At 39.3% G+C, this 115935-nt stretch overlaps 1 protein-coding gene and 2 pseudogenes across 3 annotated transcripts; 2 read left to right on the top strand and 1 right to left on the bottom strand.

Moving 5' to 3' along the window:
* Positions 1 to 32721: 32721 nt before the first annotated feature.
* LOC102904623 (cytochrome P450 2J3-like) lies at positions 32722 to 61335 on the bottom strand. 3 transcript variants are annotated; one of them, XM_006974029.4, is made up of 9 exons: positions 60941 to 61335; positions 54502 to 54664; positions 51600 to 51749; positions 51077 to 51237; positions 45779 to 45955; positions 43710 to 43851; positions 38519 to 38706; positions 38290 to 38428; positions 32722 to 33627 (listed from the first exon to the last, which is right to left on the bottom strand). In XM_006974029.4, the coding sequence occupies exons 1-9, from the start codon at positions 61148 to 61150 to the stop codon at positions 33449 to 33451; spliced, it is 1509 nt and encodes a 502-aa protein (XP_006974091.1). In that variant the 5' UTR covers positions 61151 to 61335; the 3' UTR covers positions 32722 to 33448. The 3 variants fall into 3 exon arrangements, with proteins under 3 accessions (XP_006974091.1, XP_076420643.1, XP_042127371.1); XM_076564528.1 differs by having other exon boundaries at positions 60860 to 61296; XM_042271437.2 differs by lacking the exon at positions 38290 to 38428 and having other exon boundaries at positions 33371 to 33627; positions 60941 to 61296.
* A 17289-nt stretch (positions 61336 to 78624) lies between these two features.
* On the top strand, positions 78625 to 79377 carry LOC107400838 (small ribosomal subunit protein eS6 pseudogene; annotated as a pseudogene).
* A 7053-nt stretch (positions 79378 to 86430) lies between these two features.
* Positions 86431 to 101400, top strand: LOC121827497 (cytochrome P450 2J4-like; annotated as a pseudogene).
* The last annotated feature ends 14535 nt before the right edge of the window (positions 101401 to 115935 follow it).

The following is a 115935-nucleotide window of genomic DNA, read 5'->3' as shown; positions in this document are numbered from 1 at the left end:
TAGAAGTCCCCAAACAACCCAGAATGTTGCTAAGACAAAGGGTTGCTCTCCATAAACTGACAGTGGGTCCCCATTGCTGAGGACAAAATCCACACAACTCATTGAACATGGAAAAGTTGATTTGGTGCCTACATGGAGCTTTCATCCCTACATTCTCATCTATTTGGTGAGGAGAGGTACTCTTCAGGCTACCAAAATAGAAATGTGGAAACCAACCCAGGCACAAAACTTTTGACCTACAATGGGCCCTGCCTGTAAGATATTCTAGGGAGAAGGTAGCACAAAACTTGTGGGAGTAATCAAACAATGTCAATATATTTGACTTAAGGCCAACTCCACATAAAGGAACCCATACCTGATACTACTTGGGTAACCAAGATCCAGAGAATAGATAACCCAGAGACATGGGGCAAAACCAAACACTACTGGTCTAAGAAGAAATTCAATAAAATGATTCCTAATGTTATTCTCCTGTACTTGTAGGGCCAGTCATCATCAGAGAGGCTTCCTCTGGTAGCATATGGGAACAGATGCAGAGACCCACTACCATTTGCTTTGCCTGACTGTGACTAGGGAATTATTCCTTCATGCTGACTTTCAAGAGGACCATTCAGGCAGAGAAGATGAGGCAGCTACCGACCTTTCAGTTGGGAAAGCCTTTATGGTGAGCCATCATGGCTTTCCCAGGGGCTAGTTCTAACACTTCTTGACACTTTTTGCTTATCCAAATGAACTACTTGAACAGCCCAGAAGCAAATACATACCTATGACAGGACGAGAAAAAGATGGAAATTGCATATATAACTACTATGATGTTATTTATGATTTAGGTAATTTTCATTCCACTATTTCCCCTGATTCTGACTCTGTTTTATTTTTTAAATTTATTTCCTTTATATCACTATTGCAGCCACCCCTCACTCCTCTCCTCCCACTCCCCTCTCCCACCTCTCCCCCTCCCCCTCATCCACCTCTCCTCCATATTTGCAGGCCTCTCTTCAAGGGGCGTGCCTCTCATGGGCATCAGCAAAGCATAGATTATCAAGCTGCCTTAAGACCAAGTCCCTCCCCCTGTTTTCTGACTGGGCAAGGCAATCCAGCATGAGGATGAGGTTCCCAAGAGCCAGTCAAAGTGCCAGGGACATCCCCTGCTCCCATTTCCAGGAGTCCCACAAACACTATGACTCTTATAAGTAGTTCGTTTATTAAAGAATCATCATTCTCTGCCACTTTTAGATGAAAAGATGTGTCACTGAGCACAAAAGTGATTTGCCCAGAGATAGCATGGCAATAATAGTTTTCTAGGAACTGTATTCAATTTCATTTGTCTACAACTTTCCTTCATCCTGCCCCCCCCCCCCCCCCCCCCCCCCCGCACACACACACACACACATGAGCAGGCCCTAGTAGCTTAAGAGCACATGTCAGTTCTTCTTGAACTCCTTTCTCTTTCTTTCTTGGACATCACAGTCTAGAGTAGCACAGATGCAGTAGCAGACTGGTGTAGATGAATTTCTAAACAGTCTTATTAAATAAGAAACACAGAGCCAAATACAGAGGTAGCGGCCAAAGAGATCAGAGCAATAGCCAGGACTAGCTTTAGTTTACCATCAGCTGTAGCTTCCCCAGATAGAGCTTCTTCCTGCCTGACTTGAGCTTTTATTGGCTTTTTGTTCTGCCTTCCCATTGGCTCTAAGCCCAGCCATATGACTTCCTCGTCATTGCCTGTTTATACAGACCTCCAAGTCTCTATGGTTGGTACTGGGATTAAAGGTTTGTGTCACCATGCTTGGCTGTGTCCTTGACCACATAGAGACTATGCCTGCCATGTGATTGCATTAAGGGCATGTGCTACCACTGCTTGACTTCTGCTTTTGGCTCACTATGTGACCTCTGATCTCCAGGCAAACTTTATTTATTAACATACAAATAAAATCACATTTCAGTATAAATAAAATATCACCACAGACTGGGGAAAGGGTGAGGCCCATTCTTAACTTCATATTCAGATTCTCATTGATTGGGGGCTTGAAGGTAAAATTTCACACAAGAGCAGTGAAGAAAATGAACATTTCAGACATTGCCAGTTGTTCTCCAAGGTAAGCTTGCTTTCCTGTGGTACCAAAACAAAAGACCAGTCATTTTCTCAGCTCATATTCTTGGCTCCAAGGACTGATATCTCAAGTACCTCCTTCATTCCTGAGTTGACCCTGAAATTTGTATTCAATTGCTCACTTATCTGCAATGGATCTGCAAAAGGAATCTGCTTTGGATCCCTCAGAGTACGGAATCTGGAAGTCCTAAGTTGCAAGTCAAATTCCTTCATGCACAGGAGTAGTTCTTGGTGAAAGCAGAATGTAGGGTAGCAGAAATGGGAGTCCAAGAATGATTGAGAAAGCCTACAAGCTTTAAAAACTCAGTTAACAAACATCACTGATACAACAGACCATGATTCCATGGCAAAATTATTGATACTTTTCAACCTATACAATGAAATAAAAACAAGTAAATGTGTCAGCAAAGTGTGCCTAAAGTGAAGGTCGTCTTTCTCTTATGCACACCATCCTCTTGATTGATGTCAGTGACATTGATGGCCAGCCATCCTTTCTTCACAGTGGTCCTTAAAAGGGAACTAAAGGGAGAAAATCAGGACATTGTAGGGGTTGAACATGGGTGAGTGTAGAACTGATATTATTTGCCTGGCCTCTCCTTGGGACAGACTAGACCACACTAGCTGGTCCCTACTAACAGAAAGGCTACAACTGTCCTCCAAACAGGCTAGAGAATGCAGGTGGGAATAGGAACAACCCTACCCCAAGGACTGCCTGAATATGCTGAAGTGAAAGGGCTGATATTTCAGTCATAGCCAGAACTTTCAACCTCTCAGTATGCCTACAGTACTTCTTACTGCATATTTACATCTGAATTTACCTTGAAATTATAGCCATTCTATAGCATACACCCACCAAAAAAAAAAAAAAAAAAAAGGATGAAGAGCTCATAAAATTATTCTCCTCTTTGCTCTTCTGTTTGGAGTATTAATTGTCAGTTTTAATTGTTTGTCAGATTTATGAGAGTTAGCCCCAGTCATCCACAGTAATGGCTGGCTTTGCTAGTACTACAACCTTTATTGGCCTTTTCCCTCCCATCACTTTGCACCTCTATGGCATTGTTCTCTGAAATTTCTAAATGTACTATTTCCCTCAGATCACCTGCTGGAGGCTCCTTATCTCCAGGTTTGTTTGGGGAGATATCTGAAACAAAATATTTTTTACTTCAATAGATGTAATCCTTTGGTGAGTTTTTCTAAATGGGTAGAATAACAGAGAAGCATGGAGTTAAGTTTCCCCATGTTTGATAATATTAGGCATTCTGCAGATTTGTAAAAATGTTTCAACAATTTTATAGATATCAATGATACAAATGCAGAGATACCTAACTGCAGAGAGAAATTTGTGAGAAGGCATAAGAGATGTATGCATACAGAAAGCAATCTCTTTAGGAACAGGACCCAGTGGGTAAGAGGAAAACCCACTATCAGACTAAGGTTTATGAAATCAATACTAGTAAAAAGTGAGCCTGTAAGGAAATGTATTGAGAGCTGCTGGTAGCAAAAGTCCATGGAGTATACAGCAGTGACAACTAGAGTTCAGAAGTCAACCTCTCAGAACTAAGGGTTCTGTTAGAGGAAACCATCACACAAGCTGTTATGGAATTACTGCCTTTTGAATGAACTGGCTGTCTCTTGTTGTAAACTTCTTGTGCAATAACAGCTATGAGTCTCCCCATTTACCATGCATCTCCATGTTATGTGTACATGTAATCTCATGATTGCATCTCAATCTTGGGCACAACTTTCCCTATACATTTGGGGTAATTGGACAACTGTCCCCAGCTGTGTATATTTTTCATTAACATATATCTGGCTAGGGCCATTTATGGTGATATTTTATTTGTACTGAAAGGTTATTCTATTTGTATCTTAATAAATAAAGTTGCCCAGGGGTCAGAGCTATTACAAGCCATAGCAAAAGCCAGGTGGTGGTAGTGCATGCCTTTAATCCCAGCACTTAGTAGGCAGAGCTAGGTAGATCTCTGTGTGTTCAAGGATACATCCAGCATTGGAGACACACACCTTTAATCTCAACACCAACCATAGAAGACCTGGCGGTCTGTACAGACAGGCAGTGACAAGGCAGTCATGTGGTTGGGTTTACAACCAATGAGAAGGCAGAACAGGAAGTCTTTATAAAGACAGACACACAGGAAGTAGGTCTCTTTTGGAGAGGTAGGACCACCGAGAGAGGAAAGGTAAGGTTTTTAGCTCTTAGCTCTGACCTCTTGGCTTTCTTCTTTGCATTGGTTCTGTGTTTCTTATTGAATAAGACAGTTACTTCTACAGCCATTCTCCGGACAAAAGTATTTCAGCAAAGATACCTTTTTCCAAGGACAAAATTGCATACAGATAAACATTAGCTCATCTCACTCACAGATAGAGAAAAGAACCACTAACAATGAAATCCTCAACTCCTTACCTTCACCCCAGGTTATTTACACAAGACCCTAACTTAAGAGATTTACTGCTCACATTCCTGGGATGAATTTTTCACCATTTGCTAGATACTGAGTTAAGGCAGTTACTTCCCACTGTCCCAAGGAGATTTCTTCTAGGCCAGGCAGGCAATAGGTACCAAGCTTCTTTCTTGTGCAAATTAAATTTTTATTCTTCCTCAGCCAGGTGCTATTCTTAGATTTTCTTCTCAGCAATTATTCTGAGTGTAAGTGCTTTTACTAACCAAATACTACATGCTCTGACATAGGTTGCTTACCCACCTAACATATGTCCCCCTCCCTATCAGAAACCAGCTGGGATGAGTGGGAAAAGTGGCGCCAAAGACAGTTTACTTTCTTGTGACTTATTGACCCCTAACATTCTACCTAGCCATTTCTAGATTATAGCTTGAGCACATAAATTCCCTAATTGATCTTAGCCTTTAGTTGACCCTACCAGAGAGCTCCCCTTTAGTCACTCCCCTTTTGGGTTGTAATTGGAATCTGACAATTAATTGCTTTATGAGTGGGTCCTTATCACCTCTCTCTGAGACCCTGAAAACTTCAAGCCTCACAATGCTTTACCAAAGAATTACTACATGTGTATATATACTGGTTCTCTGAGAGCGAGAAGAGACTTGATGGAGAAGAACAAAGATGAGGATGACTGAGATGGAAAGAACTAGGTAGAATGGTGAGAGAACAGCAGAAGGGACTGAGAGCAGGAGGGACTGAGAGGAGCTAAGTAAGAGAACAGAAAAGAAACTGTGCAGATAGAATTGCCATAGAAGAATAAAGTGAATGGACTAAAGAACTCAGTATGCTTAGATTCATTAAATATTCCTCAGATTACAATCCTCAGCTGGTTGGTGGACTCTTTCATGGACCTTGGGAGCAATCAATATAGGCTGGACCTAATATTGCTTGCGTTAGAAATGAATGAACTTGAAAAGCAAGCATATTGGGGTGAGACAGGAAAGAAGTTTTAAGGAAACATTAAATAGCCATGATAGAGATTGAGGTTGTTGAAGGGAAGAAGACCAGGCAAATAAATGTTTCATGGGAAAGTTATGATGTTTGTAATGTTGAGGGGAATGAAAGGAATAGATATGGAAATAAAGACATGAAACAAGATGTCAATGTACAAGGGTGACAAGCACTAACTGGATTGACAATGGGTTAGAGAGAACTGTGCTTCACATCTACTTTGGCACTATAGGAGAGAGAAATCAAAGAGCAAAGAGCCATAGACCAGTTGCTGTTTTGATTCTGGTGATACACAGTGTAGTGGTATGAAAGAAAATGCCCCTCAAAGGGAGTGGCACTATTAAGAGCTGTGGCTTTGTGGGAGTAGGTATGGTCTTGTTGGAAGAAGTGTGTCACCATGGAGGTGTGCTTTTAGGTCTCTTTTGCTCAAGCTTCACTCAGTGTGACACTTAGGCCATTTCCTGTTGCCTGCAAGATGTAGGACTCTCAGATACTAATCCAGCACCATGTCTGCCTGCATACTGCCATGCTCCAAAACGTCATAATGGATTGAACCTCTGAAACTGAAAATTGGGGTGAGCCACGCCAGTTAAACATTTTCCTTATAACAGTTGCCGTGGTCATGATGTCTCTTCACAGCAACAGAAACCCTAACTAAGACAGAAGTTAGTACCAGAGACTAAGGTATTGTTGTGATAGGCTTGACTATGTTTTTGTTTGGAGGAATTTGGACTTTGGTACTTTGGGCTAGGAAAGCAGTGGAATGTTTAAAGCACTGCTTAATGGGCTATACTAGTAGGAGCATGAAAGACAATGGTGCTGAGAATGATTTGAACTGTGTAGGTCAAGAGGTTTCAAAGAAGAATTTTAGTATGTTGCCTAGAGATTATTCTTGTGATATTTTAATGAAGAAAGTGGCTATTTTGTGCCCTTCTCTGAAAAGTTTGCTTAAGGCTAAAGTGAAGAACTTTTGATTAATTCTGTTGACAGAAGAAATCTCAAAACAGCCTAGTATAGACTATCTTGCAGTTATTAGTGGTAAATGTAATGAAGATTTATAATGAAAAGGAGCACGCTGAGCAGGGTAAATTAAAAAATGTAAAATTTGAGAAAAGAAATGCCAGGAAGCAGAATAGAGCTAAATCCTCTGTTCAAGGAGATCAACAGATTAAGAAGTGGAATGAAGGTACTGGTGACCTCAGGGCAAGACTCCACCCAGGTAAGTTTCCTACTTATGAAAAGGAACTAAAGAAAAGCTTAGAGCCAGGTGTTGTGGGGCACTCCTTTCATCACAGCACTCGGGAGGCAGAGTCTTGCAGATCTCTGAGCTTGAGGCTAGCCTGGTCTACAAAGCAAATTAAAGACAGCCAAGTTTAGCCAGTAAAGGTAACTATCAAAACTAGAAAGCTGGTGAAGATGTAATTAAATAGGGGTGTGTGTGGGGGGGAATGTTCAAGCCCCAGCAAGCAACAGAACTTGGCAGCTTTGGTGATGTGGTTTGTCTTTAGAGTTAAAGATAGAAGAATCAGGTATGGAATTTGCCTCTATGCCTAAAGAAAGCTGCTGAGGCCAGGCATGTGTCAGGCGTGTCCCTGAATGGAGGCCTAGAGAGGCCATTGCTTGAAGCTGTTTAATAGAGGCCTGGATTACCTTGGAGACCCCAAGATGTTAGAGATTCCAGAGTCATGGGAGACTTGCCTAGGAAAGCTGTTAACAAGGAGTGGAACCAGTCCAAAAGGAAGAAGTGTGTTGCAGTCAACAAAGCTTACCAGAGTTGGAGGTCTGAAGAGCATTTTGACATCAGACATGGAGGTGCAGAGTTTGGAGTTTGCCCAGCTGGGTTTAGATCTTGCTTTGGTCCAGTATTTTCTCACTATGCTCCCTTCCCTGCATTTTAAAATGGTAATGTATATCCTGTGCAAATATATGTTGGAAGTGTGTGATCTGCTTTTTAATTTTGATTTTATAGGGGATTACAGTTAAGAGATTGCAGGAATCTCAGAATAGACTCTGAACTTTAGACTTTAAAATAAGTTTGGGACTGTTATAGACTATGGGACTTTTGAAATTGAACTGAATAAATTTTTGCATTATGATATTGTTAATGTTGTGGTTTGGAAGAAAATGGCCCCCAAAGGTAGCACTATTAGAAGGTGTGGCTTTGCTGGAGTAAGCATGGCCTTGTTGGAGGAAGTGTGTCACTGTGGGAGTAGGTTTTGAAGTCTCCTTTGCTCAAACTTCACTCAGTGTAACACTTAGACCATTTCCTGTTGCCTGCAAGATGTAGGACTCTCAGCTATTCCTCCAGCACCATGTCTGCCTGTGTGCCACTATGCTCCCTACTATGATGCTAATGGACTGCAGCTCTGAAATTATAAGTGAGCCACCCCAATTAAAGGTTTGCCTTATAAAAATTTCTGTAGTCATGGTGTCTCTTCTCAGCAATAGAAACCCTAACTAAGACACCCAGGGTACAGAAGGAAATAACAGAAATATGTGAAATGACCGTGGAGGAGAAGATGTGGTGTCCATGGGTGAATCTTGTTCCAGGTAGAATAAGAAAGTATAATAATCATTTATACAAGAGGCTAGGGACCTGAAAACTGTTGATGACAAATTAAAGATTGTATAATTAGGTGGAGTTAGTTTTGTCAAATCAATAAATACACAAACATGTCTAAAAACATAGATACAAGCAATGTGGGAAGATCTTAAGTAAGGACCCCCATCACCTATCAGGATAGACGAACAGCATAGAAACAGCATATGACCCTGATGGTAGGAGAAACTGAGGTACCAGTTCTAATTTTAGCACCCTTCATATTAGTGTTTGTGTGTGTGTGTGTGTGTGTGTGTGTGTGTGTATGTGTATGTGTGTTTCTAATAAAGGGATTTTCCTTCCTTGTCCATCATGTTAAGAAGGATACATTAAAAATTAGTTACAACTTGTGTACATAAGTAGGATAAAACAGAAGGCTTTACTCAACTTACTAACTCCTAATTTTAGTGTGGAGACTTTTCCTCAAATTTTACTCTACCTGACATTGCTCAACTTGAAGCGTTTCTGCTTTAGTTTCTCCACAGAGATGAATTTTACAGTTTGCCAAAGTAAAGTGAGAGTACCTACCTGGCAGCAAAGGATAATGCAAAGACTTGGCTGCTCTGTGAAAATTGAAAAGAAAACACAGCATTCATTCCAGGTCCAAGTCCCACCTTTACAGGAGTTCCCCCAAAGTTCTTTCCAAGTTTCTGCAGTGTAAACTCAATTTTTCTTTGCTACCATCTCCCTTCTGCAAGCCCTTGAAACTCCTTCCTTCTCTGTTAACACATCCTTCTTTTCTTTTTTTAATAGTATTTTTATTTATTTTATAATTTAGTTTAATTTTACATATCAGCCACATATTCTCCCTCCTCCCGCCCCCCCCACACACCCCCCCCCCCGCCTTTCCCTCAGCCCACCCCCCATTCCCAGCTCCTCAAGGGCAAGGACTCCCCTGAGGATTCAACTCAACCTGGTAGATTCAGTTCAGGCAGGTCCAGTTCCCTCCTCCCTTCACCCAGACTGAGCAAAGTGTCCCTGCATAGGCCCCAGGTTCCAAACAGCTAGCTCATGCACCAAGGACACATCCGGGTCCCACTGCCTGGGGGCCTCCCAAAATCAAGCTAATCAACTGTCTCATTTCTCCAGAGGACCTGATCCAATTGGGGCCTTCTCAGCTATTGGTTCATAGTTCATGTGTTTCCACTAGTTTGGCTATTTGTCCCTGTGCTTTTTCCAATCATGGTCTCAAAAACACTCACGCATACAATCCCTCCTCTTTCTCTCTGATTGGACTCCCAGAGCTCCACCTGGGGCCTGATCGTGGATCTCTGCATCTGCTTCCATCAGTCATTGCATGAGAGTTCAACCACAACAGTTAGGGTGTTTGGCCATCCGATCACCAGAGTAGGTCAGTTCGGGCTTTCTCTCGACCATTGCCAGTAGTGAGACAGTTATCTCTTTCAGAACAGCAATTTAAAACAAAAACAACTATTTATGTTCTCCACAGTTGCTGGGCACCCTAAATACTGGAAGAACCCAGGTGAATGAACACTATGGGGTAGTGTGCTTTTGCAATTTTAGTCAACTAGTGCTAGAGCAGGACTATAAGGGAGACCAAATGTCTCTCTTCATGAGTCTTAGGCTCCTTCCTGTGGCATCTCCATATGGGTCACTTGGAGGCTTAAAAGTAGAACTTTATTCACCAGTATATCAGGGATACAATTTCAGTGTTCTAGGAACCAGGCAGATGTCACAGTCTTCTCATGCCCCACTTCATACAGCACCAAGTGCTGCCTCAATCAGTTCTTCAACTCTTGTACCCATTTCCCAGTTCCAGAGAAGGTAGTATAGACTTAGTTGAAGGAGAGATACACAACTCAAAGAATGCTACATTTTTTTTTTTTTAGAATTAGTTTTTACTTACTTTTTTTTTTTTCAAATACAGGTTAAAATAGTCATCATTCAGATGTCCAGCCTTTGACACAGCCAGTCAGGCTGGAATTAGTTTGCATTTAGAAAGCCAGTACATTATATCTCAACAATGTGAGGCCTTTGTGCCTTGAAAATTACTTCAGCTATTAAAGTCAGTTTGTGTCGAAAGATGAACCTTTAGCCAGACATTTGAACATAGAAAAGTCAGTCTTCTCTTTCTAAAATACTGTAAAAAAGTTTAGCAATGTTACATTTGACCTAAAACATACTTGTTGTGTCTCATTTAGCAGCACAAGATGATTTTGAGTTTAGATGGAGCATTATCTACAAACTTTATCATGTCTGCCTCCAACAGACCCATGCAATGACTTTGTAGAATTTCTTTTTTTACTTTTATTAGAAAAGAACTTCAAGCTTACAGTAAAGTTGTAAGAACAGACAAAATACATAGATCACTCTTTGTTTTCTCAGGTAGCAACATTTGTAACAATTTGTCATTTGTTTGAGTGTTTTCTTTCCCTTTCCTTTCCTTTTAATATATTTATATATATTAAATCTCTATGCATCATACACCTAGAGTTATGCATATTTTTCTGAATCATTTGAGAATAAAGTTGCACAAAATTATAGTGAGTGACCCTTTATGAACAAATGCTTCAGAAAACATACTTGATTTCAGTTCTTCAAAAATTTTGTACAATGAGTTTTGGGCATATTTACTATCCTGGATGAAACCCTTCCCAGATCAACCTTTCTTTTCCTTCTCTTCCCAGTCAACTTTGTATAGTTTTTGTTCCCATTAAGGTTAATTTTTACTGGCCGAAGAGTCTTGCATATGTGGCCTTCCACTAAAGCAAGGTTGACTTATTAGGTTCTATTCTCTGAGATTAAAGTTGATCCATCCTTTCACAGCAGTAGCTCCTCAGGCAGGGGTGAAACTTCATGCCCCATTGTTCTCTCCACTCTTGGACTTGGTCTGCCTTGGGCTTCCCCATGTCTTGTGCATGCATTCACAATTGGTGACTGGTGTGAATTCAGATGTATTGTTGCCTGGCTATATCCAGAAGACATTATCCTTGTAGTCATCCTCTGTCTCTTGTTCTTACACATTTTCTATGCCCTATTCTTCAATGATCCCTGAGCTTTGTAGTAGATGATTCAGTATACATGCTCCTTTTAGCACTGAACATTATGGCTCCTTTTGTTCTCTGCACCTTGGCTAGTTGAAGGTTCTGTGTGGATCATCATCTACTACTACAAAGTTTCTCAGATGAGATCTGAAAGATGCATTGATCTATGGGTATTCTAATAATCTATTAAGTGTGGATTTAATATTATGTGTATTTAGTAAAATAATAGTATGTCGGTGGTGGTGCATGCCTTTAATCCCAGCACTTGGGAGGCAGAGGCAGGTGGATCTCTGTGAGTTTGAGGCCAGCCTAGTCTACAAAGCGAGTTCCAGGAAAGACACAAAGCTACGCAGAGAAACCCTGTCTTGAAAAACAAACAAACAAACAAAAACAAACAAACAAACAAACATAGTATGTCCTCCCTTGGGCCTACCTATAGCCTATCTAACCATGGGTTCTCTATCTTATAATAATACAGATATTTCATTTTTAGAGTGTTCCTTGAATTCAATTAAAAGTGGTTGACTGTTATCATGATGTTCAGGCCCCTATTGCACCATTGGTTATATCTTCCAGCAGACATTGTAGATTGCAGGGTTCACAACCAGATATAACTGATGATTAATCTCCTCCTCAAACAGATTGAATATTACCTTCCAGCACTATGAAAGCTAACTAGTATGAATGAAGCATCCAGGTCAGTACCAGCTTGGTTTCTCCATGTTCTATAGCTCAAGTATGTTGTATCATTGGCAATAGAGTCTTGCCATTAAGTTTACAGGCAACCATGAACACTGGCAACAAACAATGATGATTAGATGTCTATGGGACCTCACTGGCTAGCAATCCCAAAAGAAGTAACCCATGGATGGCACAATGCTATTTTTGTTGGTGTTAGCCTGTGTAGTCCAGTAGGGACATTGTGGCCCCATTATAGGATAAATCTATTTTGACTCTTTATATATGTATCTATGTATCTAGATGTACTTTAGGAATATACTTCAGTAGTAGGTTTCCATATGATTTCTTGGGAAAGTCTTTTGATTTGATGTTTTTAATAGTATTTCCATGTGATACCTTTTTAATTTTATTTAAACTATAGTATGTTCCCAATATTTCTTCTACTTTCAAGGCATGAAAAACTTTAATGAATGTGGCCAACCCTCCTCTATGCTTCATTTATTATGACATTATTAGTATTGATTGAAACTGTTATATCTTCAAACATAATTAAGTTTTTGTGCTGTGGCCCAGTCTACAAAATGGATGCTGTTATATCATTGCCTGAAAACCAAAGTCAGAGGCTTAGATGTGCCTTAGTAGTGGTGTTTATTTTTTATTCCTGGGTAACGTGTTGTCAATGTCCGCTATATGGTTGCTGTATCACTTCCTGTGCAATTACTCAGTAGGGAGATGGCATATTTTGAAGGCATAAAAATATCCAAATCTTCTTTAAAATGTCTCAGATTTGGTACCTGTGGGTAACTCTAACCTGGACTGTTGATGATTCAACCATTATTATGATGACCTTACAAAATTATGGTTTTTCAAACCATTGCTCCCCTGAATCTACCATGTAGCACACAGCATTACATTCTATGTCTTTTGTTATCCTTATGTCTATGTTTGAGTTTCTGCCCACATACACTATATATTCACATACACATGCTGCAAATATGTCTGTTTACATGGAGACATGCAGATATATACATTCTATATATACACACGTACACCCAATATTATATATATACATAATACAGCATATATGTGTATGTATATTTATTAGAAAATATGGTCAAGCTGATTGCTCCAGTTCTAATGTATTCCTCGAATTCTGTCAAACCTTCGCTCAGTCTATATTCCCTTTTCTCCTCTGGCATAATGAGTCTTGCTCCTCTAAAGCATACATTCATGAACTTGATTCTTTTTTTTTTTTTTTAAAGTTGTTTTCAACACAGGTTTTTGCTATGGGATAATGCTTTTGTACACTGGTTTAATAAAACACTGATTGGCCAATAGCCAGGCAGGATGTATAGGTGGGATAAGCAGACAAGGAGAATTCTGGGAAGAGGAAGGCTAAGTGAGGAGACATAAGCCTGCTGTCCAGGGAGCAGCATGTAATGGCACACAGGTAAAGCCATGGAAAATGTGACAATATATAGATTAACAGAATGGGCTGAGTTTAAACGTAAGAGCTAGTCAGTGGTAGGCCTGAGCTAATGGCTGAGCAGTTTCAATTACTATAAGTCCCTGTGTGTTTACTTGGGTCTGAGCAGCTGTGGACTGGGCGGGACACAGGAAAACTTTCAGCTACAGGTTTTCTCTGTTTAACAACTTTGGCTGTCCTGGAATTCACTTTATAAACTGAGCTGACCTCAAACTCACAGAGATCATCTGCATCTGCCTCCTGAGTGTTGAGATTAAAGGTGTGAGCCACTATGCCTGGTGAGCTTGATTCCTTAATTTCTTTAAAGTACTTCAAAAATTGCTCTGTCCATATTCAAACAAACAAAAACTACAAAAGCACTAGCAGTGACTTAAATTGCTTTTCTCCTGCTCACATGAAATGAAGTATACATTGTTAGATATATCTTTGCATCACTTGAATGCGTTATTTTCATATTTGCTGTGCTTATTTTCCCTATGAAATAAAGTAGGTCCTATTGTCTATTTATTGTTCTTCTTTATGTCTGGTTACCTATTTTCTGCTCTTGTTTTCTCTTTTCATCTTCATTCATATAACTTTGGGTTTAAAAGACATTTATATAATTTGATGTATGATTGTTAGATAGATACATAGAGGGTAGATATTATCTGCCATGATAACTGAACTAAAATAATCCTTAATCATGAAAGAAAATGAATTATGTACTTGTCAGAATATATTTCTTTGTGCTGTAGGATCTCAAAATTTCCTATTTCCCTCCCTTTATTCACTATACATGTAATGTAGGATTCAGATGGATCATCAAAGTCACTCTGAGACTTTTGCTGAGAAGCAAATATGACACCCACACCCACAGGGAGAGAATATGATAACAGATTCCAATACTCAAGTGTGACATAACTGTCTACATGTACTGACCAAGTTTACTTCATAGTGAATGTGATGTGCAATCCTGCTATCTGACTACAAAAAGATAACTATTAATTACAGCAATACTCCTTGATCCAAGTCCTCTCCTGTCTTTCTGCCACGTCTGAAGTAGATTGACCCACTTCTTAAAGATCTCTGTATAATATATCCTGGACTATGATTACAGGCTTAACATATACCACTCTGTTTTTGACTATAGTCTGACCACACTGGCATCCTTGCTATTTTTCTAATTTACTATATGCTTTCACATCCAAACTACTTTGCAGTGCTTCTCTCTACCTACAGTGTTTTCTTCAAGATCACTTCATGATCTACTATCTAACTCAGTGTACACAAGCTACATTTAGATGCCACTTCTTCAAAAAGACTATTACACACACACACACACACACACACACACACACACACACACACACACCTGTTTTCATCCCTTACTCTACTCAATTATCTTTTGAGGCAGTTATCCTGACTGAAATAATATCATGTATGCAGTTTTTACTTTTTCTCCTCTGTGTTTCCCTCCAGCATCAGAGCAGTCTGTTCGGTCATTGTTTGCAATTTGTCAAGGAGACCCAGCCTGTAGAACAGCATCTAGCAAAAGGGAGGGGATCAAGAAATATCTCTTGGCTGCATACTTGGTGCTTCCCACACTCAACACTTGACAATGAAGCCCCTTTGGAGAGGGGCTATAGATAAGAGGTAGATTATTGAATCAACTTTAAAAAAGATATAGAAATAATAGAATAATGGGTAGATTATTAAATCTACCCTGAATAGAAAAAAAGAGAGAATATAGATATGATATTATTGAATCTACTTTAACAAGGCAATTACTAGTTTTAAATATTTTACATTGGATTGGATTTTTTGTATATTATATACAAATTTTGTATATTGATACAAATTTGAGATTGATTTTGTTAGAGTATACTGTACACATATTTCTAATCTTGTTCAAGGTATTGTACTTATACAGTTCATTTAACAATGTAGTGCAAATTGCTAGTCCTTGAAAGTTATTATTACCAACTAATTAGGATATAAAGAAATGAAAGTTAGTAGTTAGTCATTACAATCAAACTTGTAGTCGTATTAGGTATGTTTTCAAGGTCAAGCAGAAATATATTTTAGATAGACAGGTCATCTTCAAACACTTCAGAGATCTGCAGAATATGGCATGTAAGATGTTTTAATAACATAAATTGGGGGGGGCGTGAGAGCTGGAAGATCAGAGGAGCAGAAAGAAGCCAACCACATTCTCACCACTGGGAAATCCTCAGTCCAAGAGAGCTACTTCCTGTATACTCATGCCTTATATGCCTTTCTGTGCTCTGACATCTTACTTCCTTTCTCTGCCCAGCTTCATCACATCCTCTTTCTGCCCAGCTTTATCACTTCCTGTCTGTCTGTACAAACCTCTAGACCTCTATGATTGAAGAGTGCTGGGATTAAAGATGTGTGCCACCATGCCTGGCTCTGTTCCCAGTGTGGCCTTGAACTCACAGAGATCCAGGTGAATCTCTGCCTCCCAAATGCTAGAATTAAAGGTGTGTGCTACCACTGCCTGACCTCTATGCTTAATATAGTGACTGGCTTTTGTCCTCTGATCCCCAGATAAGCTTTATTGTGGTGCACAAATAAAATATCACCACAAGGCAAGCTGAGCTTTCATTTGAAGAACTCACCCATACTCTGACAGGATACTCTTTCATCCTTTGTGATGTCTTGCAGTCCTACACAGAAAGCCCAACTGGGAAGGCCAGAGAACAGTGTTCATGGATTGTTCCAGGTTTGCTCTGACACTACTCTTCTTTATTTTCTTCATTCCTCTGCAGCATCAGCTTGAGTTCTCCTGTCTTCCAGATGCTCAACATCTACTTTATTTAAGGTCTACCTAAGTCACTCCCACTCAAGCTAAGTGAGCTAGTTATCTGCCATTTCTACTTCACAGATGCACTAACTCATATTTATGTAATGTCACACTATGTACATATATAAAAACATCAACTTGTCCCCAATAACTCTATACAATTATGATTTTTCAATCAAACATATTAATAATACAAATCTTAAAATGCAATGACAATTAATGATTAAACATCATTTTTCACTGTTTGATCCTAAGTGCAGTATGCACTAGATCTAGCCTGATGTACTGCAAGGCCATACTGAAACTTTTGTATATTTGAATAAATGACTAAATGATGGGTCTGAGTTTATATTCACTCTACCTTAATACAAACCCCATATACCTATGACATCATATGTGTTGCTGAGGACTCATAAAATCACCAGTCTCTAGTCTACAGTAGTTCCTGAGTACCACAAACTTTACCTTCGCTTGTTTGCACACATTGCTGAGCAATAGTCGCCCCTTCCAGGAAGGCGTCCTCTTAATACCCCTCTCAGCTGTCCTCACTGTCTCTGACACCAATTAGATGGTGCCTGATAATTTCACCTGGCATTCTGCATGTCAGCATCTGGATCCCCACCCCTAACAAGCCCCATGCCTCCTCTTGAATGTGCCATTGCTAAGCACCAGCTGATGACTGCCCAGACAGAAGCCATCTGCTGGTTATTAAGGAAAGTTAAACAAGCAGAGGAGCTCTAGGGAAGTTTAGCAAGAAAGAGCACCATATGCACAGAGAATTGGCAATCAGTTGGTCTCTGTGACTCAGGGTTCATTATGGCAATGTTAGGCAGGCTTCCTTTGGGATTGCTTAGTTGATTGGCTCAGGGGGAGCCCCTCTGAGACAGACTGCCCTTGTGCTCCTCAAAGGCACAAAGACAGCCCCATAGAAGTTCATTATATTTCTCTGTCAGTCAATCTGTCAGTCTTGTTAGCTCCCAGGGTGATCCTAGAGAGTGGGATTAGTTAGTTTAAGCTGCATGATAGTTCATGGGCCTTATCATACAGTCAGTGGTGAGCAAAACAGACATGGTTTCTCTTCCCACTGTAAACATAATGGAGCTGTCAGATTCACCATTTAGATGGCAGTGCAGGGAAGTAGAGGAGGAAGGAGACAGGTCCAAAGTGTTTCTTAGAGAGCTAAGCTATTGTACTAAGTTAATGAATGGAAGTTAACCAACGTGGACAGAGTCAAGACTAAGGATATGGGAGATGGCTCCCTGTGGGGTGTGTGTGTGTGTGTGATGATGACCAGTAAGAGCAAGGCTGAGACTCTGGATCATTCCCATGGTAACTGTATTTGCCTTGGTTCACATGGTGGGGACAACATGATTTTGTCAGAAATAAACTGGAGTCAGCCCACTGAGATGGCTCAGTGTGTAAAAGAGCTTTTGTTGCAAGACTAAAGATCTGAGTTTGATCCATGGAATCCATTGTAGAAAGAACTTTCAAACTTATCCTCTGACTTCCATATACATGATGTGGTACATGTGCGTGGTGGGCGATGGGGGCAATAAAAATAATTTAATTTTTTAAAACAGAAATACAGTTGGAGACTCATTTATGAGTACATGGCAGGCAAAGGTATACAAGAACATTCCATGCATATGCAAGGGCACATTGGTAGAAATTAGTAGGCGAGTGTACCTCCATAGATCCACAATTCATCCTGGAGGCCTGAGACCAAGCATATCAGTAGCAGGGACACAATGCTCAGTGGCAGGGTAGAAAGGCATATTTGGTCAATCTTTGCAGACTGGAAAGTTCTGCTTCTGTTCTTCAAATCAGTAATTCCCAAGGTAGATGTATATTCACTCCAATGGTGTATAAGGCTCTCCATGGGGATATTGAAAAGTGTTTGGAAAACAGCAGTATTTTAAGCCTGGAGATGTGGCTCAGTCGGCAAAGTGCATACTACAAAACATGGGGACAAGAATTTGGATCTCTAGCACCCACATGAAAGTCAAATGTGGCAGCGTGTACCTGTCACCCCAGTGTTGGGAAAAATGGAGACAGAGGAATCCCTGGAGCTTCCTGGCCAGCTGGTTGGGACAAATCAGTGTTCAGTGGCATATCTTGTTTCAAGAGTTAGGTGGAAAGTGATAGAGTAACTTCCACAAACTCACTCACACACCTAAATATGTACACAACATACACCAAACATAATAATGCAATAATAATAATGGTGATGATGATATCGCCACAATAATCGTTAAAGTGGGGCACCCAAACAAGCTGAGAGTAGAAGAGTATTGACCTACAAGTTTCAAAAATATCAAATACATTCAATAACTTTCCTCTCATCAAAATATGACAGCATAAGGTCCACTCTAGATTGTACATAGAATATTAAAGTACTGTTTGTGCATTCTGTACCATACACAGCTTATGAGTATCATAGTTTGAAGTCACTGTGGCAAGCAGACATTGTGGTCTACTGACATTAGGTTTGGAAATTGCATTCTAACATCTGCTTGGAAGCTGACTGAACATGGAAAGGATGGAACTGAAAAGCCATCACAGAGAGTTTAAGTACCCTCAGTGAAAAGTAGGGGCCTCTACTAGCTAGTTGTTTTCAATTGTATAAAGTTCTCGGGATAAATCAAAAGTAGGAATATTTTAGGCCCTGAGTGGTGGTACATGCAGATAGTACCAACTTGTGGGATGTGGGAGCTGGAGTTCTGAGAGTTCAATATCAGTTTTGGCTACACAGAAATTTCAAGGCTAGACTAGACCCTGCTTGAGACCCCGTCTTCAAAAGAAATATTTTGTATGGCTGGGGATATACCTAGGTGATAGAAGTGGCAGATACTTGCTTAGCATGTCCAAGGTCTTGGGTTCAAAAACCGCCACTCTCTTCCAAAGAGAATATTTTAAATCACAAAGTTGAAATCACAGTCACCCCTTTCCAGAGGTCATGTGGTCTTAGGTTCCGGGAGACACAAAAGCCAAACCAAACATTGTCTGACTCTGGAAAAGTAGACTTAGCAGCAGGGGCTCGGGGTCTTACAGCTGCTTTAGTTGGCTTTCCAGATATAAAGACATCTTCTAAGAAAAGTGGTTGCATAAAGGCATTGATACCACCACTTCTTACATTCAGAAGCTTTGTGGGCAGGAAACAGGTGGCTTTATTTGGAGCATAGGACAGGAAGGAAGCTGACCCCCAGATCACAAAGGGCTAGGAATGCTGCACTATCTAATGAACCCATACCTTATCCTAAAGTTATTTAAGATTGTGCATTTTTCAATAAATACATTGGTATGGGCATGGGCATACTCTTGCCAATGCATTAGGTCTGGATCATAGTGTTTGGAAGGAAACAGGAAGAGCCTATTTCCATTAACTGTTAAGGCTTGCTTTGTAGTTTCATGTTATTACCACTAGAGGGTGATGTGAAGCCATCACATCTCAGATGTGCTCCGACTCAGCTCAAAATTTCAATTAGATTTCCCATGAATTTTCCAAATCACTGCCCCGGGTGTTGTTCTGTGTTGTCCGAAAGCATATTTAGGAATAACAGCAGTACTTTTCGAGTTTTCACTGTGCCTTGATATTCTCCAGGTCGAATTCGAATGTGTTCTTGTAGTTTGCAGCTACACAAGATTACTTATACAGATGACGTTGCTCTGGGCTCAACAGGAGTCACTGACATTAGTCTTTACAGAATTCAGCACATCATGCAGTCTAACCCCATGCCCTCTGTTGTACAGATAAGAAAAATTATCCCCAAGAGGGGCTGTGGCCAGAAGGAACACAGTTGTGAAATAAAAATAGCTAGAAAGCACCATTTCACAGCCAAGGGGACCACCTGGGTCAAGAGCTTGTCTTTGCCACTGAATGGGTGGATAACTTGAGGAAATACCTTTAACCCCATGCCTCAATTTGCCCATGCCACCTTCTTTACACTAAATTCATTTCTAAAATTTATTTTTAAAATCCTCCAATGACTGCCAGCAGTAAATAAAAACCACATGTCTCAGATAGCATCGTTGTAATTTTAAAGGTTAAATATTCATAGTTGGGAATTTTGTTTGTGCTATTGAGACTTTAAAGGACAATTTTGTTACTGTGAACTTTTCTATTTTTTCCTTATGAAGTCTAATCTTTTCAAGTCTTTGACATAGTCTTTCAAATTTTTGTTTTTTGTGTACATGCTTCTTAGAGAGTTTTTTTTTTTTGTTTTGTTTTGGTTTGGTTTTTTTTTTTTCATCTATGGGCTTGGTCAGCAAAAACGACTCTTGAGCATTTACTGTGTCTAGTCACTAGCCATATCATCATGACCCAAACAGACTGAAAGTTGTCCATGGGGAGCATTGGGTATCAGAGAGAGAAGATCCAGACTGAGCTGGGTGAAGCTGAAAAGAGGAAGTGAGGTTTGTACAGGCAATTGGAAAAACCCTGTTGAGGTGGTTTCTGAGCAAAGCCCCTAAGGAGAACACATACAAAGCCATGCAGCTGTCCAGTTCTGTAAGTGGAGAAGGGATTATGAGACAGGCACACGCCTCCTGTCTTTGCTGAGGAAGAGTGGTTACAGGAGAATGAACAGGAAGGGGTAGTGGGCAAGGTCTGGGGGATTACAAAGGCCAAATTATTATAGGGGCCATTCACGGCATGGTAAGAACCATTTTTTTTTTTTTTTTTTTTCCGAGACAAGGTTTCTCTGTGTAACAGCTCTAGCTGTCCTGGAACTAGCTCTGTACACCAGGCTGGCCTCATAGATATCCGCCTGCCTCTGCCTCCCAAGTGCTGGGATTAAAGGTGTGTGTGCTACCACTGCTCGGCACATGGAGAAAACTTTAAGTGAGATGAGAAGTCAGTAGACAGCTGTTTGAGAAGCTGTCTGATGTGATGTGATTTTGTTTTCAATGTATTACTCTAGCAAGATTGGGCCTGAATGCTCCCAGGATATGCACAGAGTTGAGAAAGGAGGTGAGGGCATCAGCACTGGAGATGGTGAGAAGGGACTGGAAGACCGATCTATTTTGAGAGTAGATTGAGCTTGATTTTCTGATTTACATTTGAAGTATGAGAATTACAAAAACACACATAAGAAGTCTTTGGCTGAGAACCAGAATATTCTCATCCCTGAAACTGAAACCTGAGAGGGGAGCAGACTTGGTAGTTAACTAGTGAAGTTACTGTGAGAACTTCTTATTGGACAGGCCATAGTATTCCTAAGTTGATAATGAAAATTATAATTAAAGAATGTCAAGGAAACTTGGCCTGGTGGTACATACTTGTAGTCTCAACACTTAAGAGGCTGAGACAAGAGAATAGCCATAAGTCTGAAGTTGGCCTGTTATACAGAGCAAGTTCCAGGTCAGTCAGGTCTATATAACAAGATTCTGTCTCAAAAACAAACAAATCAAAGGATTGCCAGAAAAACTAAAACAAAGGAAAGTTGTGAAGTGGGACAACTAACACTAAAATTTACTTTGCTTGCAATAATAACTACACTTCTGTAATTTCAAAAATGTCAATAGTAATAAAACCAATGAAAAGCCCACATAGCCTCAATGATAGATAAGCAGGTTTATATAGATATAGATGGATAGATAGATAGAGAGAGAGATAGATAGATAGATAGATAGAAATCGGTAGATAGATAGGCAGACATTTATTGATAGAGAGATGATGCATAGATGGTAAATAGTTAGAAACAGAAAGAGAAAGAAACTGCCCTTTTGTAAGACATAACAACAGATGTCCTATTCAGAGGTGCTAGCGTCAGCACAGACACAAAGACATAGGAAGCACTGGAGCCCTGCACATACATGCCTGCTAGTCTACCTGACCCTTCACCAACTCTATAAGCTATCCCCTCCCACACCCAAAGCAGTTTAGAGTAGAAAATTCTACCAGCTAAGCTTACTTGCAAGGTCGTGTGTCAGAAAAGCTTTATAATAAACAAGATATAAGATATGGAGATGAACTGACGTGGGGTGTTGGTAAGGGACAGAGAGGAAGGTAGGATTAAATGACATGTGAGATGCACCTCTCTGATTATACAGGCAATGAGGAAATGGAGGAAGCTCTGTGAGTCCAGGGCTGTAAAGATTGTTCTCTACATTCAGTGCTCCTGCAATTCTGGACTGACACTGGACTTTGAAAAATGTGTCTGGCTTTCACTACTCTGAGTCTCTGGAGCTCTTATTATGAAGTGAAGATCTTTGTTTCCCACACTTTCTGGAAAAGGGAATATTTAAAACAGGTGGTAGAAACCAATTAAGTGGATAACAATGGGAGGTGAGGTGAAGTTATATCTCCATCTACTTCTTACAACAAAAAAATATCAGATGGTCAACAACAAAGGAAAAGTAAATCCAGGAAATAAATCTGAAATGTGGGAGAATTACATTATATTTTTGAAGTGGGAAAGTTATATCTAAGCAAGGTACAAGGCTTTGAAGCCCTGCTGAAAAGAGATTGAGAATTTTGACAATATTACACACACACACACACACACACACACACACACACACACACACACACATTCTTTGCAATTACATTACTGTATGCAAATGACCAGGAGAATTGTTTGAGAAATATTAACAACATATAATAATTGATAAACACCTAGTTCCTTTGAAATATGTCAGCATGTATTCCTTAGTTTCTTTTCGATTATTTTGTTAACACACCATGATCAAGATAACTTAGCAAGCGATTATTTGTCTTTAAGTTTCAGAGGATGAATTTATGACCATCAGGGCAAGGAGCATGCAGTGGGTGGTCAATCTGGGCATTGGCACAGTAGCTGAGAGCTTACATCCTGATACACAGACACACAGAGACACAGAGAAAGAGTTAACTGGGAATGGCATGGAGGTTTGAAACTTCAAGCCCTCCGACAGTGACACACTTTCTTCAATGTGGCTACACCTTCTCATCCTTCCCAAAAAGTTCCAACAAGCATCAGATATATGAGCCTCTGAAGGCCATTCTCATTCAAACCATCACAGAGTACAGATCAATGAGAAAAGGATCAGCTACCCAGAAGAAGAAAACTGGATAGAAGATATGCTTTGTAATAAATAATAAATAAATAATTGCAGCAAGCTTTTTAAAAAGAATTGCAATACTATGGAGATTTAAAATAGCACAATTAAAGATAACAAAAATTAAAGACAATGCAATCACTCTTCTCTTATTCACTTAAGAAATAATGACAGGTTCTGAACATCCTTGTACATGGTGGTAGGGACTCTAGTCTCAGGATCAAGTTATATTTATCAATACATAAGTATATATGCTCTATAACTTAGTTGTTCTACTTTCACAAAAATAAGAATTTTAAAATAAATTTTAAATACAAACAATATTGTAGCTTAGATCTATAATATTTCTCTAACGTTCATTCTTCTGACTGGGCTTATTTCCCCAAATGATGTCACTGTTAGAAGGTAGGGGACTCTTTGGAAGGTGTAGCATTGTTGAAAGAGGAATTGGAACACAAATCTTTGAGAGTTATGTCCCCCTCCTCACTGAATACCACATTATCCTCAACATGGGCTTCAGGGCAATGGAATCAGATAACTGTGCACCAACATCTCAGAAACCACAAGCCGACAGGAGTCTCCCCTCTTTTAAGTTATCACTGTTGTTTAATCACAGCAATACCAAACTAATTAGCACAGAAAATTGTTACCAAGAAATGAGGCTGTTGCTATGACCATCCCAACCAGATGATTCTGAAACCTTTAGCCCTGAACTGTGGAATGAGTTTGGAAAAATTTAAAAGCTCAGAATATTTTAAGTAGTGCTCAGGGGTGATTCTTGTAGGAACTCAGGAAACCAGGCTGCTATCAGAATGTGGGTAGTAAAGACTGTGCTCAAGAGGTTCCAGGTAGAAAGGAAGACTACTTGATATTGAACTAGAGGCCATCATGGTATGCAGAGAATGTGTCTTTGTGATTCCCATGCTCTGAGAGTTCCCTGAGGCTGAGTTTACAGGTGGTGGACTAATGGATAAGATGGAGGAGAATGTCAAAGCAGCACATCACTCATGCTTCAGCATGAGTATTTCTAGATGATTGTACCAGATTTACAGGTGACTAGGGAGAAAATCTACATGTAAACTTAAGGTAAGGCAAGGAGCTGTGGTAGCTAAAGAGATTGGTGCCATTTAAAAGAAGCTACACACTTTTACCTGAGACAATAGGAAAGATGCCTTGAGGTCATGCCAGGAGTCAGCAAAAACCTATTCTCCACAGGATCAAGGATATAAAGACAGATATTTGAGAAATTTTGTTTGGAAAATGAAGACTGGGAAGCATACAGTGCTATGTCACCTTGGTGTACTAGGGTGTCAAAGGGCATGGCTCCCAGGGATTTACTTCCTTATGTTTATCTGTCCAAGCCCTCAGATGCTGCTGTAGCACACTCCAAGGGCCTAACTATTGTTCCCACTACACTGATGATGCCCCTCACCATGTCTCTATGTGGTATCACTTTTGCAAGTAGGCAGAATGCAAGAACTGTCAGGCCATCGAAGCTTCTGCTGAATCTTCAAAGCCTGGAAGACCAGTGTGATTGGGCAGTGTCCTAGTGAGCAAGCAGGCCCTGGGAAGGCAAAGCAGGGAGCTGCATGAGTGAAGCCAGAACTACAAAGGAGGTTCAAGAAAGTTGGAGATGCCAGGAATGTAGAACTCCTGCCAAGGAAAGCTGCAGGCACTAAGGAAAGCCCAGCCCAGACAGTTGCCATATGATAGCCTGCAGTTAGCAAGGCCAGAGGCATTGGGCATCCAAGCCCCTTGGAGCTTATAGAAGGCCATTCTGTGACTAAGATGTGAGACATGGAGATAAAGGTCTAATTCATGTCCTGCTGGATTGGGGTGTTGCTTTGGCCCATTTTTCTTCTTTTCATTTGCAATGAGAATGGTCAGTTTACCTCATTATTTTTTATTTTGTGTGGGCTCATAGCTCAGTTTGCCTTGACTGTGAGAGGACACCTTAGATCTGAACTTGTGAGTGATACTGAACATGTTCAGACTCTGGAAAGTCTTGGAGATACACTGAACGCATTTTGTACTCAGAAATTGCTATGTGGATCATGAGCCTCTAGGGGGTTAGTACTGAAATGTTTCATTTGGCTCTTAAATGTTCTCTGGACCGACTGCTTTGTCCCCAGCAAAGCACAGCTTAGAGGCAGAGCCTGTAGGGAGTGATTTTGTTGTGAGACATCTGCCCTGCTCTGCTCTAATAGTAAGGTGGTACTTTACTGAGTGCCAGGGAAGGGTTTTATTATAAAAGTGGGCTATTGCTCTGCTTTACAACCAGTAAAGGCAAGCTGCTTTACTCTGTGATGTGAGTCCACTATAATATTATATATTATTTTAGTCCCCGAGCAAAAATGGCAAGTAACCATTGACAGCTAACCAAATCCGCTGAAGCTCTGAGCCGGAGTATTTTCTGCTGCTCATCTCCTGCACTTTACTCCAGCGACACAGAGCAGGCTAGCACAATGACTCTGTTTACCCAAGTGAATATATATTTCTCCTGTCAGAGTCTCCATACTACCCAGTTTTTTTTTTTTTGTGAAGAATTCTCCTTCCCTAAGAGGCAGCTAGCGTCTCCAGATCCTTAACATTGAAATATGAAATGCAGATCCCTCTTAGAAAGACCTGTCTTGGCCACCAAACCTCTAGAAGTCACTAGTAGCATTTGGTTTTTCCTCAATAATACTTGGGGTTACTTCATTTTTCAGGTCTCATTTATTAGTTTATTGTGAGCTGCCTTCAACCTGGATGTAAGTTTGATAAGAACCAGTACACTGTTCTCTTCTCTGTTATATCTACAACCAAGAGAATAAGGGTAAGAGAGCCTCACCCTTGATAAAGCCTCAATAAACGTCTGTGACAGAGGAAGAAAACATCCTCATGAGCTACAATAAACCCATTTATGGTCTTGCCACTTACACTGAACTAGGACGAAGTTAAACTGGCTTATACACCTGGTCACAGGGACTGTCCAAGCATTATAGTAAGGGTGGCTGCAACAACCCCTTTATTGAGCTGAATTGTTAAATTCTTTAATTTCTTACCTTAATTTGGATAAACACTGAGGTAAAATGCACCAAAACCTGCCATTAGTCCTTCTAATATGCCCATCTACTAACATGGTTCCTATTTTCTCCATTCTGTTCCCACAGCTCTTATCAGCTGTATGCTGAGATTTGTATCTGTAACAATTATGTGTATGTTCATGTAAGTATATATTTGTGTGTTCATAGTAAGTTTGCATGCGTGTGTGTGTGTGTGTGTGTGTGTGTGTGTGTGTGTGTGTATTTCATATATTAGTCTATGTTCTGTTTTGTGGGATCCCTATCTGGAACATGGGGGAGGATTCAATGGGACCCCAATATTCTCCCATCCAGGGCAAAAAGCAAGATGTCACACTGCCCACCAGAAGGTCTTGGTCTGGTTTTATGTCCTGTTTTTCTTGTCCTTGTAACTCTAGTCTTGTCTTTGGCTTCATTTTTCTGCCTTTTGTACTTTCTATATTAATTGGTTTATTTTGTACTTGGGCGACTGAACTGATAGACAGTATGGGTATAAGACTAGCAAGCCCTCTAGAAACCCGTGTTCTAAAGAATTTTGATAAATGTCACCCCTTAGAGTTAAGGAGGATTATGATTATCCTATCACCAAAGGTCACCTCTGAACATTCTATGAAACTGAAGGGTCCACATTTGGGACTGAATGACCCTCCCAGCGTACTTTTAATTCTCAGATACTTTGAGCAGTGGTGAATGTCACCCTCGGTTAAGCCCAGCCACCCAGATCAAATTGGATACATCCTTCCTTGGGCTGAAGCAGCTTCCAACCCACCCCCCTGAATGAAAGTCTGTGTGGTCCACAATGGGTACGGAGGCCAAGTTCTGGTTGTTGGCAGATGGACCTTTCAAGGGCCTGTAACAGAGACCAGTGATCTCCCTCTGAAGACCATTCCACAGGACTCACAGGAGGAAGAACCCCCCTCCATATAATCATATTTACCCTCTTTCCCTCCTCACCTCAACCTCCACCATTGATACCCAAGTCCCCACTATCAAGGCCTCATCTGCCCCCTTCCATCTGTATATACCCCTATCTTTTCCCCTCTCCACACTCACCAGGGAGTCCCATATGGCCCTCCTGACATTTCCTCCAATCCTGGTTCTAGGGCGGCACCTCCTTCAGTCCTTACTCCACTATAGTCATTTCCTGACAATCGTTCCCTGTATGTCCCTTTCTCCACCACAGATCTCTACGACTGAAAGAACTAGAACCCTCATTTCAGCACTAGCTCTGATTACTTAATTCCTCTAATTGATTCTATCTTTTTCAATCATCTCCCCATGTGGGACAACTATCAGAAGATTCTCTGTACCCTCTTCACTACTGAAGAAGGAATGGATTCTCAGGAAAGCAACTAAAGCATTCCCTGGGATAGCTTCAAATGGCTGATGACCAGAGGGCAAAGGTGATGCTGTGATTGACCATGTCCTGCCAAGAAAAAGACCCCAATGGGATTATAACAGAGAGAGGTAGGAGGTCACTCAGTGAATACCACCAGGTGTGGTGATATATTGTGTACCCTAATAAAGCCTGCCTGAGGATCAGAGGACAGAGCCAGTCACTAGATTAGACATAGAGGCCAAACAGTGGTGGCACACACCTTTAATCCTATCACTCAGGAGGCAGAAATCCATCTGGATCTCTGAGTTCAAGGCCACACTGGGCTATGTGAGAGAAACAGAACCAGACAGTGGTGACACATATCTTTAACCCCAGGAAGTAATATGGCAGAGCAGAGAAAGGCATATAAGGCATGAGGAAACAGGAATTCACTCTCTTTAGGCTGAGGATTTCGTAGAGGTAAGAACTAGTGGCTGGCTGCTCTGCTGTCCTAAACTTCAGCTTTCATCCTGATATCAGGCTCTGGGTGTTTTATTAAAAGACCATCTAAGATTCGAACAACAAGGATCTCAGGGCTATGTCTTCCTTAAGTCTTAATAAAATTTCATGCAAGATCTAGCAGTTTTCTGATTGTTTTAGTGTAAAACTGGATCATCTTTTTAATATTCCTATATAACAGATAACTCAGACATTATAATTTACAGTTTAATCTGTGTACCATTGCATGATTCCATTAGATAGTTCCTCTTTCTCAGTATAGTTTTAAAAAAGGTAGGTTCCCAGGTGGGGTGGTCATGTCTTCAGCATTCTGTGTCCACCATATATACTCACTGATTCATGACGACCTACCCATTCTAGCTTCTCTGACAGACCAACTCACCCTTGACCTTTTCTTTTTCACCTGTAGCACTTTTCCTTCAGTGTAAATTTTGTGTCCCATTCTCGGCAGACTGAGCAAAACACTAAGCAGCAATTATTCATGGACTTTGCATAAGTTCCTGCCTCCAGATTTGTGCCAGGTTTGAGTTCCTGCCTTGGCTTCCCTCACTGGACTGTGGCTCAGGTAATATAAGCCAAATAAACCCTTTCCTCCCCAAGTTGCCTTTGGTCATGGTATTTCATCATAGAAATAGTAACCCCAAGACAGAAATTGATACCAGGAGGTGGGTATTGCTGTGACAGACCTAACTATGTTGTTTTGGGAGGATTATAAAAGAATTTTGGAAGTTTGGGATAGAAAATCCATTGAGTGTTGAGAGCTCAGTAGGCTGTTCAGGAAGACCTTGGATGCTGCTGCTGAAAGTTAAGATGATGGAGGCCTGGCTTGTGAAAAGAAACCTATGTTTTGCTGGGACAATTTATGCTGGTCAGCTAGAGCTGAGAAATTAACAGTGATAAGAAAGAGACAAGCACCATTGAGGTGAAATCTTCTAGGGGATGTTTCCTTAGAGTCCGTACTCAGAAGCTCTGCTCCAGAGGTGGTCCATGTTGTACCTCGTGTTGGTAGCCATACTTGGTCATGTGTAAGATTCTCCCAGGTAATACTGGTTTTGAAGTCATAAAGGAATCATGGAGAGCAGCTGAGCCTTAAAACTGTAAGATGTCAGGAGAGGCCATTGGTGAAAGTGCAGCCTCAGTAGCAGTTGAAGACCCAGGATTAAAGGGTCATGCAGAGATTATGAAGCTCGGCACCATGAAGAAAATCCAGGAGAGGTATTGATCAAAGTGCTGCTCAGTTACTACCAAGGTCGAGCCTTGGCTCAGGTTCAAGTCTTGACATAAGGAAGGGGCATTGGTGCAAGGAAAACTTCTGACCACCAAGTGGGTTGTACTCAAGTGGCCCTGAATAGCTCAGGTTATCTTTATTTATACTTAAACAGAGTTTTTTGTTTTTGTAATTTTTTTAACCAGGGTTATATGAACAGCTTTATTTTTGGCTTGTATTTTTGACTTTAAGAAGTAAACCATAATTTAAGAAATACATTGTGATCATTATGAAAGCCCCAATTGTTCCCCTTTATACTTCCCCAAATACATCTTCCCATTCCCTATGTAACCATATTCTAGACATAGAGTTCAGCATTTTGCAGGCTTAACTAAATATTTAGTCAGACACATTCTGATATCATAGTACTTATGCCAGCTTACAGCTATTTGTGGTTTGAAAGTTAAAAAATAATAGACACAGGCACAATATTCAAACCCAGACAATTCTTTTGTGTCTATAAGATATATTTTTATACAGTTCCCTTTTCTACAAGAGGGTCCCATGTCTCATTCTCTCTGTAAAAGGCAGACCTCAATAAAGCACCCTTCCCATCTCACTATACCATACTTCTTCTACCAATATAAGCTCCTCTGTATGGTAAAGATGGATCTATCCATTCTACATTTTTGCACTGTATTTTTTTCCTCTTGGAGCATACCAGATCCTACCAGTGATTTTATACTTGGTGTCTAGGGAACTTATTCTCAACAGCTGGCACTGTGTGTATTCCTGAGGCCTTTCTCCTTTTCTGTGTATGCATGCCTTGCTCTCTTTTCCAGAATTGTGAGACATGGTTAATGTTTCAAGTGTCATTTTCTCATATGTATCTAACTATCTCTATTGAGCCATAAAAGTTCTCAGGATTAGGAATTGTACTTAGTAATTCCAGATGAGAGATTTCAGAAGCATTAGTCCCCTGGCAAATCTTAGGGGAAAATATTTGAGCAACAGTAGAATCTCCAGGGAAAACTACAGCTATCGCATGTGTGACTGACAAAGTAAAACTAAAAACTACCAAAAAAAAAAAACAAAAAAAACCTCAATATAATGAGAGAGAAAAAAGCCTGCAAGCTGCACAAATTTTGCAAATTCTTATGCTGTCCCATGGACTATGGGTCCTTGCCAAGTAAGAATCCATTTCCCCCCCACCCCCACAGGTGCCTTGCCCTGTAGAAACCCATTGGACAGGTAGTCATATGCTGATCTAAGACTAGGCTATATTACAAGTTATAGAAGGAGACCTCAGCATTTGGGAGATGCCAGTACCATGGGACAGCAGCAGCTGAGGACTGGAGCCATCCTAAGCCTAAAAGATACATTTACTGTGCTATTATTAGGTGTGCAAGCCCTGCAGAGAACCCCAGAAGATCATGAATGGATTCCAGACATTGGACACTGAGATATTTACACAGTTGGAATTTTATTTTGCTTTGTTCAGATTGAGACAGTCCCCTGGTTCTTCCTTCTTGAAGTAGAAAAGTTTTTATTTTTGATTTCACAGGAGACTACAGCTAAGGGACTTTGAAATTTTAAAGAGATTTTGGACTTTAGAAGACACTTTTGAATCTTAAAGAAACAGAATTTGAAAGTATTTTAATTTGTAAAGACTGTGGGACTTTTAAGTTTGTAAATATTTTATGCTGTGATGTTGATATTAGTGTATCTTGGAGATGAACATGAAAGGAAAGGTTAGAGCTTAAAAGTGACAGTTGAAAGCCAAGTTGACCAAGGGTTAATTGTGCTCACTAGTTTTTTTTTTTTTTTAAATCAACATGACCTAAGCTAGAGTCATATGAGAGAAGGGAACCACAGTTGAGAAAATGCCTCCATAAGATCAGGCCGTAGGCAGGCCTTGAGGGACTTTTCTTAATTAGTAATTGATGTGGGAGGGCCCAGCCCATTGTGGGTGGCATCACCTCTGTACTAGTGGTCCTGGGTTGTACAAGAATGGTATCTAAGCAAGTCATAAGGAACAAGCGAGTAAACAGGAATCCTCCATAACCTTTGTATCAGCTCCTGACTCCAGATCCCTGTCCAGTTTCAGTTCCTGCCTTGGTATCCCTCAATGGACATGTAAGCCAAATAAACTCTTTCCTCCTTTTCTTGGTATTCTATTGCTATAAAGAGACACCATAAGCCGGGCGGTGGTGGCGCATGCCTTTAATCCCAGCACTCGGGAGGCAGAGGCAGGCGGATCTCTGTGAGTTCGAGGCCAGCCTGGGCTACCAAGTGAGTCCCAGGAAAGGCGCAAAGCTACACAGAGAAACCCTGTCTCGAAACCCCCCCCCCCCCCCCAAAAAAAGAGACATCGTGACTAACACAACTCTTATAAAGGGAAGTCCTTAACTGGGGATTTTCTTCCACTTTCAGAGGGTTAATTCATTATCATCATGGTAGAGAGTGTGGTGACAGGCAGGAGGGAAGGTGCTGGAGATTGATCTGAGAGCTTTACATCTTGATCCATAGCGGGGGTGGGGAGAGAGAGAGAGAGAGAGAGAGAGAGAGAGAGAGAGAGAGAGAGAGAGAGAGAGAGAGAGAGAGAGATACACTGGGCCTTGTGTGGGCTTTTGAAACCTCAAGGCCTACCCCCAGTGACACATTTCCTCCAAATAAGACCATGAATATTCCATCAAAGCCACACTTCCTAATCCTCCTCAACAGTTTCACTTCCTGGTGACTAGAATTCAAACTATCACACTCCCAAAGGTCAAGGTGTTTCATCACAGCTATGATAACCCTTGGGGAAATGGGTAATAAGATTGGCTCAGGAAAGTGGGAAGGCTCACCAGCTTCACTGCTCAGGTTACACAGACAGTACACAGTTGCTGGGTCTGGAAATGGGGAAGAGACTCTTCAGTTGCTTAGTTGCTTGTCAATTAAGCAGGGTACTTTTTGGTTCAGATACCTTTGAACTGCCCCTAAACATTACTGATTCACCAAGCTGGACCGTCTGTGGTCGATTGGTGCTCTGTCTAACTGGGATGAATAGACACAGATGTTTCAAGGAATGTCATGGGACAGGTAGAGTGGGACTAGAGCAACCTTGTCTTGTGTCCTTATGGAGTCCTAAGACAGAAAGTACATTACCCCATAAAATTTCTCAGTTTGGAATTTTATCCTTTCCATCAGATGGTAAGATTTCTTCTCTTATACCCATTTTATTTTTTTAAATTAAAAAATGTAAATTGATGTTTTGTCTGAATATCTGTGTACCATGTATGTGAATGATACCTGTGGAGACCAGAAGAGTGAATCAGAGTCCCTGGAACCAGTGTTTACAAATGGTTGTAGTTGGTTGCTGCGACTCAGACCTGGGATCCCATGAGGAGTAGCAAGTGCTTTTTACCTCTGAACCCTCTCTTCAACCCCTTGTACTCCATTTTAAAGGAAGAAAACACAAGATTATAGGTTTAAATGGCTTTATGAAGTCACATGAGCCATTTGCTGTCCTCAAGCCCTAGTTCCTAATATTTTTCCAATTTTTCCATTGATACTTAGCACAGTAGTGGGATCAGCAGGCTTGGGGTTGGACAAGGGGACAAAGACTGGACATTCTGTTCCTTTCTGTTCTGACTAAGCTGCTTCCTATCCCAGGAAGCCACCTTTGCCACTTAGTTATTAAGCCAGATATTGCCTCATATATATCTTGAACATCTCTCCTCCACACCAGCTCCAATACATGCAGGCCAGCTTTTTCTAGCCAGACCTCCTTAAGACTCAGGGTATTTTGTGTCCTTCTTTTTCTCTGCTTAAATCACTCAAAGTCCTGTCTGATTTTCATTGTTCACTGTAGCACACCCACATGTCTCTTTGTAGCAGAGTATTGAAGGAAGATTCACTTTTTGAGATGCTGTTACTAATATGACTTCCTTTCCTGCCATATGGCACTTTCTTTACAGGAGGAACCATCATTCTTGTTACACTTTTAGATGAAAAGATTTGTAAGTGATTTACCTACCATCAATTTGGAGATCACAGCAGTCTAGCATATGGATCCAATAACTTTATTCTAATTCCTCCCATCTTTTCCCAATCACCTTCCTTCTCTCTCTTTACATATGAGTGGCCCCAGTGGCTCAGCACATTCCTCAGTTCTTCCTGCTCCTCTTTCTTTTTTCTTTGTCTGGCATCACAGTCTGGGGACAGCACAGAGGCAGTAGCTGACTGGGGAAATGGTGATACCCACTCTGAACTTCAGGCTCAGCTGCTCATTGACTGGAGGCTTGAAGGTAAACTTTTGCACAAGAGCAGTGAAGAAAATAAAGAGCTCAGACCTGGCCAGTTGTTCTCCGGGGCAAGCTCGCTTTCCTGCAGGAAATAAAACAAGATGAGATCCTTTCTCAGCTGCCATTGATGCCTGCAGGGACTAGTGTTTCCATTTTCCTCCTGCAAATCCTGAACTGTCCCTGGGCTTTGTGTCCAGCTGTTTATTTATGTCTCACATGTGTCTGAATGTGGAATGTTCCACCGAATGTGTGACACCAGGATCGCAGTCTTCAAGTGGGACAATAGGAAGGAGATGCCTGAGCTGGCTGAGCGAATGTATGACTAGTCTCAAGGCTTTTCAAATTCACTTACAAACATATATGATATACCACACAATGGCTGAACATCAAAATTTTGGACTGCTGTAGAACCCTTATGAGGAAGAGATAGCTTAATGATTAAGGTTATTTACTACTCTATCAGAAAGCTGGAGTTCATTTCTCATCACCCACATCAAGAGGTGCACAAACCCCTGCAACTCAAGATCCAAGATATTCAAAGCCCCTTTCTGGCCTCCATGGGCACCATCACATACATACATGTGTATATGTACACAAAATTCCCACATATGTAAATAAAATAAAAAAGATTCCAAAATACAATCAGGTGTTAGAGCTGAATCCCTAACATGAAAGGCAGGGACATACAGGATGCCCTTGCAAAGGCTCTAGCTTGCAAATTGTATCTGCTCATCCATGGCAGGCAACTAGAAACAGATGAAATGTGGGGCAACTAGAAAGAGATGAAGCCTGGGGCAACTAGAAATAGATCAAGGCTTGACATCTCTGCATCCATTTTGTACCTGCCTCCTGTCTCACACATTGAGTCAGATCCCTCCTCAACTCTACAGAAAGGCATGTCCATCATTTAGTAAGTGCACATGCAAACTTGGCCATCATTCCTTTCAAGGATGAAGATACCGAGACAGGAAGATCTAAGGTGTGGCTATCAAATTGACAACAGCCAGCAATCCTCCTGCAGAGCCTTGGAGTGGCACCCAGGAGTCTTCACTCATTCTCTTAATATCATTTAGGAGTAGCAGAGCCTTGCTTGTTGAGACTGTCCCCTAAGCAGGACCTGTCATCTTGTAGAGGACAACTGCTCAGCTTTCCTTAAGAACCTCTGCTCTGACAGGACCACATCCTGCAAAGAAATGGAGAGTGTTGCTCACTCTCTGCATGGGCAGTGGAGATTTGCTCAGCACCAAAGGCAAACTGCTCCTAGAAGTGGCTGCTTTCTGAAGACTAATGTCCTGTGTGACCCGAATGAGGTAATAATCAGCAAGATTCAATGTGACACAGACTGATGTGACCTGAGAGTACATATGCTTCTTCCCACCCTTCTGGTATAATCTGAGCACTCATATCCAAAAACCTGATGACATGTTAGGCAGCTGTATGTCTCTGTACGTCCCTGTATCAGCATAGAAAATATAAAATTAATTGTCTGTCATTCTTCATTATATTTTACTTAATTTCTGAAAAAAAATTGGTGGGACTATCTCATGTCCCAAATAATTTTCTGGCTTAGGATTCTGATTGCGCTATCCTTCATTTTAGGGACCTCTTTTGTGTGGATCGTTAACCCATTCCATTAGGCATGCCAGCTGTGCCCATGATTTCACATGGTAGGCTTAGCTGTGGTGTCTCTCTTGTCCTCTTCACATGGGGCATGCGCCCCCAACCTTTGCATAACGTTCAAGTATTTGTTCTCTTAAAGACAATAGACGTTTTTCAAAGTATCTCCTTATCTACCTAGAGGGAAGACTGAGACCTGGCGCATCTGCCCTGTTGGGAAGAAGTCGTTCATGTTACATGGTGTTCTCATCTAACTTCTGCTGGCAATTGGTTTTGAGATTCTATTGTTGGAATATTTGTTGATTGTGGTGTCTACCATGTTCTTCCTTAAACAGCATTTAATTTTGTAAGTGAACATATTTTGAGACTGTTAACAAACAAATCCTCATCTGCGTGTTTCTATTGGCATTTCTCTTCTTCCAAATTTTGCATGTGGCTGCCAAATTGTGACATTAGAAATACTATCACATTGCATATATATATTTGTGTGTGTGTATTGCCATTCTTTAAAAAACTAATCTTTATTTTTATTTTATGTATGTTGGTGTATATCTTTGCTCCACATGTGTATAGTGCCCATTGTGGCCAGAAGAAGGGGTCAGATCCCCTGAATCTGGGACTTCAGATGGCTGTGAGCTGCCATGTAGGTACTGGGAATCAAATCTGGGCCCACTGGAAGAGCAAACAGTGCTCTTAACTACCGAGACACCTACCTTTCCAAGCCCTGCATTAACATTCTAATGTTCCTCACCCCCTCTGTATTTAATCACCCATGAATATCAGTAAATGTTACAACCCATTGCTAACCAGTACTTGTTTTAAAACCTCAAACATTCCCAACTTGGCTATTCAAGCTGGCATTTCCTGATTTTTGGATAGCAGTGTATCTCAAACTTATAGTTTTCCTTCTCCTGCATTAAATTTTGTCATTTTCTAGAAGTCCTGGTTCTTTTCATCAAACAATAATATGTAGAATATAATATGAAAGACCTGGTTATGAAGTTTACAATGTCAGTCATGGAGTGACAGTTCCCAACTTGGACTCAACAGGCCTTTGTGCTTCTGTTTTGTCTCTAGAGCTATTTATCACAACCGTATGAGCATTCAGGATAAAATGTAAAGCAACAGAACCAAGATTATCTAAGTTACTGACCCCATGTAGGAAGTTATGAACAGTAACAGGTTCATACAGTTTGTGAATGGTTATTATACAGAAAGATGCTGATGAATACATAGGACATGAACTTGACAAATCTTAAAATGGATGGGCCCATAACTGAGGGGGCAAGTTACAGTCTGAATATAATATAAAGAGAACTAAACTTCAAGTTAAAACATAAGCCTTGTACCCTGCTCTGTCAATTCTTTGGGCATGTGATCTTGAATAAGAAAGAACCCTCTTCTTATCTCTCCTTGCTTGGAGTTTGCTTATGGAGTGACAATAATCATTTATTTCTTTTCTACCTGATTATCAAAAACCATGCTGCTTTGGTGACACAATTGGCTTGTGTCAAATGAAGTGTGTAATTTAGAGTAACTGATAACATTCTTAATAAGAGCACCAATGTCTCTGTATGTTGCCACTTTCTGGTGCAGATGGGATAACTGTTTAAACTGGGTGAGGCCTGAGGCCCCTATTGGAAGAGGATTTTTATAGTAAGGAGAAGGTATGTTCAAGGGCAGCAATGGGCCTGGAAGAACATCTTCCTGCAGAAGTCATGATGGGGATCTACTCACATTCTTCTCACCATAGTTCTCAGAATTATAACACAAAGCATTGCTTTGGAAAATAAAAAAGATCATATTCCTAGACTTTCCATATTTCATGGATCTGATTCATAAGCTTTTAATAGTTGAATAAGTGAAATATATAGCTGAGGTTTTGTACTATAATTGAAAACTTTAAAATTTTTTATAAACTGGAAGACTGGAAAGAGTCCCTGTATCTCATCAGCTTTCCTATTAAAGTGAAGAACAGTGAAGAAAAGGCCAGACAATCCCAGATGAAAAGACAAAGAGGTCAGAAGCAGCCCCTGAAAGACATACCCAGAGCAGCCCATTCCCAAGAAACACTGGCTCTGGATCCACACTAGCATGTAGGCAAATGCAGGCTCTACTTGGCCCGAGCCTCAGTGTCGTGAGAAGTGACATTGCCTCAGATAATCTGGAAAACTCAACAACATGTCCAGCATTCCAGTGTGGCTTCTGGGCAGCATTTAGTCACCTTCTGAGACAGTGTTTGGAAACACAAGCTTCAGTGGGAGAAAATTTAGTGGATATTGAGCTCTAGCTGCAGCACACGTGGCAAGATCTGTGTCCCTACCTCTGCAGTGATGACTAATTTCAACTGGAAAAAGCTGTAGGGGGAGGCATGCTCTAAGGGGCAGCTCTGCTTCATCTTCTATCCCACTACTTTCCTGCTCTCAGGTTGGATGTTTGATAGGTAATAATTGCTTAGAACATATTTATTGAATTAAAGAACTGCAAAATTACTTGTAAAAACATATTCAACATGTATAAGCCAATATCTGGAATATACTAGAACATTTGGTTATGGATTTAGCAACACTACTACTACAATCTTTACTAACTTTCCTGGCAGAAAACACAAGGGAAAAAGAGTCATCACTGCATTTCCTTTCTTGCTTATCAGGTAGTGTAGCAGATGCATGTACTAACTAGATTTGATTAAGGGATTGAAATTTACAAAGATAAGATCTATTCAGGGAATGTTTTTGGGATAGAAGCTAATTCACTTGGGCAAATGCCAGTTACAACTATTTAACAAGTTAAAAACATTAAAACTCAGTTCTCTTCCTTCTAAGGAGGCATTCCCTTGAAAATAACTTGTGACACTCAAACTGCCTAAACAATGGAAGTATCCAACTTTGCTGCTCAGCAAGAGGCAGAGATTAGGTCTCTGCTCTCAGTGCTGTAGAAAACAGAACAAAGGAAGTTGAAATCTTCATCAGAAGCAAGGAAGTATTGACAGTGTATCTGTGGAGGTGCTGGACTAAAACCAATTGCAAAATGGAGATCTACTGGGAAGGCTCATCTGTAAGGATCCCAGAAAGAAGGGAAGGGATGAGGTGGGACTCGGAACTCTCTCCTGTGCATCACAACTCACCCATTGAGAAAGGCAGGAAAGATTCTCTCTTCTTAAACTGTCCATTCTCCAAAAAGTGCTCTGGATTGAAGATGTCTGGGGTGGCCCATTCTTTGGGGTCCATGTGCAGTGCAGTCAAGTTGGTTTGGACTAAGGTACCCTAGAAAAGGTAGTAAAGACTCATGACAATGTATGGACAAGACACAGACAGATGGCTGGTTATCAAACTTCCATGCCTGAGCCTACTTACCTTTGGCAGGTGGAATCCAGCCAATGTAGTGTCAACTGTCACTTCCCTGGGAACATTTAGAGGGATGATATTTCCCATTCTCAGCACCTCATGGACAACAGCATTGGTGTAGGGCATGGAGTCCCGGTCAGCCAGGCTGGGCTGCTTCTCCTGGCCAATCACTCTGTCAATTTCAGCCTGTACTTTTTCTTCAAGGAAACAGGAGGCTCCATTAAGTTTTAAACTTCAATGCTTTCTTGTAAAGATAGAGACAGCTGTCTTCCAAAACTTATTTGCTTTTATTTCATCTAGTGTCCTAACTTTGAGGAAATAAAAGTTCTCTACCCCTTAAAAAGCCTGATTTAGAAAACTGCAAACTCTATACCTTTCTTCAAGTCTACAGCATAACTATGATTTTCCATATATCCTGAAGTTAATAATTAGGATGGCTATGGCTAAGCTCATACCAGTGTCTATTCAGATGTCTATAAATAAATTCTTTTTACTGAAAAGATTATCATCAGTACACTTTTGCTTTTTTTTACTTGTAGAGTCTGTGAATTCTAAAATCAGGACATCGACAGATTTCTTGTCTGGTAAGGACCAATTTCCTTTGACATAGCTGAGAAATCCTTGTTGTATCATCATGCCATAAGGTAGAAAGAACCCATCTACTTCCTCTTCCTAAAGCACAAACTCTCTTCATAACAGTGAATCACCTCCTCACACCATCACATTGATAATTAAGTTTCAGTGAGTTTATAGGGAAGCCACAAACATTGAGACCATAGCATATCCACTGACTAATTTTTCAAGGATATATGTCATCATGGGCAGTAAATTATAATGTGTTTCCAGGCAACATTGATAGTGAAACTAGTAATATTTTATGAGCTTCAATATCTTCATCTGATTATTAAGACTAAATTAGCCTTCTCATAGGACATTTTGAGATTTACATGAATCAGTATACTCATTATAACAAATGGTAGTTATTTCCTCTCAACATCTTCACAATTTAAGTGCAGTAGAGACTTAGCTGTTTACCTGCTCCTCTAGCTAAAGATGACATTTCCTGGATTCCTTAAAGAGGAAATGTAACTGAATTTTGCAAGTAAACCATAAGTAGACACAATGTTTCATCCTTTGAACAAGGCTTGTGGAGACAATATCCCCTTCCTTCCCTGGGATGCAAAGGCAGTCCTCATGGGAGCCTCTGCAGAGTCTTCGAGCCACAGCTGAGCTCACCACTGCCATAAGGTGAAAGGAATTTGGAACTCTAGGTCCTTTACAAGGTCCAGCATGACTCTTTCCCTTGAGATAGATACATAAATGTCTAACATGGCACTACTGTACAAATAAAAGAATAACATGGGGATAAAATTCATGTAACATAAATCAGATATCAAACACTATGATGATTTTGAGGTAGGGCAAGTTAGTGTCTTGAGTTTTCAGCAGTCTTGTCTCAGTCTCTTAAGCATTTTGATTGATGATGTGGGCCACTCATCATAGATCTTCTTTCAAGTTTTAAGTGTACAGTGATATGGTATTAGGATATTTGATCATACTGTGAACACCAAGTTTGCATTTGCATTAATTTATTAAAATTAACCTTGGGTCAGGTGGCTGAGTTAGCAACTAGTTGACAGAAAGTAATAATAGATCATCAGAGGGCATCTCAAGGAGATAGAGAGATGCTTTGGAAATAGAGAGGCGTTTGAATGGTATGGCTTTTTTGTGTGACGTGCTTTAGGTAGATAACAGTTATGAGAGAGGGCTAGCTAGTTACTACTCAGCCTCTCTGAGCTAGCAGGTTTTCACCTCAGCCTTTGACTCTCGAGTTTTACTTCTAAATAGAATGATACCAGTTTAGTTAAAGCTACCTTTAACAGCAGTGGCAGAGGCAGTGCCGGAGGGAACAGAATTCTTGCCGGGCTACCTCTAGAGAAGCAGGCAGGTAACTGTGGAGTTGCAATTGCTGACTGAAAAGGCAGTAGATTAAGGGGCAGCCAACTGTGCCAAAGTTGAAACAACAAATATATCTATATTGTTGGAAAAGGAAGATACCATTGCCCTCTGAACAGCAGGAAGCAATTCTAAGAAAACAACACCCCTTTCTCCCAAAGGTTTCATGTTTCTGAGGGATATGGATAATGGTTATAGGGTTGGGGATGGAAGAAAACATTGGACTTGGTATTCCCCTGAAGAAAAGAAAAAAGGGAAAAGTAAAACAAAAACAAAAGGCCAGGTGGTGGTGGTGGTGGTGGCCGTGGTGCACACCTTTAATTCCAGCACTCAGGAGGCAGAGGCAGGCGATCTCTGTGAGTTTGAGGCCAGCCTGGGCTACAGAGTGAGTTCCAGGAAAGGTGCCAAAGCTACACATAGAAACCCTGTCTCAAAAAACAAAACAAACAAACAAAAAAAAACAAAAAGAAAAGAAAAATGGGGAATGGATATATATAGGATATTAAGGTAGATTATTGTACACACTAGTAAACTAATTTATTAAAATATCAGCATTAGATAAATTCACTGTTATGGATTCTTGTATATTGATACAAATGTAAAGTATTTTTATATTCTTATTCCAGATAATTTGTATATTGATACAAATATAGAACCATATTTGTTGTAATGTACATATATTTTTACACTTATTTGAAATGTTTTGTATATTGATACAAATGTAAAATATTTGTCATACTGTATGTATGTTCTACCTCTGTTTAGGATACTTGGTATATTAATATATATTTAGGATTATTGTCATATTGCATATTGTACTATATATTCCTACCTCTCTGCTTTAGCTATTTTGTGTATTGTCACAATTTTGAAGTCATTGTTCTTTTATTATACATTTGCTTACAGACTTTTACTCTGTTTACATGAAGCCTTAGTCCTTAAGTTACCTAGGTAGATAAGACTTACAGATTTATAGTCACCTATGCTTGGCATCTCTATAGTTATATTAGGTTCTCCAGACTTACAGAAACATATGTCAGATAGATAGGTAATCTTCAAACACTTCGTAGACCTGCAGAATATGGCATTTAAATGTTTTGATAACTTGAAATTCTGTTGACAAGGGACACAATTGCTCCTGGCAGCACCAATCTGATCCCGAGAGAATGTTGTGCTTCTGAGACATTTCTGTTTAGAAGTTTATCTTCACCTTAGCACAAAATGGACTACTGGGCAAAGAACTGCCCTTGCCTCAACTTCTGACAGTAAAATGGACTGACAGATATTCTAGGCCTGTAGCCAATTTGAATGCACCAACAATGCTGAGAAATTTAGGTGACTGTCCAGGCTGCCAGCTGTCTCTGTCTACTCTTGCAAGACTCCCAAAAGTTGCTTGCATCCTTCTCCTGTTTCTCCAGTATTATTATATTCCTTCTCAGGCCTTTGATGGGACTGAAGGCTAACAGTTATAGTTACAATCTTCTTGTATCTTAGCTAGAACATATCAAGTATTAGATTTAGGTTCTTTAGGATAGGACACCTTTTAGAATGTTCTTTGTAATGTGCCATTTACCTATGCTCCAGACTTCTCTGGATTTTAGTATGTGCCTATTGTTTGATACTGTTCATGTCGGTGGTAATTCCAACTTGTCTAGGCCATTATCCCTTATTCCTCCTAGACAATATTTGATAATCATTCCTATTGTATATAGCTTTGTATTAGGTTAGAACTTTCTTATTTAGACAAAAGGGGGAGATGTAGTAGGTAGCTGTTCCAGCTTTGATCTGGAAGTACTACCCCCAGTGAGTCTTCCGATAACTGTCACACCTACCTATGACCTGTCCCTGAGGCGTGGCCACGACAGGAGCCCTTAAGATCTAAGATCTGAATGTGTCAGCTCTCTTGGTTCCTGGTGGTCCTGGATGCTGAATGGTAGACCAAGCAGAGTTCTCCAGAGAACACCACTGGACTGCACTTCACCTCTCCTGGATCCTGTAACCAATCCCTTTACTTGCTGTGAGTTACCCCAAAATAAACCTCAATTTTAACTACATGGAGTTGCCTTAATAAATCTCCCAATAAAGAATGACAGAACCAGTTTATCTTGCAAAATAACTAGTTTTTCACAATTCTTGGTTTATCTCTCTTGTATTCTACCTTCTGTGTTTACAAATTTAACTATTCTAGAGAAATTGTATAGTTAAATATACAAGGTATTTGTCTTCCATATTCATGCATGCATCAAGATGTTTTTCCTTGGGAGCTGAACTTCTGTATTGAACTTTACTCATGGTCAATGAATATCCTGGATGCCTCCAACTGTTGACTACTATTAATACTATAAAATGAACACAAATTAACTTCATCAATTAATATACTGGATGGTGAAATGACTGAGCACTTATTGCTAAACCTGATGATATGTGATTAACCCACATGATGGAAAAGACCAACTTCCTTAAGTTGTTATTTGATCTCCATATGTGCACAGGGAAAGAGAATGTGCAAGTATGCACATACACATGCAAAATAAACAATATATTTTAAAAGCTTTAAAAAAATATACTGATATCCTAGAATCTTTTTTTTTTTAAGAAAGCAAGCCTAAACTGTAGCTCAATATGCTTTAAGCTTTCTTCAAAATGGAACCTTCATCAAGAAAGGCATTTTAGATAGTAGTCCAGATATGCATAATATAGATACATATAATATGTATTAATAACATTTGTGTGTGGATAACTTAGAGTAAATTGATTGCCATACAAACATGAGAACATGAGTTGGAATTACAGAACAAAGGCAAGAAAGCCAGATGTGGAAGTCTGCACTTGTTTGTCATCCCAGCACTTGTGAGGCAGAGACAGGCAGATCCCTGAGCAAGCAGAGAGGTGCATATCACAAGATATCAAATACCAGAAAAAAGAATTAGGACAGTACTCAAGCTGGGAAGGATTGTCATAAATGAAGGAGGGTGTGGATGAAGGCTGTGTGGTAAATCCACTCTTTGCTGGAACATACCACAATGTAAACTGACTTCTCTCTTTACTCCTGAACTCCAAGACTGCTGATGGCACAGACTGTAATATCTGTGCTCCTGGAACAATTATAGTCCTAAGAGATCAGTTCAGGATGTGCCTTTTCCCAGGTGCACAGTGCCTCACAGCTGCTCCACCTCTTCTCACTCCACCATGCTATCTTCTTAACCCAGTCTGCCTGAGTTAGATACAGTCACCACATGCTCACCTTGGACTTCTGGGTTGAGGGCCATGTAGAGCAGAGCCCAGCGCAGGGTTGTGGATGTTGTCTCTGTTCCAGCAAGGAATAGGTCCAGGGTGCTGCAGATGAGGCTTTCTTCATTGAAACTTGTAGTAGTCTTGTCTGGGTACTAGAAAAGACAGTGTGAATTTGTTTATTCAGAGGATTTGTGATTGTCTCATAACACCGGCCCTCGCCCTGAGGAATGAATTGCATTAAGTCATTCAGAGTGATGCTCCCTTTGATATTCAACAGATGACTTTGCTAATACCAGAAAGGTTAATATGAATTTTCTGTATTCAATGATTCCCCAATCTGCATAATCTTGCAAAGTCAAAACCTCACTGATTCCCTCAATAGTTCTTCATGGCAAAACATCACCTTTGCTCACTTCCTCTAGAAGCATCAGTTTGCCAATACTGCTCTTAGCGTTGTTGTTCTCATACCTATACTTCATATGGTAAATGATCTGTCTCCTCTTCTGAGCATAAATATTACTCCAATGAATACTATGCCAGGAAGATGAAATAAGAGAGAAGATAATTCCCCCCCCCTCATTTACCATTGTGCTCCAGGCAGAGGAGTCCATAATCCAGTAAACTGAAGCTTGTATGACAAATTCAATGATATGTATTTGCCAGAGGTCTACTAGGACCAAGGCCTTACATTTTACAGCATGGCTTGAATCCAAGATGTTCCCCCACAGGCTCATGTATTAAATACTTGGTTCCTTACACCGATAGTATTTGGGGAAGTTCCTAGAAATAGGAATATAGCATCTGGCTGAAGGAACTTGATGCCTGTAGGGAGGGAGGGTAACTCTTAGAGTTACACCAAACCCATGGTGCCTTCCTTGCTTGCTGCTTCCTGCTGCACGGTGATGTGAAAGCCTCCACCATACCCTTCTGCCCCATGAGCTGAGCTGCTTTGCTATTCACCATGATGAATTGAAACATCCTAAAACTTGACCAGAATATATTTTTGCTTTATTCAGTTGTTGCTGCCACATATTGTTATCACAATGATGCAAAGTTAACTAATATGTTCCCTCAGTGTCTTCTTGCCTTGATCTATTATTGAATAGTGCTGATGTGTGTGGTATTGTATTCCCCCAAATTACTGTGCATGCTAATAAACTTATCTGGCGTCAGAGACAGAGCAGCTACAATATTAGACACAAAGGATAGGCAGTGGTAGCACACACCTTTAATCCTAGCATTCCAGAGGCAGAAATGCATGTGTTCAAGGATACAGACAGGCATGGTGACTCATCGCGCTGTTAATCCCAGAAAGCAAGCCTTTAATCCCAGGGAGTGGTGGTAGAAAGCAGAAAGGTATAAAAGGCATGAGGTCCAGAAACTAGAAGCATTTGGCTGGTTAAGCATTTGGCCTGGTTAAGCATTTGGCTGGTTAAGCTTTCTGGCTTTGGAACAACACAGTTCAGCTGAGATTCATTCTGGATAAGGACTCAGAGGCTTCCAGCCTGAGGAAACAGGACCAGCTGAGGAACTGGCAAGGTGAGATAGCTGTGGCTTGTTCTGTCTCTCTGATCTACCAGCATGGTTATGTTACCATGCATTTACAAATTATTACTCCTATGTTTTACTTCCAAGGGTGCGTTAAGTAATGATCTACAAAGGTCTTCATATTTTCATCCTTGCAACCATGGCATGTTACTCAATGTCCACTAATTTCAGGAAGAAAGGTTATCCTGAGCTATCCTTATGAGAGGGGCCTCTAGGGTTAGAACAGGAGAAATGAGATGTAAAGGGATCAAAAAGGAAAGAGGTATTGCAATATTGGCATTAAAGATGGAGCAGGGAGCTACAGAAACAAACATCAATGTTCCCTAGGAGACTGGAGACACAGGCAATGAATTTTCTAATGTCTCCCAAAGTAGCTTGCCTGGATAGCAGGATTACAGAGATGATCTAGAACTATGAGAAGATAAATCTCTGCTATACTAAACCCTCCTTTGTGGTAGCCTGCTGCTGACTCAATGGAAGCTATTCTACACCTCTCTTTCTGAAAGAAGACACAGACAGCATTTTCCCCACCTTTGTCATTTCCTTGAGGAAAGCATCAATGAAGTCTCTCGGCTCATCTGGGTTCCAGTCTTTTCGGTGATTGTCAACTATATCAGAAATATGTGATTTCAGTTTTCCCCAGGTAGCTATTATTCTTTGGTGTCGTCCAGGAAGATGTTTCATTATCCGTGGGAAGATGTTATAGAACTAATTAGGGAGAAGAACATGATCATGGAGACAACACAAAGTCACTTTCTGTTTCAAGAAAGTCTTGACTTTCCCTCTTTATCCCCTACACTGGAACTGTGGGAACATCTGGAATGCTGCTTTTCCTTATAACTGGTAGGCATTTCAACATTCCATGCAAAACACACCAGCTTAAGACTACTTTGCACTGGTCCAATTGTTTCCACTCTAGGACACACATTGGCATAGCACTTAGTAGTTGTCCCAATTCTGTTCCTCATGTCATCAAGACACTGAAGGGCCAAAGGATGAAGGTGTCAAGAAGTGAGATCAGCTGGGAAGTATATACGGGGAGATAGCCACACCTGCAGTGGCTACAAATTGAGCTTATCAACTGAAATTAACACTGGAATTTGATATTTCTGAGTCTGAGATCATGGGCTAGGTCAAATTATGGAGCTAACCTCCTGTGGTTCATTTCTGTAGAATCCAGAAACTCTGAGATTCCAGGGGTTTACGTGACATGTAGAGGGGCATTCCTACAGCATAGTGATCAGTAGTCAGGGGCCCTAAATATGTGAAGGCAGGTCTTCTTGATTCCCTCACTCCCAACACACTTGGAATACACCTCCACCTGTGAGTCTCACCAGGGGTTTTAATGTAGGAAGTCTTGATGGTATAAGATGTGCCCTGATCACAAAATGCAAAGTTAATTACAGTCTGCAGAGGCCGCTGTTACCCACAGAAGGAAAAGAGCATCTGTGAAGACAATTCTGAAGACAGGAGATGCTTGCTCCAGTACAGACTAAGGAACAGCATAAGCCAAAGGCAAGACAGGAGTCCATAGACTCACCTCACCTCCTCCATGCATGTAACCAGAAGCCTCCAATTTTTGATGACTCAGAACACACCTGAGTCAGTTGCTTTTTCTCTATTGCTCTCTTTTGTCTCCGTTTTTTCTTTATATTTGCAAGATTTTTAAGTGGACACTTTTATTATCATTATCATTATTATTAATACTACATTTTTTTAGATTTTATTTCCCTTCATGAATTCATCTAATGATATTTATCTTGTTTTCATTTGTAGACAATAAGAGTTCTCTTCCATAAATTATTTTTTATAACCCCGTGCATTTGTATAAACCCCTTGCTTTTAATAATATTTTGACTTTATTGACTTAAAAATAATACTTTTATATTTTATTTATTTTCTTACATTTGATTTTATTTCAACACTGAGCAATATTTTTGATTGCCCTCCCCCAAATCTCTCATATTTTGTCTCTTCTCCTTTATAACACTTCTCTCCACTCACTTGTTATTGAACCTTGTTTTTCTTCTTTTTCTCCCTTTTCTGGTCTCCTCCTTTATCTCACTTATTTATGTTTCCACACGTACATTAAATAATTTTGTTTTCATAGCAAATTGCACAGTACCCTTCACATTATCATTTCAACAGACACATGTTGGTGAACAATCAATAATTTTAAGTGTGTTTTTATATCCGTATAGTTTAACATTGCTGCTAGAGCAGTTTCTTTCTACTTGCAAAGCAATACTAGCCTTCAAGAACAAGCTGCCAATATGAAGATCATTTCAAAGAATCCAGAACAGATATCCCGATCAATAGATGCATACAGTAAAACAAATGCAAGAAATGAAAAGGGTGAGATGATGCCTCTAAAAATCATAACTCAATTCAAAGACCTTGAAATATGTCAAATATTGGGTGTCCAAGTATTTTCTGGTCAAAATCATCAGAGACTGACGGAGATGCAAACAGGTGGAGGAATCCAGTATGGGCTCTAGAAGTGAAGGTCAGCCGAACTGAGGAAACGGGAAAGGAGGAGAGAGGTAGCTTAAAGATGAAAACTGGGCAGAATAGGAGAAAATACAGCAAGAAAATGGAGAATTTATAAAAACAAACAACAAACAAATAGAAATGTTGGGATTTTAAAGTTGAATAAAAAACAAGACAAAACAAAACAGAAAATAAAAACAAAAAACCTCACCAGAAAACATCAACAGTCTCCACCAAAGAGAAGATCCCGAAGGGAGAACACCGCTGATGAAAAACTACATTCCAACAGCAGTAACTAACAATGTAAATAATGACCACAGCCAGAATGCAGAAGAACCATAATATGATCAAGAGACTAAGCCTAAGAATGTGCAGGACTTTATTCAGAAGCTGATATAAAAAGTAAAGGGATGGAGGATGAATTCAATGATACTACAGCAGAACATTTCCCAAGTCAAAGAAACAGACATTCAAATACAAGAGTCATTGAGATCCCAAAGTAAATATGACCAAATAAAAATATCTCCATGGGAAATCCAAACTGTAAAGGAAAGAAGCAATATTTAAAGTTTTAAAGGGTTCATCCCAGGGGATGGCTCAGTTAGTAAAGGTATTGGCTGCACAAGCCTGGCACCCACACCCACATGCACACCTCCCGACACACACGTAATTAAATTAAAAAATTCCCACTGACATCCAATGATCACAATGACCACCAAGGCAACACTGAAGAAAATGCTTAATTGACTGCTACACACAGAGAAGGAAGAAAGATGAGGCTCAATCATGAGAACACAGGAAAGAATAAATTTAATGAGAACAGCTGAATGAAGAAGAGCTAGGAAGGAATTGATCATGTCTAACACAGTAAACAAGCCAATCCTTAATACTAATCAAGGGAGAGCAAAAACCAAATAATCCAAGCAACCAGGAAAAAAAAATGACAGAATTACTGTAACTAGTTAATCTCTCTCGGTGATAACCTTACCCATGAAGCAAACAGAAACTGGAAACAAGCTGGACTAGCTATTCTGATGTTAAATTAAAATTAGCTAAAAGAGATAAAGAAGGCCACTACACTTCCATAGAGGGAACAATTCATCAATTAGAACAATTGTAAATATATATGCACCAAAATTTTGGACTCTCAATTTCATAAAACAAATAACAAGGAATACAAAGTCCAGACAGATTCTCATGCAGTAATTGTGGTAATGTCAGCACTCCACTCCCATTTCTGCATAGGACATCCCAAGTAAAAAACCAACAGAGAAATCTCAGAGCTAAACTGCACCATAGATCTAATGGACTTAACAGACACCTGGAGAGGATTCTTTCCATCCAAATGAAACAAAATATTTTCTTCCTAGCTGCACCTGAAATTTTCTCTAAAATAAAGACTCAAGTCTTGCTAAATACAAAAGAATGAAATATTGTTATATCCAAATAGACCATAGTGTAATGAAACTTAAAATGAACAGCAAGAAACACTACAGAAACTACATTGCTGAGGTCCGTGGGAATATACAGCAGGTGATGACTAGTATTTAACAGGTTGACCCACTAGATGGGAATCCCCACTTGATGAAGCCCTGGAGTTACTGATTGTACTGACTTCAGATCAAATTCAAGACAGACTAAGCTGCCCCTGCAGAAAATACACAAGGACAAGTTCCCAAGTGTCTGTTAAACCAATGTCAGACACAAAGCAACTTTAGTAGATATAATTCTCTCAGTAGTTGGCTTTCTGCACATACTCCCAGTTTATGTTATAGGATCAAGGTTCAGCCAATTGTTATTGTTAAGTCCTGAATTTCAAGTCACCTTTGTTCTGTCTGTGAAAGAATTACATGTACAGCCAAGTGTTGCTCACTGGCCAGTCAATGTGACCTACCTAGCCTGAGAGAAACTGTGACTTATCATGTTTTATGAGAATGGGTCGAACCCTGAAAATATAACATATATTTGTCCAGAGTTTGGCTGGGAAAGTGGTGTGTGTGTGTGTGTGTGTGTGTGTGTGTGTGTGTGTGTGTGTGTGTGTATACTGAAAAGGAGATGTAGCTGAGTATGCAGAAGGAGTAATGTGAGAGAGTGAATGAATGAGAGAATGGATGAGTAAAGAATGAATAAATGATGTAATAACATGGAGAGGAATGTAGCAGAGTAGAGAGAAGTAATGTGTATAGAAGACAGATGTGAAGCTATGTAAAAAAGAGATGTCATGGGAAATGGAGCTGTACAGAAAAGTGATGTAAATATGCAAAATAGGTATGTGGGCTGTGTGGAGAATGTTTGGAGAATGTAACAAGGTGGAATTATTTATATAGAGAGAGTTTTTCAGAGAGGATTTTTTCAAGATATAGTAAAAGAGAAAAGTTACCATCAAAAAGCATGTGTTTCCTTATTTTTTCCCCTCAGATAGAAAAAGTCTATCCTTTGCTGCATTCATGATTTTTTTTTGGCATACCCTGGTGGTGACTGGAGGCTGATCCCTCCAGTTACTGAGAATACACAAATATATAGACACTGAAAAATAAATTCCTGAATAACAGTGGCTCATTGAAAAAATATGGAGAAAAATGCCAAGCTCCTAGAACCAAATAAAGATGAAAGCTCAACCTATCAGACATTTCAGAGATAGCTAAGGCCAATTCTAAGACAAACATTTATATAGGGATAAGCATAGGGACATAGAGCCCAGCAACATGGGGGTAAAGATTGGATCCCAAAGGGCTACATTTAAGGCATTACCATATTGACAGCTTCAAGTAAATGGACATCTAAATAGTGGAACGAGTTTTTAATGTTCACTTACCTCTTATGTCTAAATGAAAATATAAGAAAAATGAGTGGATATGGCAACATGAACACTTAAAATATTCACAACAATGTTATTAATAAAAACTTTAAGTTAGAAACAACTAAATTTCTAACCATTGAGAAAAGAATAATGAACAATGACAAAGGGTTAATAAAGAGGAGCATTGTACACAGGAGGAGAGCTAGAAAGTATACTTGGGTTATGCATGTAAGATATAAGGTATGGGAGGGAGAGGGGCAAAATCAACAATAATATCTCCATACTTTAAAAAAAGCAGGATTTGGACATACATAAATATCACATAAATTTTGGTACTTCATTAAAATATTAGAAACACTTTGTACACAGTAAGTTTCCTTATCAAAAGCTTCCAAATCAAAAGATCAGTTTGTATCAAACTCAACTTGAAGACATATTTATCTTCAAAAAGTTCTGAGAACAAAATGAAAGAACCTACCTCTACTTGAATTAGCCACAGCCCAACTTTCTCCCAAATTAAAGGAAGCCAGAATGCTTACATGGACCATCAGTGAGGTACCCAAACACATGGCCTCATCCAGTAACCTCAGCAGCTTCTGAAACTGACGGTCATGGTACTCAAAGCGTTCACCAAAAGTGATGGAACAAATGATATTGGAAACAGCATTGTTGATCTTGAAGTGAGGGTCAAAAGGTTGTCCTGGAAGTGGATAAAGAAAAAGATGCATCTTTCAAAGATATTGGTTTCTTAATTCCATATAACAGAGAACCATAAGAGGCTCTGGGTATAGCTTGCTATGAGCCTTAACACAGACCAAAGAATCTGTCAGTATCTGGGAAGTCAGACTGATGACCAGGCCTTAAGTGCAGTCCTGTGTCTAAAGACCATTTGTGTGCCTAGCTGCAGAACACCTAGGGCAGGGTCATGGCTACATGTTCACTGCTCCATCTTCAGTGCTCAGCACAGTGCAGGGCCAGGACAAGCACTTAGACACTTAGTTAGAATCTTTTCAGTGAATGAAAGAGCCACAGCCCCCAGCACCTGCCCTGTGAAATGCCCACCTCCCTCCTCTTCTATGGCCTCCACAAGGTGTCGGGACTCCTCCTGCATGCGCTGTTCTAAGCTCTTCTTTCCCAGTCCAAAGTTCCTCAGTGTCATCAGGGCAAACCTTCTTTGTTCCTTCCATGTCTGGCCTCTGGAGAAGATCAACCCTGGAAAGAAGAGATTCAGGGTTATAGCATTGTGATTCTGATCTAAAATTACCTGAGAAACTGGCTGGGCATGGGTATGATGGAAGGAGAAGGGCCAATAAAAGGCTTGTCAGCTGTCTAGGCAGAATATCACAAAGCAGGGAACATAATGGCTAGCATTTCCTGGTGGTTTGCAACATCACACAGTTTTTTCAGTATTAATATATACTTTAATTTAGTGCTCTTAGAAAATCCAAAGGCTTATAACCAGAATGTTCCAGGTCTATTACGATGGATAGAAAAATGAGATACAAGGAAAAGGAAAATTTGTAAGGGAATGTGGTTATTAGGTAGTTAATGAGGTGATCAAATTCAAGTCTTCCCAGAACCAATGCATCTATACTTTGTGTTCAATGTGTCCACATTTTTGATTAATATATATGTATATATTAATATGTATAAGTCTTGTTATCTATGTCAAGCTAAATGCCAGGAACCACTCCTGGTACCACAATCTGTACTAGTTCAGGTTCTCTAAAGCAGTGGTTATCAATTTTCCTAATGCTGCAACCCTTTAATATAGTTGCTCATGTTGTAATGACACCCAACTATATAATTATTATTGTTGCTAGTTCACAACTGTAGTTTAGATACTGTTATGAATAATAATGTAAATATCCGATATTTGCAATGGTCTTAGGTGACCCCTGTGAAAAGGTCGTTCCATCCCCCCAAGAGCGTCATGACCCACAGGTTGAGAACCTTTTCTCTAAAGGACTAGCAATGATAGAATGAATCTAGAGATATTAAAGGGGTATTTATTAGAATGGGTTATAAGCTAGTCCAAAAGTGACTGTTTCCTAATAGAAAGGCCAATAATGCTATGATTGTTCAATCCATGAGGCTGGATGTCTCATCTAGTCTTCTGTATTCATTGGAATCCTAAATCAGCAGATTCTAATACCCATGAAGGAATTCTTCAGCGGGATAGTTGAACTTGCCAGTGAGAGTGAAGGCAAGAAAGCAAAAGACAAAAGTTTCCTTTTTCCATGTCCTTTTATGTGGGCTGCCACAGAAGGTGTGGCGCAAACTTAGAGTGGGTCTTCTGATCTCAAATGATCCAGACTTAGGATGGGTCTCCTCATCTCAAATAACCCAATAAAGCAAAATTCTTCATTTGTGTGCCAAGTTGCTAGGACTTTAGTTGATTCCAAATGCAGTTAAGTTGACAACCAAGGTTAGCCATAAAACTCCTGGTGGAATTCTCTCAGCATCCTGGCATCTAGATCTTGGAGTAATGTTGGCTTCCCTCTGGCATGCCTGGATTTGTATTTATAAGGCTTCAATGCCATCACCCTGGTCTAATCCACAGTCTAGTGTTGCAACTGGAGTGTGTAAGCTCCCACCCTTCATATTGAAAACAGGTTTCCTAATGCCTTTTCTCTAGTCTCTGCCTGACATCCTAAGATCTCCTCTGCTCAAAATCATTCAGAAGTTTTCCCGGGTGTTAGAATAAAAATAAACATTTAGCAAACATTGCTTGTGCTCTTGTGATCAAGGTCAAAAGTATCAAGTGCGCTTAATTATGTTCTTTAAATATCATGTATGCAACACTGGATGTCTTTCAGGTCCTTAATACCTTGCTCCTTCTTGTCCTTTCAAGGATATTATATTCCCTTGACTAATTATTTTTTAGATGTCATTTACTCAGAGGAGCTTTTCCAGAATCCTTAGACAATGTTAGACATCTCTGATAAAATCTTTCTTTATTGATACCACTTTACTATTTAAATCCCTGTTGTTAACTTATACTGTCCTGACTGGTTTTATGTCAATGTGACACAAGCTAAATTCATTCTAGAGAGGGAGCCTCAGTTGAGAAAATGCCTCCATAATATAGGGCTATAGGCACATCTGTAGGGCATTTTCTTAATTAGTGTTTAGTGTGGGAGGGTCCACCTCATGTGGGTGGTGCCAACCCTGGGCTTTTAGTCCTGGATTCTATAAGAAAGCAGGCTGAATAAGTCATGAGGAGCAAGACAGTAAGTATTCCTCCCTGGCCTCTGCATCAGCTCCTGCCTCTAAATTCTTGCCCTGAATTTCTGTCCTGACTTCCTTTGATGATGAACAGTGATATGGAAGCATAAGCCAAATAAACCTTTTCTTCCCCAAGTTTCTTTGGTCATGGTATGTCATCACAGCAGCAGTAACTCTAAGACCCATGTCTAGCACTTAGCTTCTTATAGCACACAGAAAGCATCTAAAATGCTGTTTTGTTGAATTAATAGATTTTAGATTCTGTTTTCAACTTATAACTTTATTTGATGATAATATAAAGTATTCATACTAATAAATTATAGCATTAGCTAGGAGCTTAGAAATCCTCATGATTTTAATGATAGAATACAAGCAGCTATAAGCAAGATGTAATAGAAAGAGAAGCTGACTTACATCCATTTTCCTAGGGTTGGACTGGGAAAATGGTTGTGTTTGGGGCTGTATGTCTGGCTGTGTTTGGTGCTGTGGTTACTTCCTATCAAAGCATCTATAGTTAGTTTTGCTAAACATGTGGTTTCACTCAGTCTCTACTAGGACACACTATAAATCATCTTATGGGTGCTTTCATTCAAGAAATATGGTATCCAGCTCCCATTAATGATGGCATTTCATGAAGGGATTGGCTTATGGGAGTGTTGGATAAATAAGGCATATAGGTGCCTTTTATATAGCATAAAAATTGCAATACATATCTTACAACACATAAAAGACTTACCATTTTCATTAAAGATATGTTTTTGTAAAGGAAATATAGGGCGACTCATAAAGTTTTCATCCAGGTTAGTAAAGGCTTCTTTGATTAAGGGCAGGCTACTTATAATCACTGAAGACATGATTCCAAAATCCAGACTGATAACATTCCCATACTTCTTCACAAGCTGAAAGGTATTTCAATGGTTAGAGGTGAGTGTGCCCATACATGTGTGTCCAGGGATGATAAGCATACATGCAGCAAATGGTAATCATATTGACAAGTCCTCATTTCCTTGTGAATGATAACCCTTGGTTTGTGGAAATGGTTTTGATTTTCTTTTCTTTGCTACTGCACTAAACTCAAATTCACAGCAAGAATGGAATTTACCTATACAAATTCATTAACTGAATCACTGAGTGGATGGTGTTATAGTGTGTATCCCTTGAAGAAGGCTTGAGTACATAAATTTGAATAAATAAGCAAATTCTTTAACTCCAGCATTCTGCAGTCTAGGGAAGGCAGAGAACACAGTGTATGCCACCTGCCAAAGACCAAGGTCTGTCTGTGCAAGTCTGCTGTAGCAAGCACAGAATAAGAAAAAATATTTTTACATCAATTGATTGATTGACTGATGGTGTATATGTGTGTCTCGTGTGTGTGTGATTGTGTGTATGTGTGTCTCGTGTGTGTGTGTGTGTGTGTGTGTGTGTGTGTGTGTGTGTGTAATGGGTGGTGTTGTGCATGTGGAGGTCAGTGGACAATTTTCAGAGTCTGTTGTCTCCTCTCATTGTGTGAGTCCAGGTGATGGAATTCACATTACCAAGTTTTTCAGCAAGTGCCCTTACCCACTGAGCTACCTCTCTGGCTTGCAAGCATGAAATTCACAGTAAATAAAAATACCTTTTAATGACCAGGCGGTGGTGGCACACTCCTTTAATCCCAGCACTTGGGAGGCAGAGGCAGGTGGATCTCTGTGAGTTCGAGGCCAGCCTGGACTACAGAGTGAGTTCCAGGAAAGGCACATAGCTACACAGAGAAATCCTGTCTCTCAAAAAACAAACAAACAAACAAACAAAACCTTTTAATGGTTTGCTTGCATAAATAACTATGACAGCAGAAGCAATAGCAAAATAACTGTGGCTATTTAAATAACAGAATGTGATTTAGAGGAGGGCTATGGTAATAGAAGCAACAGAAAGATGGAGAAGCAGAGCCTTGAGACAGCGCAGATGGGTCATGCAGCAGATGGGTCACAAAATTCTTGCCTAATATGAAAAATTCAAGTGTGTTCTTAGGAGTCTGATCTGATAAGATGTTAAAGATGAATAAAAGGAAAAGAAAGAGAATGGAATGAGCATCAACTCATATAAGACATCCTAACAGTGACTTGGAATTTATTAAGTAATTTTCTACATACAACAATCATATAAGGTATACTTAGGACCATTGTATGTTGGGGTCCCATTGTTACAGCTAGCTTGAAGTACATGCTAACATCTAACCTGTGTATCACATGCCCACTTCAGTCTGATAGGACTTTTTCTTGTTTGGGTAACATTCCTATAATAATTCTGTGAACTACTACAGAGAAAGCTAAGAAATTATGAGTTGGAGAGAAGTACAGTTCACACATGCTCAACAAGCAGCCCAGCTTCTTCACTGACCTCATCCTGTTTTAAATGATGTCATTTTAATTTTTTTTAAATATCTCATAACTTTACTACACTAGACATTTGTTAAACATTCCATCGAGGCACTGCACAATTGATTTCACTTTCTACCCAAGGCTAGGCCCAGAGTCGCTTGTCCATCTAGATTTCATATGATATCACCATTGATTACCAGAATCCATAGGACTCATTTGACTATAGACTGTTCTGTGTTTTGCCTGTCATGCTAAGTCTGGGAGTAAATATCTCTAGTTATCAAATGCCATTTTTCTTCTGCACAGGATTTGTGGATACAGTAAGTATTGAGTCAAATCATGTAGGTTCAAGCCCTTGTTTTGTCATTATCTCACTGAACAACACGGGGGCATCAGATCACCCTTTTCCTCAACAGGTTTACTCAGTGGAAAATCGAATGCTAGTAGATGACTACTAACATGACTCCATGTGTGCTTATCATGGGGTGTGAATGAAGGGAAGCATAAAACCCAAAGGGAAATCCATGGGTCAGCTTGTGAGGATTGTTTCCTAATAGCAGGAATTAAATCTTAATTTGCCTAAATTGTATCATTTAATTCTATTGGTTTACACCCAGATATCAAAATGTAAACCCATAGAAAATACAAAATAAAGGAATGAAATATTACTGGGCTGGCATGATGTTCCCAGCCTCAGTGTCATCATTTCCTATTGCTGCACCAAGGGACACATCACCCAACCTCATGTGACTGTGTAGCAAGACACAGATCGAATATTTTAACTCTGACGAGATAAAATAAAAGCATGTCTTTTTATTCTTGCAAAGTATAACAGCATTTGCCAGGAGCAAAATTCCAAAATTTACTCTCTTTTGCCAAAATACAAGAAAAATGAGTTTCAACAGGCCAGAGATCTCTTTAACTTTCTGCTTCTATGTCCTGGAGTCAAACACCATCAATATGGGACCCTTCAAGGGGCTACCATGGTGAGGTTCATGGATGCCATCTTGTCACTTGGTGTACCTATGTGTCTGTCCTGAGTTGAGTCTATGAGCTGAACTGTTACTTCTACAACTGAACTGCTATACAGAGAATTCCCACAGAAGCCTGAGAAAGAATTATGGCTCACACCCTTCTTTTGCAGTAATAAGGACATCCCTTCCCTATGGGACACTTATGGGATGACCACTGGCATTTGTCCTGTAGTGAGGTGCAGCTGCATTTTTCTGATGGGGCCATGCAGTTTGCAGCCATCTTCCTGCTTACCAGCCCGTGCTACTGAGACTGAGGAGTCAGCAATGCTGAACACAAACTGGGGCTATTCAGATCAATATACAAAGTCTTAAATTTCCCTTTGAACCGCCACTCACAAAAGTGAGTTCTCAGAGCTTCAAAAGCTCGGTAAGTAAAATATGGCTCTAGTGTGTGCATCAGTCTTACAGTACACCACACAAAACGTCCCGTCTGACATTACTTAGTTCATTCACTAAGACTCAAGAGAACCTCAATTTTATTGAGATGGCACACATGTTGGGAAGATGGGAGAAATAAATATTTCAGAATAGTTATTACAAAATTATTACAAATAGTGGGAAATCTTAACAGAGAAATGAAAGATACAGGTAAGAGAAGCAAAGGGGTAAATTTGAGGACTGACAGCTGCCGTGGTCCAAGTGGAGATGTGAACAGAAAGCTTGGCAGAGAAGTAACGTGAGAAGAGGCCTGGGCAGTGGAGAGATGAAAAGCAGGTCTACCGTGCACAGCACACAGAAAACAGAGGGCAAACAGCAAGACCCAGCACCACAGATATCACAGCTGTGCACCAATGTCCTGAAAAGCAGGATAAAGAAAATGTAGATGAGAGCATACTTGAAGAATGGTGGAAACTTCCTAGTCTGGCAAAATACAAACCTTCCATGAAGACCCCAACAGCATAAAGCCACAAGTAAAACAAAACCACCACAATCAATATGGAAACGGAAAACAAAATCTCTTCAAAGCAGAGAGACAAAACAACAACAAACTTTAATACTTATGGTGAAACCACCAAGGCCAGCAAGGGCACAGAAGGGGAACATTAAGTGCAGCAGATTGTCAACCTAGTGTCCTAAATCAGGGGAAAGACCATGTGTGAATGGAGGGGAAAGGCGTTCTGAGGTGGGGCAAAGCTAAAACATTTCCTTCTGCTATAGCCTCTTCTGTTGGAATGGAGAAAGACAGTGCTTGAGGTCAGAAAGAAAACTGATAACTCGAAAGGTCAGAAAAAAAGACAGTAATGGAGGAGGAGTAAGGGGCAAAGACAACAGACTCCTCTGCTTTTGAGTTCCAGCTGCACTGGACACTGAAGAACAGGTCAGTGTGGGATGTGGGTCTCAGTGTGGGGACAACACCTGAGCAGTGTGTCCGAGAGGGGAGAAGTCTCCTCTATGTTTGCAGTCTCTTTACTTCACATGGAAAAGGTGTTAGCAAAGTCTCAGGAGCTGCATGTGAGTGTTGAACAACACAGAGCAGTGGCTGGGAGGACGATAAAAGAGAGAGAGAAGGTGAATAAAAAAAGCATCTACTCAGAAAGTGTCCAAGAAGCTCAAGGGAAGATAGGAAACCAAGAATGAAAACAGAGCAAATAGACAAACCGCAAAGCAATGGAACACTAGGTTTAAGTGTTTATATATAAACTGTAAACAGGGGTGTTCTAGCTTCCCCAACTAATGATGAAATTTGAATAATAAAAAATTACTCGATAATATGTTGTCGAGATGAATGCATTTCTAGTATTGTAAGTAGATAAAAATAAAAGGACTGAAAAGCATATGCCTTTCACATACTGATCAAAAGGGAGCATGCAGATCAGAGAAAACTCAGGCAAAACAAATTTACTCTGGATAAAGAGGGTCATTACATGGCCACATGGTAAAGTCATCAAACGACCTGCCAATCTTAAATGTGTACTGTGTACACAGAATAGACTTTCCAATTAAATGGAGAGCTCCAGAACTGAGTGGAGAAGGGGACACTCTCCCAGTGGAGCTGGAGACTTGGCTGTGGCTTTCTTAATAACTGAAAACATCAGTAGGTGAGCAGTCAGTAATGATGTAGAAAAAGTAAGGCTCAGTAGGAGAGAGGTAACATCTATACAAAACTCTAGTCAAGAGGAGTAGAACACACACACACACACACACACACACACACACACACACACACACACATACTTTTTATTTTAACTGCAGAGTCGCAGGGGTTTTACACACATTTCTTAAAGTGCCAGGTTGTATATCTCTATCATAATTTACTATTAGGTCATCAAACAGACCTTGGCATATTTAAAGAATTCAAATCATACCGTGTGTTCTCTGACCACAGTGGAATCACCCTGGAAGTATGTCAAAGATAAGAAATCCTCCAATTATTTGGAAATTGAGCTGCGTGGTTTTGTTGTGGTGGTGGTGGTTGTTTGGTTGGTTGGTTTTGGTGTTTGGAGATAGGGTTTCAGTCTGTAGCCATGGCTGTTTGGGAACTGGCTCTGTGTACCAGGCTGGCCTTGAACTCACAAAGATCCACCTGCCTCTGTCTCCTAATTGCAGGGATTCAAGGCCTGAGCCACTACTGCTCTGCCTAGCTATGTACTTCTTTTTTTTTTTTTATTTTATTTTATTTTACAATACCATTCAGTTCTACATATCAGCCATGGATTCCCTTGTTCTCCCCACTCCTGCCCCCTCCCCTTCCCCCCAGCCCACCCCCCATCCCCACCTCCTCCAGAGCAAGGCCTCCCCGAGGACTGAGATCTACCTGGTAGACTCAGTCCAGGCAGATCCAGTCCCCTCCTCCCAGATTGAGCCAAGCGTCCCTGCATAAGTCCCAGGTTTCAAACAGCCAACTCATGCAATGAGCACAGGACCCGGTACCACTGCCTAGATGCCTTCCAAACAGATCAAGCCAATCAACTGTCTCACCTATTCAGAGGGCCTGATCAAGTTGGGGGCCCCTCAGCCTTTGGATCATAGTTCATGTGTTTCCATTTGTTTGGCTATTTGTCCCTGCGCTTTATCCAACCTTGGTTTCAACAATTCTTGCTCATATAAACCCTCCTCTTGGATATCAACGTGTGGAAGGCTGGCTGCAAATAGATCCATATCTGTCACCGTGCACAAAACTTAAGTCCAAGTGGATCAAGGACCTCAACATAAATTCAGCTACTCTGAACCTGCTAGAAGAGAAAGTAGGAAGTAGTCTTGAACGCATTGGCATCAGAGATCACTTCCTAAATATAACACCAGTAGCACAGACACTGAGACAAACAATCAATCAATGGGACCTCTTGAAACTGAGAAGCTTTTGTAGAGCAAAGGATATGGTCAACAGGGCAAAGCGACAGCCTACAGAATGGGAAAAGATCTTCACCAACCCCACATCTGACAGAGGACTGATATCCAGAATATATAAGGAACTCAAGAAATTAGACATCAAAACGACCAACAGTCCAATTAAGAAATGGGCTACAGAACTAAACAGAGAATTCTCAACAGAGGAAACTCAAATGGCTGAAAGACATTTAAGGAATTGCTCAACATCCCTAAACATCAGGGAAATGCAAATCAAAACAGCTCTGAGATACCACCTTAAGCCTGTCAGAATGGCTAGCTATGTATTTCTTAAATGAGCACTCACAGAAGCTAACTAACTCTTTGGCCTGGGGTTAGCCACTGTGAGCAAGAGCTTTAGAGCCCCGCCCACCTCCACGCAGTCCCGGAAGTCGCAGATCCAGCAGTTCAGGATTAGGTCAGGACAGAGCCAGGCACCCTCCTCCCTTCCTACCTGTTGGACCGCCAGGTGGGGCTGCTTAAAGTTCATCTGGAATATGTTGCCCACGAAGGGCAGGCATCGCGGCCCTGGAGGGAAGTTCTTGGGGCGCCGGCTTCTGAAGTAGTCAGACAGAAACAAGAAGACGACAGCAGCCAGCAGCACAGTCCGGACATGGAGCGCTGCCCAGATGGCGGCCACCAGGGAGCCCGCGGCGGCGAGCATGGCTGGTATTCGAGCAGACTCCAGAGGACTGAGGGTCTGAGCTGAGGCTCAGGGCTCCTAGACTTACAGGGCTCTTGGCTAAATCTATTCCTGTCCCCTCTGCACCACACCCCTCCGTTTCCCTCTGATACCCTTTGACCCAGACAGCACAGACACCATGTCCTCAGAGCCCCACCCCTCTCTCTAAACAGAGGTCTTAGCCACTCCTTCCTGTTACCCCAGGACCCAACCCCCAAGAGGAAGCTCAGAGCTCTCTGCCCTGCCCCTTCATAAGCTTAACTACATAAACCTTCAAACTCCAGTTACATTACGAACTAAGAAGAATTTGGGTTTAATTTGGTAATTATAACTTACACTTACTTATAAACTACTTTGGCACTATGTACGTGATAGAAAACCTAAGCACCCATAGGCAGTACGTAGATGCACATAGCTGTAACTGAAGGTGGGTTCTTGGTTGTCCAATCTGATTTTGGAGCTTCTACTTACATCTGTAACTTCCCAGTTTTACAGTTGCACCATTTGGCCTGTTGTTTCTTTTCTTTTTTGAGCTTTAAGCAATTACTAATTGCAAGTTTATACTCACAGTTGTGAGGGAATATTAAGCAGAAACTTGATTTTTAAAGACCCAGAACCCAGCCTGAGCAGTAATGAGGCTTTAATCAGGTTGAGCAGTCAGTAGCGTGGTTTTAAAATAATGTTTTTTCTTTTACTTTAAATGGGAGAGATAAGAACTTTGAAATACTTAGGTTTTGAATGGAACCTTTTGTTGGGACTCTATCTCCCTTCTGAAATCCTAATCATGAAAAGAAAAATTTTAAAATCAAAAGATTTTTGAAAAGAAATATGTCCTTTTTACATGTATTACAGCTCAGTAAAAGTCTTAGCTTTTTCATTTATATATTAAGAATATTTTTGGAAACAATTCATTTTAATAAAGATTTAAAAAATGCATTTCTAAGAGGCATTTTGATTAACATAAAGCATTTTATGTCATATAATCCTTATTTTTCCCATAACTATTACCTAATTGAAATAAAATTTTAATCAATTTTTTTTTCATTAGAATCTGTTTGGAAGAAAATCTTTGTCAAAATCTATGTGCATAACATTAAATCTTATAGCTTAATGAAACATTAGTCGTATAATTCTGATGAATGGTGTTTTATACAAACAATATTTTAGGGTTTTTATAAAACATTTACTAGACCCCCAAATACCATTTTAATAAGTTTTAAGAACTTAGCCTAGCTGTATAAGGCAGTATATATTTATCAAGCCTTTTAATAAATAACCAAAACATCCACATTTATAAATGTACTTGTGCATTTTAACATCCTACATATATATATATATGATTATATATACACACAAATATCTATCAGTACACAATGCAAATAAATAAAAAATTAAAGTGATCACAAGATTTGTCAATTAGTATTTGTGTGGGACACAAAACAGCATGTGGAAATAATTATCAGAGACAACCTAGACACAGTTAAATGCAATCCAGCTGTGCTCAGTATAATAATCAAGTAGAAAGCTTATATATCCCTATCTCTTTATGATATGAAGAAGGCTGAGTAAAATGATGAAAAGGTCAAGTTTATCATGTGGACTTAAGACAATATCCTTTTCTATTAGAGCTAACTATCTGAGCATGAAATGTATTTACAGATAAAACGACCACACTCAATGTTATTTCAGTTTAAAAAATTCTCTTTTAATTTGTGGTGGGACTAAACTACATTTCCTATGCCTGCTTGCATATCTAAATGAAAGAAGGGGAACTATATGAAAGTATAGCATCCTGGACTGACTATCAGCTACTTGCTTAGTACCAATCTTGCCTGTATTTTATCCTGGTCTACATAAAGATGATCTGTCCCATATTTACCTGACATTTGGTCATCACCAATGTTTAGGTGGCTACTTTTCCCTCTAGACATCCCTAGTGTCCTTATAGATCAGAAATGATTTCATCTACCAATAATCTGGGGGGACACATGCTAAGTTCCCCACCATGATGAGATCCTAATACACATCTGGTACAAAGTCTAAAGACAGCTGGAGTTTTAGCATCTTAAGACATCAAAAGGCATTGAGTCTTATTTCCCCTATTTGGCCTATAAAAGTCAGCTCCTTCTCAGAAAATCATGGGGGTGGGGAAGCAAGCAGAGTCTCTTTTGTCTAAGCAATTAACCTTCCATAAAACAGGGAACATGAAGATCAGGAAAGAAGCAGAAAGTCCCTTGAGTAGTTTAGGGGAGATGACACCATCCTAATGTGATTTGAATCCAGAATGTGCTGCTTTCTCAAGCTGCCCCCATTGTGTCTCAGGATTCTCTCTTGTAGGCCATATAGAGTGGCTCAGGGCATTTGGGAGCATAGCCTTTATGAAGACATCTCCTAGAAAAGTCACATATTATTCATCTAGGGTTTGGATGGGTCTAGATTTCTGTCTCTGATGCCAGTGATACTTTTCAATACTAAATGGGAACCCAAGGTAACTTGCGAGCCATGCTTAGCAAGAAAGATAAGGTGAGTGATGGTCAGGCAAACTCACCAAACATGCTTCAAGATGGATTCTGGCATGAGTACCTACAAACTTTGGTTGGAATAGAGATATAGCTGTACATTGTCATCTACAGCAGCCTGGAGAGTTCCCCTAGACTTTCTAGGACCCAACTCATGGCCAAATCAGGATTTTAGGCTTGTGGTATAGTAAAAAAATCTTTTAATGAAAGCTTATGCAAGAGGATTAAGAAAAAGAAAACTCCTCAAAGGGAGACTAAAACATCCAAATGGAGGTGAGAGAGAGAGAAATCTCCAGTGGGAAGTAGCCTTTATGAATTTTAAGCATAGCATGGGATGTCCTCTGGTTTTTGTTTTTGTTTTTCTTAAACTAGGCCATAAGCATCTTCTCTTTGGAAAAGAAATTTTGCTCCACTTGAAGATAAAGAATGATGAGACAAAGTCGGGGGATGATAGGTGAGTTATGAGTGTAAAAATAGTTACATTTCTTTGACTGTTGACCAAATCAAGGGAGATTGGAGCCTCAGAAAGTATTCACCAAATTCCACCTTGAAGCAGTTTGGATAGAGGGAATACATATTGCTACCTGTCTCATCCAGTGAAAGTGGTTTATTTTGAAGGGTTCCACATTTGGGCACCATAACTGTTGACACAAAACACAAATTTCACCATAAAGAATAAGATCTACTGTAGTTGAAAGTTTCTCTGGTCCCACCTGGCCCCACGGTCCCATAGCTGCTTACAAAATAATCACTCAGAGGCTTATATTAACTACAAATTGTATGGTCTATGGCTTCAACTTCTTGCTAGCTAGCTCATCCATCTAAATTGACTCATTCCTATTAATCTATATGTTGCCACATGGCTATGGCATTACCAGCCTGATGACATCTTGTTGCTCCTTTGGCAGTGGGCTGGTATCTCCTCAACTCCACCCTTCTCTCATTATCACTTTTGGACTTTCCTACCTGGCTCCATCCTGCCCTGCCATAGGCCAATGCAGCTTTATTTATTGTCCAATGGGAGCCACACATATTCACAGCATGCAGAAAGACATCCCACAGCAATCTACTTTATTCTGGATATAAGTAAAGTAAGCATGACCTAAGAACACAGATTGAGTTAACCCTAAATTCCATGTTCCAATATGGTAACAATTTCATGAAGTGTTATAGTAAGAGAAGTCATAAATCATGGGATTCTTCACATACATTGATGGACCCCCTCAGAAATCTCTGAGGCTGTTACCCTCTGATGATAATCTCAGTCTTTTAGTTGGTGCAATTCAGTCCTCTGCTCAATTAATACATCCCAAAGTTTACACTTTAGGTCATATACAAAGGTCAGTTAGTGACTAATAAGGACTCTAAAGATAATCTGCATCTGGCCCTGGGCCTGAAGCACTTCAACCTCTGCACAGTCATTACAGTTCTAATCAGTTAATCAGCCTTGCAGAAGATGTTGAGGAAAGTTCTTTATAGGAACATCCATTCACGAGCACATTTAGGAAATCAAAATTGATGTTTGTGTAACCATAGAAAATACTGTTTTTTTTTTCTATTTTTGTACCCCCTGAATTATAGCAGATTAGATTTTGTAAACTCAAGTTGATTTCTAAGATACTTAGGGTGAAACAATCCTCCCCCAGAGTTCCTGGAAAAACAAACAACATTCTAGCCACTTCATTTCTGCACTTAGTTTCGAAAATATTGTTAAAATTGCTATTTTTGGTGATTGAAAGTGTGTGTGTGTGTGTGTGTGTGTGTGTGTGTGTGTCTGTGTCTGAATACTTTGGAGTCCTTTAGGAGGTAGAGGCTTCTAGAAGAAGTAAGTCACTCTAGGTGGATTTGAGTTAGTTTAGCTTGGCCCCCCACTTCCTGTTTTCTCTCTCAGCTTCCTGTGTGAATACTAAATATGGTCTGGCTGCCTCCCCATTGCCTGGTTGGGTGAGCCTCATACTCCTGGTACAATGCCTTCACCATTATGACAAACTCTGTCCTCTGGAAGTATAAGGCAAAACAAACTCTTTTCTTTTCTAAGTTAATGTTTTGGAAGGTCAGTTTTATATCTTGGCAAAAGAAATGGAAGGAATGTAATTGCTAAAATACTTTCTGCTCAGCAAACTTAATAAGTAAATTTGAAAGATTAATTTTAGAATTAATTAATTAATTAATTTAGAGCTCCCTTTGTATGATTTCTGGGCTTTTTTCTATATGAGGTAGACATATGTTTTGTCTGTATTGACATGTATTTTTATCCTTTATTATATGAGGTAATTGTCAATTGATGATATATTTTTGTTGTAAATGAAGTTATGAATCAACATTTTAATATCTAACTTGGTGTACAAATTATAAGATTATCAACATAAAACTAGTGTCACAAAAAGGCAGTATTAGGTTTTAGGGTCTCTGTTTCATTGTATCAATAATAAGAATATTTGTGTTTGGAACAGAAAATGTTCTTGTAATATCTATAGATATATATAAAATCTATGTAATGATAACAGATATAACATGACAAAATGTAGAAAGTTTGTCTACTTTTCAGTTTTCAGATAAGTTTATATGAATGTACAATGTCTATGTCTATAAATGTCATTCACTATTTGTTTGAAATATAGAAAGAAATTGATAAGGCTTGTAGAAAAATAAATCATAAAGGAAAAGAACTCTATGTTTTTAGCTTAACAAAAGTACTGTTTATAAGGGGCTTTCTCTCCTTTATAGTTAAAGCAGTTAGACTTAGAATATTCATTTTATTTTAATAAGATAGGAAGAGGGTTATTTTTAAAAGAATTTAGAGGCCAGGAAGTTGATAAAGGCACTTGCTTCCAAGCTTGGCAACCTGAATTGGATTCCTGAGACCTAAGTGGTAGAAATTATTCACATACATGGGTGTACACACATACACACACACACACACACACACACACACACACACACACACACACACACACCATTCAATAAATTAAAAATAATAAAAACTATTTAGTACTTTATGTGTGCTGTTAATTTTCTCAGACATTTGGCAAAGTTAAAGTTTATTTAAGTATCAGCTTATGTTAAAGTATTATAAATAATCACTTTTTTAGGTGCTTGTTGAAATATATGAAACATGAAATAAACCCTCTTAAGCACTTCAGAGTGTACAGATCAGTAATTTTAAATACATTCACACTTTTTATATTGAAAATTCATACAATATTCACTGGTGGCAGTTTCCCCTCTCCATCTCCTCCCAGATCCTCCCCACATCCTACCCGTCTGACTCTGCACCTTTTTGTTTTTTAATCTTTAGAAAACAAACAGGTAAATATAAAAAGAAAACAAACTGTAATTTTTTAAAAAAATAAAAAAGCACAAGAAACACACACACTCCATAAAAACACAAAATTAGAGACCATAATATACAAGCAAAACACAAGTAACATAAAAAAAAAACATTATAAGACAAAAAGTTCTACAAAAACATCATTGAGCTCTTTTTGTGTTGGCCATCTACTACTAGGAGGGAACCTGTCCTTAAGTGTGATATTTATACCCAGTGAGACACTATTGAAGAAAGGTGACTTTTCCTTTGCAAGTGGTTGAAATGATGATTTACAAGCAAGTATTTTTAATTGATTTGAGGGATGGAAGGTGACTCAGTGGTTAAGATCAGTGATCATTTTTACAGAGAACCAGACTTTGTTTCTCATCACCCATATCAGGTGGCTAACAACCACCTGTACCTCCAGCTGCAAGAGATATGATGCCATGGCCTCTGTAATTTCCTGTACTCATATGCCTGTACATAAGCAAATACACATGATTAAAAAAACAAATATTTTGTTTTAAAAAGTGATTCAATGCATTTAACTATCTATGTAACTTCATATCTCTATAGACATATATAGAGCTGTGTGTCTAAACTTTATGTAGTACATAAAAATTATCAGAATTAAAGGCATGTTTTACATGAAAATCTACTGAATGTGCGCTGTGTCCTTCCTTGTATTATGCATGATATTTGTGGATGAGGCCTATTTCACCACAAGACTTTTTTTTTTCAATTGCTCCCATGTTGAATCCCTTTATTTATTTATTTTTATTATTATTATTATTTTACAACACCATTCAGTTCAACATAATAGCCACAGATTCCCCTGTTCTCCCCCTCTCGCCCACCCCTCCCCCCAGCCCACCCTCCATTCCCACCTCCTCCAGATCAAGGTCTCCCCCGAGGACCAGGGCTGACCTGGTAGACTCAGTCCAGGCAGGTCCATTCCCCTCTCCCAGACCGAGCCAAGTGTCCCTGCATAAGTCCCAGGATTCAAACAGCCAACTCATGCAACGAGCCCAGGACCTGGCACCAATGCACAGCTGCCTCCCAAACAGATCAAGCCAAATGACTGTCTCACCCGTTCAGGGGGCCTGATCCAGTTGGGGGCCCCTCAGCCTTTGGTTCATAGATCCTGTGCTTCCATTCATTTGGTTATTTGTCCCGGTGCTTTATCCAACCTTGGCTTCAACAATTCTCGCTCATATAAACTCTCTCCTTTCTCACTAATTAGACTCCCAGTGCTCCACCAGGGCCCAGCCGTGGATGTCTGCCTTCAGATTCCTCAGTCCTTGGATGGGGTTTATGGCACCACTATCTGGGTGTCTGGCCATCCCATCACCAGAGTAGGTCAGTTCCTGCCGTCTCGCGACCATTGCCAGCCGTCTTTTGCGGGGGTATCTTTGTGGATCTCCGTGGGCCTCCCTAGCTCTCTGCTTCCTCCCCTTCTCACCTTCTCATGTAGTCTTCATTTACCATGGTCTCCTATTCCTTGTTCTCCCTCTCTTTTCTTGATCCAGTTAGGATCTCCCACTCTCTTTTCCTCGACTGTCGCCCTTCATTGTTCCCACTCATGACCAGGCTGTTCATGTAGATCTCGTCCATTTCTCCGTGTCTTTTTTTGGGGTCCCGTTTTCCAGGTAGCCTCACTGGTGATGTGAGTAGCAGTCCAGTCATCCTTGTTCCACATCTAGCATCTTCCTATGAGTGAGTACATACCATATTTGTCTTTCTGAGTCTGGGTTACCTCACTCAGGATGATTTTTTCTAGATCCATCCATTTGCCTGCAAACCATGTGATGTCATTGTTTTTCTCTGCTGAGTAGTATTCCATTGTGTATATGTGCCACAATTTATTTATCCATTCTTCAGTTGAAGGGCATCTAGGTTGTTTCCAGGTTTTGGCTATTACAAACAATGCTGATATGAACATAGCTGAGCAAGTGCTCTTGTGGTATGATTGAGCATTTCTTGGGTATATGCCCAGGAGTGGTATAGCTGGATCTTGGGGGAGATTGATTCCCAATTTTCTAAGAAAGCGCCATATTGATTTCCAAAGTGGTTGTACAAGCTTGCATTCCCACCAGCAGTGGAGGAGAGTTCCCCTAGTTCCACATCCTCTCCAGCATAAAGTGTCTTCAGTGTTTTTGATCTTAGCCACTCTCACAGGCGTAAGGTGGTATCTCAGAGTTGTCTTGATTTGCATTTCCCTGATGATTAGGGAAGTTGAGCAATTCCTTAAATGTCTTTCAGCCATTTGGGATTCCTCTGTTGAGAATTCTCTGTTTAGTTCTAAAGCCCATTTCTCAATTGGACTGTTGGTCGTTTTGATGTCTAATTTCTTGAGTTCCTTATATATTCTGGATATCAGTCCTCTGTCAGATGTGGGGTTGGTGAAGATCTTTTCCCATTCTGTAGGCTGTCGCTTTGCCCTGTTGACCGTATCCTTTGCTCTACAAAAGCTTCTCAGTTTCAAGAGGTCCCATTGATTGATTGTTTGTCTCAGTGTCTGTGCTACTGGTGTTATATTTAGGAAGTGATCTCCTATGCCAAGGCGTTCAAGACTATTTCCTACTTTCTCTTCTAGCAGGTTCAGAGTAGCTGGATTTATGTTGAGGTCTTTGATCCACTTGGACTTAAGTTTTGTGCACGGTGACAGATATGGATCTATTTGCAGCCTTCTACACGCTGATATCCAGTTATGCCAGCACCATTTGTTGAAGATGCTTTCTTTTTTCCATTGTACACTTTTGGCTTCTTTGTCAAAAATTATATGTCCATAGGTGTGTGGGTTAATGTCAGGGTCTTCAATTCGATTCCATTGGTCCACATGTCGGTTTTTATGCCAATACCAGACTGTTTTTATTACTGTAGCTCTATAGTAGAGCTTGAAGTCGGGGATTGTGATGCCTCCAGAAGTTGTTTTATTGTACAGGTTTCTTTTAGCTATCCTGGGTTTTTTGTTTTTCCATATGAAGTTGAGTATTGTTCTTTCCAGGTCTGTGAAGAATTGTGTTGGTATTTTGATGGGGTTTGCATTGAATCTGTAAATTGCTTTTGGTAAGATTGCCATTTTTTCAGGGACTTAAAGTTCTTGTCATATAGGTCCTTCACTTGCTTGGTTAGTGTTACCCCAAGGTATTTTATGTCATTTTTGGCTATTGTAAAGGGTGATGTATCTCTAATTGCCTTCTCAGCTTCTTTGTCCATTGTATATAGGAGGGCTACTGATTTTTTTGAGTTGATCTTGTATCCTGCTATGTTGCTGAAGGTGTTTATAAGCTTTATCAATTCCTGGGTGGAATCTTTGGGGTCACTCAAGTATACTATCATGTCGTCTGCAAATAGGGAAAGCTTGACTTCTTCCTTTCCAATTTGAATCCCCTTAATCTCCTTATGTTGTCTTATTGCTCTGGCTAGAACTTCAAGTACTATATTGAATAAGTATGGGGAGAGTGGACAGCCTTGTCTCGTTCCTGATTTTAGTGGAATTGCTTTGAGTTTCTCTCCATTTAATTTGATGTTGGCTGTTGGTTTGCTATATGTTGCCTTTATTATGTTTAGGTATGTTCCCTGTATTCCTGATCGCTCCAACACTTTTATCATGAAGGGGTGTTGGATTTTGTCAAATGCCTTTTCTGCATCTAGTGAGATGATCATGTGGTTTTTTTCTTTGAGTTTGTTTATATGGTGTATTACATTGATGGACTTTCATATGTTGAACCACCCTTGCATCCCTGGGATGAAGCCTACTTGATCATGGTGGATAATTGTTCTGATGTGTTCTTGGAGTCTGTTTGCCAGTATTTTATTGAGTATTTTTGCATCAATGTTCATGAGGGAGATCGGTCTGTAGTTCTCTTTCTTTGTTGCATCCTTGTTTGGTTTAGGAATCAGGGTAATTGTAGCCTCATAGAAGGAGTTTGGTAATGTTCCTTCTGTTTCTATTATGTGGAACAATTTAGAGAGTATTGGTATTAACTCTTCTTTGAAGATCTGGTAGAATTCTGCGCTGAAACCATCTGGTCCTGGGCTTTTTTTGGTTGGGAGACCTTTAATGGCTGTTTCTATTTCCTTAGGGGTTATTGGACTATTTAAATAGTTTATCTGGTCTTGATTTAACTTAGGTATGTGGTATCTATCCAGAAAAATGTCCATTTCTTTTAGGTTTTCCAGTTTTGTGGAGTAGAGGTTTTTGAAATATGACCTTATAATTCTCTGGATTTCCTCAATGTCTGTTGTTATATCCTCCTTTTCATTTCTGATTTTGTTGATTTGGATTCTCTCTCTCTGTCTTTTGGTTAGTTTGGATAAGGGCTTGTCTATCTTGTTGATTTTCTCAAAGAACCAACTCTTTGTTTCATTAATTTTTTTGTATTATTCTCTTAGTTTCTAATTTATTAATTTCACCTCTCACTTTGATAATTTCCTGGCGTCTATTCTTCCTGGGAGGCTTTGCTTCTTCTTGTTCTAGAGCTTTCAGATGTGCTGTTAATTCACTAGTGTGGGATTTCTCCAACTTCTTTATGTGGGCATTTAGTGCTATGAATTTCCCTCTTAACACTGCTTTCATAGTGTCCCATAAGTTTGGGTATGTGGTGTCTTCATTTTCATTGATCTCTAGGAAGTCTTTAATTTCTTTCTTTATTTCTTCCTTAACCCATTGGTGATTCAGTTGAGCATTATCCAGTTTCCATGAGATTGTAGGTTTTCTGTAGTTTTTGTTGTTGTTGAAATCTAGCTTTAAACCATGGTGGTCTGATAGAACACAGGAAGTTATTCTGATTGTTTTGTATCTGTTGAGATTTGCTTTGTGGCCAAGTATGTGGTCGATTTTAGAGAAAGTTCCATGGGGTGCTGAGAAGAAAGTATATTCTTTCTTGTTAGGATGGAATGTTCTGTAGATATCTATTAGGTCCAATTGGGTCATGACATCAGTTAAGTCCTTTATTTCTCTGTTAAGTTTCGATTTGGGAGATCTGTCCAGTGGTGAAAGTGGGGTGTTGAGATCTCCCACTATTAATGTGTGGGGTTTTATATGTGGTTTAGGCTTTAGTAATGTTTCTTTTACATATGTGGGTGCCCTTGTGTTTGGGGCATATATGTTCAGAATTGAAACTTCATCTTGGTCGATCTTTCCTGTGACAAGGATGTAATGTCCTTCTTGATCTCTTTTGATTGATTTTAGTTTGAAGTCTATTTTGTTGGATATCAGGATGGCTACCCCTGCTTGTTTCTTAAGACCATTTGATTGAAAAGTCTTTTCCCAGCCTTTTATTCTTAGGTAGTGTCTGTCTTTGAATTTGAGATGTGTTTCTTGTATGCAGCAGAAAGATGGGTCCTGCTTTCGTATCCATTCTGTAAGTCTATGTCTTTTTATAGGTGAATTAAGCCCGTTGATATTAAGAGATATTAGTGACCAGTGATTCTTCATCCCTGTTATTTTTGGTGGTAGTGTGTGTGTACTTCTCTTCTTTGGGGTTTACTGTTGTGGCTTTATCTATTGCCTGTGTTTTCAAGTGTGTATCTGACTTCCCTCGGTTGGAATTTTCCTTCTAGTGCTTTCTGTAGGGCTGGGTTTGTGGATAGGTATTGTTTAAATCTGGCTTTGTCTTCGAATGTCTTGTTCCTTCCGTCTATGATGATTGAAAGTTTTGCTGGGTATATTAGTCTGGGCTGACATCCATGGTCTCTTAGTGTCTGCATTACATCTGTCCAGGTCCTTCTGGCTTTCAAAGTCTCCATTGAGAAGTCGGGTGTTATTCTGATGGGTTTACCTTTATAGGTCACTTGGCCTTTTTCCTTGGCTGCTCTTAATATTCTTTCTTTATTCTGTACATTTAGTTGTTTAATTATTATGTGTCGAGGGGACTTTTTTTGGGGGTCTAGTCTGTTTGGTGTTCTATAGGCTTCTTGTATCTTCATAGGCATTTCCTTCTTTAAGTTGGGAAAGTTTTCTTCTATAATTTTGTTGAATATATTTTCTGTGCCTTTGAGTTGGTATTCTTCACCTTCTTCTATCCCTATAATTCGTAGGTTTGGTCTTTTCATGGTGTCCCAAATTTCTTGGACATTTTGGTTCATGACTTTGTTGGCTTTAGTGTTTCCTTCGACTGATGAAACTATTTCTTCTACTGTGTCTTCAATGCCAGAAATCCTCTCTTCCATCTCTTGCATTCTGTTGGTTATACTTGCATCTGAAGTTCCCGATCTTTTACTCAGGTTTTCTATTTCCAGCATTCCCTCTGTTTGTGTCTTCTTTATTTTTTCAATTTCCCTTTTCAGTTCTTGGACTGTTTCCTTTGTTTGTTTCATTACTTTTTCATGATTTTCTTTCAGTGCTTTATTGTTTTCTTGCAGGACTTTATTGTTTTCTTCCAGGAATTTATTGTTTTCTTGGAGGGCTTTATTGTTTTCTTGGAGGGCTTTATTGTTTTCTTCTAATTTGTTTGCCCTTTCCTCTAGTTGTTTACAGTGTTCTTCCAATTTTCTTGTCTTTTCCTCTACACAAGCCTCTACCTTCTTCATGAAGTTACTCATAAGGCTACTTTCTTCTGCTTCTTCCAGTTTTTGGTGTTCAGGTCTAGATGTTGGAGGTGGGCTAGGTTCTGGTGATGCTGTATTGCTCTTCATTTTGTTGTATGTACTTCTGCCTTGACGTCTGCCCATCTCCTTGTGGTTCCTTCTTAGTCTTATCAGTGTACTTGTTTCACAAAGAGCTGACAGATTCAGGAAGACTCTCTCTCTTGTCCAAAAGGGAGTTCTCTTGTCCAACTCTCTGGTCCAGAAGGGAAGTCCGGGGCAGGCTCTGGTCCAGAATGGCAGTCGGGGACAGGCTGGGAGCTGGGGGCCGGTCTCTAAGTCTCAGGAAGTGGCTGTGGTCTCAGGCAGATGGGCGTGGGGGCAGGGCGCGGAGATTGCAGGGGCTGCCGGGGGGCTTGGAAAAGGGGATCCCTCCCGGTGGGGCTAGAAGGGGAGCTGCCCGGTGGCCAGAACCTGGTGCCAAGTTGGGCAGGTCTTCCCGGAGTGGCTGGTGCCCAGGGATGGGGTCCAGGTTGAACCCAGGTACTCACCCCTGGTCCAGGAGAGAAGTCTCACCACAAAACTTAATGAGAAAAACTGAGTAGGGAAATGTAACCATCTTGGCAGGAATGAAGATATTCAGGAGACATTTTGGGCACCTCTTTTCATTATCAAACTACTGAGATTTTGCTTTGTAAGGAAATGAACCTTCTACAGGAAGGAAAAGACTAGGAGCTACATGCCAGAAAGAGAAGGGATTTGTCTCCCAGAAAGGGATTTCACTTGGTACTGACAACTTGTCAAGCCACCTTAGAGTAGAGACTAGATCCAAGACAATGACCATGAGTGGGATCCCATCATTACCTAGCTATGCATATCCCTGGACCCATATTTAATTCAAACCTCATGTTAGAACTCTAAAGGTGGATTTGGAGTTGGGGACACTGGACCTCTTTGATCTTCCTCTCAATGTGTGTACATTGAATAAACCTATTCTTTCTATTCATGAAGTCTTATTTATGTGACCAGCTGAGCAAGATAGACAAGCTGGACTTGTTAGGAGTTGCTGGGGTCCATCTTCTGACTCTCCCAATTCTGGGACCAATCTAAACTTCAATTCAGAAGTATCAGGATCGGGGTATGTTAAGTTCCATAAATGGACCCACAGGCTGAAGGCTAAATTTGTCTATCAGAGATCAGCAACACCAACCTGACCAGCAACAGTGGCTAACACAACCTGGATTGAGGGTTGTAAGATGGTGTAGACATCTGGATGATTGGGCAAGGTATAGCCCACTCCCCAGCTTTCTTGGCTCCCTTACTACTCAATTCTAGGACTCCATGCAGATCAGGAGTCCCAAAGGATACTCTCAGTCATATGGCATATGAAGAAACATGCAGAGCAGAAATACTACTGGAGGACAGCAGACCGAGAATACTTGGGCACTATTGGTATCTGTGGTGGTTTAAATGAGAAATATCCCTCATAGGCTCACGTATTTGAACACTTGGTCTCTGGTTGATGGTGGTGATTGGGAAAGTTATAAAACCTTTAGGAGGTAGAGGTTTGCTAGGAAAAGAATGTCTCTGGGGATGGGCTTTGGGTGTTTATAGCCTTGGCTCACTCCAGTTTGCTCCCTTTGCTTCTTCATGTTCATGGAAATGTGATTTTTTTCAGTTTCTGGCTCTGGTCCCTGCTGTCATGTCTTCTCTGCAATATCGGAGTCTCCCTCTGGAAACACAGCTAAAATAAACTCTTTAATTCCTAAGTTGTCTTCGGTCACGTAGTTCTGTTACAACAAGGGAATGTTACTAAAATTGATACTGGAACTAGCCTTTTGATAGGAAGAAGATACATTTCTTTTGGGGGAAATGGGGAAGATAATGGATTTTGCAACTAGCAAAAATGATTCATTACTGTAATCAGAGCTTCGGACGCTATTCTAGTAGGATCCCAGAAGACAGTAGTAATGTGTATAATATGCAGTGAGAGTACAGCTCACGAGGTTTCAAACAGAAGCAAGGTCTATAACTACAACTAGGCTAGAGGAGGCTCTTTGTATGATGTTTTGTCAGAGTCTGGCTGCCATCTATCTTTGTCATCAGAACTTATGTCAAGCTAGATTTAAAAGCAATGGATTCATTACCATGACAGAGGAAATTTCAAAACAGCCTGATATTGAGTCTGTGGTTATTAAAATAACTCTTCTTCAGGGCTACCATGAAAAGGATGAAGTAGCCCAGAAATAAGTACAAAGCATAGTTTGGAGAGCAAAAGAATATTAGGAGGCTTAATGGTAGAGTCAAGGCATATGCTGAAAGATAGGCTGTTAAGTTAAGAAGGTTAGCAATCTTAAAGAGAGGCTTGCTGCTCTGCACTGAAACAAAGGCAAGGGTGCCCAAGAGCAACATCCCACCTAGTAAGCAGCCAACCTGTGAAACAAGAAAGCCTAAGGGGTTGCTTGTCCCCAGAGGCAATTGCTTAACATAGAAAGGCTGGTGCTAACTTTAGGGAAATAATTCCTACCACAATTAACATCAGAAACAGTCAGACCTGTCCCTAGGAATAACCGCATCAAGGAATGGAGTGAAGATGTTGCAAAGCTAAGAAGAAAGAAATTAAAGAAGATGCTAGACAATGGAAAGACCCTTCATGTTCATGGACTAGAATAATCAGTATTTTGAAATTTGTTGTATTATCAAAATCAATCTGTGTGCTCTCCTTGACAATGCCAACAATACCTATATAGATATAGGGGAAAAAGTCATAAAATTCTATGGAAGCACAAAAGGCCAGTAAGTCAAAGCAATCCTGAACAGAGAGCACTTGCTGAAGGTACCATAGTACAATTATACTATTGAGCCACAGTAACAAAATAAGCATGGTATTGACACAAAATATATGTGTTGAACATAGAATAGAATAGAGGACCCAGACTTAAATCCACACTGCTACAGACAAATGATAACATGTGCATCAACATGCAGGGTTGGCTACATGTCCTAGATAAACCAGTTAAACAAACCAATTAATAGTAAAAAGCAAGTTAGGCTTGGTGGCCCATGCCTCTCAGCACTTGGGAGACAGAGGCAGGTGGATCTATGTAAATTCAAGACCAGCCTGATCTAAAAAGTGAGTTCCAGGACAGTCAGAGATGTCACACAGAGAAACCACGCCTCAAAAAACCAAAACCAGAACATACAAACAAATCCAAACAAACATAAAAAAAAATGTGTAAAAGGCAGAAAATTTATTTATTTAATTTGGTCACAACGAAAAAAGGGACAGAGAGATCTAGGTAATTCCTATCCCACACCCATTATTGAGGTCCTGAAATGAAGCTAACATTTAAATATGAGGCAAGAGATATTGCTAGCTAAGTGTCTAGCCAAGATGTGGTTCCACCCATCATTGTCTCAGATCGAAGTCTCTTAGTAAGTTCAACTGAAAAGTTGTAAATCTTTCTCCAGGAGACAAGATCCTTTTCTGAAAGGGAATTTTCTTCTCTGGCCAGACATCAGGTCTTCAGATCTGTCTTCTCCAGTATGAGATTTCTGGGTTAATTCTAATTTCTTGGGGTCCATGGTTTTAATAATTTGATATCCAAAAAGAGAGGCATGAGTGTTTATTTTGAATATACATATTGCTGTCAGACATACTGGTGGAATGTACAACAAAAGAGATAAGTAACCAATGAAGGGACTAGAAAAAAATTTGTCTGCTATTCACTTAGCAGGTGGTTAATGACTAGACTATATAAAGTACTAAGAAACAACCCAATAAATTGCACAATAAGCTGAACAGATGTGTCTCAAAAGAAGAAATACAAATGCTTAAATATATAAAAAATGTTTTCCACATGTTTAGCCCCTGAAAATACAAATAACAACTCCACTGAGATGCCATGTTACCCAAGTCAGAATGTCTATCATCTCTAAAACAAAAGCAACCTATGTTGGTAATGAACTGTTACTGAGTTTGTGAGCACTGGAGCCTCAGGCTCTGGCAGCCTTAAGACTCTAGACTTGGTCACCTGTCTATGGTGGTATTGTGTTCACCAAAAAATATTGTGAACCCTAATAAACTTCTCTGGGGTCAGAGACAGAACAGCCAAAATATTAAACATAGAAGTTAGGCAGTGATAGCACACGCCTTTAATTCTAGCATTCCAGAGGCAGAAATCCATGTGTTTAAGGATACAGCTAAGCATGGTGACTCACTCCTTTAACCCCAGAAAGCAAGCCTTTAATCCCAGGGAGTGATGGCAGAAAGCAGAAAGGTACATGAGGCGTGAGGACCAGAAACTAAAAGCATTTGGCCTGGTTAAGCATTTGGCCTGGCTAAGCATTTCAGGCTTTTGAGCAGCAGTTCAGCTGAGACCCATTCTGGATGAGGACTCAGAGGCCTCCAGTCTGAGGAGACAAGACCAGCTGAGGATCTGGCGAGGTAAGATAGCTGTGGCTTGTTCTGTCTCTCTGATCTTCCAGCATTTCACCCCAATATTTGGCTCTGGGTTTGATTTTATTAATAAGAACTTTTAAGATTCCTGCTACACCTGTCCTCAATAGGACAATTGAACAGGCACACAGAAAAAGGAGATTCATTCAATGTGGCTATGCCAGGAAGAAGAGTAAAGAGGTCCAGTGATTGCCCAAATCCATCTTTGTTCCTATCATCAGGTTGAGGTTTAAGTGTAAGACAAGAAATGCTCACAACTAGGCAAGACTGGCCAAGGCTTAATACCCCCCATCATTAAGTATAGTTGTCTGGAGATCAGTGTCTCCTACGAAGTAGTCTGTCAAGTTGTCAGGATATAAGTTCCTCTTCATCTTTCTCCCAGCACGACTTTTCTGGAGAAATGCTAATCCCTTAGGGACAATTCTTTCAATAGTTTAATATCCAATTTGAGGTGGGTACACATTTGACTTTTTAGATGATCTTCATGTCACCACAGCTATAGAAACTTTAATGATTGTTGGTGATAATGAATGTAAATAATTAATCTACCCCTTACAGACATAAATATACAAGATCCTTAAAAAACTAAAAATAGGCTCTTTTTCGTGGCACCTCCTAGGCAGTCGGCTGTGTCAACATGAAGCTGAATATCTCCTTCCCTGCCACCGGCTATCAGAAACTCATTGAACTGGACAATGAGCGCAAGCTTATATGTTCTATAAGAAGCGCCTGGCCACAGAAGTGGTTGCTGATGCTCTGGGTGAAGCGTGGAAGGGTTATGTGGTCCGAATCAGTGGTGGAAATGACAAACAAGGATTTCCTATGAAGCAAGGTGTGTTGACCCACGGCAGAGTGTGCCTGCTGTTGAGTAAGGGGCATTCTTGTTATAGACCAAAGAGAACTGGAGAGAGGAAGTGCAAGTCTGTTCGAGGATGCATCATGGATGCAAATCTCAGTGTTCTCAACTTGGTTATTGTAAAGAAAAGAGAGAAGGATATTCCTGGACTGACAGATACTACTGTGCCTCATCGGTTGAGACCTAAAAGAGCTAGCAGAATCTGAAAGCTTTTTAATCTCTCTAAAGAAGATGATGCCTGCCGGTACACGGTCAGAAAGCAATTAAAAAAAGAAGGTAAGAAGTCCAAGACCAAAACACCCAAGATTCAGCGTCTTGTTACTCCACGTGTGCTGCAACAAAAATAGCATCATATTGCTCTAAAGAAACAACGAACAGAGAAAAATAAGGAGGAGGATGCAGAATGTGCTAAACTTTTGGCCAAGAGAATGAAGGAAGCCAAAGAAAAGCTCCAGGAACAGATCGCCAAGAGACATAGGCTGTCCTCTCTGAGAGCTGCTACTTCTAAGTCTGAGTCCAGTCAAAAATAAGTCTTTAGGGTAACAAATAATACCTTAAAAAAACCTAAAAATAGAACTTAGGTATAATCTAGCTACTCCACTCCTGAGCATACACCTAGAGGAGTGAAAGTCAGGATGCAATAAAGATAACTGCATATCCATTTTTCATGTAAGCACAATATAAAAAAGATATTATATTAATTTTTCCTGGGAAGATGTAGACAAATGACCATTCACCTCAGACAGGACAGCAATGAAAGAACAAAGTACTGTTCTACCAATGCCCAACTTGTCCAATCAATGTGTTAATTGGACTTAGTCACAGAGCATAGGTGAACCAAACCTTTTATTGAACTGTCTACAAATTTGATCATCTGATAAGGTTGTCAGTGAATATGGAGAGATTAGAATATTGCAAGTCCAAATTACAGTTTGTATCATTCTTTCCAATTTATATCATGTCCTTCTATAACCAATATAGGTTTGTCTAGTACCATCTGCCTGGTTATGCACTGGGAACAGAGGCTAACAAGTTATAGAAAGTATTTTTTAAGTGTTTTAGAGACAGAACAATTGATTTTGACACATCACCTTTTGTGGTTTCTAAATGTTATAGGGTCATGAGTATTTTGGCACTCACAATCAAGGAGAAACAAAATGATAGTATTTTCTTTTATCCAGGTCTAACTTGAGATCAACTCTGATTAGTGTGGGCCTCAGGACCAACTTTTGAAAGTCTAAACCTAAGTCAGCCTATCTGCAGGTGGATGCACACAACCTGCAACCTTAATGAGTGAGTGACTCCCCTGAAGAAAGATAATACTGATTGATATTTTCCATTAGAGGGCACTGTTTATCCTCCTGTCTGAGATTAGGCCAGACTCTAGTGCAAACAGCATGTATTTCCTTTTTAAGGCTTGGGTCAAATTGATGCAGTCTAGGGGTATCTTGTTTACTGTCTGTATGAATAAAGGGACATATATTGGAACATTTTATATCTCCTTCTATAAAAGACTTGGCAAAAATGAAGATAGTAGGTGGGGCCACACCTTGACTGAGACTACTTGCATTTGCAGATCCTTGGCTCTCTAGTTAAACTTTCATCTCACTATAGGACCCTGAGGATGACTCAGGCAGGGGGTTTCTGGATCTCTTTGTCCCTCTTTCAAATATGGCCAAATCTAATAAATATCTTTTTAATGTTTTCCACATTTAATTTAGCTCTTATTATTGGCTCATTTAGGTAGGGTAGTGAGGCCTGGCTTGGAGCACAGGAAAAAGCCTTTTAGACTAATCCCTCTTATTGATGGAGAACTGAATTCCTCCATGTTTCTTAACCTCCCTCAGTAGTGGCAAAGACTGTAATATCCTGTAACATTGATGGATCTTCCTGCATTTTGTGTGGTTAATTATTGCTAACTGGAGGGCCAGCTTCCAGGGAGGACTAGGGCATGCAAAAAAAAAATCTGTAAATGTGGCAAGGACTAGACATTTTCCATCTGGGGTGGAAATAAGGAAACACCCACTTTCTGATGGTAACTTTCTCTTGTACTTCATCTGGAAAAAATCCTCTCTGAAAATCTCTCTTGTTCTCTCTCTACTTAGCTACTCATCCTCTCTCCTCAGCTCTCTCTACACATACAGCTACATATCCCTTTCAACACACACAGACACACAGACACACACACACACACACACACACACACACACACACACACACACACACCTCCAGTCAAACTCCAGATAATTATATGTTATATTTTCAGGGGTGAATCCATTCTCATAATACATGATAAGTCATACAGTTTCTCTCAGACTAGGGAGGTCATGCTGACCAGCCAGTGAGCAATGCTTGGCCATGCATATAGTTCTGAGTTAGTCAGGGCTCTCATACAGAGAATGACAGTGAAATTCAGGACCTAAATAATAAACAGTTTGTTGGCTAAACCATGAATGGTAGTGATACATGCAGAAAGTCAATTCCTGCAGACAACTATGTCTACCAAAGTTGCTTATGTCTGTCCTTGATTCAGCAATAAACACCTGGGAATTTGTCCTTGTTTATTCATCTCCAGGGGCAGCTCATTTGTTTTGAATTTATTCTGAAATCTAAAATAAACTATCTTTGTGACTAAGAATTCAATTACTTTCCTATGTCAGTCTGAATAATGAAAATATCCTAGTATTATTTCTATTCATCAGAATTATACAGCTTAAACAGAAATTATCTTCCTGACCATCTATAGCTGTATGTGTGCCCAATATATGGAATATTTACATGAGAATAACACACAAGCAGTGAGAAAACACCCATAGTAATTTTTTAGGGAAGAAAAGTAGTGGCATATGAGAAAAATTACAGACAGAAACAAACCAAATCAGAGTCAGTGACCTCCATGGTCTTTGCTATAAGTGGGGGCCTCCCATCAGAGAATTATTTGTCTGATAGATCGACTTGTTGAACATCAGTTGTCATCTGCTGTATGTTCTCATGGCCTCTGGTAAAGCCATTGCTACCAGCAGCTCTCGGCATCTAATCTTAGCCTGTCATGCAGGGCCTACCATTCAGAAAACTCTCTGATGTAAATAAATGTTGACCCTCATGTATCTGAGGTCGGCCAGCTTCTAATGATTACAGGAGTTTGGGAGGGTCCTGGCTCCCTTGTGGGTCATGCCTCTGATAACTACTTTAAATGTCAGGAGGTAAATTTTTATCGCCCAATTCATATGTAGAGTAGGGTAGGTACAAAGTTGGGGCATGGATCCTTTCACCAAATGAGAGACTTCCATGGGCTTTGTAGCATCTCTAGAATGCCAAGATTTAAGATCATATAGAGAATTAAAGTTGCATGTTGGAAGAAATCTGTGAAAGTCTAGGAGTAGGTGGCTACAGTATTATTTCTAAAAGATACTGCACTGATTTTGATTATGTGACAAAGGTGTGAGATTCTTTGAGCACGCCATGATAAGATTCCTCATCTTTCTCTTTTGGTGCTCAGCCCATGAGTTGACCCTTCAGGCTTGAATGAGCTCAAGGGAACAAAGTCTTAGTATGAGGAGAAGACCTCTGGAGCACCTTTCCACAACTGCTCAGCTTTTCCTCTCAGGAAGCCTTCTTTGTTACAGAGTTACCAAGACAGCTTTGCCTCAAGCCTGTGCTTTCCTAGGCCTCTGCTTTGTGCAAGCAACCAATCCATATCTAGCCAGACCAATTGCTTTCTCTATTCTAAGATCTCCAAGGTTTTGCCTTATTTGAAGTATTCACTGCAGTATGGTTGATCTATGTCACTTTGTAAGAGGGTGGTGGTGAGAAGATTCACTTCTTGAGACAACTTTGTACACTAGGGGTCAGGCAGAAAAGAAGAGCATAAAGGTGTTAAGTACATTGTCCAAAACTAAGTGAGGAATGATGGTTATATATTACATTCACAAAGTGTTTGTATAATTCTTTTTTTTTTTTTTTTTTTTTTTTTTGGTTTTTCGAGACAGGGTTTCTCTGCGTAGCTTTGCGCCTTTCCTGGAGCTCACTTGGTAGCCCAGGCTGGCCTCGAACTCACGGAGATCCGCCTGGCTCTGCCTCCCGAGTGCTGGGATTAAAGGCGTGCACCACCACCGCCCGGCGTGTTTGTATAATTCTTGAGTGGGAAAGAGACTTATTCTTTATAGCATATCCAGTGAACTTAGAAAAAAAAAAAGGAGACGTGTTTAATGGGTGGAAATTTCCACTAGGAGTCACAGTGAGTGTCTTTCCAAAGGTCCTGATTCATTCCAATGACATGATACTTGGTTGTGGGTCCCATCGCTTTCAGGCCTCAGGCTAAGGCCCCCAGAATGCTTATACTTACTATATTTAGTGTGTTGTAATTAGGTTGTATTCTGATCTCATACTCCATACCTTGTAAAATAATGGGTTAGAAGTTATGGTCATCATGGGGATACCTGTACAAATTAAGACTGACAATACTGCAGCATATGTATCTAGTAAAATGAAACCATTTTTTTTCATATTATGACATAAAGCATATTATAGATAGACCACACAACCATACAGGGCAATCAGTAGAAGGATCTAATCAAACTCTAAAAGATATGCTTAATAAACAGAAAGGCATATAAAGACCTCCAGAGATAGATTGCGCAATGCTTTATTAACTTAAAATTTTTTAATGTGAATGAGAAAGGAAGGACAGCTGCAGAGAGACATTTGGATAATAGAAAAATCTCCTGAATTAAATCAGCCTGTATACTTTAAAGATATGTTGACCAACAAATGGAAACTAGGATATGTGTTACATTGGTGGAAAAGGTTTTGCTTTTGTTTCCACCAGAGAAGAAAAGCTAAGGATAGCATGAAAAATAATAAAGATTAGATTTGAACAGGAGGCACCTCTTGATTAGAAAAGGAACTAGTTGACTATTCAATCTAAATTAACATATAATACTAAAATTCCTTCCACATGATCAGATATAACCTGTGAAAAAGGAAACTCTCCAGACTTAGGGTTGGGACAGGATTTTGGTTTTGTCTTTTCAGAGGAATGAAGGCATTCAACTAAGGCATCTGAAGACCACTGGAAAAATGAGACATCTGAATGAAAATGATCATTCCAGAGAAAATATCCCAAGAAAAAGAATAAATTGGCCTATTGGTATATCATATTTCCAACAGAAAAAAATTTCATAAATCTTTCCAAATGTTTCTTTCTTTTGTCCTCTACAAATATATAAGACAAATGGCTTTTCGTTGTCCCAGTTCATTTAAAAATTAAAGCTGGCTTTGGAGTAAGGGTGTGGCTCTCTTCTTCTCTAAACCCAAGCACGCTTGTTAAAGAAAAATTCAAAATCTCTGTCCCAAGCCAGAACAGCTACCCAATATGGGACAGAAGAAAAACTGAACTTAAGGGACTTTTTTTATTGTCACTAATCTCATAATTTTTTTGGGTTTAGTTTTTGACTCTTTAAAACATTTCTTAAGGTACAAATATTATGTCAAAATTTATAAGATTTATATATATATATTAATATATATTTATATATATTAAACTTTCTATCATGATATTAATGGTCATACAGAGTACTAACTAATTGTAGAAAAAGGCTTAATCTAGCTCCCAATACATGACTTTGGGTTTCAGTCTGTATCAGATAACTATAAATTAAGTTTTTATATTCCGGATGTACTTAACAAATTGTACTCCTTTGTTATTTGTAGTCTTTGAGGTTTGTTGCATATGACATTTAAATTTTTAGGTTTTCCACAGTGAACTGCAACCATTCCTAACAGTGACCTTTGAAGTCTCCAAAAGGAGGATGGGGTCCTGCAATAATGATGCTACTTGGATTATGGTATCACCACTAAGCTGACAAACATCACCCAAGGATCAGCTTTGGACTACAAATTGCCCAGGACAATTTCAAGGAAGCTAGAAAAGATGGTCTAGCCTCATGCACTATACCAGCCAGGACTTCAGATAAGTCCTACACTTGCCCTTTACATGGAGACTGGCAAGAAATGATATAGCTAGGTCTCTCAGGACTTGACTATTTTAATTTTAACAGAATTCTATAAAGATGCTATTGTCCCCCAGACAACAAGAAGCAATCTAGAGAACACAAAGCACACATTCCCAAGAGGTTAGGTGGATGGTTTTTGGTTGTTCAGTGGATTAGACATTTGTCATTGTTTAGGGGGGTTTGTTACAAGTTGTTATTGGGAATGATCAGGGAAAACTGAACACAGGAGATTAGATTTAGGGATCTCATGCTGGAATGAAAAAGGGGTGGGAGGATATAAGATGATAAAAAAAATAGAGTAGATTATTGAATCTACTTTAATCCCTCCCCCAAGCAATTATTAATATCCAAATCGTTTACATTGGTATGATTTTGGTTTAATGATACAAATTTAAGGTTAATTTTGTTATGATGTATGTTTCTACTCCTCTTTAGGGTATTGTATTTATGCAGCTTATTTAAAATTTTAAAGTATAATTAAGAAGTAATGATTAATAGTCATCTATTATAGTCAAACTTGTAGTTATTTTAGGTATGTTTTCAAGGACAGATATATTTTAGATATAGATAGGTGGTATTCAAACACTTCAGAGATCTACAAAATACAGCATCTAAGATGTTTTAATAACATATTTTTTTTTTTTTGCAATTTTTGAGACAGGGTTTCTCTGTGTTGTTTTGGTACCTGTCCTGGATCTCACTCTGTAGTCCAGGCTGGCCTCAAACTCACAGAGATCTGCCTGGATCTGCCTCCCAAGTGCTGGGATTAAAGGCGTGTGCCACCATCGCTCGGCTTACATATGTTATTTTTGACAATGAGACATGTCTGATCCTGGCAGTACCAATCTACCTCAGAAAAGATGATGGGCATCAAAGAACCTCCTTATGGAGTTTGTTTTCTCAGTGGCAAAAGTTAACCACTGGGCAAGAAACCATCCTTGCCTCGACTGCTGAAAGTTGCTGCCCAAAGTGGACAAGCAGGACACAAAGAAAGTAACTACTGAAACTTGTCAAGACAAGGCAGGACAGTCCTTAAGAATTCTTGTTTCTCAGAAATGTCTGTCAGATATATGAGGCCTGTAAGCCAAAGGCGGGTGCCTCAATGTTATAGAAGAACTTTGGATAACTCTCCAGGCAGCCAGGTGTCCCTGTCATTAGGTAACACAGGGTCTTTGTTGGAATTAAAGTCTAAATATTTAAACTTAAAAATTTTCTTAGTTGGGATAGAAAGTAAATTAGCTACAAAACTTTAGACTCATCAAGATAGGATAGATAATTGAGTGTTTTTTGAAAATTGACTAAATACATATAGACTGGATATTCTAGCTGTAATTCTTACTTAATAACTTAGATAAGAAACATGGGTTAATTTAGGTTGTAAAAGCTAATTAGTAACAATCCTTATATTGGCTAAGGATTTATAATTAATATAAGCCTTGGCTTATATTAAGCCTATTGGCTAAGGATTTATAATTAATGTAAGCCTTGGTGTGTTTATTTGGGAGCTGCTGGAGAGACAGAAACATTCACCTACAGGTATGTTTCTATGGTGATTCTAAATCCAGTCAAGGTGATGAGGAAAATGAACCATTGTGGTGTTCGTCCCAGGACTTGCACTGTGCTAGGATCAAATGGTAAATATCTTGACCTAGAGTGATGTAGATAATCAACAAAACAGATCATTAAGCACAGTATTGAATTTAAAGCTTGTCCAGCTAGCTGGCTTCCCAGCCATTGACAGAGTCCTTGATGAATTCCAACCCCATGTAAGATTTTTCAGATACAGCCTCTCATATACTTCTCTGTTATGTATGTTTTATGTCATATGGAGTTAAATCTCTATAGAAAATTTAAATCGATAACTATGAAAGACTCATCTTTTCCTCTCCACACCTCCAGAACAGCCTTTTAATCCTCACTTGTAGATCAACAATGCAGTTTCCAATATCATTTGCTCTGCACATTTCGGCAGCGCTTTGAGTATGAGAATGGTCAGTTTCAGGAGCTGCTAAAGTTACTGGATGAGGCCATATATTTGCAGGCTTCAATTATTGGCCAGGTAAGTAGGACTACCACTTCCCCTGTTTTGGTCAGGAACCTTGAGATTGCTACTCCTCATAGTCTTTTTTTTTTCTTTTAACTTTTTAAAAATCTGAGATATAATTCTTAAAATATGAAGTCAATACAAATTTTTGAAATCAGTCTGTTGACTTTAGAGTTTTTAATAATAGGAAATAGTATAACAAGTGTTTCATTTTTCACTTTGTAAATTATTTATTTTAAATATGTATTCTTCTCTGTCACCTTTATGCCTACAAGGCATCAGTGACACTTTCTTCAGTGTGCATACTACACTCTATCTGCTAAGAAAAACTCAGGTTAAAATATGTTTATAATGAGGTAAGTTAAACTTTTCCTTTTAAGATTAATTAAAATCTAACATGTTCAAGGGTGAAATCACTTAATCAAATCAATATTCAAATTAAATACAAAGCAAACATAAATGATGTGCATTTTATACTTAAAACTGTTACAGGTGGCATCATTTAACATATGTTGATCCACTACTGGTTGCAATTTGGTTTAATTTTGACTTCTACTGTTTGACAAAGGAGGACCACTCATACATAGCCCTTATTTGTATCTACATAGGATTATTTCACCTACTATATGTGATTGTTGTAAAAATTAACCAGGAATATTATTTAAAGGTGGGAATATTATTGCTTGGCATAGCATAAAGTACCCAGGATAGAACAGTTTTGTTACTATGATTCAGTAGATTAAAAATCAATACATTGATGTGGGCAGGAAAGGGTTCCTGGGTTTCTTTCACACAGTGCCCCTCAGTCTTCTTTTCATGCAGATCACTACTCAGAACTGCATGAGAAGGACTTAGATTATAGTGCCCAGGGGTGAGATCCATAGAAGCTCAGTCAGAAGCTCCAGGGATGGAAACCGAGCATAGAGATTCACAGTAAGATTACCATTTTAAACCATCTTGTAATAATGCTTGACATAGGAAAAGCATCTATGACATAGTATTTCTAGGCCCCACATTTTATCACAACAATTGAGATCTTGGGCCACATGTTGGTGTGTCTACTTTTTCATGTTAGTGTATGAAATATAACATATTGTCTAGATTCCTTCCAGCTCTAAAATTTTTGTTGCAATAGCATTTTGAAGTCCATAAAGAAATGCAAACAAAGGAAAGTATCAAGATAGGAAAACTAAGTAGACAGAAAATACATTTCATAAAAGACACAGAGCTGAGAGATGCACTAATTTCTGAATCTGTGTCACATGGGCAGCAACTGTATATTTTAAATGCTTCTGTTTGAAACACTATAAGACTCCATGTCAATTTTTTATCCAGTCAGATCATCGTATTTTTACTGACACAATTATTTGTTTGCTTTTATTAAAATCTTGGGAAAATGAGAACTAACTCATAAGTTTTTTATTTATTTTTTCTCCCTTTAGACTTATGGTTAGTCAATATTTTCCTCATTTTAACTTTCTATGCTTATCTAAATGATGGATATTTTTATTAATTTAACTCTACCTTAATATTTTAAACATTACTATGGAAGCCCATAAAGGTTTCCTAGTGAGATCTGAGTTTCCTTCACCAGCAGGGCTGCATTAGAGGATTGTTTAACTACTAGTGTGGTTACTAGGTGACTGGAAAGGGTCTGCTCTTGGCTGTGCTAGGGGGAGGTATTTTGCTCCACCCCTTGGCATTTTTATAAATAGCCCTTTAGAAGAGAAAGAACAGGCTAGTGGATAAAGATTCAGGCCCTCCCCAGGCTATCCTCTGTTTCTGTTTCTCTCCCCTCTATCCTTCTATCTAAATCTCTTATCCTTCTAACCTACTATCTAAAACTCTTATCCCTCACTCCTCCAGAGTACTCTGAGGTAAAATGTGGGAGCTGGTCTCCTAGCTGGCCTCCCACACATCACTAAATTAGTCTTTACCTTTATAATTTCAAAATGCAAAATTAAACTTTCAGCATCTAAGATTAATGATTTTATTCTTCCTTATACCATATAAGATTTTTTAGAACACCAACTCTAAGCATTTAGTTTCTTCATTTCTGAAACAGAAAAGACAACAACCACAATTGCTTTGTACACTGTCAGTTTATATTTGACTAGGTATTTGATGACTGCTGTTTCCATCATCCCATGTTATACGTTAGTATACTATCTTGAATTTCACCTGAGTGATGGAGGTATCAGTTGGAAGTAAATACTTTTAATGAAAGCTATTGAAAATATTTACATATGGGGATTTCCTCTAATTTAATCTGGAAGTGTTGCTAGAGAGTGACTGTATATAGGATACCCATTTACCAGAGGAATCTAGACAAAGAAGGATGTTAGGTTTGGGTGCACATGGCAGGTGAGACACAGTACAACAAAGCAGGACTAACAAAACAACAACAAAAAAAATTTAATCAAATCAACAAGAGAAAGGAGGTGCCTGTGAGAGCCAATGGAGAAGCTGGAGTTGTCAAGGGCTTAACTCCTGAGAGGAGAAATTGAAACAGGGATCAAGCTAGTAAGACCAGGCTTTCCCATAGGTTTCTCCTTAGGCTGGCGATTGGCTAGCTTCAGGAAAATACTCTCTAGACTAGAAAAAGAAACCTGATTCTAATATGGACTGGGAAGATATTTTTCATGGCCAGTAACTATGACTGTGATAGTTTTGGGGCCAACTGGATAAGGAGTAAGCAGTCTGTATTACAATCACATGAAGGGGATGGTTAACTAGGACCAACATGATGTGTCTCTAATAAATTACATCAGGTCATGGTAGGAATTGGCCAAAGGAACTTAAATACTTGGTTTTGCTCAATTTCTTAAAAAACAAACAGTGATTTTTTTTTCTCGCTGTACATTGGATCTGCTCATGTACAACTTTCTGGAGCCACAGTCATTCATGGAGAGTCAGCTAGAAGGACAATATTGACTTCCCACAGGATTTTTTTCCTTTTAATGGCTGCATTTTAGATCTCAACACTTTCTCTGATTTTAGTCTTCTTGATAATGCATGTAGTTGTCAGGTACTATCACTTGGTTCTCATCTGTTCTTGCAGCTTTGTGTTTCTTATTACAGAAAAGTAATCAATTGTTCAGCATTAATTCAAGAAAAGAAAAAGATCATAAATTATTATTGTTGTTGTTGTTGTCAAAGTTATTCTTTATTTTCACTCTTCCCCGTGGTAGCTCCCAGTGCAGCAATTCCATTTGCTTTCCTCTGGTGTAGTCAGAGCCTGGGGACTTAAGAGAGCTTAGTGGGTGCTCAGCTGACCTGTGAGTATGTGTCTCAAGGAAAGAAATTCTAGAAAAGGAACAAAGGCCAGAAGGCGAGGACAGCAAATATTTCTTGACATGTTCAAGAATACCAGGCATTTTCATGGAGAACTAAACATATTTTATTTCTGTAAATTTTCATAGCAATTTTAAGAAGGTGAAATAAATAATATCAAATGTGCTTGCTGGTGGGAAAAAAGTGTAAAAGCAATTATAGACAATAGTCTACTATCTTTGTGTGGCTTGAGTTTCTCAGTCCCCATTACCCTCCAGGAAATCTACTGAAAATTAGATTAATAAGATAATTTATCATCATCATCACAATCATCATTACGACTATCATAGTATTATTATGCTAGTATACCTAGAAAGAACCAGAACTAATAGTCACACCATGTCTTTGCCATTTATATCATACTATTAATTTTCCACACAGTAATAATAAGAATTCACTCAATGACCACATTATTTCAAATAAAAATACTGACTTACTCACATGGAAATTATATAAATTATTAAGGGACAGGTTGGTATAGAGTTACCTGGAAATACACATGTTCCTGATGACTTCCCTGAGGAAAATAATTCATAGCAGGAGAATAGAGAGAGGATGAAGAGATAGCTTTGGGTTTGAGATCATCGGTATGAGAGTTCAAAGGAAGTGACACTTAGCAGAGGCTTTGTGAAAGTGGGAGCAGGGGGAGAGCTTTCTGGGCATCATGAGTTACAACCGCCAATGTTTAAAATCAGAGGCAGGCACAGAAGGCACTGAATCCTAGAGAAGAACACTGACACAGAGAAGGAAATGGGTACTCAAGGACCAGCTTGGCAGAACCTACAGGGAAAAACCACTGGACTTGGGGTGAGGATAGTGGAGGACTGAGTCCAGGGCTAACTTAAGCCATGTGTTTAAACTGTTGGGTAATTTCTCTGGAAGTCCTGTAGATTAAGACTGGACATGAACTTAGACTAGAAAAACTACTGCAGGTGATGACAGCCTCCAGGTATGATAGGTGGTGGCACAACCCAGGCAGGGAGCAATCAGGATGACAAGAAGGGACTTGAGACTCAGTATATTTTCCATAGTAGAACTAAAATGCTAGTGAGCTGAGAGAAATACAACCCTTCATTTCTTCACTGTAAAAAACAAAGAGGGGAAGTGTTGCTGGAGGGTTTCTCTCCAGGTTCCACCAAGCCCTGCAATCCCACAATCCACGTATAAAATAATCACTCAGACACTTATATTACTTATAAACTGTATGGCCGTGGCAGGCTTCTTGCTAACTGTTCTTTTATCTTAAATTAACCCATTTTTATAAGTCTATACCTTGCCACGTGGCTGGTGGCTTACTGGCATCTTTACATGCTGCTTATCCTGGTGGCAGCTCCAGTGTCTCTCCCTCCTTCTTCCTGTTTCCCCAATTCTCCTCTCTCCTTGTCCCACCTATACTTCCTGTCTGGTCACTGGCCATCAGTGTTTTATTTATATAGAGCGATATCCACAGCACTTCCCCTTTTCTTCTTTTTTTTAAAAAGGAAGGTTTTAACTTTAACATGGTAAAATTACATATAACAAAACAATTATCAAGCAAGAATTACAGTTACAATATTAAAGATGTCCTATCTATCTTATATTTGTGAGTTTAAGGTTTTATATCTAATTTATCTTTTATCATAACTGAGGAAATTACAATTATCTAGTCTTTAACCACATCAAAGACCTGAGAAGGAACATAATGGTACCTGAGAAATGGTAGATGGATGCAAGCAATTTTCGGGAATCTTGCAAGAGTAGACCAAGACAGCTGGCTGTTTCTGTCAACTCACAAATTTTTGGAAGTTGCTTGCATGCACTTCCTGTTTTTATTTTTGTTAGCTAATATTATTTCCTTCTTGGGTTTCTGAGGGAGTTGAAGATTAGTTAGTTATGGTTGAAAATTAGTTAGTTATAGTTGAAAATTAATTAGGATAGAAAGTGCATTAGATACATCTTGGATTTACCAAAATAGGATAGATAATGGAATTATTTTCTCTGATTTGTCAAATACCTGTTTAGGTATTTATTACTTGTATATATTGTATATAGTTATTGTACTTTTGTATAAAGTTTTTCTTATGTTAGTTATAACCTTTTGTTTTTCTTCCTTTTTATTAAAATAGAAAAGGGGAAATATTGTGGTATTCTAATTGTACTGAAATGTGATTTTGATTGTATGTTAATAAATAAAGTTGCCCTGGGGTCAGAGCTATTAGAGCCATAGCAAGACTGGCGGTGGTCGCACATGCCCTTAATCCCAACACTTGGTAGAAGAGCTAGGTGGATCTCTGTGTGTTCAGGGATACAGCAGCATTGGAGGCATATGCCTTTAAGACCTGGGGGGTTGCACATACAGACAGTGAAGAGGCAGTCACGTGTCTGGGTTTACAACCAATGAGAAGGCAGAACAAAAGACTATGAATCAACTTACACACAGGAAATAGCTCTCTTTCGGGAAGCTAGGAGCTCGCAGGAGGAAGGGTAAGATTTTAGCTCTGAGCTCTGACCTCTCGGCTTTCTCTTTTACATTGGTTCTGTGTTTCTTATTTAATAAGACAGTTGGCTACATCTACAGGGAAAACAAGACTGTCTCAATTAAAGCATGTCATGCTGTATCCATGCTGGTTTCATTTTCTCAATTGGCTCTACCATATTTTTCCATTGATAATGAAATATCTTCCTGGACTACATCAAAAAAATTTTAGAAACTAGGAAGAACTCAAATTGTTTCTCGTATAATCAACAAACACAGGAAAGACTAGGATCCTGATGAGCTGAGAGACTTCATTGATGCTTTCCTAAAGGGAAAGGGAAAGGTGAAAAGATGCTGCCTGTATCATCTGATGGAAGAATTAGAGGTTCAAGTTTGATGCTACAACAGGTAACCACAAGCTTACTGGTTTAAAATGGCAGATTTTATTTCAGTTACAGTTCTACAAAACAATAAGACCCCCTGTATTTACAATGTACTAACAGTGTGTGTGTATGCTGTATACTCTATAAGACTCTCTGGGGAATCAGTTTTGAGGGCTCCCTCAGCTTCTAGAGGACCTCTAAGTGCCTAAGTGTGCAGGGTTTGGGACAATCATTATTCTATTCGTTATTTCCCTCATTCTCTATAAGCAGTCTCTGGAACTGTGACAGCATAGACTGAATTTCTGATTGAGTTGATGAGAACAAATAAGTGTTACACATGGATATATTTGTGGTGTTTGAAAGTGGAGGCAGCATATCTAAATTAGTCTCCTTAAATATGGGAGCATTAGCCCCCTGCTGAGATATGTCTGGAAGATCTTCCTCTTTATGGTCCTCCTGGGGTGGATCTAAGCAGTATATTACTTGCAGTCCAGATTGCTAAATAATTGACAGGGATTTTTTTTCTCCTTTTCCTTGCACTGTTTGTTTTTTACATTGGCTCCTATATGTTTCCGATTGTTAGCATCAATGGGTTTTTGTTGTTGTTGTTGTTGTTGTTTAGGCAACCACAAAATTAGGCTTTACAATTTCTTGTGTAAACTTACATAGTTGTTGCTCTGAATATTTTGCTCCTTTAGGTCTTAAAATGTTTCAATAATTATATAAAATTCTTTCTTTCAGAGAACTGAGAAGCACCCATATTACTTCGACTGTCTTTCTTATGGTCATGACCTCCTTGGGTGAGAGGCCCAATTTCTTAAACCGCTAATTTCTATTTAAGGAAATATTTTTTACCTTTTCGGATAGTCATGTACCCCATGTTAGGTGCCAGCTGCAGTCTTCCCTTTATAGTTCCCTTTATAGCCTGTATGAGAACAATCTGGGTGAGATAAAAATGAAACTTGCTTCAGCTTGATTTTAATAGATGGTTCAAACTTCCAGAGTCTGACACCAGGTCATTTATTTCAGCCATATTTAAGCACAGCACAATTTTGGAAACAATGTTTTCTGATAACAATTAATTGAGCCCTGTGAACATAACAAAACTTAAGACACATTTATAATGAAATTCTTTACAAAGTACATCTGGCTTCTTTCACAAAGATGGGTACTGTTGACTCGGAGATAGTACTCAAGATTTAGGGACTAGAGAGATGATTGAGGTAAACATAATGCCTGTAGGAGTCAGGATTGGCCTGGTCTAAGATAACATACAAGTCACTTAGGCTATTGTAAAGTACAAATGACATCTCTCATAAAGATGGGCTTAATGGACTTAAAAGCAATGCTCAAGATTTAGTGGAAAGGGTCTGAGATAAACAAAACATAAATTCAGGGGGATTTGGGTGAAGCCTAGCCCTACAGAAAGCAAAGATTTCACCAGGTTGTAAACTGCATCCATTCCCAGCATTCTTGGAGGAAGACAGGTAAGCATCTCCTTCCTTTGAAGAAACACAAGTATGATTGTTTAATTTTTCTGGCTTCTCCAGTACTTATCTGTGTGCACAAGGACCTCTTGCCCACTAAACCTAAACTTGTAGGTGCTTCCTCAAACTCCATGCTATGACTGATCCCTCTTTTCAACTTTCCATCACTTCTCTCCTACTCTAATCCTATAACCCTTCTCCTACACCCTTTTGATTACATTTGGGGCTACTTAGATAAATTATGTCTTCTAATTTCAAAATCTTATATTAATTACATCTAAAAATATCTCTTTTGACAAATTAGGTAATGTGCACACATTCTAGGGATATGGACTTAAGTGTTTCAATTTTATTTACTTAGTCTTATTTCATCTACCTGAGATGAATAAACATAGTGCCAATATTTTACTTGTGTTGAGAGGCAGCAACTCAAGAAAAAGGGACATTGAAGGAATAGTATTTGACTTATATCCCTGAAAATGCCAAAATATCATTTTACATTCTGCATCCCCCATATCTCTCCATATCTGAAGAACTGTTAAAAGGGCAAAAGTAGCAATAACCTGGAGAACTCTATTTTATTTAAAGTCAGACCCAAAACCAGTTATCTGACCATCTCAGTCCCTACTGCAGAACACAAGAAACATAGAATTGAATGTTAGAATATACCCCTAAGGTCTAGATGAGAATTTTACCTCCTTCTTTCCCCCTTATCACCATTATCCATCCTTCTAGACAGGACTCAGTAATATAGCCAAAATGGATGTAGTTTTAAGTTCAGTGGGCTACTGGCTAAAGACACAGTTGAATCAACATTGTCATCTGTGACTCATGGAGTTTGGACACCTCTTTTGCAATGGGGCAGAGAGTCAATTTCTTTTACCTTATGTTATTTTGTCTTACTGGAATAGTAATCATTAAACACATTTTCTTCTCTAGGAAGATGATGCTGGCCATATGGTGTTCAGGTATGGGCTATTAACATAAGAACCAATACTGACAAATTAAAGTTTCCAAAAGAAGGGTAAAGACAATGGGATTTGATAATAAATATGTAACAGGAATCTTAAAAGTTCTTATTAATAAAATCAAACCTGAGGCCAGTTATTGGGGTCCATGCTGGTAGATCAGAGAGACAGAACAAGCCATAGCTATCTCACCTTGCCAATTCCTCAGCTGGTCCTGTTTCCTCAGACTGGAAGCTTCTGTGTCCTCATCCCAATGGCTCTCAGCTGAATTACTGCTCCAACGCCTGAATGCTTAACCAGCCAAAATCTTAACCAGCCAAATGCTTAACCAGCCAAAATCTCCTAGTTTCTGGTCCTCACGCCTTATATATCTTTTTGCTTTCTACCACCACTCCCTGGGATTAAAGGCTGGCTTTCTGGGATTAAAGGTGTGTGTCATCATGCTTGGCTATTTCCAATGTGGCCTTGAACTCACAGAGATCCAGAGGGATTTCTGTCTCTGGAATGCTAGGATTAAAGGCGTGTGCTATCACTGCCTAACTAGTGGCTTGTCTGTTCTCTGATCCCAGATAAGTTTATTAAGGTACACAATATTTTGGGGAACACAATACCACCACATAAATACATTTTGGAAACAGAGGCTTCAACTATAAATGTGTAAAAGTTAGAGTAGCAATGGCTTTGTTGCACATAATGGAATTAACTTTATTATTTTAGGTATTCAGAAAATAGTTGAATTGCTGACTATTTGCTATGTGTTTTTAAACTTCACAAAATTTAAAATGTCCTTTGAAGAAATGTATCATATTCCCACTTTTATAAAACATGTATCTGAAGAATGAAAATGTAAAATGACTTTCCTTAAGTCATGCAGCTAACATGTGATACCATTAATATTTGTCTTTGTTGGGGCTTTTATTGTTATGAAGAGACACCATGACCACAGCAACTTTTATAAAGGAAAACATTTAATTGAGGGTAGTTTGCTTACAGTTTCAGAGGTTCAGGTTCAGTCCATTATCATCATGACAGGGATCATGGTGGAGTGCAGGCAGATATGGTGCTAGAGTAGCTGAGAGTCCTATCTATATCATGCAGGCAACACAAAGTTGACTGAAACTCTGGGTGCTATCCTGACCATTTGAAACCTCAAAGACCACCCCCACAGTGACACACTTCCTCCAACAAGGCCGCACCCACTCCAACAAAGCCACATCTCTTAATAGTGCCACTCCTGATGAGATTATGGAGGCCAATTACTTTCAAAGTACTACAATACTGAAAGTTAAGTCTGTCAAAGGCACATTCTCTTGCCACTCTAATGGCTTCTCATAATTTGCAAGCATGAGAATGTGGTTCCATTAACCCAAGTGATAGAAGCTTTCTGTTAGTACTTGGGGAGGAGGACATTTGTGATACCTCTGCTTCCTTATGAAGTCATACAGTTAATCATTTTTCCTGTGGTTGTTTCATTTAAGTTCACTTCTCAGGGTAGAGACTTTGTGTTTAGAGGCAAACAAAGCCCTCTAGATAAATAAATATACACTGTATTTTCCAGTATCCAGACAAGACTACAGTTTCAACAAAGAAAACTTCATCTACAGCACTCTGGACCTCTTCTTTGCTAGAACAGAGACAACATGCACGACACTCCATTGGGCTCTCTTCTACATGGCTCCCTACCCAGAAGTCCAAGGTGAGTATGTGATTTGTACCTAGACAAGGTACAATGATACTTCTAGAAATTGTGTTTCAAACAGGACAAGAAGATGCTGATGGTGGAATGGGAAATGTTGGAACAGCTATGATGCAATGTGAATTTAGGAATAGACCTGTCCTGAAAATGTTTTGTCAGGACCTTGACTGCTATGGCATAGACATCACAGAAACTGTTCCCCCTAAAAACCTTGAAATCTAGATGAAAACAGAGAAGTCAAGTGGCACAGTGGTAGGTCCCGGGTAAGAGTGGCATTACTACATGAGCACCCACCGATGTGATCCTTTTAAACTATGCATTGTCATTTTTTCCTAGATACTGTACAAACTCCTTAGTTTGGTATCTGACATCCTATGATGTTATCTCTCTGACTTCCAGCCTCAGCACCACCCATGCTTTACATGGTCTTACTCCATTACATGTCCTCTCTTTGCATTGCCTTTATTCTTGCCTCAAATTCAAAACATTTTGTTTTCCCTCAACCAAGAATGCACTGTCTTAAGTTCTCCCCCATCTAGAAGAATCATCTCAGGTAATACCCCCTTAAAATGTTTCAGATTCCTCCAGGAATTTTCTGACTGGGAAATTGCTGTCATTGTCTTCCTCCAGAGATGATCTGGAGGAAGCATGTAGGTCCTTCTGCTGACAGATAAGCACTAGTGGCACCAGTAATGTTAAACACAGTGTTGCCTCTTCAAAGTGAGATATATGCAACCTGTTTTCTATCTAGAACATTGAAAGCTGACATGATTTATATCCCAGTAACATTTACCCTATCTGGGTGGCCAAGCTACACACAATCCTCCATTAGACACTTATTTTATACATGTTTTCTTAATTAATATATAGAAACTGTCTTCATGGAAGATATCACTTGTACTTTACAGAGAGTTTCCATATGCTCATATGGTCATGTCTTACATTTTTTTTTATGCACATGGCATTGAGCTTAATATTGCCAAGATACTTTGTCCAAATTACACTGTGCTTGAACATCTCTAAAACAAATTATTTTAGGTCAGAGTCTTAATGTTTGAACCAACACTAGCTACTGAGTCATATTGAACCAAACTACTTTTTTAAATCTTTTACAAATCTATACTCTGCTGGCCGTTGTGTATGCAGAGATCCAACCTCCCCCCCCACTCCCTCTACTGCCACTGCCAGTGTCCCAGTGTGCCTCCACTGCGATGCCTTTCATACTTTTTGGCTCTCTACTGATTGAGGGAGAGTGGCCCATTCTATTTTCCTTCCTCCTAGTTCTATATTTAGCAGATGATTATAGAAATACTTTTCATTTCATGAAACTTTTTATTTTCTAAATTGTGATTAAGAATTCATTAATGTCTCATAATGCCTATTTAGTAATTTTAGAACACACTTGAGGAAACAACAAGATGAAATATAAAACTTAATGGAGGCTCCTATTTTCTCCTAGAAAAAGTACAGACATTGACAGAGTGATTGGCTATGAGAGGCAGGTGAGCTTGGCTGAATGAGAGTTCATGCTCTATACTAATGCTGTCATCCATGATGTATAGAGGATAGCCAACATTACCCCCTTGAATATTTCCAGGGAAGTGAGAGATGACACCATGTTGGCTGGACTCCACTTGCTGAATGCAACCCTCAGCCTCAGATACCCAAGTCCATTACGGATATCAACTACAGAATCTAAGCTTCAAAGGTGATAGGTATTCATGTTCTAAGAAATGATTTAAATGAGGAAGTAGACATCTGATGAAACACTCCATGTATCTAAATAGATATTCACACATATTGTTGGGAGTAGTATTGGAATGAGTTTGGATCAAACATATTTAGGCAAAAACTAGCTTCATTTTCTTGGAAAATCTCACCATCTTCCTGTATTAATGTGAGCATGTAGGTGGAATAAGCTTTCCATCAGACATTGTCTACTTGGGCAGGCTTCAAGACTAGGCACCTGTCATGCTGAGTTTAGGAAATGCTTCACAATCATGAAAAGACAGGATATTAAGATGTAAAATACACTTGAGACACATGGACCAATACCAGAGTGAGGCTAATGTTTCTAACAGTGTCCCCAAAGGCATATTTCCAGCTTTTCCTTATAGCCCCAAAGTATCTCAAAGAAAGATAGACCATAGTGAAATCTCAAATATCAGTTTTAAGAATGGGAGGGACGGAAGCAATACTTACAAGGCAATCATGATGTTCCGTAGACTTTTTTTTTTTTTTCGAGACAGGGTTTCTCTGTGTAGCTTTGCGCCTTTTCCTGGAACTCACTTGGTAGCCCAGGCTGGCCTCGAACTCACAGAGATCCGCCTGACTCTGTTCCATAGACTTTCATCTCTTCCAAAATATCATCCTGATTTTTTAGTGATCATCTCCATTTTCTAGATTGGAAAGTTAAGTCTCAGGGAAACTGAATTTACATAAGAGATCTTTTCTACAAAGTAACAAGTGATAGGATCCAGAACCAGTACTGTCCTGAGGATTCATACTGACCCATGATCCATCCACAGGACTTACCGTATTTGACATTAAAGAATGTCCTTTCCTTTTTACTCAATAAGTCCCCGTTCAACTCCCTATCTTCACAGACTTTATGCTGATCACACTACTACCCATCTCTCCTGGCCACTAATATTCCCTCTCTATAATATACAACTGAAACTCCCTCCTTGCTGTCTAATGGCCAGTCTCTGAGGATCTAGGTTAATTAACTAAGACTCTTTAATATAATGTTCTTGGAGATGCTCTCCAGCATGAGATCCAGAAAAGCTTGTCCACCCATCAGTGCACAGCTACCTTCTCTTTAGAATCAGTGGAACAGCCACTATATTTATTTTTCTCTTTTTCACCGAAAATCTCATGGCTGGAAATTGAATTCTCAATTACCCAGGTGGTGTTTGCATTTTTCCTATTCATTTACTGGATTCCTAGGCATCCAGTGAAACTCCTCCCATAGACTTTTAATATAAACTCTAACTCTTGTCCTCAGTATTGAGAAATCTAAATAGCTATGTGCAGCAGAGACTGGAAGCTATGGCCTTGCCAGCAGAAAGACCTGGTTACAATAATGACTCCATTTCCTGTAACTATGTGAGCATATTATGTAATCATAAATAGCTTCAGTTTCTTTACTCAAACCACTTCATAAGCTTCAAATAGAAATAAAATAAAGTTAGGTGTGCAGGGTGTAATACTCAGAATTGAAGCTCTTTTTTATTACTAAAGCTAATATTTATTAATTACCTCCAAACCTTGATTTGGGGTTGGAGGAGACTAAGAACATGGATACCTACTTAGAAGTCATGAGGACTTTCCCAGAAGAAAGCGCCCTGCCTCTCTGTGAATGAAGGGGAGGTGGAGTGAGGAGCAAGGCAACCCTAGTAGGTCACTATATGACTCTAGGAAAGCAGACTAAATAATGCACTAAGATGGAAGTGAGAAATTGGAAAAGAGGTTATAGAATCCAGAGAGATTTAAAGAATGGCCCAAGCTTTACAGTGAAAGAACAGCATGGGGGAAAGGCTCATGACAGGGATCGTACATGTATCTGCTTAGACAGGAATTCTTTCTGATACATCAGTACATCTTTGACAACTGTGGTGTGACTATGTGTTATCTTCTTAACACTCTATGGAAGAGAACAGAGAAGTAGAGGCTATACTACTATGGACCTGACCATTGTGAGCAGTAAGGCTCAATATCTTCCTTTGGATGCTTACAGGACCTTTCCCTAGAAACATACATCCTAACCTATTCCTATTAAGTAGATGTACTTTGTAACAAAGAGTATTATAAATATGCTGATAAAAATTCCTATAAGGCAATTATAATCTATGACTAAAAAGTGTTTTATATATATAAGGGAAATAATGGATATATCGGTCAAATGGCACTAGAGAAATAGATTGGTGAGGATGGAGAAGTTTAGGACATCAAGAGTCGTGGGTATATGAGATCAAGAGCCACTCCCCCTGTCTATTTGCCTGGGTATGTGTGCCATATTTCAAGCTATGACACTTTGCTGCCTTCTGTGGGGAACCATGACTCTGACCAATTTCACTGGGCTACACCGGGACCCAAAGATTGGACCACTTCAGATGCGTTAAATCCAGAGCAATTTTTGGACAATGGACAGTTTAAGAAGAGAGAACCTTGCTGAGGCCCAGCCCAGTGTTAGGGTTCAGTCCCAACCTATCAAAGGGTCCCTTGAATAGTGGAGTGAGGAATTGAGAAATGCTAGATGGAAATATATTTGAGAAAAAATAACAGAGACACAGGATAGCTTCACAGAGGCCCTGAGTCAATACTCAGCAGCGTTCGAGTTTATTTGTAATGGGCTTTTTATTCACTAGCAAGGGGAAAGGCAAAAGACCTCCCTTTTCAAAATCAAAACACAAAGTACAACCAAGTGTACACCCTTCAAAACACCTGGTAACCATGCTCCACAGCAAAGTATCTTATGATTAGACCTTGAAGTATAAGACACCTTGCAGAAAAAAAAAAAAAAAGACATCTGGTAACCATGCCTTTGCACCCTATTATGGAGAGCAACATAAACTCTGGCTCTGACCTTGAGTCAAACCACAAGTTGGAATCTTTCTGGGCTCCCATAGAATATTTTCTGCCATGCTCAATAGGTGAGTTGTGATGAGCAGGAGAGGGTTCAGAGCTCCAGTTTAGTTTTTCTGCCCTCTTTTCCTTACAGTTCTCTGCTTCCGGTGTATTCTCTGCATGTAGCCCTGCTTGTGGCTCCACCCCACTGTCGCTGTAAACAAGGACTACTTTAGACCACCCTTATTTCTATTTCCCACAACATGGGGAAGAAACCCAAATTCTGCCTCTTCCTCACAAAGGAATCTGGATACCTGCCATATTGCCAGAGTATTAAAATGTTCAGTGTTTTTTAAAGGGGATGCTCCCTTGCCTTCTACTCAGAAATAGAGCTGTGTGTTAATAAGGACACTGAATGAAGCAAGGGAGAAGGGCCCCTACTTAACACAATGAGCATATGAGAGGACAATTTTAAATGGCACGTACTGAACTGCATCAGGTTCTGCTCAATGCACATTCCTTTAAAGGTCAACTCATTATAAACTTTAACTATACACTTACCCATATTTTTAAAATACAGTTAAGACATATGCATGGTAACAACAGGAAAGGTCTTACTGGGCATAAGTCATTTCTGATAAAAACAGATGTTATAAAGTCTAGAATAGACTTTATCAGGAGAATAATCTCAAATTTTGTATCATAGCAGAGTTTGTGGCCACACTATTCAGCTGAAACTCTTTCTGCTTGCTGTTTATGACATGAAATTTTGAAACGCTTCCCTGATGTTTGCTGCAATGGTGATGAAAGGGAACTCAGATACTCATACCTTTAAATTTTTATTTACCTTGTAGAGGGAGTGGTTTATACATGGGGCCTCACATATACCACAATATTAGGTTGAGGTAAAAAAAAACAACATGCAAGGGTAAATTATGTCCCTCCATCTTGTGCCTGCCACATATTGAACTTATGTTGTCAATCTTGGTGGCAACATCTTTCCACACTAAGCAATCTTGCTATCTCCACCAGATGCCTTCAAAATAGGAAGAATACTTTGGAACAAGAGAATATTGGGTTCTGAAATTGCACATATAACGGAGTAGAACACCAAAGTCTGGAAACAGAAGCAACTTTTATTCAAATACACCATGGGGAAGAAAGTTCTGACTAGTCAGAGCTACAGAGAATAATTTGACTCTGTATCCCCGCAAAAGGGCTACAGGTTTTTATTATTATTATGATGATGATCAGGGGTTACACACAGAGCAGAAAGTACATTTTGAGATTTAAAGTGTCATAATGCTACAGTGTCTTGGGGGTGCCAACTGGAGTTGAAGCTAAGAGATGTACGGCATTTCAGGAATGTTGACTTGAGCCTGAATTAGAGGACATATGACATTCTGGGAGTCTCCATGTCCCAAGACTTATTCTGGACACCTCTAGGAACTGAAGAAAATCCAGAATTTGTGATTTCTGATTACAGGGTGTTAGTTCAAAATGTTTCCATAGTCATGCATTAGTTTGAATTGCCTTTTCCCTGCCTGATAGAGTGCAAGGAAAAAGATCGAAGTGGTGATAGTCTGAAAACACTCAGAAGTATAGGTTATAAGTACACAATTTTCTCATTTTTGGGGGGCTCTTCATTAGCTTAGGTTTGTGACTTCTTTAAAATTTTCTTATAAGATTACTTCTCAAGATAGATAATAAAGTGGTTGATTCTTTCTTTGTAACTGCAATTTACAGACTGTCAACAAAGGGGTTGGCTGAGAAAATATGGTCCTTGCTTGCTCATAATCTATTATCTGTGACAAATTACTTAGATATATTGTACGTGGGTTGTCAGGATGGCTCTGTTTTTAATCATATAAGGGAGATAAAAACATGTTTTACCTATAATCCTTCACTTAGTAACGGAACGTAACCTGGGTTACAGATACTTATATTATTCTTCAGCTTAATGACTTCATAAGAAAAAAAATTATTAAGCTTCTCAGATTGTCAGTCTCCAGCTGCATACACACACAAACTGGTTATAAAAAATAAAATAAAACCTTCTGCATAAACTTTCAGTAATAATCCCGAAAGTCCTGCTGAAAATCATCAGAGCTGGACTTGTTAAAAGTTAACATTTATTCAAAAACAAGGATATAGGCAAAATCATTGAACATTCTCCTAGGTATACAGTCACTTCTTCTAGCTGGTTGTATGTAATTATGCCCTAATTGCATGAGGCTTCAAGCTTTTCTGGAAAGAAACAATGGTATGCAGGCTAAAAACTAAAAATAAAGAGGGGGGTCTACCTATGCAGAAATGAGAAAGGTGTTATTTATACTGGGTAAGGGCTTCAGATGCTGTCTAATAGCCCCTTAGAAAATATTTTTTAAAACAAGTTATAAATTTTTGTTACTGTTGTATCTCATGTTATTTAAAAATTTTAATCAAAAAGGAATTATATAAAATCTTGGATGGCTGGATATAATCAATATATGTCTAGCTCTTTGGCCTCTTCCCCCTTTATTGTTTACTAAAAAAAAATGTTCCCCCAATCAAGGTCTTGGATAGTCAAAACTCTTGCTGAAATGTCAACTTTCTTTCTCTCAGAACCTGTAAGACAATTGTGAGTGTGGGGGCACAAGTGGCCTGTAAAATTTCAAGCAAAAAGTTAACTTAAAAATTGTGACAAAATATTAATAGTTAAAAAACAGTACATAGATGTTCTTAATTTAGTACTGAATGCTAATATGTAACTTAAAATGGACTCTTCTTATCTTCTTTTTACACTAAGGAAGCAACAACAGGTCTCAAGATATTTTGGATTAGAATGTATTTTTATATGATGATTTTTATCCTAAAAATATACAATTTGAATAAAAATGACATATGTTTAATAAATAAAGTATATTTGATAAGTAAGGTTGATCAATTCCTAATTGATCTATTAGGTTAACAATTGATCTATTCAGGTTAACAATAACTGGCTTAAAGACATAGGTCTAGCCTCTTTGTCTTTGCTAACTTTGTGAAGCCTTAACTATTTGGATAAACTGAGTCATACATGAAAATGTAATATTCTATAATGTTACAATAAAAAGAATAGGGAAAATAAGGTTACCAGACTTTCTGTGGGATATATTTATGACTTTGTAAGGCTCCTAGTACATCTATGGGCTGTGTTTTCTATTTAAAGTTTTATTTTACAGGAAATTTTCAATTAAATCTTCAATTCAAATTTTTAGGCTAAAATTTAACAGAGATAAAACTATAAAAATCATAATCCTGTAGAAGCTACTAACTTTTAAACTATTAAAGATAATTAAGACATGAAACTTAATGGTTAGTCACCTTATAAATGACCATTTTTAATGTGTTCAAAACTATGCTTGTAGTCATGCTAAGTACACATGTAATTCATTTAAAGAAACAAGCTTGGAGGAAGAGACAAATTTATACCTCCCTTTACATAGTCTTCTATATATGTTTTCAAGATTAATCCTAAAGCAAGTAATTAAAAACAAGCAATGTTGCTTTAAAATCAAATATACTTGATAAATTAAATTTTGGCCTTCAAGCTCCTCAGAGATCTGCCAAATATAACATTTGAGGACTGAGGAATCTGAAGGCAGACATCCACGGCTGGGCCCCTGGTGGAGCACTGGGAGTCTAATTAGTGAGTAAGAAGAGGATTTATATGAGCGAGAATTGTTGAAGCCAAGGTTGGATAAAGCACCGGGACAAATAACCAAATGAATGGAAGCACAGGATCTATGAACCAAAGGCTGAGGGGCCCCCAACTGGATCAGGCCACCTGAACGGGTGAGACAGTCATTTGGCTTGATCTGTTTGAGAGGCAGCTGTGCATTGGTGCCAGGTCCTGGGCTCGTTGCATGAGTTGGCTGTTTGAATCCTGGGACTTATGCAGGGACACTTGGCTCGGTCTGGGAGGGGGGAATGGACCTGCCTGGACTGAGTCTACCAGGTCAACCCCGGTCCTCGGGGGAGACCTTGATCTGGAGGAGGTGGGAATGGGGGGTGGGCTGGGGGGAGGGGTGGGCGAGAGGGGGAGAACAGGGGATTCTGTGGCTATTATGTTGAACTGAATGGTGTTATAAAATAATAATAATAATAATAATAATAATAATAATAATAAAAAAAAAAACCAAAAAAAAAAAAAAAAACATTTGAAATGTTTAATAAAAAATGCTTCCTATGATAACCAAAACTGTCATCTCCTAGAGGGCAGTCCTATGGTCTCTTCCAAGAAAGAAGACAAGGCAAAAATGACTCCATCTGGATTGTGGTAACACTAAACACTGGGCAAAGAACTAGCCCAAGCCTCATCAGCTTCAAGGACCCTGCCCAACCTGTGGACAAACAGGATATCAGAAAACTGACTGATCCTCTTTGCCACACCAAGGTAGCTCAGTCTATCAAGTTCCCCATCCAGAGGAAAGTCCCTTGGATCTTCTGGGTGTGGTAACTGAAGGCTAGTGCTGTCCTGTGTGTCAATCTAAGACTTAATGTTGCTGTGTTACTGCCAATGACTAACAACTTCTGACCCCAAGAACACTAGGGAGGAGCCTATGATAATCATCCAGGTAGCAGGTAAGTCTTTGTTATTTTAATTGATACAGAGGCTATTTAGATTATAGTCCCTATGTAAATGGATTTCCAAATGGTGTTATTAAATAAAAAAAAAAAACATGGAGCCAAATATAGGGGTGAAAGCCTTAGAGAGATCAGGGAAATATGAAAAGCTACCAGCCAACCTTACCTCACCAACTCTGCAGCTTCCAAATGCGAGTTACTTCCTGTCTACCCATGCACATATTCCTTGCTGTTCTACCATCTTATTTGCTCTCTATCTAGCTACATCACTTCCTCTTCCTACACAGCTCTGTCACTTCCTATCTGTCTGTACAGACCTCCAGACTTCCATGGTTAACTAGTGTTGGAATTAAGGCATGTGCCACCATACCTGGCTCTGTTTCCAGTGTGGCCTTGAACAGTGATAGGATTAAGGGTACGTGGTACAGTTGCATGGCTGTCCTTTTTCCTCTGATCTCCAGGAAAGCTTTATTTATTAAAGCACAAATAAAATATCACCACATTCCTGCACAAATTTATCTTTCTCAGATTTCTGATGATGCTGATAGCTAATTGTAGCTTTATCATTTCAACAACAAAAACATCTAGTTACTCTCCCAACAACTGCAGCTGCTACATCAATCTATTTCATATATAAAAATCAGGCCTTCCTTTTCCTAGAGCTACTAGATCTCCTGCTGAAAGGGCAGATTCATGCAGTTTGTCTTGCTAACAGGCTTTATATTGAAAGAGATGAACTCACAAAAATGATTTAACTTGATTTTTACTATTTCTTTATTTTAAATATTTGCTTTTCAAGGACTGTGCTCAGTAATGGAGTTTATGGAGGTTGTAAGGATCTAGGAAGATGATTCAGGGTATAAGTTGTAAATGTCTAAGGCTATAAAAGCTTAAGTAAGTTGTGATCATCTCAGAAAGTGATACAAGATCTGTAAATGCAAGCTGTAGAAGTCCTAAAAATGATTTAAAGTATATACAAAATTTGAAATTGAGATTTTTTCCCTCTCACAATGTTGCTATTCAGACTTCAAAAGTTTAGAGTATTAATATTAATCAATGGAATTCTGATAAGCTATTAATCTAGCCCCTGTAATGAACTGACTACTATTATCATAGCCAAAGGGTCAAAGTCTTAAATTTTCTTTGGCTGTCTTCTAAATAAGCAACTTAAGTTGCTTCTCATCATCCTGAAAAATATCTCTGTCCAATATCCATCCCTCTGGACAGTGGGGAATACTTTGTATTTTAAGCAAAAAATCTATTTTTTTTTGGCCCCTAAGCTTTTGCAATGACTCAATGGCATGAGTATTCTACAGCTCTTTACAGGCACTTGTTAATTGCTTTTTCTACAATGAGGATTTCAGCACAGATTACAAAGACAATGTTTATATGATAACCAAACCTTAATTCTATGCCACATGGCAGCTGTGAATGTTTGGGAAAGAATTGAAGAAGCAGGAAAGAAAACTGAATCATTCACAAAAGTTATACAGGGCCCCAGAGAATCCATCACAAATTTCTTACAAAGACTGTCTTCAGCAGTAAATAGAATGGTACCAAATTCAGAAGCCAAACAGATAATAATTGAATCTTTGGCTTTTGAGAACTTGAATGCAGCATGCAAAAGAATAATAAGGCCATTAAAGGCAAAATCAGCACTCTTGGAGAATTGGATCAGGGACACAATTAATATTGAGTCTCATGACCATGATGAGATGTGGATAGGAGAGGTGATTTCAAAAGCTTTGAGGAAAAACAATGTCAGATGTTTTGGTTGTGGTAAACAAGTTCATTTGAAAAGGTAGTGTAAACAGGGCATTCCTAGAAAGAATGTTTATTCAAGGAACAATGGCAACAGAATGCCCCTCCCTTTTGGATTATACAGAAGGTGTGGTAAGGTTAAACGTTGGACCAATTAATGTAGATCAACAATGGACAGGCAGGGTAATCCTTTCCATCAGTCTTCGGGAAACTCCCAGAGGGGCCTCATGCAGGCTCCCACAGCAAATTCAGTTCAGAGTTTTCCTGCCATCATAGAAGAAACCCCTTCTCAGAGCAATTAAATAACCAAATGCCTATTGGAATAAAACAGGCTGCTCGGGGTGATAGAATAGCTGAGACAGAGAGAACAGAAAATTCAAGAGAAACCATAAAGCATTTTTTTTTGGCAAAATTCTATAAATGAACAAAGACCAAAATTAAAAATATGAATAAATGACGTTCTCTCGGAAGGTTTCTTAGACATAGGTGTGGATGTTACAATAATTGCACCAGAATCTTGGCATCCAAATTGACCTCTTCAAGAGGTAAATGTTCAGCTATTAGGGATAGAAAAATTATATCAAGTGAAACAGAGGACAAGATGGCTCAAATGTATAGGTCCAGAAGGACGGAGAGGAAAATTAAAGCCATATGTGCCTAATATAGCTATGAATTTATGGGGCCATGATCTGTTTCAACAATGGAATACTCAAATTAACATTCCTCAAACCTCAGAAACAAACCATAAACTAACATGTTTCTGAGAGAAATATTAGGAGGTATTATTCTAATGAGTGGTCACCAGCTATCCAGATTGTACAAGCACAGGGGACAAAACTGCTGATCTTCCAAAGACACCAACAGCTCTACCTTTAAAATGGTTAAAAGACAAGCCTGTGTGGGTTCAGCAATAGCCTTTAACAACAACTTCAGGCTTTAGAAGAGCTGTTACAAGAGCAGTTAAATGCTCAGCATATTGAAGAATCAACCAGCCGTGGGACTTCTCCTGTATTTGTTATTTTAAAAAAAAATCTGGCAAATAGAGAGTGGTAATAGACCCAAGAGCAATTAGCAAAGCAATTCAGCCAATGGGCTCTCAAATGGGAAAATTCAAATGTTTTCTCTTTCTGTATTTTCTGTGATTATTTCTCAGGTACTCTGAGTATCCTGTTATGTAATAGGAGAGTCTTGTTGAGCTCAAAATTAAAATTGACCTAAATTTTAAAAGTCCCAAATAATACCCTTATGTTTAGATATTTAAAAGTTAATGATCATTGTTAAATAAGGGAATATTGTTTATTTTTTAGTTTCATGCTTGATCTTAGTCTGACATAAATGCTCATATCTGACAGGAAAGAGGGGGCTCATGAGAGCATATTCTCTATAAAAGGCATTATTTTGTCAAGTATTCCAAGTTTCTAATGCATAATTAGTAATGAATGGACATCATTTTGACATCTGAACTACAGCTGTATATGTCTGAGGCCTTCTCTGCTATCAGTATGTAGAGACCTATGCTGGAACTCACTATAGGCATGCATAATGTTTCTCCCTAACTAGTCAGCTCCACATCACAGCCCCATGTGGGGACACAGGAAAATACCATTATGCTTCTTGTGGAAGTTTGTGCTGTCAAATAATTCTTTATACAGTTTCTTTCTAGAACTCTTATTACAATTAAAAACTCAAAATGGTCCAGCTTATACTAACAAGCACTTAATTTTTTTCAGTTTATGAACTATTAATCCTGTATTGGAATCCCTTAGAATCTACGATATCAAGTTATTGTAAAAAAAAAAAAAAAAAAAAAAACACGTAACAAATTTAAAAAACTAAACTGTCATATATACAATATATACACCCACTTCAATCCCCATATATTATGCTACAGATAGCAATACTAACTTTGAAATTTTTCCACTTTAAAATTTAATGCTTCTTCTGCTGCACAAAATAATTTAGTCCTAAAGGAGACACAGCCTAAAGTATATGTTAAATGGAAAGATCTAGAAATTAATCAATGGAAAGGGCCTTCCTGGTATGCTTTTTTACGTCAAAGGAGGATTATGATAGTATCTTTCCAAAGGTTAACGAAGTCCCAGATAATTCCTACTTTGATGCCTCTGACCAGGAAAGCATCCCAAAAACAACCAGAAGAAAGATACATGACAAACCCATCAGGGCTGATGCCCCAAGAGGACAAGTAAGGGAATGACTTGGGGAGAACCTCAAGACTAGCTCATCAAGCCAAGACTGGTGAAACAACAAGAATACAATACCACTGACCCCAAATTGATGCTGTTTTATTTATAGAGTCATCTATTGTATGTTAATTCTCAATTTGTAAACACAGAATTCAAATGCCTTTTGTCAGGGGTGGGGCAGATAAAAAGCACACCTGTAATAGGAGACAGTATGATGTTGTTTTGCCATGCTGAGGAAGGTTTTTACCTGTAAGGACCAGTTGTCTGAACAAAAGATGAACAAATATTTAGTCACACTAATGGGGAATATTTTGATTGGGTTAATCTAAGTGATAAATCTAAACATGCAATAATATGCATTTTAGCACAATTTAGTACTCTTTAAAAAGCTCTGGTAGTGTTAACTGTAGTTATATAGGGAATATCTGATAAGTTTCTTACTACAGTTGATATTATTGTACCTAAAATAGTGTTATCTCTTGCCCTGACACCAACATGGTCTCAGATGGCTGACCAGACCTCAGTTATCTGCACAGCCCTTGGTGGAAACAGGAGCCACAGACATCAACTCAGACTCATGCTGCTGTAGGGCCAGGGACCCAGACATGGCCCTCGGTAGCAAGTTGGGTCGAGATAACACCATGGCCCTGTGTGGCGGCACAGGTCACTTAGGTGGGCATGGTCCCAGTGGCAGCATGGCCCTCGGACACCAACATGGTCACATGTCATGGCCTAGACTCCAGACATCTATGTGGCCTTGGGTAGCAGCATGAGCCATGGACATCAACACAGACTCTGGCTGTGGTAGGCCTACTGACCCAGACATGGCCCCTGGCAGCAGCCCAGGCCTGGATACCACCATGGCCACTCAGATCAGCATGGTCCCAGCTCCAGCATGACTCTCAGACACCAACATGGATCCAGGTGGTGGCCAAGACTCCTGGCATTGGCCTGGCCTTCAGAGGTATCAAGGGCCATGGACATAAACACAGATTCTGGCTACAGTAGGACCACAAACCCAGACATGGCCCTTGGCAGCAGCCCAGGCCTGGATAATACCATGGCTCCAGGAGGCAGCAGAGGCCACTCACATCAGCAAATTTCTGCATCTCTTAGGAAAACAGTTTTAAAAAGTCAATCTTGGGTTTTATGCATGATGGGTAGCAGGGTCTTTATAATAATATGCACTGTTTTAGCAATTGTTTACCTCAAACTTGACCCATCTCATACCCTGCTTATAAAAGGAAGAGGGACAATCCCCTAGGACTATTATAGTATCTGGCCAAGAAAACTGTACCCTAAATAAGAGTTAACTAGTTTCCTCTGTAGATTCCAAATGAGCAAGAAAGAGCCCCGTTATTAATTACCACTCCAAAATCCCTCAGGGCTTGAGGAATAAATATCTAGAGAATATTAACTGAGGGGGAAACATGCCATGTATAACTGCTCCACCTTCAGCATATTTTAGTTAAGGATGAAACTGATGTTTTTGACAGTCACAACTAAAAATCAGTAGTTTAAATGTTGGGTCAGATTTCTACTCAGTTGCTAGCTATTAAGAAATAATTGGCTGACACTGACATTATAAGATTGATAACCCCAGTTTACTTCATCTCTCTCCTCTCCTTTCTAGGCTGAAAACCCAAAGATGTGAGAATCCATGGTGTATACAGGGATACCGTACCTGGTGACAAAGAGATGTAATCCCAGCTACTCAGGAGACTGTGACAAGAAGAAAGTCAGTCTGGGGTTTTTAATGACAACAAACTGAGCTCAAAGACATCTGAGGTGACTAAGGAAGAATCTGTCACTAAAAAGGCAGGGTGAGGGTCAGATGAAGATTAGTTATAGTTATAGTTGAAGATTAGATAGTTATAGTTAGTTAAAGTTTAGATAGTAATTATTTTCCTTGTTAAGAATTTCAGAAAAGAAATTCACTAAAGAGTAAGTGTAAAAATTTGAAAGACATTATAAGATAGTTCTATTAGTAATATAAGTTATGATAGAAAGTGAATCAGGTACATTTCGAACTTACCAAAATAGGATAGATAATGGAATTATTTTCCCTGAATGTCAAATTTAAATGGACTAAACATTGTTTAGGTATTTATTGCTTGTATATATTGTATATAGTTATTGTACTTTTTGTATATAGTTTTTCTTATATTAGTTATAACGTTTTTCCTTTTTTACTTTTTATTAAAATAGAAAGGGGAAAATATGGTGATATTTTATTTGTGCTGAAATGTGATTTTATTTGTATGTAAATAAATAAAGTTGCCTGGGGGTGAGAGCTAATAGCAAGCCATAGCATAAGCTGGGCGGTGGTGGCACACGCCTTTAATCTGATCACATGGCAGGCAGTCTGTGTGTTCAAGGACACAGCCAGCTTGGAGACACATGCCTTTAATCTCAATACCAACCATAGAGACCTGTATAGACAGGCAGTGATGAGGAGGTCATGTGGTTGGGTTTACAACCAATAGGAAGACAGAACAGAAAGTCAATAAAATGACAGACACACAGAAAATAGGTCCCTTTCTCAGGGAAAGAAAGGCAGTGGCAGCGGGTGATAAGGCGGTTTTAGTCTCAGCTCTTAGCTGTTGCTCTGACCTCTTGGGCTTTTAACTCTGCATTTGGCTCTGTGTTTCTTATTTAATAAAACCATTCAAAATTACATCTACAGTCAGATTCAGGATCTAATGATCAATTATTTCTTTGGTTGCACAAGGCCCCAACTTTTAATCCTGATTTAACACTATACAAAAAACTACAAGTGCACCATGACCTGTGTATTAACAAATAACTGGTTTCATAACATTAATTCCTAGAACACCAGAACAGCACCAGAAGTTTCCAAATTCAATTCTTGCCTCACCTCAGAGACACTTCTTTGCATCTGCCTTGTGGATATAGAAAATGCTCGTTTCAGGCTATCAAGAGCCAGGCTGCTGAAAGCCTCCCATTTTCTTTAGTTACTGGCTTTCCAAATAAATCTTTTGTAAAATCCAATTGTTTATCCTCTACTCTTGGCCTTTTCGAGGAGTGTGCAGGTGAACTTAGGTCACTAGCATGTGATCAATGCTAGCCTAGATTTTCCTGAGCCTCTTTTCATAATTCATTATTTAATGTTAAAAATACTTTATAAATTATTTGAGAAACTCATGCAAGGAGGTTTTATCAAATTTACCCCTTTCCAAACTCCTCCCTGATCCACCCAACCCTTTTTCCTAAATACTCAACTTTGTGTCTGCTCTTTTCTTTATTATTAGAAAAATTCAAATTCAATTTGTGCTGCCCACAAACTTGGATATGATGTCACTCTCTGCAGTATGTTTGAACCAAAACATGACATACCCTTAGAGAAATCTCTCTCTCTCTCTCTCTCTCTCTCTCTCTCTCTCTCTCTCTCTCTCTCTCTCTCTCTTCCAAGTTGCCATTAACTCCTCAGCTATTGGTGAGACCTTATGTCCATGTCTCCTCTCCATGCTGGGATTTTGACTGGCTTTTGTTTTTACATGTTGGGTCCATGTTGTCACAACAGCTGTAAGTGTATTTGTACAGCTGCCCAGCTGCCCTGTACTAAATTTCTTGCTCCCTTGTAATCAATCATCCATTGTATCTGACTCTTAGCTTTTTTTACCTCCTCTATCACAATGACCCCTTAACTTTGTAAATAATGGCTCTGATATTGATTTTCCACTTAGAACTGAGCTCTCTGCTATCTCTTATTCTTTGTACCTTGCATAGTTTCCATTTCCTGATAGAAAGCATTTAGGAAAACCCACATGTGTTGCTAGGTTTTGCTTTTAAGAGGAATTATAAGTAGAAAAGCAATAAACATGACCATAAAAGTGCTGTCTGAAATGCCTTAAATTTACAAAGCAAAGCAGTTCTGTTTATGGTTTTAGAATATAAGGTAGAGATAGATAGCAAGTATCAACAGATAGTATTGAAAATTGTAAGAGTTTAGATTTCTCAAAAATGGAGAATGGGATGAAAGAAGACAAGCTTTCCAACCTCATCTTGAAGATTTCTGCTGTTTTAATGTTTGATAAAAGAAAATAAACTAGCAAGTGCTTATATCATCTTTCAAAACTCACGTATACTTTTGCCTGCATTCTATTCTTCCTCATAAACTAATATTTCCATTTCTTAGCCTCCTTTCTAAATGGTATACTATACTCACACTTATACCTATGTAGATACATACATGCATGTATCATAAGTTAAGATGCACATGGGAGAGAAAATGTGCACATATTTTTCTTTTGGAGTTTGGTTATCTTGCTTAATTACACTTTCTAAGTGCATTCATTTTTCTGACAATTTCATTTTACTTTACAGCTGAAGAATATTCTACTTTATATATTTATCACATGTTCATTCTTCATTCATCTGTTGATAGCCATTTGGGCTTGTTCCCTTTCTTTGTTATCACAAATACAGCAACAATAAAAATGGAGATGAAAATATATCTATTGTAGTTGTGGTGCTTTGAAAATGGACTCCATGGGTTCATATATTTGAATCCATAGTCCTTACTTGGCTGAACAGCTGGGGAATGTTTAAGAGGTATGGCCTTGTTAGAGGAGTGGTGGTCCTTGGGAACAGGCTTTTATTCCGTACTATCTCTCTCTGTCTCATGCTTGTGTCTCAAGATGCAAGCTCTTACCTACTGCTCCAGCACTGTTTCTGCCAGGAGAGTCATAGCCTCTAACCCCCTGAAGCTGTGAGCTCTGAGGACAATTCTTTCATTTATAAGTTTCTTTGGGTGAAATGAATTGTTTACACCAATAGAAAACTAATTAAGACAGTATAATATGGCATTCTCTGGATATATGCCCAGGAGTAAAATATGTGGATTATAAGGTAGAACACATTATTTGGTTTTGTAGTTCCAAAATTGTCATTTTGTTTTGTTTTGTTTGTGGGGGGTAAGTGCATAAAAATGTAATTGACTCCCAGCACTCGGGAGGCAGAGACAGGCAGATCTCTGTGAATTCGAGGCCAGCCTGGGCTACAGAATAAGTTCCAGGAAAGGCTCCAAAGCTACACAGAGAAACCCTGTCTCAAAACAAAATGTAATTGACTGTGAGTGTAAACCTAGAGGAAGGTCAACTGCTTAGGAATGGCCAGTCTAATTGTAGAAGTTCATTGAGTTATATAAAATTGGGACAGTGCAAGTATTTTGAATAGCTACTTAATATGTCTGAATGATGTTTTTATTTCTGAGTTCACTAGAAAAAAAGTGGTATTATTTAATTTTTAAAAACAGTTATTATGATTTGCTAATAAGAAATAGGAAGAAAGTATGTAAGTATTGTCCAGAGTGCTTCTGGAAAGTAGAGGTTCAGGAAAGACAGGTCTAAGCTGCTGAAAGGTCATATAGGATAAGGTTGAGAAGTCTTCTGGTATCTGACATCAACAATGGCCCTTTTACTTGGAAGGAGAGGCCACAATGATATTGATGACCATTGAAAAGCATTCTAGACGTAAATAAATGAAAATATGTAGGTATTGTCTATGCCATCCAATGGTGGTCTGAGGAGATCACACCCATTCCTGCT

This window comes from Peromyscus maniculatus, chromosome 2 (genome assembly GCF_049852395.1).
Source record: "Peromyscus maniculatus bairdii isolate BWxNUB_F1_BW_parent chromosome 2, HU_Pman_BW_mat_3.1, whole genome shotgun sequence".
Lineage (NCBI taxonomy): Eukaryota > Metazoa > Chordata > Mammalia > Rodentia > Cricetidae > Peromyscus > Peromyscus maniculatus.
The sequence above is the reverse complement of the archived record's forward strand: the minus strand, read 5'-3'. Positions and strand labels throughout refer to the sequence as shown.

Bases quoted from the DNA above. Each gene is read 5' to 3' on its own strand.
- LOC102904623 (XM_076564528.1), bottom strand. From the start codon at position 61,150: ATGCTCGCCGCCGCGGGCTCCCTGGTGGCCGCCATCTGGGCAGCGCTC. The intron at 45,956-51,076 runs GTAAGCATTCTG...CTCCCTAATTAG, and splicing joins GTACCTCACTGATGGTCCAT to TTCTATAACATCTTCCCACG. The intron at 38,707-43,709 runs GTGAGCATGTGG...GTTTCCTTGAAG, and splicing joins CCTCAACCCAGAAGTCCAAG to AAAAAGTACAGGCTGAAATT.